Source organism: Coregonus clupeaformis, chromosome 37 (assembly GCF_020615455.1).
Source record: "Coregonus clupeaformis isolate EN_2021a chromosome 37, ASM2061545v1, whole genome shotgun sequence".
Lineage (NCBI taxonomy): Eukaryota > Metazoa > Chordata > Actinopteri > Salmoniformes > Salmonidae > Coregonus > Coregonus clupeaformis.
In genome coordinates, this window is record NC_059228.1 from 26,317,490 (window position 1) to 26,449,989 (window position 132,500).

General features: G+C 43.2%; 4 protein-coding genes across 7 annotated transcripts in view; 3 read left to right on the forward strand and 1 right to left on the reverse strand.

The window, feature by feature from the left end:
• Positions 1–6,068, forward strand: part of ogfrl1 (opioid growth factor receptor-like 1) — a 6,827-nt gene extending 759 nt beyond the window's left edge. The window contains exons 2-7 of the mRNA XM_041866443.2: positions 865–957; positions 1,230–1,308; positions 1,426–1,504; positions 4,910–4,976; positions 5,151–5,296; positions 5,534–6,068. Of these exons, the coding sequence (XP_041722377.1) occupies positions 865–957; positions 1,230–1,308; positions 1,426–1,504; positions 4,910–4,976; positions 5,151–5,296; positions 5,534–6,020 (951 nt within the window). The 3' untranslated portion in view covers positions 6,021–6,068. The remainder of the gene's footprint in view (positions 1–864; positions 958–1,229; positions 1,309–1,425; positions 1,505–4,909; positions 4,977–5,150; positions 5,297–5,533) is intronic.
• Positions 6,069–28,168: 22,100 nt separating this feature from the next.
• asrgl1 (asparaginase and isoaspartyl peptidase 1) lies at positions 28,169–40,820 on the reverse strand. Its single transcript, XM_041866589.1, has 7 exons — positions 40,741–40,820; positions 39,836–40,024; positions 39,329–39,471; positions 38,469–38,623; positions 38,166–38,287; positions 28,768–28,878; positions 28,169–28,625 (listed from the first exon to the last, which is right to left on the reverse strand). Exons 2-7 carry the CDS (start codon positions 40,020–40,022, stop codon positions 28,411–28,413), a joined length of 933 nt encoding a protein of 310 aa, XP_041722523.1. The 5' UTR covers positions 40,023–40,024; positions 40,741–40,820; the 3' UTR covers positions 28,169–28,410.
• A 3,558-nt stretch (positions 40,821–44,378) lies between these two features.
• On the forward strand, positions 44,379–106,012 carry LOC121553741 (regulating synaptic membrane exocytosis protein 1). Of its 4 annotated transcripts, XM_041867093.2 has the most exons (36): positions 44,379–44,760; positions 49,092–49,166; positions 59,116–59,335; positions 60,427–60,438; positions 68,480–68,727; positions 69,718–70,427; positions 73,970–74,010; positions 74,205–74,315; positions 74,449–74,548; positions 74,854–74,977; positions 75,437–75,454; positions 75,690–75,736; positions 76,137–76,261; positions 77,995–78,015; positions 78,182–78,312; positions 78,559–78,730; positions 80,981–81,128; positions 81,671–81,724; positions 82,794–82,965; positions 83,211–83,315; positions 83,838–83,900; positions 84,842–84,919; positions 85,307–85,423; positions 86,343–86,444; positions 86,887–86,964; positions 87,440–87,505; positions 87,829–87,894; positions 89,480–89,595; positions 89,769–89,917; positions 90,259–90,422; positions 90,595–90,806; positions 90,937–91,099; positions 91,253–91,365; positions 104,453–104,554; positions 104,652–104,791; positions 104,948–106,012. In XM_041867093.2, exons 1-36 carry the CDS (start codon positions 44,597–44,599, stop codon positions 105,161–105,163), a joined length of 4,743 nt encoding a protein of 1,580 aa, XP_041723027.1. In that variant the 5' UTR covers positions 44,379–44,596; the 3' UTR covers positions 105,164–106,012. The 4 variants fall into 4 exon arrangements, with proteins under 4 accessions (XP_041723027.1, XP_041723028.1, XP_041723029.1 ...); XM_041867094.2 differs by lacking the exons at positions 83,838–83,900; positions 84,842–84,919; positions 85,307–85,423; ... (1 more) ...; positions 86,887–86,964; positions 87,440–87,505 and having other exon boundaries at positions 82,767–82,965; XM_041867095.2 differs by lacking the exons at positions 83,838–83,900; positions 84,842–84,919; positions 85,307–85,423; ... (2 more) ...; positions 87,440–87,505; positions 87,829–87,894 and having other exon boundaries at positions 82,767–82,965.
• Positions 106,013–129,302: 23,290 nt separating this feature from the next.
• The window catches only part of LOC121553763 (B-cell lymphoma/leukemia 11A), a 44,880-nt gene continuing 41,682 nt past the window's right edge, over positions 129,303–132,500 (forward strand). The window contains exon 1 of the mRNA XM_041867140.2: positions 129,303–129,809. Within this exon, the coding sequence (XP_041723074.2) occupies positions 129,755–129,809 (55 nt within the window). The 5' untranslated portion in view covers positions 129,303–129,754. The remainder of the gene's footprint in view (positions 129,810–132,500) is intronic.

Genomic DNA, 132,500 nt, shown 5'->3' on the forward strand with positions numbered 1-132,500 from the left:
CATTTGATGTGGTCTTATGCATTGCCACAAGTGGATGTATTGTAACTTATAGCCATCATTCCTACATTATAGCGTCCAGTTTTAACCAAAATGTTATCTATCGCTGTCTTGTAAAAGGGTTCGTGTCCTCAACGTCCCGGGTGCACTAGCGGAGAGAGTAGGTTAGTGTTGTGCGCAAGTGGGACAGTGATCTGATGAAGGTGACCTATTTTTTTATTTTTTTTATTTTTACATCAAATAGAATAGGGTCAAATAAGGGGAGCCCATATTCCTACCTTTGATTTGGGTCATTGTCACAGTATGCTCATTCCCCCAATTCTTTGCTGTTTTCAGGTTTAGGCCGTTGGGCTTTCTATTTATTGATTTATTTTTATTTATGACAATAGCCTACTCAACAACTCTACAACTTTGAAGGGCAGCATCCCTGCTCATTGGTACAAAATAGGTAAACAACAATATTTTTCTGTGATGAGTCAATTGCCTTTATTTTACCTTTATATGCCTTGACATGGTGCCCTTTCACCGTTATACTGACTGTGAGTGCATCTGAAGCCTCCGTAACACTAGAGTTGGGTTCATGGGGCAGAAGGTGGCAGATTATTGTACCCACACCAAAAATAGTTAATCCCAGTTCAGTTATGAACCCACTGAACCCAGACATCTGTTGTAACACAGCTGGTTGTTACAAGTGTTTGTATGTCACTCAGGGATTATCTGAGCAGCAACCTTTTAACACCACACACTAACGCTGTTGATATCATTGTGGCTATCTATTTCAGTCAGTGTTCACTATCTTTTCCCCTCTCTCTCTCTCTCTCTCTCTCTCTCTCTCTCTCTCTCTCTCTCTCTCTCTCTCTCTCTCAGCTCTCTCAGCTCTCTGACTCTGAATCCAGCAACAAGATGAAGAGGAGTCTTTATGCTGCAAAGGATCTTTACAAATATCGCCACAGCTACCCGGTACACTCCACACACACACACACACACACACACACACACACACACACACACACACACACACACACACACACACACACACACACATCCTGACTCTTCCTCCTCATCCTCTCCCTCCCTAGAACTACAAGGAGCCCCGGTACACTCCACACACTACCCGGTACACTCCACACACACACACACACACACACACACACACACACACACACACACACACACACACACACACACACACACACTTCCTGACTCTTCCTCCTCATCCTCTCCCTCCCTAGAACTACAAGGAGCCCCGGTTACCTAATGAGTACCGCAACCTTCGCTTCTACCTGAACAAGATCCCTCTAATACCAGATGGTCAGTACACACACACACACACACACACACACACACACACACACACATACACAGTTTTAAACAGTAACACACACCCGTTTCCTGTATAATTTATGTGATTGACCTGAATCCATCTAGGTATCTTCATTGAGGAGATCCTGACCAAATGGAGAGGAGATTATGACAAACTGGAGCACAATCACACCTACATACAGTGGTAAGAGCCCCTTCCAGTTACTATGGATGTGTGTGTCACGTGCACCTGCGACTATGTATCAGACCTGGGTTCAAATACTATTTCAAATACTTTGAACATTTGCTCTAGCCTGCCAGGAGTGCCAGATGGGCAGGGTTTGCAGTTAAGGGACCAGGCAAGCTCAATCAAATACAGATGACGTATTTGAACCCAGGTCTGTTACATATGTATGTTTGGACATAGAAATGTATCTCATTCTTATTTGCAGGAACTAAACAGTGTTCCACAAGCAGAAAGGAGAACAGCAAAGTTCAGTCAGTTCACTCTCTGAAACAGACCTACATAACTTAGAGACCTACATAACACCGAGAAAAAACAGTTACACTGCTGAGGTTCACACATACAGTGGGGAAAAAAAAGTATTTAGTCAGCCACCAATTGTGCAAGTTCTCCCACTTAAAAAGATGAGAGAGGCCTGTAATTTTCATCATAGGTACACGTCAACCATGACAGACAAATTGAGAATTTTTTTTCCAGAAAATCACATTGTAGGATTTTTAATGATTTTATTTGCAAAAAAGTATATAAATAAATATTTGGTCACCTACAAACAAGCAAGATTTCTGGCTCTCACAGACCTGTAACTTCTTCTTTAACCCTTGTGCTTTGCTGGAAAAAAATGACATCCATTATGTTACGGGTCAAATTGACCCGCACAGTTTAAACACACTCAAGACAGTCAAAGAATTAAGTAAAAACAGAAACAACTTTATTTTGTCTTATCAGACATTTCAGAAAGAAGAAATACAATACTTTTTATTTTTTTTAAACAATATTTAAGAACTATTTGTTAAACATATTTCCTTTCTCACAAACAAGATTTTTCAGTTTCCCCAAGTAGGTTTTTTCCCCCCCTATTGGTCCATATTATCCCTTCAGTCTTTCTCTCTACATGTTGAACACAATGTGTGTGTGTGCTTTCTGCAGATGTATTTATTGCATTCTACACAAGTGGTGCTTGTTTTACTGTCTTGTCGAGGGGGGCAGAGCTGGCATCTTTTCCGTTTCTTGCCACTGCCTGTATCCACTGGATCCATTTCTGGTTGATTGGAGGCATGTGTTGATGGTCCAGCTTGAATTTTCTGGACGGCAGATGCAGCTGCTGTCGACCGAGGAGGCCGGACTCTCCTCTGGATCCTCTTCAATGAAGACAAAATCTGGATCATCAACAGCATTGTCCTCTATCTCTGAAATATCCTCTGTCTCTGAAACCTCTTCTTTTTCACTGTCACAGTCCAGAATTTGTGATAAGACTTCATTGATTGAAAATCTTTTGGAGCTCATTTTTGAGTGTCTGTGTCAGGGACCTGCTGCTCTCACACTGAGGAGAAGCTTGGGAAAGCCCTTTTTAACCCAAACACAATTCTAAAAGTGCAACCAGGACCAGTCAAAACAAAATACATCAAAGACACTTTTTTGTTTTGCACCTGTGCAAATATATATACACATGAAAGCCTCCGGGTCAAAATGACCCACAACATCATGTTTGTATACAAAATGTACACAGACATTCCACAACACATCAGTGTGTCCACATTTTGCAGTTAGGTTCATGACCCTAAATGAGGAAAAGTCATGTAATTTCATGGCGAAAAAGAGTGGTTAACTAGTATTTTAGACAACGCAAAAGTGGAAACGGGTCAAATTGACCCACAACATAACAGGAGGGTTAAGAGGCTCCTCTGTCCTCCACTCGTTACCTGTATTAATGGCACCTGTTTGAACTTGTTATCAGTATAAAAGACACCTGTCTACAACCTCAAACAGTCACACTCCAAACTCCACTATGGCCAAGACCAAAGAGCTGTCAAAGGACACCAGAAACAAAATTGTAGACCTGCACCAGGCTGGGAAGACTGAATCTGCAATAGGTAAGCAGCTTGGTTTGAAGAAATCAACTGTGGGAGCAATTATTAGGAAATGGAAGACATACAAGACCACTGATAATCTCCCTCGATCTGGGGCTCCACTCAAGATCTCACCCCGTGGGGTCAAAATGATCACAAGAACGGTGAGCAAAAATCCCAGAACCACACGGGGGGACCTAGTGAATGACCTGCAGAGAGCTGAGACCAAAGTAACAAAGCCTACCATCAGTAACACACTACGCCGCCAGGGACTCAAATCCTGCAGTGCCAGACGTGTCCCCCTTCTTAAGCCAGTACATGTCCAGGCCCGTCTGAAGTTTGCTAGAGTGCATTTGGATGAGCCAGAAGAGGATTGGGAGAATGTCATATGGTCAGATGAAACCAAAATAGAACTTTTTGGTAAAAACTCAACTCGTCGTGTTTGGAGGACAAAGAATGCTGAGTTGCATCCAAAGAACACCATACCTACTGTGAAGCATGGGGGTGGAAACATCATGCTTTGGGGCTGTTTTTCTGCAAAGGGACCAGGACGACTGATCCGTGTAAAGGAAAGAATGAATGGGGCCATGTATCGTGAGATTTTGAGTGAAAACCTCCTTCCATCAGCAAGGGCATGAAGATGAAACGTGGCTGGGTCTTTCAGCATGACAATGATCCCAAACACACCGCCCGGGCAACGAAGGAGTGGCTTCGTAAGAAGCATTTCAAGGTCCTGGAGTGGCCTAGCCAGTCTCCAGATCTCAACCCCATAGAAAATCTTTGGAGGGAGTTGAAAGTCCGTGTTGCCCAGCGACAGCCCCAAAACATCACTGCTCTAGAGGAGATCTGCATGGAGGAATGGGCCAAAATACCAGCAACAGTGTGTGAAAACCTTGTGAAGACTTACAGAAAACGTTTGACCTGTGTCATTGCCAACAAAGGGTATATAACAAAGTATTGAGAAACTTTTGTTATTGACCAAATACTTATTTTCCACCATAATTTGCAAATAAATTCATTAAAAGCAATACAATGTGATTTTCATTTTGTCTGTCATAGTTGACGTGTACCTATGATGCAAATTACAGGCCTCTCTCATCTTTTTAAGTGGGAGAACTTGCACAATTGGTGGCTGACTAAATACTTTTTTTCCCCACTGTATGCTGCAAATCTCACCTAGTCCCTTTAGCGCCAACCTTATTATCTCTTGGTTTCTCTCATTCTCTCCTTTCTGACAGAGCTGATCATTAGCATAATATCAATTAGTGGGTGTCTAAGCAGCAGTGAGCGCGTGCAGAAGGGTGGCTTGCACTCCTTCAATTGACTTAATAAGAGACGTCAGTGGGAGAGAGAAAGAGAAAGGAAGATGTGTATAGAGAAAGAGAGGGGGAGAGGGGGATAGCAAGTGAAAGACAATAAAGACAGGGAAGAGAGAACGGGGAGGCATGCATAGAAAAGTTGGGGGCAGAGAGTTAAACACACTCTGTGACATTCTTCTCTCTCTTTGTCTTTGCTGCAGGCTTTTCCCTCTGAGGGAGCAAGGGCTCAACTTCTATGCTCAAGAACTCACTCAGGAGGAGATCAAGGTAAAGACTGTAACAGGACCACTTAACCACACACTGACCGATTTGACTGCAACTTGACCATTGTGATCTGAAAATGTCACTGATCTGAAAATGTCAGTATGTCATCATGTACAGGAATTTGGAATATTGTGGGATCTACTCATAATTCCGACTGATCTTTGCTGTGTCCCATAGGAATTCCAAAGCACTCGGGAGGCCAAGCGGCGATTCTTGCTGGCATACACACTCATGCTGGATTTTTACGGAATCAAACTCCTGGATAAGATTGGGAATGTCACCCGAGCTTCCAACTGGCAAGAACGCTTCCAGCACCTCAATGAGTGAGTGATACACACACACACACACACACACACACACACACACACACACACACACACACACACACACACACACACACACACACACACACACACACACTCACAGAGTATTAATTCCTTCTGTGTCATTGGCTTGCTTTCTTTTTCTCTCTCTGATTTATGCAAGAAAGTGGAGGTAGGTGGTTTGGTGCAATACACTCAGGTGATGAACAACCTACCTATCTCTCCTTCTCTCCTTAGGTCACAGCACAACTACCTGCGGATCACACGCATCCTCAAGTCTCTGGGTGAGCTCGGCTTCGAGGCCTTCAAGGCCCCCCTGGTGCATCTGCTGCTGGACGAGGCTCTGTGTCGAGGCACCCTGCCCAACATGCTGCACAGCATCCTGGAGTACTATGTCTACACCATCCGCCTCCGCTCCCTCCGTCGCAGACTGCTCCGCTACGCCCACCAGCACTACCAGCCGGCCAACACCTTCCTCTGGGGGCCCCCAGCCAGGAGGAGAGGAGCTGGGGCTGGGCCAGGAGGCAGGGTGGCAGAACCCATCCTGGAGAGGGAGAGGAGAGGAGGAGACCCCCATAGGGCTCGGAGTCCAATGACGAAGCAGGACTCAGTGGGAGGGGGGGATGGGGGAGGAGAGGGGAAGGGAACCAAGGGCTGTACTGCCTCCACCAAAACCCTCCAGGAGGGGGTGAAGGGAGAGTACATTGAGACTGTACCATTGTAAGACTGGAGGGATAATAGTTGTGGGGAGAAGTGGTGTATGTGTTGAGGGTTTGGGGGGCAGGGAGGAGGCGGGGAGGGGGGGTCATTGTAGGAATACTGGCCCATGCAATGTTTTTATGATGTAGTAGCTAAGTTTAGTATGCAGCACAATCCTTAACGTTAAACTACTCTTGCAATGTTTTCTCTCTGTCACAACGTATTTCATCCTTTTGTATTGATTGACTGCACTTGGCAATCCACTCATAATTGTACAGACCCTTCTAGCCAAGCAGATCACATGTAGGAGTTAGCATACAACAAGCAGCCTGATTGGTTGGAAGTATGAAACAAACAATCTGATAGGATATGAACAACTGCTTGACAGGGCGGCTGCTGTGTGGAATCTTGCACCTTCGACAATCTGTGTCTTCCTATATGAGATATCTCTGTTACTTCCTGAGCTGATCTTCCTATTGGCTGCTGAGCCTGGCGATGAGGGTGAATCATTGGCTGTCGGATCCCATCTTCCTACACAAAGCCTTCTGTAGCTCTCAGAGACGCACAGGCTCAAATAAGCTTTTCAGGTATACTGTAATGTGATTGATAATATGGGCTCAAGTATTAATACTGTAGCTACTAGCTAGTATGTGTGTGTTGAGACTCTAGTGTGTGTGTGATAAGCAGTGTGTGTACTACTACTACTATCTGAAGTGCCTCTTTTCTATTCATATTTTATTGGTTGATTGTGTTCAGTTAGGGATGTGTGTGTGTACTGACCAATGTTTGAGTTAAAATGTGTTTTCATATATGAATTTGGTTAGCTGATGCGTTTTAGCGAAAAGGCATGATTTGCTTTCATAAGAACAGAAAGTGAACATTTCAGTGTACCAGTATGCTTATAACACGCAAATAACTTGACGGCAGCTTGGCATAGCTCGTTTTTGTAGGGTACACATTTCACATTACATTTACATTTTAGTCATCTAGCAGACACATGATTCACAACAATACCTGGCACTTGGGTCCTGAATCCTGGATCATTCTATTGGGGAAGAATTCATTTGAATCCTAATGAGGATGGTGATACAGTGGGGAAAAAAAGTATTTAGTCAGCCACCAATTGTGCAAGTTCTCCCACTTAAAAAGATGAGAGAGGCCTGTAATTTTCATCATAGGTACACGTCAACCATGACAGACAAAATGAGAAAAAGAAATCCAGAAAATCACATTGTAGGATTTTTATAGAATTTATTTGCAAATTATGGTGGAAAATAAGTATTTGGTCAATAACAAAAGTTTCTCAATACTTTGTTATATACCCTTTGTTGGCAATGACACAGGTCAAACGTTTTCTGTAAGTCTTCACAAGGTTTTCACACACTGTTGCTGGTATTTTGGCCCATTCCTCCATGCAGATCTCCTCTAGAGCAGTGATGTTTTGGGGCTATCGCTGGGCAACACGGACTTTCAACTCCCTCCAAAGATTTTCTATGGGGTTGAGATCTGGAGACTGGCTAGGCCACTCCAGGACCTTGTAATGCTTCTTACGAAGCCACTTCTTCGTTGCCCGGGCGGTGTGTTTGGTATCATTGTCATGCTGAAAGACCCAGCCACGTTTCATCTTCAATGCCCTTGCTGATGGAAGGAGGTTTTCACTCAAAATCTCACGATACATGGCCCCATTCATTCTTTCCTTTACACAGATCAGTCGTCCTGGTCCCTTTGCAGAAAAACAGCCCCAAAGCATGATGTTTCCACCCCCATGCTTCACAGTAGGTATGGTGTTATTTGGATGCAACTCAGCATTCTTTGTCCTCCAAACACGACGAGTTGAGTTTTTACCAAAAAGTTCTATTTTGGTTTCATCTGACCATATGACATTCTCCAAATCCTCTTCTGGATCATCCAAATGCACTCTAGCAAACTTCAGACGGGCCTGGACATGTACTGGCTTAAGCAGGGGGACACGTCTCGCACTGCAGGATTTGAGTCCCTGGCGGCGTAGTGTGTTACTGATGGTAGGCTTTGTTACTTTGGTCCCAGCTCTCTGCAGGTCATTCACTAGGTCCCCCTGTGTGGTTCTGGGATTTTTGCTCACCGTTCTTGTGATCATTTTGACCCCACGGGGTGAGATCTTGCGTGGAGCCCCAGATCGAGGGAGATTATCAGTGGTCTTGTATGTCTTCCATTTCCTAATAATTGCTCCCACATTTGATTTCTTCAAACCAAGCTGCTTACCTATTGCAGATTCAGTCTTCCCAGCCTGGTGCAGGTCTACAATTTTGTTTCTGGTGTCCTTTGACAGCTCTTTGGTCTTGGCCATAATGGAGTTGGGAGTGTGACTGTTTATGGTTGTGGACAGGTGTCTTTTGTACTGATAACAAGTTCAAACAGGTGCCATTAATACAGGTAACGAGTGGAGGACAGAGGAGCCTCTTAAAGAAGAAGTTACAGGTCTGTGAGAGCCAGAAATCTTGCTTGTTTGTAGGTGACCAAATACTTATTTTCCACCATAATTTGCAAATAAATTCATAAAAAATCCTACAATGTGATTTTCTGGAAAAAAACATCTAAATTTGTCTGTCATAGTTGATGTGTACCTATGATGAAAATTACAGGCCTCTCTCATCTTTTTAAGTGGGAGAACTTGCACAATTGGTGGCTGACTAAATACTTTTTTTCCCCACTGTATATGTATGTCTGTTGTTTTTTTTACTGTGGAGAGAAAATGCATAACTGTTGAGTGTATGTATATACACATAGACATTTATAGTATAGCCTCTCACAGCTTCTTCTGCAATTGCAAGAACTAAAGGAGGCTGAGGGGATGGCTTGAATCCAACTCTCTCTTTCTTTTCCTTTCTCATTCTCATTCTCTCTCTCTCTCTCTCTCTCTCTCTCTCTCTCTCTCTCTCTCTCTCTCTCTCTCTCTCTCTCTCTCTCTCTCTCTCTCTCTCTCTCTCTCTCTCTCTCTCTCTCTCTCTCTCTCTCTCTCTCTCTCTCTCTCTCTCTCTCTCTCTACTTCTCTCTAGCCATACAATTGGTTGGCATTGGCGTATTAAAATGTGCCAATGAAGACCAGTTAAAATGACTAATTTACTCTCTCACTCTTCCCTTTCTCTCAGAGGCTTATGATAAAGAAGGATCTCCTCCCTCTCTCTGTTTCTCTAAAGACCCTCTCATTGTTTAACTGCCCCTATCGTCATCTTGGCATAGATGACGCGGCTTGGGAGAGGATGGGAGGATGGGAGGATGGGAGGATGAGAGGATGGGAGAATGGGAGGATGAGAGGATGGGAGGATGAGAGGATGAGAGAATGGGAGGATGGGAGGATGAGAGGATGGGAGGATGAGAGAATGGGAGGATGAGAGGATGAGGATGGGAGGATGGGAGGATGGGAGGATGGGAGGATGAGAGGATGGGAGGATGGGAGGATGGGAGGATGAGAGGATGGGAGGATGGGAGGATGAGAGGATGGGAGGATGAGAGGATGGGAGGATGGGAGGATGGGAGGATGAGAGGATGGGAGGATGGGAGGATGGGAGGATGAGAGGATGGGGAAGGAGGACAGGGGGAAGGGGATTAACTATACATCCACTCTATGGAACGCTGGAAAGCTCGTCTTGTAGATGCATGTTCTGTTTCAGGTATAGATGCATCTCTCTCTCTCTCGTTCTTTCTCTTGTTCTCTTTCTCTCTCTGTGGTCTTCCTTGTGACTGACTGGTCTCTGGATGTGTAAAGGTTCCCTTCATTAGTGTGTTTTGTAAATTGGATAAATTCTTATGATTTGTATAAGAAAGTGTATAGAGCCTCATTTTTTGGCTGCTGTAATAAAATATGGCAAATCAAAAGCAAAAGACAATGTGTACTTTGTGGTGTGTGTATGTGAGAGATAGATAGATATATAGAGAGAGAGTATATGGGAGTAGAGAGTGCTGGTGGCACGACACTACAGACAAACCCAACCAGATACATTTCTCATTGTTTGGCATGTACCTAGGACAAATCGAGAGCTTGGGACTATAAGGTTCTATCTGCAAAAAGATGATTCTGAAATCATTGGCTTTCAAGTTCTGAACCCTTGTTGGCTTGAATAGTGTCAGCAATTTCTGTGTAATATTATTTTGAACTAACATGAATTGGTGTATTTGGAGTACTACATACAGTGAGCGTACAAAACATTATGAACACCTGCTCTTTCCATGACATAGACCAGGGCTGCCCAACCCTCTTCCTGGAGATATACCGTCCTGTGGGTTTTCAGTCCAACCCTAATTTAACACACCTGATTCTACTAATTAGCTGCCAATGACTGGAACGAATTGCAAAAATCTCTGAAGCTGGAGACTCTTATCTCCCTCACTAACTTTAAGCATCAGTTGTCAGAGCACCTTACCGATCACTGCACCTGTACACAGCCCATCTGAAATTAGCCCACCCAACTACCTCATCCCCATATTGTTATTTATTTTGCTCATTTGCACCCCAGTACCTCTATTTGCACATCATCTCTATCATTCCAGTGTTAATACTAATTGTAATTATTTTGCACTATGGCCTATTCATGGCCTTACCTCCATAACTTGCCACATTTGAACACACTGTATATATATTTTCTGTTGTATTTTTTACTTTTATGTTTTGTTTTACCCCATATGTAACTCTGTGTTGTTGTTTTTTATCGCACTGCTTTGCTTTATCTTGGCCAGGTCGCAGTTGTAAATGAGAACTTGTTCTCAACTGGCTTACCTGGTTAAATAAAGGTGAAAAAAATAAATAAAATGAAACTAGCTGGTCAAGACATTAACTAGCTGAATCAGATATGCTAAATTAGGGTTGGACTGAAAACCTACAGGACAATTGATCTCCAGGAAGAGGGTTGGCAGCCCTGACATAGACTGACCAGGTGAATCCCACTTGTTAAATCCACTTCAATCAGTGTAGATGAAGTGGAGGAGACAGGTTAAAGAAGGATTTTTAAGCCTTGAGACAATTGAGACATGGATTGTGTATGTGTGCCATTCAGAGGGTGAATGGGCAAGACAAAAGATTAAAATGCCTTTGGTCCACCACCCAAAGGACATCCAGCCAACTTGACACAACTGTCCCAATAACCTTAAAGTCCCAAGCTCTCGAAATTCACCATTAGATGGATAGAATATGTATGTTCTAGCCATTCTATGAGCCTGACCTACTATAACCCTGACTGCCCAATGCCAGTTTACAAGACCACAGAAGGCGAGTGTATAGCCAGCAGTACACAGATGAGTCTGAAGAGAGCCATGGATCTCCAGAGTTATGACAATTTCAGTTAACAGCAGAGATTTGGAATCTTAACCACTGTGAAATAACACACAAAGGTTGGTGTTAATTGAGGTGTGTGTTGTGAGACGAATTTGTGAGTGATATGCCACACACACACACGTAGGTCATGTCAACAACAGCTAATCATGCCTTCTAAGAGAATGCATCTATTGAATTAGGGCTTATTGTGTAAGGTAAACCCTTGCTGTCTTAATAGATGTTGGCTGATGTTGATGATGTTGTGTGTTGAGTACAGAGTGGTAAATGGGGACTGTTGTGTTACACTGTGTAGGGTGATGCTCAGTTTTGGATTGGAGTCATAAGACTGCTGAACAATTAATTAAATGGCCACCCGGACTATTTACATTGACCCCCCCTCTTTGTTTTTACACTGCTGCTACTCACTGTTTATTATCTATGCATAGTCACTTTACCCCTACCTACATGTACAAATTACCTCGATTAACCTGTAACCCCGCACATTGACTCGGTACCAGTACCCCCTGTATATAGCCTCGTTATTGTTATTTTATTGTGTTACTTTTTATTTTATTTTTTACTTTAGTTTATTTAGTAAATATTTTCTTAAGTCTATTTCTTGAACTGCATTGTTGGTTAAGGGCTTGTAAGTTAACATTTCAAGGTAAGGTCTGCACCTGTTGTATTTGGCGCATGTGACAAATAGAGCATTGATTTGATTTGAGTGTGTTGGTACGGTGGGTTCAGTGTCATGTGTTGAGATGTGTTGGGACTGGGAGTAGAGGTATTCTGTGCCGAGTTGCGTTTGGGTAGAAGTAGGGGTTTTCCCTGGTGAAATGTTTGGTGTATAAATAGATGTAGTGGTGACCTGTGTTGGGGTATTCTGTGGTGAGCTGTGCCGGGGTATTCTATGGTGAGCTGTGTTCGGGTGTTCTGTGCTGAGCTGTGTTGGGGTACTTATGTTGAGCTATGTTGGGGGGATGGATGTTGTGGTGTGTTGGGTAGGAGTATGGGGTAATCTGTGTTGGGAAATGGTTGTTGCTGTGTGTTAAGTGCAGTGTGCCCACAGCACTGATTCATACTGACAGAATGAGGCGGCTGCCTCCTGGAATGGGTTCTGGAGCAGAGCGAGTGACTCACCCTGTGTGTGTGTGTGTAGAGGAGAGAGAGAGAGAGACTCTTTCAATTGGCTGCATTGTCTTACAGAGAATGACCAAACAGGCCAAAATATTGTCTCTTCATCAATAACACACATACATACACAGACACACACACACACACACACATACACACATTCACACATACACTACCGGTCAAAAGTTTTAGAACACCTACTCATTCAATGGTTTTTCTTTATTTTTTACTATTTTCTACATTGTAGAATAATAGTGAATACATTAAAACTATGAAATAACACATGGAATCATGTAGTAACCAAAAAAGTGTTAAACAAATTAAAATATATTTTATATTTGAGATTCTTCAAATAGCCACCCTTTGCCTTGATGACAGCTTTGCACACTCTTGGCATTCTCTCAACCAGCTTCACCTGGAATGCTTTTCCAACAGTCTTAAAGGAGTTCCCACATATGCTGAGCATTTGTTGGCTGCTTTTCCTTCACTCTGCGGTCCAATTCATCCCAAACCATCTCAATGTGGTTGAGGTCGGGGAATTGTGTGTCTGTACCAGTATCACAGCATGTGTGTGTGTGTGCTTTATGTGTTACAGTAATGGCTCAGATAATGGCACAGATCTGTGTGTGTGTGTGCGCGCCTGGCTGCCCATGTGTGTGAGAGTGACATTCACTCTCCTTCCAGATTGGAACTTTTGCCTTAGCTGTCTGTAACAGATGGCTTCACAATGTGTTACTCTTCTTCTTGTTTCAGTTTCCTCTGATGTTTGAAATGGAAACTTGTGCAGGTGTTGTGTCTGCAGCTGATAAGAAGTGAGATACTTCCTGTCTGTACCACCAGCGGGCTCCAGGGATTGGTCTCTGAGTTGGTGTGATCCTCATCATCATTACCCTCACCTCACATCCACACCTTTTTAACGATAAATATTGCATTATGTGGGCCAATCAAAATATCAATCTCTAACACATTGTATTTATTATATTAGTTATTTGCATATGATGCGTTTAATCAGATTTAGCGTTCGTTCGTTCTCATCTACAGTTCCATGTAATAAATCAGTGACATTTAGAATGTGTATACTGTATATATAGACATGTGAACTTTAAGATAATATATGGCAAAAAAGGAAAAGATTAATAAGAAGCTTTATTGTTCCAAAGGGAATTTATCGTGGACATACATCAACACACCACTACTGTATGAAATGGATTTAAAAAAAAATATGAATCATCCCCTTCTGATGAACATTGCAAAATATAATAAAATGCAACACACAGAATTATGGTTGGATTGGACGACCTTTAATCTCAGCACCCAAAAACAAATTTCACTGTCTGTCACAAGAGACTATAATCTTTCTATATTCCAAAATAGCATCCTGGGTTTCTCAGATGAAACTGGACTTTTTTAGATTTCGGGGTGTGTTTCAGTCTGAGGTCGAAACTAGTTGTTACTCAGAGATCTTTCTTCTGCACAGAAAGAGAAGTGAAAATAAGAGAAGGCTACACCCATAAGGACAAAGACAGTATTTGAGTATGTAACTTATTTAACCAAGGAGTTGACCACGAATGAATGAATCAATGATATGTGGTTAAGGGGGTTCACAGGAAGTTTCATGAGATGGAATAACACACACACACACAATGTGCTTGGTTGACCTTTGACCCTTCTTGGTCAGACTGCTGTTGTGATCCAACACTTTATCACAACACTCACATAATCCTGCCTCTCCAGCTGTCCGAAGTACATGTTATTCCATGTCTGTCTGTGTGCAATAATTTTTTGTGTGTGACTGTGTTAATGTCGTAGTGTATAACAGCATTGTATGTGTGTGTGTGTGAGAGAGAGAGAGAGAAGTGGGTCAGCCAGCTGTTCCATTGACCGCAGAAATCCCTAGGCCAGCTCTACGTGACCCAGGTTTCAGTTCCTCTTGGCAGAGAGACAAGGAGTGATATAAAGATTAGAATAGAGAGAGAAAGCATGTGAATCCCCTAAACAGTCCAAGTGAGACCAACAGCAGTGCAAGAGTTGACAATAGTAAACCCATGGTGAGTTGAGGATGATAGTAAACCCATGGTGAGTTGAGGATGATAGTAAACCCATGGTGAGTTTCGAGGATGATAGTAAACCCATGACTGTTTTACTCTCATTGCGATAAATCACACACATTATTCATTACACAACAGAGAATATTGTGGTTAGCCTTTATTCATCATATTCAAAATACACTGAACATTTGCAATCTGCACCAATAGAAAACAATTGTTAGATCAAACAAAGTACATATTTTTACTGTTATTACAATGTTTACTAAGCACACACACTAACACAGAAACTCACCTGTACCCTATTTGAATAGCTGGAACTATCACCATGCTTACACCTCTGCAGTCTTATAAGACCTGCAAGAGTGAGTCATCAAGGGAATAAAAGCAGTGCTCAATGTGGAATCAGGCCTATAGTCATTCTGGATCATATATAAGGCAGTAATTATATGGTACTTCTGAAGCAATGTGTGATCTGCAAGCATAGAGAATGATAGAGGCCTCTAGTGGCCAAAAGGCAATTTTAGCATGGGCAGCGCCATTGAGGGTTTCCACTAGGGTTGGGCATTACCCAGATTTTCATATTGTCATACCGTCCTTCTCTCATCCCAGGATTTATGGTATTACCGGACAAAAAATGCAAAAAAACAAACATTTTGTGTATATTACCAGAATGCTAACAAAATTAGCACAAGTAATAGCGAATTTCCATAGAGGCTGCTAGCTAAATATGCTAACGAGCGCAGACAGGCAATCCAGCTCATAAAGTTATACATATATAGGTAGGAGCTACCAAATATAATTTTTGGTGAGTTTAGAACATCTATAAGCAAATGTGAATGAGAGACATCTTGCAAATGAACAAAGTTTTGAGGCATGCTTATCTGAAGGAAGAACAGTACTGGCTCTGGAGCAGCATGAGTACACGCTGTGTCTGTGTGGAGTCTGGAGTCGCTAGGGCAACGGGCCCACCTGCTCTGCTCTCAGAAGACGGGGGAGGAGCAGACGGGCTAAGAACGGAGAGGATAAAAAACATAAGGAAATCAAGATACAGATAACTCCCATGTAGCTCAGTTGGTAGAGCATGGCGCTTGCAACGCCAGGGTTGTGGGTTCGATTCCCACGGGGGGCCAGTATGAAAAATAAAAAAATTATGCACTCACTAACTGTAAGTCGCTCTGGATAAGAGTGTCTGCTAAATGACTAAAATGTAAAAAAAAAAAATGTAACTCATCCAAAGGGCTTTGACTTCTCAAACACAGCACAAAGCTAACACAATATGATGCCCCATCAACTTTTTAATTCAGCCACTTACTTAAAGTGGAACTGACAGCATTTTAGCAACATGAAATCTTATTCTATTCTGTTAATATACACCCCTAAGAAGAATATTACACTTTTTTAAACATTTTCTGTCAAGCGAGCACTTAGATATTGTCATTTCACATTCTCACCCACTCCTCCAATGGCATGACATAACATCCTCCTAACAGCTAGCTAGCTAACATTAGGCTCTGTGTTTTTAGCTTGCTACATAAATAGATACGCTAGCCTATTAGCCACGTTATGACTGACTTGTGATCATTGCCCTTGCTAGTTTGATTGTATTGACATTCCCAGCCTTAGTTACATTAGTCAGTTTTTGTCCAAAATATTGACTCATTGAAAATGAAACAAACAATGTATCAGGCCAGCTGTGATTTACAACCTGATAGCAATATTTTTTGGACTACCAAGAAACTTATTGGTAAATTATATTAAATCATGCATTGAACTGCATCCATCTATTCTGCCAACAATGCCTTAGTGTACATCATGGAATGTTGAGTCAAATAGAACCTATTTTTAAAACCTCTTATGAAGTTGGTTTTGTAGCATAAACTGGGAATTTGATATTTTTGACTGATATTATGATTGTCTGTTACATATCTGCAAAGTCGTTAAAATGCAGTCAGTTCCACTTTAAAAACGTAGTTCGTTTTCTCCAGGACTTTTCTTGGTGTAGCCAGCAGTGGCGGCTCCTGAAAAAATTCTCAGGAGGGGCAATTTTTCTGATGATTTAGGTGACCTACACACATTTTTAAAAAGATATGTCCAGCAACAACATGAAGACAGGGGCAGCATATAAGTCAATACCAGAATCATTTATTGACTGATCTCAGGGAGTGCTCCTAATCTCAGCTTGTTACCTGTATAAAAGACACCTGTCCACAGAAGCAATCAATCAATCAGATTCCAAACTCTCCACCATGGCCAAGACCAAAGAGCTCTCCAAGGATGTCAGGGACAAAATTGGAGACCTACACAAGGCTGGAATAATAATAATAATAATAATAATATGCCATTTAGCAGACGCTTTTATCCAAAGCGACTTACAGTCATGCGTGCATACATTTTTGTGTATGGGTGGTCCCGGGGATCGAACCCACTACCTTGGCGTTACAAGCGCCGTGCTCTACCAGCTGAGCTACAGAAAGTGGATACTCATGGATGCGCATCGCAATTGTAAAATGTCAACACAATTGGAGACACCACGTCATTTTTGGAGACATGTTATTGACAGTAAACTATTGTAGATGCGACTGCTAACTAAATAAAACATTTTAGCTGGCTAGCTAATCATCTTAGCTAAATGTGGGGCAAACAATTCAGTTATTTACCGTTAATTTGAGGGATTGGGGTGAAAGAAATCGAGTTACATAGTGATACTTTACGATATACTGTATTGACAATATCGCAATATAACCATATCCACCCTGTCCAAAGTCTCTACTTGGTCTCAGTTCTCCAGTAAACTTGTGATTATCAACACTAACCTCATCGTTGTGGCGGCGGACAGCTAGCCTGTATCCCTCATCCAGTTGAGTGGCAATGTTATTTTTTCGTTCGTACCATTTTTTTGGAAAATCCTCGGGTGTAGGACTTCCCCCTTTAGTAGAAACCTGTTGAATTATTAAATTTGGTCTGGGAGGTCCTAATTGTTTCGTTGCCAATTTATCTTCATTTGTTCGCCGACAAAAAGGAAATTCTTTCAAAGACACAATCGAGTTGCACTGAAGCCTAGCCATGTTGATAGTAGTAGTGAATTGATTGACGCTGCTACCCTCTCTTTTCTTAGTTACGTTCATGTGACGAAAGCGCGTAAGTGCAAGCCCACAGACACCCATTGAGATTGTATTGAAGGCTCTGAAATTTGAAAAAATAGATTTTACATGGGAGTCTATGACAGAAGTTCTGGGCGATTTTCAATCTGACTGAAATCGCCCCAAAAGGGGGTGGAGCCATTTGAAGCACGACTTTAGCCTGATTCGACATTTAGTGGCAGTGTGGCACTGTGGCAGATCAGACGTATAGATTACAACACTGATAACTACTGTTGCCGTGATATAATTGATTAGAAAAAAATCCCTTCCTTTTCCCGTTTGGCAGTGCGTCGCCCATATCGCCCTATTGAACAGGCCGTCCCTGGTAGCCAGTCTACTCTTCTCCGGTAAAATGGAAGATTAACTTTAAACAAAACATTAAGAAATGTAGCTGGCTACATTCTTTCTACAATAAATATTAGAAATATGATGGCCATGAATAGTTTTTGTAAAAAATACCTTGCCTTTTCATTGTAAGCTCATTTACTTGTGTGGCTGACAGACAAATAGCTTTGCACTTCTGTTTTCATCTGATGAAAATTAAGCTATATTTTGCCGAGTTGCACGTTCCTGATCACTCTATTGAAGCAACAAAAACACTGTGGGCTTTCAATATAAAACGCGAACCCTGTCAATACACAGCTAGCCCAGCTCTCGCTTTCTCCAGTTGTGCTGTTTACAGACAAACACGTGACCGTCTCAACTGTTCTGTGGAACATGTAAAATAACGTGACAGGTGACAATAAGAACGCGATCTGCTTTATCTCCTAACGTATTGCACAAGTTCACTGCAGGTATTTACTTAAATACTTACAATCTTTGAAAAACTTAGAATAAATAGTTAACGATATTGACGGTATTGAAAAACCATCCCATTGCTATTTCCAAATACCCCGGTATACACAGTATACTGCCCAAGCCTAGTTTCCACCATGCTTACACCATTTTAAAGCAGTCGGAGTAGTTAACTGGGTGGGATTCCTATGGGTTGTAGCCTCCATGGCACTGCCCATGCTGCCACAGACGCTATAATGGCACAGCTATAAAGATGAGTCCTCTATCTATATATGCAAGGCTAACCTCTTGTGGTGAATTGAAGGGAAAGGCATTACTGCATATTCAACACTGCCTCAAACATAGTAAACCATGGAGACAGGACACCCTCTAGAGTCTGAATAAAGGAAAAGCTTATATTTCTTCCTGTGATGTCAGCATTGTAGAGAGAGCGAGAGAGACAGAGACAGAGAGACAGAGACAGAGACAGAGACAGAGACAGAGACAGAGACAGAGACGACAGAGACAGAGACAGAGAGAGAGAGAGAGAGAGAGAGAGAGAGAGAGAGAGAGAGAGAGAGAGAGAGAGAGAGAGAGAGACAGAGAGAGAGAGAGAGAGTGCTAAACCACAATGAACATTGGTGTTAGGGAGTAATAACAGTACAACAAGGGCACTGAAGTTAGGAGACATGGAGAGGGCTGTGTGTGTGTCTCTGTGGGGTCATCTGAAGGTATTTATAGCTACTTCCTCTTGGGCTCCCTGTTGCAGTGACGTCAGTCTGGGTGGGTCTGGTTCCAACTGAACTGATCAGGCCAGGGCACACTGGTAAACACACACACACGCACATTTTTACAACCCTGTTCCAATCACACAATGGTTTGTGCGTTGACTTCCTCTGTGCGTTGTGCCTCCCACAGCCACTTAACATACCATAAGCTTCAGTCAACACATAGCAGAGGGGATGGTCCATTAGATCAGCAGACCTATATATAACATTACATCAGCACTGGTCTATCTTTGACAGCAGGAAAATAGATTCAATTCTCTACTGGGACCAGGCTTTAAATACTGTATAGAGTACATACACAGTCTGGTCTTCATACCTAGTTCATAGTGCCTGTATTTGTTTAGGGACACAAAATGACAAAGCAATGTACATTTCCTTTATATTTAAGTGTAACTGCCCCATTTTTTTGCTCGATTTATGGCTGTCCTGTAGTGCATACAGTATGTGCAGGACGTGGATGTGCAAATATGTGTATGATTGGGTGCAGGACCACCCATCTCACAACAGACACGCTACAGGAAACACACACAAGCTCGTGTGAACACACAACACACAATATACAGTACCAGTCAACATTTTGGACACACCTACTCATTCAGCGCAAACCAGATGGGATGGCATATCGCTGCAGAATGCTGTGGTAGCCATGCTGGTTAAGTGTGCCTTGAATTCTAAAAAAAATCACAGACAGTGTCACCAGCAAAGCACCCCCACACCATCACACCTCCTCCTCCATGCTTCATGGTGGGAACCACACATGCGGAGATAATCCGTTCACCTACTCTGCGTCTCACAAAGACACAGCGGTTGGAACCAAAAATCTCAAATTTGTACTCATCAGACCAAAGGACAGATTTCCACCGGTCTAATTGCTCATGTTTCTTGGACCAAGCAAGTATCTTCTTCTTATTGGTGTCCTTTAGTAGTGGTTTCTTTGCAGCAATTCAACCATGAAGGCCTGATTCACGCAGTTAACTCTGAACAGTTGATGTTGAGATGTGTCTGCTACTTGAACTCTGTGAAGCATTTATTTGGGTTGCAATTTCTGAGGCTGGTATCTCTAATGAACTTATCCTCTGCAGCAGAGGTCATTCTGGTTCCATTCTGGTTTCCTGTGGCGGTCCTCATGAAAGCCAGTTTCATCATAGCGCTTGATGATTTTTGTGACTGCACTTGAAGAAACATTCAAACTTCTTGACATTTTCCGGATTGACTGACCTTCATTTCTTAAAGTAATGATGGACTGTCGTTTCTCTTTGCTTATTTGAGCTGTTCTTGCCATAATATGGACTTGGTCTTTTACCAAATAGGGCTATCTTCTGTATACCACCCCTACCTTGTCACAACACATCTGATCGGCTCAAACGCATTAAGAAGGAAAGAAATTCCACAAAGGGGACACCTGTTAATTGAAATGCATTCCAGGTGACTACCTCATGAAGCTGGTTGAGAGAATACCAAGAGTGTGCAAAGCTGTCATCAAGGCTACTTTGAAAATATATTTTGATTTGTTTTACACTTTTTTGGTTACTACATGATTCCATATGTGTTATTTCATAGTTTTGATATCTTCACTATTATTCTACAATGTAGAAAATAGTAAAAAATTAGGAAAAACCCTTGAATGAGTAGGTGTGTCCAAACTTTTGACTGGTACTGTATATTGTGCGTGTGTGTGTGTTTCCTGTACCGTGTCTGTTGTGAGATGGGTGGTCCTGTCCCACCGGAGCAGCATGGCCGAGGTCACAGGTCACAGCCAATCAGATGGCGGCCCCTCCCTATTTCCTGCTCTACCTCGGTCGGCATTCCTAAATTGCTCCGCAGTATTCCAGGAGCGTTCCCGAGTCAGGCAGCGCAAACATCCCACTCCCGGCTACTAGAGGGCGCCGCTGAGAGTGTAGGATGTTTACACTGCCTGAAACACGGAGAGGTCATAGGTCGGAAGTTACAACTCACCCTTACCCACACATCAGATCTCCCTAATCCTAAACTTTGCACGATTGTCTCTCAATACTCTTTAACAGCGTACTGTCCTTGTCTCCTTTCCTTCTAGAACACTGTCTGGTAAAAGGACTTGACAGGTTTCCACCGTGCTTCTTTAGCTTGTCATGTCCTCTGACATCAGTGGTCAGAAAAGGCCGTAGATAAAGAAAGTAGTGTCTGGTTTTCACTCACCCCCCCCGCCACTCCTCCTCTCTCCTGAGGATGTAACCCCTCCCTACTACTGTGAACCAACTTGCAGTTATTTCCTCTCCTCCCTCTTTCTCCCACTCTTTCTGTTTTTCTGAAGTTCTTTGGGCACAATCATCAGAGATGGTGCCAACAGACAGACAGTGTTGGGGAAAGTAGCAGGGTGTGTGTGTGTCTCCAGTCCGTTTACTTTTCAGTGTTCATAATGGAAAGGAGACACCGTAAAGGAAGCCATCTAACTGATCTAAGACAATTGAGACCCATCAATACCTGAAGTCCCCTGGGGCTGGCCTGTCATACAAAGATATCCAGAGTGCTGAAACAGGGTGTGCTCCCCTAAACATCATTGGATTTAATTGATCAATTCATGTTACAGATTGGTCAGAGTCCACACTACAGGGTTTTTCTATGTGCATGCGTTGTAAGCCTCTATGTATTTATGGCAAACACAGTTGACTCTATATAAGCCTAATAGTGATGGCTATAACAGTTGTCGCTATGTAAAAATATCTGTATAGTAGTTGAGATGATAATAGCAGTTGGCTGCTGCAAACATCCGACTGAAAGCCCTATATGAAATACCAGCTTTCAGTCAAGGATGTTTACAGTAGCCCATACTGCCAGCTGTCCTGAAGAGGGTATATGGACACTGCTAAAACCAAACACTGGGCATTACTTGCACTATGTTTTAGTAACATAGAGCATAGTCATATATACAGCTCACAGGAGGCTGCTGAGGGGAGAACTGCTCATAATAATGGCTGGAATGGAGTAAAATGGAATGGTATCAAACACATGGAAACCATGTGTTTGATGTGTTGGATGCCATTCCATTGATTCCATTGTCCAGCCATTACTATGAGCCCGTCCTCCCAATTTAAGGTGCCACCGGCCACCTGTGGTACAGCTAAAGTTCAGTTTTGCCTACTGTCTCCATGTTATTGTATTGGGAAAATTGGTGTTAACATGGCGCCTGTCAAAATCCCAAATCTTCAACCAACTTGTCTCTGTAGCTGCAGATCTGGAGTCCAGTATAGGGTTACTGGTCTACCAGCTCACAGTCACTGGTCTCCAGTATGTTTTCTCTGCCTTTCCTTTGTTGTTCTGTAAGCATTCTGTCAGCATGTGACATTCCATGACGGCAGCCCCCACACACACAATGTACTAGCGTCATATTTACCATGTAAACACCACACAGGGCTTCTGTTTAGCCATCACACACACACAGTGAAATGAAACGATTGCTCCTTCACACGCAAAGGAGTGTGTCTGCACTGTAGAACTCTCCCCCAGTGGCCTTTCCACCCCTGATCCCACAACCAAAATTCTGACTTCCTGCCTCCCCTGTTATCCCTCTTCTCCTCCCACCCCACAATCAAAGTGTCCATCTCTGTGTTTACCATACACAGCCACCCACACCCGCCCTAACCTCTGTGTGACACTGGTGTGTGCCTATATGTGGGGGAATAGATGTCTATGCTGTGTGAGCCTAAATGTATTTGTGCATGTAATTACATGTGTAAGCCGTGAAGAGATAAGGTGAGGAATGCGTCACTACATTCTATAGCCCCTTGTGTTCCATGTGCTCCATCACCTAAACCCAGTTCCACCATACGAACCAACTATTTCACATTGAGTGGACAGTTTAAGTGTGTTACCGTTGGTCTAATGTCCTTGGAATGTCTTTTGTTCAGCTGTGAGACCATCACTAGCATGGTCGGGTGTGTCTGTGTCTGTAAACTGTGAACAGTACATGTGTATCAATTCTATAATGTGTGTGTATGTGTGGACCACGGCACTGCTCTGGCTGAGACTCCCAGCCTCCATCCCAGTGCTTAGGTCATGGAGGGAACAAAGCAAACTTTATCAGAATACTGCAATCCCACATTCCCTGGATTCTTAGCACTTGGCAACCGGTGAGCACATAGAGGGGAGAAGGAGATGGGGGGAGGGAGGGAGAGAGCGAGGGGGGGGGGTGTACACACTACCTTCCAGTTTTATTTCCATACAGTAGCCTTCCTCACTCTTCAAGACTGACCATTCCCGCTGAACTCATAGGTCCAAAACCTCTCCTGCTAAAATATCCTGTATGTACTGTGTTATGTGTGTGTTGTAATTCCATGTGTCCCTTATGAGGGCCGTTGGCATCATAAATCAAATCCAATGTGTAAATGTGTGTCACGAACTGAGGGCAGTGTGACTTGTAAATGTTAACATACCGAATCTAAGGTCCCGCCCCTTAACCGCGCGTTCCCCCTCTCTGTGGAAGGTGTCAAAGTCACGGCAAGGTTATGACTCCACCCACAGAAGACAGAGTAGTGTGATATAGGAGGTGCCGAGGTAGTGGGATACAGTGAAAGGGTTAACATTAGCTTCAACAGTATCAGACTGAACGGCAGTGTATGTCTGAGAACTTTACTGCAAACAAGCTGGTAAGGAAAGGTGGTGAGTTTATAGTGTTCCATGTCTGGGGTTCTGTGAGCTCTGGGTCACCCTCGGAATAGAACACACACACTGGACGGAGAACCCTAATTCTTGCTTGGATCAAGGGTCTCAATCATCAAAGCATTCCACCTAAAATCACGCCTGAGCCACATTTCTCCTGCCTGCCTGTTGGCAGACACTCAAACACCTGTAACACAATCACACACACACACACACACACACACACACACACACACACACACACACACACACACACACACAAATCAGTGCTGCATAGCAGACCTCACAAGAGAAAGGGGGCCAACACAGACTCCCCCTATCACTGGCTCCAGCTGACAGGCTTCCTACAACAGGACAGTCTACAGAACTCCATGACTCTAGGCGTGATTATAAACAACATGCTATTCGGCTATGCAGGCTTATGACCTCCATACTCCTTGGCTATGCAGGTTTATGACCTTCATACCACCTAGCTTGGCAGATTATTATTCCGGCCACTATCTTCTGCTTTAACACAAACAACCCTCAGCCATGCTCATAGCCGCTCTGCTGTAACCTCAACATTCCTCCCCTACACTCTTAGAAAAAAAGGGTTCCAAAAGGGTTCTTCGGCTGTCCCCATAGGAGAATACTTTTTGGTTCCAGGTAGAACTCTTTTGGGTTCCTTGTAGAACCCTCTGTGTAAAGGGTTCTACATGGAATTCAAAAAGGGATCTAACTGGAATCAAAAGGGTTCTTCAAAGGGTTCTCCTATGGGGACAGCCAAAGAACGCTTTTAGGTTCTAGATAGCACCTTTTTTACTAAGAGTGTATGATGACCTCATCCACACTACTAGCTTATGAAGTTTTATGACCTCCACACTCCTTGCCTACGTAGGTTTATGACCTTCCCAGTCCTTCGCTTCGGTCACATGTGTTTCCATACCCTATCTGACAGCACAGACCCCGCCCCCTTAACCCTACCCCCTCTGCCATTCAATTTTTCTCTCACTCGCTTTTTCAGAGAAACTTGGAGAGGCCCCAGGGTGGCAGTCAGATGATCTTGGGACAGGACTCCGCTGGGACTTAATCGGAACGCCGGTATTCCGAGCACGATTGGGAACACTAACAGGACTGGTGAGCCATGACACCGGAACACTGATTAACACCGCTAACTCCCAAAGGTTAACCAGGGTGTTAATGTCCTGCCGCCCGTGACCCCAATACAAGTAGAGCTGAACACTTTCCCAAATAATGCTAAGCTTGACAGAGAACACAAACAGTCAGTCATGGTGGTGGGTCTAAACTAAAAAGTCCAATGCAGCCATTTTTATCTCAATATCAAATCCTTTCTGGGTAAGAATTAAGTACCTTACTGTAATTGCTTTCTATTAATATGGTCAAAAAGAAACAAAAAAAGTTTCTTAGCAATTAGCAATTTCTCAAGCAAGAATTTAGCTAGGACTGTCTGGGAGTGGTCTGAGTGGGGAGGGGGGAAACTGAAAACTAGCCATTATTGGCAGAGAGGTTTGGATCTCTCTTTTTTATTGGTATATTAACTAATATACCGCCTGGTGATGTCACCCGGCAGGCCAAAACTCCACCAAAACAGGCTGACATTTCAGGCGGTCTTTTCAAACAGCTCATACACTAAAAGGGCATTATCATAATTTTCTAAAATTTCACAGTATTATTCCAACATTAGTGTGGAAATATATATGAAACACAGGAAAATCATGTTTTTGACTGCACTGGGCCTTTAATGGGTGAAGAGTGTTTGCATGTGTGTGTAGTGAGTGAGTGAGTGAGTGATTAAATGAGAGAGAGTTGATGTGTAGGCTATGTGCTTGTATGTGCTCTTGAATACATTTCTGGGAGTGTGCGTCTGTGTGTGTGTGTGTGTGTGTGTGTGTGTCTCCACAGTGAAAGAAGAATGTCTAACTCACACTCCCGGGCCAGCATAAACTCCATGACCTGGCCTGTTCTGAGACAGGAAGTGCTCCTATCATCTCCATGGGAACGGTCCTGTGAGCTGAGCTGAGCCAGAGACCCCTCCTCAGACAGGAGAGTTTAGATCAACACAAACAGGCTCTCACACAAAGAAAGAGCTTCCCTTTACAACCCCATTAAACAAAACCCACTAACCCTTACAGTACAACTATGGCTCTTTAGTGGTGAAAAATCATGTCATGTCAAAATACAGGCCATGTCTAGTGTTTTAAGAAGGGTGTTATATAGACACATTTGGAGGTAGAACTAAAATAGATAGTACCAGAGCCCTATCTATAACTTGGGAATATGGCTGCTTAATGTTTGCAGTCTTGCAGTCCCTTATTTATTTTTTCAAGTCGGCTATAACTAGCACCTTATTAACCCCTGAATAATGGAGCAATTTTTGGTTTTAAAAAAAAACTATATTTTTTAAATAAATGTAATTGTACTTGATTTCATTTGTTTATAAAGATACAATGATAGTCTTGTCTGCAAGCCATGAATGGCTTGCAATTCTCTTGAGTCTTACAGAGCCATTAAACTTGCCTGGGAACGCAATTACATCCCAGGGGAACAGCCGATTATATTTATTCTCCCTAAAGAGAGGAGGAATAGGCGAAGTTGCGCATCTTCCAACAGCTATCCTCGATTACTTTGGACACACTGTAGACTACTTACCGCTTCACCTCATCCACGAAAAGGTGAAAAGTTACCTGCGTGAAAACGGCAAGTTATGCTGGTTCGGGACCAATAAACTCTCCGCTTACGCGGTACTGGCAGCCCGATATTTCGTGATAGATCGTTTACGGTGGTGTTTGTAAGAACAGACAACCGCCAGTATCATGCTGCGATAAAATCAGTCTCCTCGCTGGATTTTTCCCACCGTCCGTCCCGGACAATTCCAATCCTCCCGGACACAAAGTTCCCAGTCGAGGCAGTTCAGTTGTCTTCGGATAAAGTTCACTATAACCCCAGCAAAGTATCTAGAAAAACACACCAATCAGGCTGTAAAGTATGGATGCAGAGAACTGCAAAATGTTAAAATTGTCTGAGGGGACATTTGCCGGGTAAAAGCGTCCTTTGTCCGCCGTCTTTTTCGAGCTGTCACTCTTTTTGCCGTCTGTCAGTCTGGCGTTTTTCTACGAAGATTTCTGGAACCGAGTACCTCCCATTTTCTGGCAGAGCTGACCAATGGCTGGCCGGACTGTGCGCATCAACGGGGAAATAATAGCCTGCTCATCTCCGTTACCTTGCGCGCGTCCTTCCTTTGCCATCCATCCCATGACCTCCAATTGTCCGCAGGTGTTCCAAAACTCCAGACTAGCATGTCCATCCGTTACCTTTTATGGTAGGCTACATTGCAATTAATGGGGAGTTCACAATTTCACTTAAACTCACACACCCCTCTGCAATGTGTTCCTCTATATTTTGCACCTGTCCTATGAAATCTGTGATGACCAATGCCCTGAGCCCTCAGTGGTTTACTACTGAAGAATTTAGAATAGTAGCTTAATAAAAAAAACTGTCAGTAATTTTGGGTCAGATTGTAGAAATGAATAGGAGAACAGCAAATCAGTATTTTTCGTCTCTGATGCCCTTGGTCAAGTAGGTATCTCTCTCTCCTGGTCTCTCTCTCTCTCTCTCTCTCTCTCTCTCTCTCCCCCCCCCCACACACACACAGAACTGTAAGATGCCCATGCATCTCTCCCCCTATTTCCAAAGTGATGTTTAGGAAACAAACAAGCTGGTGTTTGGGTAGGAGAGCAGTCTTGACTGTCAGAGGAGACGTTCTGTGTTTGTACTCATAGCAGTAATGTACGATGGAGGTATTGGCAGAGTGAGTGGCAGTGTTGACACCCAAAGCACATTCAGACCCCTTTATACCACACCTGTCCTGTCACAATTAAATCCACCCCATTTTAGGGGATGACACATGGCATCATCACTCCGTCTCCTTTACATCACCAGTACTGATTAGAGCAGACTGAATTTTTGGTCCATTTTCAAACCAGGCAGGGGAAGGACAGAAGACTGGCAGAGGACAACACTTCAGACTATTGAGATGAAACAGAATGGTTCAGCCTGAATTTGTGAACCGACTACACCCCTACATTTTAGAGACTACCGAGATAAGGAGATCCGACAGAAACCAACCAAAGCAAATTAATGTAAAATAACCTTTAGACAATCTTGATATTCTGCACCATCTAGTGGAGTAAACCGAGTGGCACATAACCTTTGCCAGCAGGCCACAGTACATGTAAGGGACACACACTCCATGTGTCAACTTTGTCCGTAACTCTCTGCTAGTATTTATGCATGCCATGAACAATCATGGCTTTATAGGACTCCAAATGAGGCATTGAAAACCCCTCAGAAATGATAAATAGCCTATGTTTGTTTTTAAAACACGCTTTATTCCTTAATATTTACATTTGGCAGTTGATCAACACTTTCCAAATACTGGCTCTAGATATGAGCATTGATCTGAGGATTATAAAATATTGAAATAGTACTGATTGCTAAAAACACAGTTATGGTAAATTTCAATTCAGTGCTTTCTATAGATTGTTTACCTGAGTGTGTTAGTAGGGATCTTCTAGTCTCTCTCAACACATTAGTGGAAGTGGAGTGTATGTTAGTAGGGGTTGTCTATGTTCTGTGTGAAGTGTTCTCCAGTGTACAGGCCATAGTGGAGTGTTTGTTGCTGGGCTGCAGCCCAGGCCATCTGCAGGCTGCTGAAACGAACGGACCATCCACCCTGGGGGTCCACCACAACCACTCCCCCCAGACCCCCCACCCTCTCCTTCATATAGGCCAGGGCCTCGTCTGCTGCTGCCTCTGCACTGCGCCCTGCAGGGGACACACACACCAGGGAGGGAGGATGGATGGATTAATGCATGGATGAGGGAATAAATGGATGGAGTTACTGAGGATTGAATGTTTATAATCAGTTTATCAATCAATCTGTCTTTATAAATCGTGTGTGTGTTACCTTGCTCCATGTGGAACAGGATGAGTCTAGCCAGAGTCACCTTCATGATGGCTTCACCATGGCCCGTGGGTGACACTGCTCCCACCTTGTTATCAGCATAACCTCCACACCCTGAAAGACACACACAGCCTGCTCTTCACACACTATAAGAGAAAGGTCTCCAACATGTATTGACTTTCATGTGGTCTTAAAGTCTGTTGGAATACTTGAAAAATCAGTCCAATTTGACAACTGATGGATTGGTTGAAGTGGGGTGGAAACCTTGCTTATAGTATTTCTACAGGCAGTATATCAAGGCTAGAATAATTGTAACACACCTGGTTGTCTGAGGGTGCGGTTTCCGCTTCGAGCCACTAGATGGTGAGGTAAACAATAGAATACATGTACAGAATGCTCTTTACAGGTACCAAAAATAAAAGGCGCAAACAAATAGTGTAAAAAATGCCCTGCACCTTTAAGGGTATTTGATTGACAAGCCAGTCAGCCAATATCTGCTCCTGAATTCTGGACAATCACCTCCCTGGTGCTCTCCCCTTGGGTGTCAGGTGAGTTTCCAAAAAAGAGGGGAAAAAACTAACTGGGCACAAACTGGTTGAATCAACATTGTTTCAATGTAATTTGCCAACGTATTGTGACAAGGAATCTACATGGAAAATACATTGGATTTGAAAAAAGTAATCAACATAAACTGTTGTTTTGAGGGTGAAGTTTCAACCACAGAATTATGATACCAATTTTCAACATAGACAAACCTTGTATAAAATGTTTAATTTGTACCTTTGAAACAACGTCAGATCTTCAACGTTATATCCACCATTAGAAAAAATAAAAAAACAATAGGCTGGGCAGCACCTCCTACTGGAGAGTTGATATACAGCTATTCATTTGGTCTCCCATCCAGGGTTTTAACCAAGCCCTGCTTAGCTTTTATATTTGTAACTGACTACTACCAATGTGCCATCAGTGAGACTGATTATTGAGAGATCTCTTAATAACTAAATACTGTATATTCACTGTTGCTATCAAAGTCATTCCAAAGGGTAGAGGTTTAACAGCAAATGAAATGCAACCATACATTTTTATAAGTCATACATCATCAATGATGCTATTTAGGCATATATAGCATTTGCAAAGTCATCAACAGCTATTGTTTCAAGTCAACCCAGGGTTCAGCTAAAAATAGACAATACATAGGCCTAGGGTTTCAATCTTTGGTTGATTTCAAATGTAATCTTCAAGTTAATCATTAATATGTTGGATTCACATCAACATCTCAACCAAAAATCTAAGTTAAAGAATAGGACTAAATCAAATCAAACTTTATTTAAAGGGCATTTAAAGTTTGATTAGATTAGATTTAGTCCTGTTCTTTAACTTTGGTTTTTGGTTGAGATGGAGACGTGAATCCAACATATCAATTATTAATTTGTAGACAAACTGGAATTAAAGCCAGACTAAGTCAGTAGCACAAAAGATACATCTCCTTCATATGTTGATATTTGGTTGCGTTGACAACCAAACACAAATCAATTACACTTTTGCAATACAGTAAATAGCATATTAACTTGTCGACAAATAAAAGTTAATGAATAGGATTAAGATTCTTTAAAATGTTGGAATCAATTAGGTCCACTATTGCTCGAAATGATTAATACAGCTGCAATTTACAAAGGTTCATTTAGGAGAGATGTGAATACAGCACTAATTTAGCTTTTATTAGAAAAAAGGTACTAAAAGGAACTAAAAGGAGTGATACAATATCTCAGTTTCAAGGTAAGAAGCCTGGTGTGGTATCAGTCAGTTACATGCGGGAACCAACCATGATTATATGACTTGTTTGTGTAGCAGTATAAAAGGACTGAAAGAGAACCTCCCCTTTGGAGTTTCATCAGGCTTGTATTGAGTTTGTGAACCTCTCCGGCCGTGATAATAAAGATTGCTTCATTTACTATGATTTGAGTCCTTAGTGGTGTATTTCCACAACATTGTCCTCCCGTCTCGAGACTTACTTAACAAAATTGGTCCACATGAACCAAAGTGGGTTTGTTAAAAAGTGCTTATCCTCTGATAACCTCCGTTAACTATTACATATCTTAGATGCTTCATCAGAAACAGCTCCTTGGGCTGCGTTATCTCTCGATGCAGAACAAGCTGCATATCTCTGGTCTGTCTTGGAACATATGGGGATTGGCGCCAATTTCATGAATATTATTAAAATACTATATGCCAATCCCTCAGCCATAGTTATAACAGGCAATATCTGCTCTGCTCCTTTCAGAATCACTAGAAGCAGCAGACAAGGCGATCCAATCTTGCCTTTGCTATTCTTATTATCCATGGAACCCCTGGCTGAGGCAATTCGTCAATCAAAGGAAATAACACCAATTTCCATCAAATCTACTGATCACTTCATCTCATTATACGTGGATGATATTTTACTATATCTAGACAATGCATCTCAATCGCTCACAAACGCATTGATGACCATAGATTAATTTTATAGCTTGAAATGAAGCTGAATTTATCTAACCAAATCAGCACTACTGCCTCTCAAGACCCGATGGAAGACTCGATCTCTACCAGTGCCGGTCAGTGCCGTTTTTTTTCATGAGCATGGCCTTATTTCTATTACAGGGAATAAGTTAGTCCTAAATATTTTAAAAACTAAAAGCATTGTATTTGGGACAAATCACTTTACTAAACCCTAAACCTCAACTAAATATAGTAATGAATAATGTGGAAATTGAGCAAGTTGAGGAGACTAAATTGCTTGGAGTAACCCTGGATTGTAAACTGTCATGGTCAAAACATATTGATACAACAGTAGCTAGGATGGGGAGAAGTCTGTCTATAATAAAGCGCTGCTCTGCATTCTTAACAGCACTATCAAAAAGGCAGGTCCTACAGGCCCTAGTTTTGTCGCACCTGGACTACTGTTCAGTCGTGTGGTCAGGTGCCACAAAGAGGGACATAGGAAAATTGCAATTGGCTCAGAACAGGGCAGCACGGCTGGCCCTTGGATGTACACAGAGCGCTAACATTAATAATATGAATGTCAATCTCTCCTGGCTCAAAGCGGAGGAGAGATTGACTTCTTCACTACTTGTATTTGTGAGAGGTATTGACATGTTGAATGCATGTCTGTTTGAACTACTGGCACACAGCTCGGACACTGATGCATACCCCACAAGACATGCCACTAGAGGTCTCTTCACAGTCGCCATGTCAAGAACAGACTATGGGAGGCGCACAGTACTACATAGAGCCATGACTACATGGAACTCTATTCCACATCAAGTAACTCATGCCAGCAGTAAAATTAAATAAAATAAAAACAGAAAAATGCACCTTATGGAACAGCGGGGACTGTCAAGCAACACAAACATAGACACATGCATACAAACACACGATAACATATGCACTATACACATGTACACATGGATTTTGGGTTATAGATATGTGGTAGTAGAGTAGAAGGCCTGAGGGCACACACTTAACATGTTGTGAAATCTGTTATGAATGTATAGTAATGTTTCTAAAATGTATAACTGCCTTAATTTAGCTGGACCCCAGGAAGATAAGCTAATGGGGATCCATAATAAATACAAATACAGCATATTGGATAACTCTCATTCATATTCCATTCACCCAGTTCAATGTAACAGCGATAGGTTTAGGCTACAACATGATACTCAAATTTTCCATATACCCATCATGAGGTTGCTACAACCTAGCCTATGAATAAAAGTTTACAACGTAGGTCGAGAGACAAATTTGAGGTGACCTTCAATACCGCCTTGCACACTCTTGCCTGCATCTAGCTGATATAGGGTGTAATCATTAGTCCATCAGTTGCAGCCACATTGTATTCCTTCTTGCATCTATGCTCTCTCCTCCGCTCACCTCTTCCCTTCGCTTGTGGACTTCATCAATACACAACACATCGGCTGTATGTGACCAGGCGAAAAAACCTTTCCAAGCCAAACTGCTACACACAGCCGACATCGTTGTCACTATATTAGCTAAAGTAACGTCATAGTCAGCATAGCTTATAGAACTAACGCGTTAGTAAACCCGCTACAATCATGCAGTAACGTTAGTGTACAGTCAGTAAGCAGTTACACGGCGGGCCCCGGTGGCAATAAATTAGTAATACCAAAAGCTTACATTGACATAGAAGAGGTCCAGTGTTGTGTTGGAAAGTCATAGCCAGCTAGCTAACATAGCATCCCTCTGTTTGAGCAGGATGTTTAAGTAAGCTAAACTAGCTAGCTGCATTTGCTAGCTAAGTAAGTGAAACAAAGTGAAAAAATAAAAGAGGACATCTCTCTCTCTATTTCTCTCTTGCTTCTCCTTCTATTTTGGAAGAAATTAATTTGTTCAAAACTGTTCAACTATTGTCTTTGTCTCTCTTTGAGTCTACTCACCACATTTTATACACTGCAGTGCTAGCTAGCTGTAGCTTCTGCTTTCAGTACTAGATTCATTCTCTGATCCTTTGATTGGATGGACAACATGTCAGTTCATGCTGCAAGAGCTCTGATAGGCTGGAGGACGTCCTCCAGAAGTTGTCATAATTACTGTGCAAGTCTATGGAATGGTGTGAGAACTATGAGCCTCCTAGGTTTTGTATTGAAGTCAATGTACCCAGAGGAGGACGGAAGCTAGCTGTCCTCCGGCTACACCATGGTGCTACCCTACAGAGTGCTGTTGAGGCTACTGTAGACCTTATTTGCAAAACAGTGTATTAATCAATTATTTAGTGACGTGATTATATTTAGTATAGTTTTATCTAAAAATTATAACTTTTTTAATGTTTTACTATTTTAATTTTTATGAAATTCACTGAGGTGGATAGTCCTCCCCTTCCTCTTCTGAGGAGCCTCCACTGATCTCTACTTATGGAATCCCAATCATTTCCTATTTTAAATATTTGGGAGTAGATATATTTCCTTCCTTAGATAAAACCATTACCAGAAACTTTAACAGAACGCTCAAATCAATTCATTCCGACCTCAGAAGATGGAATAATATCCCAGTTGCTTTAACCGGAAGAATATCTATTGTCAACGTCAAAATGAATATATTGCAATGGCTGAATTTCTGTAGTTCAATGCTTCCCATGGCACCCCCTTCTGTCTATTGGGATAAAATTCATAGTGGGTTTCAAAATATGTATGGCAAGGTAAACGTCCCGGAAAAAATTAACAAGACGTTGGAGGTAAAGGTCTTCACAGGCCCAAAAAGTTGGACCCGTTCCAAAATGGACCTGGGGCTTTTCCACCCGGCCCCCGATATGCATAAATACATGTTTTAAATATAGACCCGTTCCGAACGGACCTGAAGACAACTAGACCCGTTCCGTATAGACCTGGTCAGATCCAGACCCGGTCCGAGTGAGAGAAACAGCAGAAAAGTAATATTTTAAACTACTTTATTAACCGGGGCTGACAAAGCACGAGAGGAGGGAGAGAGGTGCCGCTCTAGCCGGTGGAGGGACCGTACTGTGAGCGAGTGACACAGAGAGCAGTGAGGAGGAGTAGGTAGGGGGAGACGAGAGACAGCAACCAAGCCGACTCGCGCTATAGTAGACTAATAGCTGCCATAGCTGGGTTATTTAATGTATCATCAAATATGATTACGTAGTACATGTCTTGACTGCATCAAACCGGGAGACGCTAGTTAAGCTAGCTAACGTTAGCTAACTAGGCTAATTGAGGTCGCAGTGCATGCGCTTTGTCATCCTACAGTTACAAATAACTCCATTCAGAAATATTAAGTAGCAGCCTATCTGTTGGCTATTGATCGATGTAGCTTATCCTTTTCCTTTAATTTCTGTCATTTTAATTCCATCTTCCATTGATTAGATATCTCCTAACTTTTGCCACACACGGAGGCTCTATGACAGTAGCCAATTGCCGCTTTAATGATTTATGATTGGCCAACAACAACCTACACTTGCTATGCTTGTTCAAAGCAAGAGCAGCAGCATAAATGATAAAATGTCTCTCCATCTCGCTCTACTGCGCAGTCGCGTTCGGGTCTGTAAGGGCCCGTCCGAACTAGCCAGTTAAAATTACACATACCCGAGACCCGTGAAAATCATATCAGATCTGACCCAGACCGGTGACATTATTTAGAATTCTGGACCCGGACCTCTCGGTCCCGTATCGGTATTCGGGTACAGGTGGATCCGTGAAGACCTCTATTATCTGGGCTCCCGAAAGGACTGATCTCTATAATACACTATATTACACAAAAGTATGTGGACACCCCTTCAAATTAGTGAATTCGTCTATTTCAGCCACACCCGTTGCTGACAGGTGTATAAAATCGAGCACACAGCCATGCAATCTCCATAGACAAATACTGGCAGTAGAATGGCCTTACTGAAGAGCTCAGTGACGTCTAGGCGCAGCAACGGCTCATCCGCGAAGTGGTAGGCCACACAAGCTCACAGAACGGACCCGCTGAGTGCTGAAGCGCATAAAAATCGTCTGTCCTTGGTTGCAACACTCACTACCAAGTTCCAAACTGCCTCTGGAAGCAATGTCAGCACAATAACTGTTCGTCGGGAGCTTCATGAAATAGGTTTCCATGGCTGAGCAGCCGCACACAAGCCTAAGATCACCATGAGCAATGCCAAGCGTCGGCTGGAGTGGTGTAAAGCTCGCCGCCATTGAACTCTGGAGCAGTGGAAACGCGTTCTCTGGAGTGATGAATCACGCTTCACCATCTGGCAGTCCGACCGATTAATCTGGGTTTGGCGGATGCCAGGAGAACGCTACCTGCCCCAATGCATAGTGCCAACTGTAAAGTTTGGTGGAGGAGGAATAATGGTCTGGGGCTGTTTTTCATGGTTCGGGCTAGGCCTCTTAGTTCCAGTGAAGGGAAATCTTAACGCTACAGCATACAATGACATTCTAGACGATTCTGTGCTTCCAACTTTGTGGCAACAGTTTGGGGAAGGCCCTTTCCTGGTTCATCATGACAATGCCGCAGTGCACAAAGCGAGGTCCATACAGAAATGGTTTGTCAAGATCGGTGTGGAAGAACTTGACTGGCCTGCACACAGAGCCCTGACCTCAACCCCATCGAACACCTTTGGGATGAATTGGAACGCCAACTGCGAGCCAACATCAGCACCCGACCTCACTAATGCTCTTGTTGCTGAATGGAAGCAAGTCCCCGCAGCAATGTTCTAGTGGAAAGCCTTCCCAGAAGAGTGGAGGCTGTTATAGCAGCAAAGAGGGGACCAACTCCATATTAATGCCCATGATTTTGGAATGAGATGTTCGACGAGCAGGTGTCCACATAATTTTGGTCATGTAGTGTATATAAACAACTTTTGGAAAGCACCATATTCTGAGCTAGCCATTAAAAAAGTATGGTCCACAAATCTAATTGAATCTGAACAACTCTTTAACTGGAATAGAATATGGAAAAATATGGCCTTGGGATCCCATAATCCGAACCATCAATTTAAACATTTTAAGTTTGTTCAGACTGTATTTAACACCAAGGAAACGTTTTACGATGTAATTGGCCCAAACTCCCAACCGTTCACTAAATCAGGAGTGCCCTGCAGTTACATGATCCTGGGGCAGAGTTACAAAATTATTTCCAAAGAGCATGATTTTATACTGTATATTCAATGCTTTGCATCTATTATGTTACTTAACGATGATAGCCCTTTGAATCGCTCAATCAATCAGAAAATATTACTGCTCGCAGGTGCCTGGATGGGAACTGAGGGGGGAATGGGTTGGGGTTTTCTTTGTATGCAGTTCATAGTTTTTTTGATTTTTTTTACAACTGTTAATGCAATCTCAACTGCAATCCAGGTCATTTGGTTGTGCTATTATATGAAGCACAGTGATAACACATTAAGTTGTGCATTCCCATTTGAACTTTGTTGTGCTTTTAAAATGGTTGAAAGTGCAGTGATAACAAACATTTAGATGACACCTAAACCAAAAATCTGACATTGTTTTTCCATTCGAATTTGGTTACACTTTTAAATGGTTGAAAGCATTGTAATAACACATTGGGAATTCAAACTTCTGGCTGTCTTTTTGAGTGGGTGAATAAAGGTTGAAATCTCATTGATCATCATCTCTACCAAATATTGCCCACATTTCCACATTGAAATGTCATGATGTACCCAGTGGGAAGGGTCTACAGGAGTAGGAGATGGCCTAGTCAAGTTAGTGTTTAATGTGTTCCTCAATTCAACTGTGAGTATTGTTTCTTTGTTGTGCCAACTTATTTATACTACAGTGTTTGTTGAAGTTCATGCATGCGTCCTACCTTTGTATATAGACCATACGTACTAAATAACATTTTTATAAAAGGTCATGTTAACCGACTTATATTATCGCATAGAACAAAACGTATAAGATCTCCTAAAACTGTGTTAACCTCAGACCTTATTTTTGGTCTTTATCCCAAAACCCCATTATTTCCCCCATAGGAATGGCCAACGAACCAGAGGTAGAAAATGCTAACTAATTTCCTTTTTTAGGACTACAAGCTGACGAGCTCTATATGCATATCTGTACATTTACTGGCCTATTTACCCTTTTAATAGTGCCCTTTCTCTTTACAGAAACCACACTTCACTCAACTCACACAAAGTTGTGTATGGAATGCGTTGGTTGGTGGTGACAAACCCTGTTTATAATATCTGCCTGGTTCTTACCGGACAACCTGTGGTGGGTTACCAACTCTACAGTCAGAAATCAGTATATAGCAGGTGAGGGCTCAGAACGTTTCCAGCTAGCCCTTACATTTGTAAACTAGTGATCTATGAAACTCTTGACAGCGATTCACTTCTAAAGGCATGTCAGTGAATGGGGATATTTGGGTGAAATGCATAGTTGATCATTGATGGTTGACCTGAGTGTATTGATTTACCAGCATCGCTGATTAACATTAGAACATTTCTCATCATGAGACTCCACTTACCACTTCTTCAATTACATGCATGTAAAGTAATATATTGTTTAACCCCTGTTCTGTGTATGTGTGTAAATGTATGCACATTTGAGAGTGTGGGTGTTTGTGTGTGTACAGTATGTTGTGTATGTGCCTCTGTGCCTTTATGAAGCAGTCTAGGAGTGTGAGGTAGTAGTGTGTGTTGTTCATACTGCTGGCTGTAATAATCTCCATAGTGAAACATTAACCCAGCAGGTATTGAGTGAATGGCTCCACACCACCACACATTCCTCCACGTCTCAGGGGTCAGGGTTCACCAAAGCCACTCAGCTTTCTGTATCACTGTTAAAGCTGCAGGTCTCGTTCTCATTTCTTCCTCCACTCCTCTCTTTCTCTCTCCTACTTCCTCTCCACATCTCTTTATCCGTTTACCTCATATGACATAACATCAGATGTCTCACCAATACATGCTGTATCCCCCACTCTGCCCTCCATCTTGTTCAGCATGCCACCGGTGGAGGTGGCACAGGCTATGTTCCCCTCCGCATCCACCGCCACCGCCCCTACCGTGCCCATCTTTCCCCTGTGACACACACACACTTCAATTAAAAATGTAATTAACATCTATCATGCAATATTATCATACCATGCTGTGTTCTATCATGTCACACTATCATATATCATGTCATGTTACAATCCATTTCATTATCTATCTAATGTATTCAACTCCATGGTATGAAACATCATGTCATGCTTTATCTTACATCTGGCACTCCACCGGGTTGGCATCAGCTGCCAGGTTCTTCTTCCAGCGCATACGGGCATACTCTGTGATCAGGGACTCCTCTGGCACCTCGGGTACACCCATTGCCCTGGCAAACTGACTGGCACCCTCTCCAGTCAGACACAGATGGCTCGTCTGCAATGGGTAACAGGGGCTCATTCAATGGGGAACAATGTTCAAGATGTATAGAATATACTGTACCTCACTTGCTTACGCGTGAGAGAGCGCTGTGGGAAAGTGCGCCGTGGCGGAAGCGTTCGCGCTAAAATGTATCGCTTTACGGCACTGCTTCGACCTCCCTTACAATGCAAAATATAATGATGTATATGTTCCTATGTAGTTCTTACTTCTGTTTCACCAACTACACACACACACGTACCCCACCAGACATGCCACCAGGGGTCTTTTGACAGTCCCAAAATCCAGAACAAATTCAAGAAAGTGTACAGTATTATATTGAGCCATTAATGCACAGAACTCCATTCCATCTCATATTGCTCAAATGAACAGCAAACCCGGTTTCAAAAAACAGATAAAGCAACATCTCATGGCACAACGCCTCTCCCCTATTTGACCTAGATAGTTTGTGTGTATGTATTGATATGTAGGCTACGTGTGTCTTTAAAAAAAAAATGTAATTGATGTAGTTCTGTCCTTGAGCTGTTCTTGTCTATTAATGTTCTGTATTATGTCATGTTTCATGTTTTGTGTAGACCCCAGGAAGATTAGCTGCTGCTTTTGCAACAGCTAATGGGGATCCTAATAAAATACCTAAAATACCCTGAACTGCTGTATGATCAACACTTTGTCTAAGCAAATCTGTGTGTGCGTGAACAGTACCTTGTCCATGACCAGTCTGGCCAGTTGGACAGGGTTGGCCACTTTCCTGACCGCAGAGACAGCTCCGCTGGCCAGATATCTCCCGTCCATCACGATGGCATCCATCTCCACCTCGCCCTTAGCGTTCAACACCGAGCCTCGTCCTGATGCATGCAGAGATACAAGAGGACTCAGAGAAACGTCTTCATCTATACTTTATCAACCTTTGTTTATCCAGGTTAGTGTCATTGACAGTCAAATCTGGTAGCACTTTATTTTGTGGTAGTCTACTGGTATTTACCCCCCAAAAAGTAAAAGGTAAATGAATACTTATTTGGTAATTCCATTTGTTAATATTGTGTAATTATTACCATAGAACCATGTACCAAGTAAATATAAGTAGATGAATAGGTGGACCTATTTACCTTATCAGACCCTTATTGCTGATCTCAGAGGCCAGATGGTTTTTTCTGGTCATGTGACCTGGCTAGGAAAGACTCCAGGCCCTAGTCATGGGTGTGTGTTTACCTGCGTTGTAGTGGGGGTCATTCTCCAGCAGAGTGACTGCCTCCACCACAGCGTCCATGGCGCTGCCCTGCCCCTGGAGTTTGGAGTAGCCCCCCCTGACTGCAGCCCGGACCCCAGCACAAGACATCTGTGCACGCTCTTCAGGGATGTGCCCCGCTCCCCCATGGACCACCAACACAGGCAACATGTCTGCCAGAGAGGCAAGGGAGAGAGAAGTGGTGAGACAGTTACAGCAATTTAAAGAGGTTATACTCACTGTTTGTGTTACACATGTGCTCATGGGGATGCCCACATTGATATTTAAATTATCTTGAAATGGAGGTGTCCTGATTTGACCAGTGTCTAATAATAATAATAAGGACATCCTGGGTAGTTGAACTACAGTCAGCACCAAAACACCTGATTCAAACCATTATGTTGAGTTAGAGCTGGGCAGGAACAAAAGCCAGCACTGTAGCTCATTACAACCAAGCGGTGGCCACTGGTGTACATTAACACTCCCCATACTGCCAGACTGCCAGCTGTTTTGTTTGGTCAGGAAAAACTCCTGGCCCGTGTACACTTACAGATAGTATCCACAGGTCCAGCCATTAGCATTGAAACGGTTCTTACGTGTGATATTATAGCGTAGCCTACTCGATATAATTTAAACCAGCTGTCAGCACAATTTGTGCAAAGGAATAATTGAATGCGTCCGAAACGAATGAAGTTGGACTTAAGCTAAAACAAGACCAAATGCATTCATGCAGCGTCGCGCAAATAAATGGAGCAATGAACACGCATCGGAATGTGTGTGAAAAATAACACTATTCGATGTTGACATATACATTTGTATACACACTGAGATAGTATGCACTGATCATGTTTCCTGAGAAATTGTTCTACTGTTTATATTTCTTTCTTACCAGATAATCCGTCGAGGTTCAGTTATCGAAACCAGCGCGTTTAATGACGTATGTACTATTATTATGCCAGAAGCACAAACAATTACGTCACTCTGTATGGTAATGAGAAAAGCTTCAAAATAAAAGCCCAATTTCAAAACATTGCAATGTGGATAACTAATTCAAAATTAATTTAATTTTTATAAATTATTGTGCAGGCAAAAAAGGCAATAAGTATATATATATTTTTAAAGACCAATAATAAAAATATACGATGTTGACACTGGTATGTTGAAAATATTGTTAGTCCACTTCTGTTGTTTACGAAGCGTGTGACGAATAAAATGTGATTTGATTTGAATATTCGGCTGTAGAGAGAACTCTTCTAACTGTCTCAGCTAAAGTGGGGTGGAAAATACTCAGTAGGGTCTCTACTAACCAAATATGTTTCATTTTCAATGGCGATTTTAACATGCAAATCTTGGTGGGGCAAAAAAAAACATTGTGGGAAGCATGCCAGCAAAGCCACTACACAACACAACACTAAACAATACATTAATTGCACTATTACGGTGACAAATGGTTTCTACTGACAATTGAGATGTACAAACTATGGCATAAGGGGACGACAAGCGGATAAAAGGCAATCCGTAATTTCGATTAAGACATTAATAAGCGAGCTAGGACGGACGTAGTCAATATAACTATTTGCTCAGCACTTTTGAAATGAACAGGAAGGTGGCGCGACGATCCTTCGTGGGCAAATGTTGTCATCAAAGTCTGGCATTCTCTGGATTTATGGTGCTTTCAAGACAACTGGGAACTCTGAAAAAAACAAGGTTGAATCATGATGACGTCAGTGATCTTCAGGTTGTAGCTCTAGAAAGAAGCCTGAGTTCCCGATTTACAATTCCGAGTTGGATGACCATTGAAAACGTATTTTCCCAGTCGGAGCTAGTTTTTTTCCCTGAGTTCCCAGTTGTCTTGAACTCACTGAAGTCAGATTTCGCAGTTCTGAGTTGTTTTGAGGGCGACACAAATCATGCTTCATTTATAATTTTAAGGTTGGAAAAGAGACCCTTAATCCCAGACTTGGGACCACACAGCCACACCACTGAATAGCAGGCTAATGATTGCTTTGCAACCCTTGCAGTTCGCCACTGATTCCTTCCAAACCACTCATTGTTGAATTTGTTTGAATTTGATTCGTTTTATCTATAATTTCTCTTCATTATTTATCTTCATACGACAAGGATTAAAAAGGATTTGCCAGTAGATTGTCGACTTGATTCATGATGATGACTGCTAGCTAATATTTTGAAAGTATGATGTTGACATGATCAGTCCAATCAAAGCTACTGTAGATATATCGTGATTTGACGTCATTTTATATGTGGCCAATGACCTTGAGCCTTCTTGGATGGGCATTTCTAATGTAACTCTATGGCAGCACCCAAGGGGTTTGAATTTTCGAGCTCTACCCTTAGACAGAACACTGAGCCAATCACAGCGCAACTAGAGAACATTACCAACACCTACGCTCTGTATTTTTTTACGCTGGCTTTCCCACCACCACATAAAGCACTGAGCTAGGCTGAAACACCTGCATTTTGGAGCTGCCTTACTCAAGAAAGCAACAATTTGACCATGTTTGTATGTGGCTTTATTAACTCAATGAATTTATGTACTTTTACATTGTTTGCAAACTGATATGTGACACGTATTAATGCCAAAATAACATGCAAAACAGGCAAGCCTGTTATTTATTTTTAGCTAAAAATGTGGGGCTCAAAACAGGTGGGGCTCTGAATGACGGGTCACCACTGGTCGTTTTTGATGGGGACTGTGTTAAATCCAGCAGCACTTCATTCTCCACCGCCTCCACACAGTCCCCCTCCAAAACGTAGCATATTTGGTTAGTAAAGACAAGACCCTACTGAGTATTTTTCACCACTTTAGCTGAGACAGGTAGAAAAGTTATCTCTACAAGCCAATATGGAGGCTATCCCATGTACAGTCTCCTGCTGCTATGAGAAAGGTAATTTAACATATGGCTCTATAGCAGTGACATCAAGAGAAAACCCTGTATTCACCATATCAAAATAAAAGTTATTTGTAAGTTACGTCTACATGTTTTTCAAGGCTAAGTCAGAGAAAACCATTTATCAATAATAAACCCCAACAGAAATTGTTATTATTATTGTTAATTATTAGGCCTTTTGCTTGGAACAACAATGTGTATATCATGTTGTTTTTAAAATGCTACCATGTGTTGCAAGGAAGCATTGTGTTAGCCTAAATGAGAAACAGCCACATATTTAATTTTCAATCATCACAAATTACCCTAAATATTGCACATTTGTAGGGTGACAGGTTCCTAAATCCATGGTGTTATAGGCCTGAACGTCAATAGTTGTCCAGTGAATAGCTTCTATTATTGATTAGCTACGTGCTGCCATCTACTGGTAGGCTGATATTGTGGACGAATTAAGGCTGTTTCTTTGAAAACAGTTAAAGGCAACTGATTTTCTTGAAAGATAGATAGCCTATGACATAAAACCTCCATTCGCCTTGACTTTTTTGGTATAGAATCACCGCCTGTTATTAGACTGAGGTGCAAACCCTGTAGCACTAGAAATACTGTAGCATAGCTGTGAAACATTGCGTCGCGCAGTGAAATACGTTTGATATGAGCACCTCAAACAGGCAGCCAACAGCTAGGCTTCAACTCTGTTTGAGCGAAATTCAATGAATGAGACGAGAATATGTTGTATTATCCAACGGCTTCGTTTCGTGACTTTGACCACATCATAGCCATGATAAAAATGTCATAACACATGGCCTCTCATGTATTATTGCTTAATTATACAATGGGTGGTTTAGAATTCCCATTGTTAGTTTATCCTGCCCATAATATAGGCTACAAGACAACATACACATCGCCACATTCATAAAAAGTGGCATCCTTTACGTCGTTACCTAGCAACGCACTACTACAACTACTACTAGCCTACTACTTTAAAGTGAAATGTTTTATGAAAAAAGACGGGGAAGCTTGGGTTATCCGTCTCATTTAGTCTCGTCGCCGGAAACCCACTACACTGTCCATGGTCCTGAAATGGGCTCATACACATTTTCATTGTAGGCCTATAAAACAACCACCACAACGCTAAGTTTGTGTTGGGAGTATTTTGAGCTGTGGTCCTAACAAGATTCACCAGCACTACTGACACACACACACGCGTTTGTGCCGGGTGCTGGTGGAAGGAAAGAAGGAATGGAGGAAGGGAGCGCGTCACTAGAACGCTTCGATTGGTGAAGTGAAAGATAATATTTTGCACGCGCCTCATACGGCGAGCCCCCATTCTCAAATGAGAATGCGCGCTCCCTGCGTGAGAAGGTGCACGCGCTTCAGGGGCTGCGGTCCCATTGACGGTTCCACATCTCCCTGACAGCAGCAGCATCAGCAGCAGAGCGCAGCAGCGTTGGAAAACAAGGAGCCCACCTAGCCAGCGGACCAGCCTAGGCAGCGTCAGATAAATATTTCTCTGCATTGAACGAAGCTAGCTTCCCCGGGTGACCGAGTAGCCTATCATTCTCTGCCGGAGATATGGGCTCCCTGTAACTGGAGGTGGAGGGGAGAGGAGGGCGGGCGGGGGGTGGGGGGGGAGGTGAGAATAGAGCGAGAGAGAGGAAGAGAGAGAGAAAAGGCGACTAGGAACCGAAGAAGCACTACCGCCGTGGGTGCCTGCCACCATGGGAGCCTTGCATCACTTGCCCGAGCCGTTGCTTCCTCCATGGGCCATGTCGTGATCCGTGGGCTCCGCCAGCGGGATTTCTGTCAGTGATCCGAGCCGCGGAAGAGAGGGGGGAGAAGATGTCAGCCTCGGTGGGCCCTCGGGGCGGCGCGCGCCCACCCGTCGTGCCGGCGTCCATGCCCGAGCCGGACCTGAGCCATCTGACGGAGGAGGAGAGGAAGATCATCATGGCCGTGCTAGCTCGACAGAAGGAGGAGGAGGAGAAGGAAGAGGCCATGTTAAAGTAAGGGAGATACTGGGGCTATTTCCGCTGTGGAGATGCTTGGGAGATTATGTGCATAGATGCTGCCATACTGCCGCCCATCGTCCGCTAGGCCACCAATAGGCTACCAAACCTATACACATATCTGTCTACCTAACCTACTCAAGGGACTAAGGTGCAGCATAGGCTGTCGACGTGTGTAGTGATTAGCTGTAGTGAGTGTGTGTGTGTAGGCTATGTGTTCATCAGCATGTAGGCTATCCCTCGGTGCATCCTTGTTAATGGGCTACGGTATCAGTGATTCTTGATTGTGATCATACAGTATTTCAGTGGACATCTCCATGCATGTAAGACAGCCTACTGTAGTGTTCACTTGTCGGCTGCACTCCCCTAACATGAGATGGTAGCGCCTATATAGCCCCAGCTCCTCTCACGGCAAAGATAGTGTAGCTTATTTCACTCTCAACAATCTATAGCCTATAATTTAGCCTACAGAGAGTCAAGGATGACCTAACAAGATGCTTTAACATGCTGTGGGTGCCTGTGTGTGAGTGAGAGTGTGTGTGAGCGAGAGAGAGAGCGAGAGAGAGAGAGAGAGAGAGAGAGAGAGAGAGAGAGAGAGAGAGAGAGAGAGAGAGAGAGAGAGAGAGAGAGAGAGAGAGAGAGAGAGAGAGAGAGAGAGAGAGAGAGAGAGAGAGAGAGAGAGAGAAGAGGGGTGTGTCAGCCCGGAAACACACAGCAGCTTCACACTCCACTGTATTTTCATGCCCGGACACGAATAATCTAACTCATTTCTTCTCAATCGCACCCATTTCTCCCAATTCAAGTCTGTGGTCTGTCATATCCAAACAATTCTAAACCGCTGGCTATATAGGTTCTAAATAGTCTATAGCCCAGGCTAGTATATTCTCAAGCACAGCATCTGTAGGCTACAGATAGGCTAACATCAGGCGGCGATTGCACAGCGTCATTCGACCGAGATTCTGTCATTTCTGTTTGTAGAATCAGTGGAACGGCATCTCTGCCCTAGCGGTGTTTCCAGTGCTTGACTTGGGCAGGAGCTCACTGGAACTGAGTACCAGCACCTCGACTGTTCTACTGCTTGAGCTCCTGTTCCTCTTATAGAATATTAGCTCAAAAGTATTGTGGAGCTCCTGCACCTAAATATAAACAGTACCGGCACCCAAAATGAGTACGGGCACCTATTTGAGTTCAAGTCAAGCACTGTGTGTTTCCATCCCATATCTCAACAGCTGTTTGCTTGTTCGTTCGTTGCTTTGGCGACGGTGTGCGGTTGAGTATCAGCCCAATGTAGGCCAGCGCCAGCACTCTCGGATCAGGCTACAGCAGCCCGTCTATACAGAAAGGCTACAGTAAATGCATGTAGCCTAGTTTATGCCCTATGTGTTGTTTTATTACAGTGGATAATGGTCGAAAACAGCCTGTGCTATTTTAGTATTTTCACACACAGAGCGCGAGCCAGTGTGGAAGGAGCACGTCTGTTGTGTTTGTCACGACAACAATTCGGAGGTTTATCATCGTGAGTTAAATTGAACCCTATCTGGGTAGCATATGGCTCCACGTATAGTCTGACAAACTGCAGCGAGGTGATCTGACGTCAGACCACAGTCACCGCTATCGCATAGTCTTATAGAGAATGAATAACTAGGCTCCCATGAGAACCCCTTCTTCTCTGCTATTCACGTCTGTGTTCTATTTTAGGCTCCTTTTGCAGAGTGCTAGCCCAGCACTGAAACTGCAGATCGATTCATTGCATCTAAAGAAGGAAGTGTCCAATGCATAAGTGGTCATGCATCATTTTCATAATTCTATATTTCATCAAGACTATATTTCAGCTCTGCCTTATTGCTAGTCGGAGCACATAGGCTACTGTAGCATGTGTGCGTGTGTGCATGCTAGCATGGTGTGCTGTGTACATTAGCCTATGTGCCCACACTCTAGCGATAAGGGCAACGCTGAAAACAGCCTTGTGTAAGTCTTACACTCACAGAACTCACCTACATGTATATCCTATAGGATAATTTACTCTAATCACAACATCAGATTATGGTAGACCCAGGCTGGACTGATATGTCATCTAATCTGCCCATTCTATGCTGTAAATCCGTTTGATTAACCCACTAATGTGAGAAGCGCTGATGAAACCTGAAGACAGCAGTGTGGCCACAATAGCCTAGCATGACCACACACACACGCACGCACGCACACACACACACACACACACACACACACACACACACACACACACACACACACACACACACACACACACACACACACACACACACACACACACACACAGACACACACACACACACACACACACACACACACACACACACACACACACAGACACACACACACACACACACACACACACACACACACACACACACACACACACACACACACACACACACACACACACACACACAAACACACACACACACACACACAGAGGCTGGTATTCAATCCAACCCGCCATTTATCAATTTTTACACAGTGCTTTTGTATTCATACTAGAGTAATTGCCTGTGCATGTGCAGTGTGGGTGTGGGTGTGGGTATGTGCACTGTATGTGGAGATATTTTCCTGGATAGGTCACATAGTGAGAAAAAACCCTGATGGTTGTAAGAACACAGTGTGCTCCTCTGCTACTGTAACCTAAGAATTAGGTTTTGCTTCTACATCAAGTTTTTCACCAAATCGGTGTAATTGAAGTTGGGAGGTTTGAACAGCTATACTGGACAGTCAGACACAGCTATTATCGAACCCAAATTATTTTCATAACACCCATCTAATGACAGCTCAAATACAATGTGTTATTACAGATCTGTCACCCCTTTCAGTTTTAGACAGAACACCTCCATGTTGTGGGGTTCACTTAGTGTTTTCTCTGTGATCGATGACGTGGCACACAACCATTGGTTGATGAATGCAACGTCTGAGCAGGGAACGCAACCATCTACTCCACTACTTCCTGTTCTCCTTCAACAATTAACCAACATCTGATTAATCAGAATAGAGAAAAGTAGTTGCTAGGTAGATAACCAATTACAATTACAATTACAAAAACGTGATTCACCATATTTTAGAACTACACAACATTGACTTAGAAAACAATAATATCGCTCATAAAATAATTATACACTGGTATGTTTTTCACGTTTATCTCAAAATTACTATGTTTATTTTATTATTATTATTATTTTTAAATCTGACATACACATTGATCAATGTTGTGTAGTTCTAAAATATGGTGAATCACATTTTTGTAATTGTAATTGTAATTGGTTATCTACCTAGCAACTACTTTTCTCTATTCGGATTAATCAGATGTTGGTTACTTGTTGAAGGAGAACAGGAAGTAGTGGAGTACATCCCCTGCTCAGATGTTGCATTCATCAACCAATGGTTGTGTGCCACGTCATCGACTGACAGATTGCTATAACATATGATGTGGTTAGCTGATGCTTAAAATACCTATCCAGGTGCTGTAGGATCTGGCATGTGTCAGCAACACCTGGGCAGAGGAACACGCCTGATGTATTTAATTTAATTTATTTAACCAGGTAAGTTGACTGAGAACACATTCTCATTTACAGCAACAGCCTGGGGAATAGTTACAGAGGAGAGGAGGGGGGATGAAAAAGCCAATTGGAAACTGGGGATGATTAGGTGGCCATGATGGTATGAGGGCCAGATTGGGAATTTAGCCAGGATACCGGGGTTAACACCCCTACTCTTACGATAAGCTCTTTAGTGACCACAGAGAGTCAGGACACCTGTTTAATGTGCCATCCGAAAGACGGCACACTACACAGGGCAATGTCCCCAATCACTGCCCTGGGGCATTGGGATCTTTTTTTAGACCAGAGGAAAGAGTGCCTCCTACTGGCCCTCCAACACCACTTCCAGCAGCATCTGGTCTCCCATCCAGGACCAACCCTGCTTAGCTTCAGAGGCAAGCCAGCAGTGGGATGCAGGGTGGTATGCTGAATGTGGTCATTTCATCCATCCAGTATTTAATCGCGTTCCCCTGCTCAGAGGTTCCATGTATCAACCAATGGTTGCGTGCCACTTCATCGACTGTGCAGTCGGCCACCAGATTGCTATACCATATGATGTGGTCAGCTGATCCGTTAAATACCTATCCAGGTGTTGTAAGATCTGGCAGGCATCAGCAACGTCTGAGCAGAGGAACACGCCCAACGTCTAAATCGAGTCATACATCCACCTTCTAAAGAACCCTCAAACTACACCATTGTATACATTTTTAACATCATTTTCAGACAAAATTCTAACAACATTGTCCCTCTTGTGTGTTTCAGGGAGGAGAAGCCCATCCAAGCAAGAACTGTGAACCTGGTTGGGCAGAAGAAGCCTCCTCAGCAAAATGATGTCCGGTAAAAACCATTAAACAACCTTATTTTGCTGTCTGTTTTTTTAAAATGTTCAGTTGGTTATTCTAACACAGTCTTGGGGTGGTCAGAAGACCTGGGTTCGAACCCAGTCTGTCTCATTGGTGCCTAAAACTGCTTAAGGTCTTTGAGGACAAGGTGGTCAAAGGGGAGTGAAGTGTAACAGATGAGCTGGTGAACTTAACTATCTTCACGTAATGAGTAACCTTGCCTGAGACCAGAGGGATATACTACGATTGAAGCTAGATCTGCTCAGGGTTTTCTAAAGCTAGCCAGCTTCAGTTAGCTTCACATTCCAGCTCAGGCTTCATCCGTACTACGATGGTGAATATTACTCGTCCGCCTGCCGCTAACTCTAGCAGGCTTGTAACGGCGCGTGCATGTCACCCGTGGCTAGTCGAACGCCAAACTCTTCATTGAAACAATGCTGAAACATCAATCCATAGGCGAGTCAGTGCCACATTTTCATTTGTGCCGAAATCTAAATGAAAGAAAATGTATCTTGCAAATTCAGCAGGCTAATGTGTGAAATAGGCTTTTAGAAGTGCTGTCTTTATTTTATTACTTATCGTTAATGCTGTCTTTGGTGTGCTTTGGTGTGCTTATCAATGCACAAGCATCTTTTTCCCCCACTCCTCTTGATAAAATAGTTGTATTTGTCATACACAAGTTTTACTGTGCGTGAAGTTTGAAATGCATTATGTCTTTACTAAATGTGTAATGTGCTAGGTATTTTAACATTACTATTTGTTAACACACACAAAAAACTGTTGTCTTCCTCAAATGAAGGGGATGACATAATCTTTGAGAGAGGGAGGGAATCTGATTTCATCGGTCCTCAATTCGTGACTCAGACACTTTACTCAGAATAAATGTAGTAAGCCCTGAGTTAGCCTGCCCGGTAGCAGGTTAGATCTGAATGATTCGTTGCCATAGAAATTTACCTGGCTAAAAGGTGAGCCACTTTTGTGGTACCGGTTATCCCGAGTTGAACTCAGAATTGACCAAAGTTACCTTGCTAACTCCTCAAACCACGTACTTAGTATAGGGCTCTGAAGACTTGTGTTAGCTCCCCAAGCTAATGTCAACCACAACATTCCACGACCCAGTGAGATGATGAACATCACCTGTCAATTAACTCTTAAGTGCTATTGAGCCATCATTGAGTCTTTGACTTGGGTTTGTGTTGTGGATACGTGATTAAGCCTGATGCCCCTAACGGCTAGTCCAGGGTCAGATATTCTGTATCCTCCTAATGGTCAGAATGTTAGAAATTGGGTTTGGGTCATCTGAGCCCAGATGTCTGGTAAGGGACAACTTCCTATCACTCTGGCTCTGATGAGGAAAACAGCCAGTATTCACCCAGAGTGATAAGTATGTCATATTGAAGTACCGGTACGTCAACTATCAATCCAGCATCTAAGGCCCCTTTGACTGAGGTGAGTTTGAGGATGCAGTTGAGAATGTGTGTGTCTGTCTGTGTGTAATGTATGTTTGGGAGCTGTGGTCAGCATTTTAGGCTTATGTCTGTAATGGAGATTGTCTCTGCAGCATAATGAACATGTTACGTGTGTATGTACTGTAAGTCATTATTTCTGCGTGGTCGTGCACGTTTACATTTTGTGTGTGTGAGTGGTTGTGCATGCGAGTGTGTGTGTGCTTCGTGTGCACTTGTGTGTGTGTGTTTTGCACAAGCATGCATGCGTGTGAGAGGTTGGATCAGAGAGTGGTGGGATTAAGGGGTAAATCAGCTGGTTCACATCTGCTTCCTCAGAGGAATCCCGGAATGTGGCCCAATTATGACATCACACCATGAAATCCCAGTCAGTATTCCGACACATACGGAATGTCAGCAAGCCGTCAGATTGAGATAGAGATAATGATAAGAACTTTATTTATGAAGTAAGGTATGCTTATCATACACTGACCATTTCTCAAATTACATCATATTCCCCACATAATGCATTTTTGACCTCAGTCACTTTTACTCTGGTCAAAAGCTGTGAACTATAAGGAGTTGTGTATCATTTGACATGCAGGCTATTATCAGTTTTTCTATTATTCTAGATGAGCATAGATGTTGATCTGTGATATGAATTCAGGAAGCTCAAGTAATGGAAAGCATATTTCTGTAAAGGGCTAGTGAAGTGAACTCAGAATGCATTAATGATAGACCTACTAATCCTGTTGATAGAGAGAAAAGCTTTCATAACTCTCAGTACATTAAAGAGATGACCACTCAAAAGCCATGTCTTCCCTCTTGCCCACAGAGCAACATAGGCTATGTAAGATAACTTCTTAGCATTAGCATCACCTACCGCCATGTAGCATTCTCACTAAAACTTTACACTGAGTGTACAAAACATTAGGAACACCTGCTGACATAGACTGACCAGGTGAATCCAGGTGAAAGCTATGATCCCTTATTGATGCCACTTGTTAAATCCACTTCAATCAGTGTAGATGGAGAGGAGACAGGTTAAATAAGTATTTTTAAGCCTTGAGACAATTGAGACATGGATTGTGGGGGGGGGGGGGGAGTGCAACTCAGTATTAGGAAGGTATTCCTAATGTTTTGTACACTCAGTGTATATTTACCATATAGAGCTTACATTACTCTCCCCTCTATGACAGGGATGTATCTATAAGGCCCAGCTTATGTCGCTGTTATACCCCATGGAGCAGAGACTCCTGGGAGGACTAGGATACTAGCCAATCACAGAGTGCAGGAAATGACTACCGGCCAATCTCAAAACCTCATGAGGGGACTGCAGTGTTACTGGGCCATTGCCATGGTGCCAGGGTCAGGAGACTGCAATCCAATCATGTGTGGAGTTCCTGACTCCTTACTTCTATGTGTCTTCACAGGTGAAAGCATGGGTACAGTACAGACAACTAGAGAAGCACAGCTAGCACACAGCTAACTCAATACAACCTAGCATGAGTTATGTACTGTATCTCTCTGCAACTACAGGATATTGTTCCCTGTATGTTGTGAGGTTTGTATGAGCGTGTGTGTGTGATTGTAGACGGTGCCCACCCTGCTCAAGGTAGAGCTCTGTACGACGGTGCCAAGCCATATGGAGCTCGGTCTGGGGAGCACACTACCCACTTAGCTCTGCTGTTGGCTTTGGTGCTCTCTCTCCATCTGTCTTCCTCCTCTTTTCTCTCCATCTATCTATTTCTAGCGCCCTATCTGTTTCTCTATATCGTCCTCTTTATCTCCCTCACTCTGTCTGTCTTTTATCTGTTTTATAAAGCCTAAAAACGGGGTGTAAAAATAGACATCCTCAGGTATCTGGCTAAGGACTCTTTGCGTGCGCGTGGGCCTGTGTGTGTGACATTAGTGCTCTTTAAGCCTGTGATGGTGTGTAAGTAAGGAGGTGTGTTATTGACAGAGCAGAATGCTCTCTCTCTCTCTCTCTCTCTCTCTCTCTCTCTCTCTCTCTCTCTCTCTCTCTCTCTCTCTCTCGCTCTCGCTCTCGCTCGCTCTCGCTCTCGCTCTCTCGCTCTCTCTCTCTCTCTCTCTCTCGCTCTCTCTCTCTCTCTCTCTCGCTCTCTCGCTCCCGCTCCTGCTCCCGCTCCCGCTCTCTGCTGGTAAATGTTATTGTCTTGGAGCTGCAGGCTTGTTGAAGTCCCACTCGGTAGTGAGGAAAGGCCCTCCAGACCAGTCTAAGACACGTGAACAGTCTTATTGAGGAGAGAGTAATGTCACTCCATGTACCCAAGGAGAGTTTCTGTTTCAGATTCTATAATCAATACAGTGCATGTCTCTTGACGTTGGTGTGTTGTGAATCAGAGTTGCCTGAATCAGTACTGGCGAAGTGATCCTACAGTACATAACCACCAAGAAGGGCACCCAGTATAGGGTTGAGGGAAGAGGGAGGCAGAGATGAGGAGAGGGGAGAGGGAGTGTGTGGTAGAGAGAGATGTGTGAGAGAGAAGCTGAGCTAAATACAGAGAGAAAAGGGAGAGAGTAGAGAGATTTGTTTTGATGGTTGTAAGAACACAGCGTGCTCCTCTGCTACTGTAACCTAAGAATCAGGTTTTGCTTCTACGTCCACTTTTTCACCGAATCTGTGTAATTGAAGTTGGGAGGTTTGAAGGGGAAAAAGCTAACCATAGTTGAGGAGTTTGCACACCAGAGGAGAGAGGTTGAGGTGGGGATGAGTGAGAGAGTGGAAGAAAGAGATGGATGGATGGTTGAAGAGGGGGAAGGTGAAGCTATACACCACCCGGGCCACTCAGCATGGTGACAGATCCGCCGGAAGCAAGGGAGGGAGAGGGAAGTGCAGACCCTGCCAAAGAGAGAGAAAACAAAAGAGAGAGAGAGAGAGTGAGAGACAGAAAGAGAGACTGTGGCTTACTGTGTGCCGCTGATGCCATATGGTGGTGAGGTGCAATCCAGAGTGGGAACAGACCAACCTGCCTAGCATAGGAACAGAGGAGAGTAAGTGAGTGGGCTAAAGAAAAAACCTACAATAGGCCAAAGTGTTATTTTGTCATTTTGATATAAAGCCAGTTGTCATAAGCTTCAATCTCTCCCCCCACCTAAACACACACACACACAGTGGCTACAGGGGACCAGTCACAAGTCTGGCACCCTTTAATGCTTTCCAATTTTGCAAATAGCAAATGTAAAAAAAAAAAGCTTATCTATTATAGGACTGTGAATTTATAGAAATCAATCAGGTGGATGACTCCTCCTGTTTGGAGAGAGATGGAGAGAGAGGGAGAGAGAGGGAGAGAGAGGGAGAGAGAGCGAGCATAATTTCTAAATGGCTGCGAAGTGATTTTCTCTCGCTCTTCTTTGACACTCGCTCATTGTTTTTTGATTCATGCCCGCTTGCCTTTTGAATATCGATCTGAGATGAGAGGGTGAGTCAGGAAGGGAGCCCTTAGTCACTGCAGCTCTATCAGGTGGCGTGGGAGTGAGTTTATGATGCTTATTAGTACAGATACAGAGTACCCATAGGTCTCATGGCTCAGTCGGCTGGCAACACCAGGGTTGTGGGTTGGATTCCTGCATGGGGTACATATATTGGACACGTGTGTGTGACCGGTGGCATTCAAAATCAAGCCTTAGCCCCTGCTCCATAGCCACTACATAATAATCTAGATTAAATGTATGTGACCGTTGTCCACCTAACGCGCCTTCTAGCCCTCTATCTTGCCCACCAGGTACGTCTGGTTGGCTGATCAAGGGTGTGGTTGTGCCAGTGTATTTAAGCAGAGCGCTTCCTTCCATCTGGAGATTTTGTTTTGTCTTTTGGAAGGTTGGCGTGCCTTTGGAGGACCAGAGCGGGGACAGTGATAGCCCAAATCCAAAGTGTCTAAAATATGTATTTTGTAAGTATAGTGTGTGTAATAGCGGCGGTAAACATTATACTGAGTTCCGCTCTCCTCCTCCTTGGGCACGCCAGCCTGAGTGAGTGCAAATTGGGGTTTATTCTCCACAAGATATTCAACTATTTAATAATTGAAGTTTCCAACATAGTCAGTTTCTTTCAATGGTCTCTGCGGAAAAAAATTTGCAATGATACGTTTCCAGGTTAAGCGCACACAATTTCCATAGCAATCACATCTTAATTCTCCCAAGTGTCCTATGTTGAAGTTTACATAATCAAATACACTTCACACATAAAACAATCAGCAGGCCCACTGCACTCACTCACTCAGGCTGGCATGCCTAAGGAGGAGGAGAGTGGAACTCAGTATAACATTTACCAGCGCTGTTGCACACACACACTATACTTATAAAATATTTGGTCTATCACTGGCCCCGCTCTCATCCTCCAAAGGCATGCCAACCTTCCAAATGACAAAACGATCTCCCAACGGAAGGAAGAGCTCTACTTAAATACACGGGCACAACCACACCCTTGATTAGCCAACCAGACGCACCTGGCGGGCTAGAAGGCACATTAGTGGCCACCGGTCACATATTAACTCAAAGTCGAGTTTGAATAAAATAATCTGATGAATGACTATATTATTATTTAGAGTGGTTATAAGGAGGGGCTAGGGAGTAGGGGCTAGGGCTCGGTTTTGTATTCAGCACTAAATACGCTCACAGTTCCCCTCAGTGAGAAACTATAACCGGAAACCTCTCCCAGCTGTTAACATGAGATTCCATTACCCAGAATCCATTGTAATGGTGCCAGGACATGCTCATCTATCCCCTCTCCTGTCGAGTGTGAAGGAATTTTGGGAGTGATGTTCACTCCTCAATTCTGAAACAGCACCTATCCTCTTGTACCTATATGACAACTTATTCCACAGAGGGCTGAGTGTCTGCGGGTTTTCGCTCCACCCTTGTACTTGATTGATGAATTAAGGTCACTAATTAGTAAGGAACTCCCCTCACCTAGTTGTCTAGGTCTTAATTGAAAGGAAAAACCAAAAACCAGCAGACACTAGGCCTTCCATGGAATGAGTTTGACACCCCTGGCCTATAGGGACATCATGTAGATCAGAATGAATCAGCATTAATTTGATAGGTATAAACATTAGCTTACCATTGCCCTTTGATTGACTTGGTACTAGGAGTTTTCATCATATTGCACACGTGTGATGGGCTGTTTTTGGACTCAGGACACTGCCGGTACTGAGGACTTTAACATGAGCCATTGAGCAGCACAGCTCTATCATACGGGTGTCACACACATTAGAGACCAATCACACAGACCAATTGCTCCTCTGGGACATTGTGTGTGTGTGCGTGCACATTTGTGTGTGCATATGTGTGTGTGCTGGAGGATTTACAGCCAGCGCTGTATATGGGGACCAGGGCCATCCTGCCAGGGCTTGATGAATGGGGGACAGCGTGTGTGTGTCCGCAGGACGTTTGTCCTTGTTAGGTGACGCCACGCACTGTGGCTGAGATACGGCTGGCTTTTCACGTCATCTAGAGGACTCCTTTGACTCCCTCCCCCTCGATTGGAGAGGACTGGGGAAATGATCGCGCTCCAATGCACTGTATGAATAGCCACACCATTCACTGCTTGAGGTAGCAAGGTAGAGACCCTAACATGATCAGACCCGTCTGAAACCTCCAATCTCAGTATGCCTATAACGCTGTGTGTATTTATGGGTGTGCATTCCATACTGTACAGTAGCCTTTGTTGTTGCTACTGTTGTCCTACACTCTCAGCAAGCTTGTTAGTGCTGCATGGCTTAATTACTCCAGCAATTACTATATGGGATGCTTCATGCTAATGTTGTTTTCCCACAGTGAATTGTTGGCCCGATTGTTTAAAAAAACACACTTGGACAAATGTGCATTTCACAAAGGGTTTATTTATATTTCTTGAAAGAGAGAAAGTATTGAATGGTGTGACGCAAAGGGAAGTGTGTGTGTGTGTGTGTGTTGTGTGCATTTGTGTCTGTACGTTCGTTTGTGAGTGTTTGCTAGTAGAAGTAAAGCTTGGGCTCACTTTGGTTTAACCTTGTATCTCATTTATGAATCTCAGTGTTTTCTTGCTTTTCTTAATGAGCGCTTGTCTGACAGTCTCTCCTGAATGTTGAAAGCTGAGGGCTCTCTCAGATCTCCTCATAAATACATATTTCTCTCTCTATATTTATCTATTTTCCTCTCTCTCTGTTTACTCATGAAGATGTTTTTAATTTACCCCTCAAAAACATTCCACAACAGTGTTGCACAATCTAACGTTTAAATTGAACGTTTTCCCATCTGAGTGAGAGAAAGTTAGCTGGAGTAGTTGAGTCGGCTGCAGTCCAATAGTTGAAGATCTCATCTCCTTCCCTTAATTGATTGGTGAAAGGAATGTTATGAATCCTTGCTCTCACCTATTCAACTGCATTCAAGCAGTGGTTTCCTCAGATGGGAGTAAGGAAGGATACATTTCTAAATGATTCAAACAGGGCCTAAGTATTGGAACGGGGCCTGTGACAGTTTGACTCAGTGAGAGTCATGGAGCTGAGGATATGAACCCTGAGGAGACGTAACAGCAGGTGACCCCTGTCTGACCTTTAGGGCCAATAGCTACCGGAGATGAGGCCCAGGGCACTGACAGGAAGATGGGATGGGATGGGGAGTGTTTTTGTCTTTGTATGTGTGTGTGTGTGTGTGTGTGCACGTGTGTGTGTGTGTATTTACAGGGATAAGATACAGGGATGTCACTGTTGGTGGGATAGTCCCGGGAGGAGGATGTGTTTGTTTGGAGGTATGATAAGTGAACAGTTTGTTTTGTGACTCCAGTAGCGGAGTGAAGAATGTGGATTTACAGCCTAAGGTCTTCTGGATGTTTGATGCAGTCAGTCTCTCTCTCTCTCTCTCTCTCTCTCTCTCTCTCTCTCTCTCTCTCTCTCTCGCTCTCTCTCTCTCTCTCTCTCTCTCTCTCTCTCTCTCTCTCTCTCTCTCTCTCTCTCTCTCTCTCTCTCTCTCTCTCTCTCTCTCTCTCTCTCTCTCTCTCTCTCTCTCTCTCTCTCTCTCTCTCTCTCTCTCTCTCTCTCTCTCTCTCTCTCTCTCTCCTGTCATTGTGGGGATTGTAGTTTTTAAAGCTGGTTTGATGGGGGAGGAGGCTACACCAATGACACCCTGTCTGTAAGTAAATATAATGTATCTGACTCTTTCGCCTCTATGTTAATGTATCTGACTCTACCTATAGTATTTGGATGTTACAGTATTTTGGAAGATACTATCTGCTCTGTATGTGTTTGTGATGTAAATATGATATTCTAGCTGAGTAAATTTGTTTATAATTTATTATGGATGAAACTGCAACCTCATTATGAATTGATCTTGTCTATAAGCATTTATAACCGCACATATTAACAGCACTTATAAATGACTTAAGACTACAGATGCATTCATAAAACATACATAGGTGGTAATATGTATTACAACACGTATTATAAGCATTCCTATTAGCGTATGGCTGTTTACAAGAGTCCACTTAAATGCATCAGTAATAATGTAAGTGTTTCATTCAGCTTGGTGGCTCAGTGAGTGTAGGATACTGGGACTGTGAATCCTGGCTCATATTGTGGTATGGTTCAGCAGTGTCAGGTGGATGCAGTTGCGAGACAGACTGTTTTGTAATGTTAGAAGGAAATCAAACTTGCAATTGTACTTGCTGCCACTGGGTGCTCTGTGCGCAATGCGCTGACAGATTCACATACAGTACTCTTTAAACGTCTGCAACGGTATCATGTCTTTGTTATATGTCATGCAATATACAGAAACGTTTCAGGAAATGGAAAAAACTGCCATATTGTCCCATTGACAAACATATAATTATGAAACTTCAGAAGCTAGCTTGAATACATTTTGGCAAAATTTGAGTTACAAGGTTTACAGTGACGATAAAGACAATTTTATGATGGGAGAGTTAATGCTTCAAATACTTTGGCAAGGTCTTATGTGCTGCCTTGTGTTACCTTGTGCTACCATGTGCTACCTGGCTACCTTGTTCCAGACCAGCTGTTTTCGTTTCCCCCCCCCCTCTCTCTCTCTCTCTACCGCATCTGCTGTCTCGACCTCTGAATGCTTGGCTATGAAAAGCCAACTGACATTTACTCCTGAGGTGCTGACCTGTTGCACCCTCTACAACCACTGTGATTATTATTTGACCCTGCTGGTCATCTATGAAATTTTGAACATCTTGAAGAACAATCTGGCCTTAATGGCCATGTACTCTTATGAACTCCAACCGGCACAGCCAGAAGGGGACTGGTCACCCTTCAGAGCCTGGTTCCACTCTAAATTTCTTCCTAGGTTCCTGCCTTTCTAGGGAGTTTTTCCTAGCCACCGTGCTTCTAAATCTGCATTGCTTGCTGTTTCAGGTTTTAGGCTGGGTTTCTGTATAATCACTTTGTGACAACTGCTGATGTAAAACGGGCTTTATAAATACATTTGATTTTGATTTGATTTAGCTAACTTTGTACCTTTCCTTCCCTCCTGTTCTCTTAGAGGTATCCAGCAGCAGTTGTCCAGCTACAGGGAGACGGTGCGGCGGGTGGGGGAGGAGACACGTCGGCAGACCACCACGGGCCAGCACCGGGACGACGCTCCCACCTGTGGCATCTGCCACAAGACCAAGTTTGCTGATGGCTGTGGCAGCCTCTGCTCTTACTGCCAGACCAAGTTCTGTGCCCGCTGCGGAGGGAGGGTGTCCTTGCGCACCAACAATGTAAGAGACACTTGTAGACACACACACACACACACACACACACACAAATACACACACACACACACACACACACAAATGCCCCTGTTTACTCCACTTTCACTGGCTGTGTGTAGTCTAAGCAGGGGCAAAGGTGTTTGTGCTCAGGTGGCGGAAAGGTGCTGGGCCAGAATAGCTGTGTGTGTGTGTGTGTGTATGCTGCAGCAGTGCATGACCCAGGTAGAGGCTGGTAAAGGTTAATTGGGCATTATACAGGGACTGGGGGCAGAGGGGGTCTCTGTGTTGCACCCTGGGGGGTTGGGCCTGGGCTACAGACACAGTGGGGTTGGGGTGGCCCCATGCAGGAAGCCCACCCGGCCACCCACAGTGTGATATTTAATGATCAACCTCTCCCCCCCACATACATATATGCATGCACTGAAAGACACACACACACACACACAGACACACACACACACACACACACACACAAACACACATTGGTTTTACTATCTAAGTGGGCACCAAAACATATATTACCATTCAAAATCCTATTTTCCCTAACCCCTAACCTTAACTCCAAACCCCTAACCTTAAAACTAAACCTAACTCCTAACACTAATCCTAACCCTAATTCGAATCCTAGTTGTAACCCTAACCCTAAACCTAACCCCTAAGATTAAAATAGCATTTATCCTTTCGTTTTTTTTTCTTTTCCTTGTTTTACTATCCTTGTGAGGACTTTTGGAACCCGAAAGGATAGTAAAGTTATAACACACGCTCTAATTAGGTAGCCCTAACGAGCATGGTGTGTAGAGGCCAGTGGGTGTGAGAGAGGAGAGATAGTTGTGGAGAGCTTTGAAACAGGGATTACCTACCTGTTGAGTCCCCACCGCCTCACCACCTCAACTCATAATCAGTCAGTCCTGTGCTGCTGTTAAGGAAGTTTGTGGATGAGCTCATTTTGATTTGGATGATCACGCCTCCATCATCATGAGGTGTGTTCTCTCAAGCAGGTTTTTATTTATTTAAATGTGTCCTCATTTCACCTTTTCACTCTCTCCCTCCATCTCTGTTTCTTTTCCTCTCATATGCCACCTGGATGCTTACAACAGGAGGACAAAGTGGTAAGTTTTTCCTCTTCCTGTGAAGTCATAGTAGTTCAGTGAACTTAATTTGCAACCAGAACTTTTGCAGCATTTTACCAGCATCATGTTCTGTCAAAGGGGTCCAAGGTGTAAATGCAGGAATGTGACTCATCAAGACCTTGAAGGGATGGTGCGAGATTTTGGCAGTCAAGCCTTTTTTGTACATAGCCAGAGTCAAATGAACTAATGGATACCATATTTATGTCTCTGCTTGTAGTTTGAAGGACATTTCTAACTAGCGTTAGCGCAAGCTAGATGTACCTATAGACATCCAGTCATTGCGCTAACGGCTTGTGAAACTACAGCACCTTCAACTTCCTTCAAACTACACACAGAGACATAAAAATGATATCCATGAGTTCATCTGACTCTGGGTAAGTAGAAAAAGGGCTTACTTGCCAAAATCTTGCACTATTCCGTTAAGATATGTAGCCAACAAAAAGGTGGAACCACCTCCAGTGTCGACCAACAGTACTCCACTAACGCTCACTAGACCACAGGGTGTAATATTACTTACCATTAGGTATTACTCCTTTTACACCATACAGCACTTTTACTGTTATGTCGAGTTTAAAACCTTACATACCCTTGGCCCCGTTCCCTCAGTGGAGCTGCCAAACCATCACTTTGTTGGTATTTGGCTCCGTGGTGCTTTGGGCTTCCAACAGTGCTTTAGAATAGTGTAGACACTAGTATCCACCAACCCCCCTACAGCACAGTACAACAGCACTAACTCTAATGAGGCTTTGGCAGTACAAGCTGTAACTGAGTAGCATGTGTAAGCTCTGTGTATGACCTGTGTAGCCCTACGTATCGACTACGTAGCCTGGAGTATAGGTTGTGGGGACCCTGCATATAGTTTGTATAACCCCAATGTCTAACCTATACTGCCCTCTGTATCTGTTTGAAGCCCCAGATAGGGTTTGAAAAAAGAGAAAGCTCCTGCGTTGGGACTAGGTTTCCCCTATGTATGGCCTATGTAGTCACTGTTTATAGCTTGCGTAGTCTATACATTTTGTGGCTAATGATAAGCAGTGGCCATTATCTATAGCAAGGGTCCCCAATTACATTCAGCCGTGGGACGATTTTTCCTTGAGTGGATTGTCGGTTGGCCGGAACTTAGTTCTACCTAATTCCTGGTGATTTTACAGTGTTTTATGTCCAACAATGAAAAGTATTCTACAGTGATGGCGTATGTCTTGGTGAAATCTGTGTTTGTGCGTAAGCCAAGTGTTTCTCACAGAAAGCGTTTTTGAAGTCTGATTTCTCTCCTAAGAGCATATGCGCTCTCTCCCCTCCCCTCTCTTTCTCTTTCCTTCTCATTGTAACATCCAAGGCTATGTTTTTACAATGTAGTCATCAGTGTTTGAGACTGTCTCAGGGTAGCGTTCAGTGTGTATACCCAGTGTCTCTCCCTGCAGCAGTTTGGTAGTGGCTGAGATACAGAAACACACAGCAATGTGTCATCTCCCCTGAATGCAACAGCACCTCATGATTACTATTGATTTCAGTCTCTAGTCTCGCTCCGCTCCGCCATTCATTCACTTCATTGAAATGTCTCATTGACTGGGACCTGAGACAGAGCTATCTCTCTGTCTCCTCCTGTTGTTTCTCACATATAGATACAAGCCATACATACAATATCACATTTGATGAAGCCTATATTTAGCATATTATATCAAATGAACCTTAAGGAACCAGTATATATCGGATCAATCGAAATTAACCCAAATTTGATCGATTAAATAAACAGATTGGCTGCAAAAGACTACTCATAGTTTCCCACAAGTGGGTAAGGTTAGGATTTGGGTAATGCGGATCCTAGATCTGTCCAGGAGCCCCTCCTTCACTGTGGCCAGTACCAGGTGAGACTGAACCAACACACTGCAGCATAGAGACATCTAGTGGAGACAGGCAGAAGTACAGTATACTTACTGTCCTCTATAGCATTACAGTAGTACTTTCAAGTTTTATTAGTCGAATGTACAGGATAAACATGGTAGACACCATCCAACGAAATGCTTACTTGCAGGTTCTTTCTCGACAATGCAACAACAATAAATAATAGAAGATAAGAATACAAAAAGTAAATGTCAGCATAAGCATAATACAGGAAGAACCCATTTATAATCCAATATTTACACATGTATCAGGGAAGGGGGGATTGGGGAGCAAGTGTTTAAATTGTGCAGTACTAACAATAGTAAATAAGAGTCTGTTAGTAGCAGTTGTGATGTGTGTGTAGCGTGTGTGTGTAGTGTGTGTGTGTGAGTGAGGGCACAATGAAACATAAACACACTCCCAGTGCGAGTGAGACACACACATACATTCATAGATCATCCTATCACGCAGCTTAATTCACATGAAAGCCTGTATTGGGAGGGGAGGCCGGGCTATCGACCAACTGATCAATTGTCAGAGGGAAACCTATGTCTGGCCCAACACACGCACACACACACACACACACACACACACACACACACACACACACACACACACACACACACACACACACACACACACACACACACACACACACACACACACACACACACACACACACACACACACACACACACACATAGACACACACACACACACACACACACACACACAGAGGTAGGCTTTTGCAACATCAGCAGGGACCCAAAGTAAATTATTTACACTATTGATCCGGTGTTTAACAGTCGATATGGTCCATGTGTTTGACTCTGTGTGTGTGTGTGTGTGTTTGTTTGTGTTTCTGCGTGGATGCGTCTGTGTGTGATGGAATTGGGGTGTTTGTTTACCATATATACTGTCACTTACTGTGTGCATATGTGTGTGTGTAACTGAGGGGGGTGTCTGGGTGTGCTTATATACAGACCCAATGGACACTAATCTCCTTTGTGGCACTCTTTCATCCTTACCTAGGATTTATAGCCCGCTGAATTATGGGTTGTGTATTGCTTGTTGCCGCCTCCATATGTCAAGTTGTCATTGTGAACGTGCCCTTGTCAGACCGCCCCCTTGCCCCTGGAGGGAAACCCCATCCATCTCACCTGTGAGGACATGCTGACAGCAGTGACTCAATACTCATGGTCATCGCCTGTCCCCTTCACACTAGTCAATGGAGACAAGATCACAGCCCATCACATTATAGCACAGCACATCATATAGATGGTGCAGGGGCCAGCTGGGTAGGCTAGAGCAGGGTTTCTCAATTCAGGCCGTGCACATTTTTGTTCTAACCCAGCACTAACACACCTGATTCAACTATTTGAGGGCATAGCGAGTAGTTGATAAATCAGGTGCATCCCTGTTCCCCACGGCCCCACCCAGAGGCTCTGATGCCAGAGTGATCACTCATTGATTGGATGTTCATTAGCCAAATGATGTAGCTGGTAATTCATGTGATAATGAGCTAGTCTGATAGATACCACTGATCCCTCCTGGGGAGTGGTCTGACACCCTTGTAGGAGAAACCCAGTCATTCACCAGTCAGCCTTCCACTTTTGACCTTCCTCTCAACCCCTATGAATCCAGTTATCCAGTGGCTTTAGTTTTCTATCCCTACTCTCCCCTTCTGGAAACGAGCCAGTATAAAGGCTAGGCTCTTTCACTACTCTTAGAAAGACTTTTAGCGCGATATACTTGGAAAGAAAATAACTCACATGTTGACGCCACATGATCATTCAAAACCTTTACTATCACAAATGCCAAACAATAAACACAACACAGGTTCCTTTGGCTCTTCCATTTCTTCTTGTATCTAGATGTTGTGGCTATGTATGTTACTAGGGAAAGAGCATTCTCTTTCATAATGTACTCTACTGTGGTAAAGTATTTAGTGACCTTTCTCAGCTATACCTGAAGACAGAGAATGGGAATTCCCTCAGTGGAATGTAACAACATGCAGTAACTATGGTTACAGAGTGTGTTAGTCTCTCCAGGAACCAGTAGCAATACAATAGAATATCTGAGATTTAAGCAATTTTTCATTGTTTTTCTACACTCACTCGCACACGCACACGCACACACACACACACACACACACACACACACACACACACACACACACACACACACACACACACACACACACACACACACACACACACACACACACACACACACACACACACACACACACACACACAACATTACACTCATTACATTACACTCAGAAGTTCCAAAAGAATAAAGACATTTCAAATGTCATATGTATATATACAGTGTTGTAACAATGTGCAAATAGTTAAAGTACAAATGGGAAAATAAATAAACAGAAATATGGATTGTATTTACAATGGTGTTTGTTCTTCACTGGCCCTTTTCTTCTGGAAACAGGTCACAAATCTTGCTGCTGTGATAGCACACTGTGGTTTCTCACCCAGTAGATAAGGGAGTTGATCAAAATTGGGTTTGTTTTCGAATTCTTTGTGGATCTCTGAATCTGAGGGAAATATGTGTCTCTAATATGGTCATACATTTGGCCGGAGGTTAGGAAGTGCAGCTCAGTTTCCACCTCATTTTGTGGGTAGTGGGCACATAGCCTGTCTTCTCTTGAGAGCCAGGTCTGCCTACGGCTCGCTGAGTCTGTACATAGTCAAAGCTTTCCTTAAGTTTGGGTCAGTCACAGTGGTCAGGTATTCTGCCACTGTGTACTCTCTGCTTAGGGCCAAATAGCATTCTAGTTTGCTCTGTTTTTTTGTTAATTCATTCCGATGTGTCAAGTAATTCTCTTTTTGTTTTCTCATTTGGTAGGGTCTAATTGTGTTGTTGTTGCTCTCTCTCTCTCTCTCTCTCTCTCTCCCTCTCTCTCTCTCTCTCTCTCTCTCTCTCTCTCTCTCTCTCTCTCTCTCTCTCTCTCTCTCTCTCTCTCTCTCTCTGTCTCTCTCTCTGTCTCTCTTTCTCTCTGTCTCTCTGTCTCTCTAGTCTCTGGGGTTTCTTCTGTTCATGTGATATGTTGCTGTTGGGAGTGAGAGTGTGTGTAAAGGCTTTGTGTTTGCTGCAATCTGCCCGACTATGACTCCATCTAGCCGACTGGCTGCCTCCTATCAGAGGGTGATATAATGCCAGGATTACTCCTGGATTATCTGTGGCTTCCATGGAAAAACAGCAGTTCTTAGGGTCCTGCACTGCCTCTTAAATGTTGTCCATTTGTTATGGTGTCAACTGGACCTTGATGAGTGATTCTGCACTGTGTGAGGCAAAATGGTACATGAACGTTTTCAATGTTGGCCAAAAGTTTGTTGTCAGCGGTGACCTCAGAACATATTTTGTTGGGCTTTTTTTGTTTGACTCTCTCTCTCTGTCTCTGTCTCTGTCTCTCTCTCTCTCTCTCTCTCTCTCTCTCTCTCTCTCTCTCTCTCTCTCTCTCTCTCTCTCTCTCTCTCTCTCTCTCTCTCTCTCTCTCTCTCTCTCTCTCTCTCTCTCTCTCTCTCTCTGTCTCTCTCTCTCTCTGTCTCTCTCTCTCTGTCTCTTCTCTCTCTCTCTCTCTCTCTCTCTCTCTCTCTCTCTCTCTCTCTCTCTCTCTCTCTCTCTCTCTCTCTCTCTCTCTCTCTCTCTCTCTCTCTCTCTCTCTCTCTCTCACACACACACACACACACACATACACACACACACACAGGATTATAGAATGCCTTTCTAATCCTATACTGCAAGGGTTCACCCACATCTGACTGTTGTGGATTGTGAGTCTGATTTGGTGTAGATCCCTGTGTGAGTGAGTGAGTGTGTGTTTATGTATGTGTATGTGTGTGTGTGTGTGTGTGTGTGTGTGTGTGTGTCTCAGTAGTAGCAAAACATGTATGTGAGGTGTCAGATGTTAAACGTCACATGCTGTGTCAGACTGGGGTTTGGAATCAAGAACACTTTTTTTGGTATTGGAGCGGTTGTTTATACTAACAGAAGCTGGAAAAAGAAAAGGGAGTGATGGAAATAGAGAGAGAGAGAGAGAGAGAGAGAGAGAGAGAGAGAGAGAGAGAGAGAGAGAGAGAGAGAGAGAGAGAGAGAGAGAGAGAGAGAGAGAGAGAGAGAGAGAGAGAGAGAGAGAGAGAGAGAGAGAGAGAGAGAGAGAGAGAGAGAGAGAGAGAGAGAGAGAGAGAGAGAGAGAGAGAGAGAGAGAGAGAGAGACGGAGAGAGAGACGTAGAGAGAGAGAAATGTTTTGTCATACCCTAGGTATACGGTCTGATATACCACGGTTGTCATCCAATCAGCATTCAGGGCTCGAACCACCCAGTTTAAAATGCACTATAGACGATACTAAGCACTATAAAAACATTATACACAGGTGTCTTATGGAAAGTGTCACCCACATTAACATAGACTTTCAACTGGGAACGATCAGTGCTACTATAGCTGACTAGTAAAGTTGGCTGTTGTGTGATAAACTAGGACAGCAGAAGTGGAGGTGGCGGGAGGCATATGCGACTGTGCGTTCATGGAGAGTTGCCCTGTCAGGGATTGTGTGTGTGTTCTGGCACTATGTTGCAGCAGCAGCAGGCAGGGCGGGAGATCTATGCTTGGTGCTGGCACAGATCTGCTGCTTGGGTCTGGCAGGGATCGGCTGCTTAGGTCTGGCGGCAGGAATTGCTGGGCTGGTGGATATCTTCAGCAAAGCACTGCGTGTGTGTGTACACATGCCTGCCTTTTCTCTGATGGTACTGGGTGGATGGTGGGATAAATATAGCTGCGTTGGTGTGTGGCTGTTTTCTCCTCAGCTTTTGTGGCTTTAATCAAAAGCAATCTGGAGGAGGAGAGAGGGGGAGAGAGTGAGAGAGAGGGGGGAAGAGAGGAGGAGAGAGAGGGAAAACATGGAACATGCCAAGGTGTTTTATCTTAGTTCTCTTTAAGGAGCCATCAGGGAGTCTTATGGAATCATGAGAACCCTGGTGGCCAGAGTAGAGCCCCCCTCTGTCTGTTTCTAAGCCATAGTTTGTGTGTGATGCTGAACTTCACAGTTGGTCTGTCACTATTCAAATTGGCTCAGTGCTTATCATAATTGCTTGTGATAATAATAGTTACTCACTATACACAACACAATGTTGTTCTCATGTGATATTCAATACAATATGTACCACGTAAGTTGGTAACCAGCTAATGATAAAGCAACTTGGGCTTTAAGTAATAATATCCATGTAGATTATCTTGATTTTAACAAATGTATCAATTTCCTCCAGGTGATGTGGCAGGGTAATAACTGTGTTACTCTTCCTCCAGGTGATGTGGCAGGGTAATAACTGTGTTACTCTTCCTCCAGGTGATGTGGCAGGGTAATAACTGTGTTACTCTTCCTCCAGGTGATGTGGCAGGGTAATAACTGTGTTACTCTTCCTCCAGGTGATGTGGCAGGGTAATAACTGTGTTACTCTTCCTCCAGGTGATGTGGCAGGGTAATAACTGTGTTACTCTTCCTCCAGGTGATGTGGCAGGGTAATAACTGTGTTACTCTTCCTCCAGGTGCTGTGGCTGGGTAATAACTGTGTTATTCTTCCTCCAGGTGCTGTGGCTGGGTAATAACTGTGTTACTCTTCCTCCAGGTGATGTGGCAGGGTAATAACTGTGTTACTCTTCCTCCAGGTGATGTGGCAGGGTAATAACTGTGTTACTCTTCCTCCAGGTGATGTGGCAGGGTAATAACTGTGTTACTCTTCCTCCAGGTGATGTGGCAGGGTAATAACTGTGTTACTCTTCCTCCAGGTGATGTGGCAGGGTAATAACTGTGTTACTCTTCCTCCAGGTGCTGTGGCTGGGTAATAACTGTGTTATAACCTCTTCCTCCAGGTGATGTGGCAGGGTAATAACTGTGTTACTCTTCCTCCAGGTGATGTGGCAGGGTAATAACTGTGTTACTCTTCCTCCAGGTGCTGTGGCTGGGTAATAACTGTGTTACTCTTCCTCCAGGTGCTGTGGCTGGGTAATAACAGTATAATACCCATATAATAAATCTATGTATCTGTGTTCCTCCAGGTGCTGTGGCTGGGTAATAACAGTATAATACCCATATAATAAATCTATGTATCTGTGTTCCTCCAGGTGATGTGGGTGTGTAATAACTGCCGTAAGCAGCAGGAGATCCTTACTAAGCCAGGGGAGTGGTTCTCAGGTCCAGGGAAGCCAGGTCTAGGCTCAGGCATCAGTGACCCGGCCATGTGTGGCCAGAACCCCGGTGACAAGAAGCTCCGTTCCCACTCCCAAGTCCCCCTGGGGCCCCTCGACCCCAATCACCCCGGTGACCCAGGACTGGCACCCGGAATGGACCCCCGCTCACGTATCGAGCCGCCGTAAGCCCTGGCCACGAACACACAAATGGTTAACCTGTGAACCTCTACCCTGCACCTTAGAGACTGCTGCCCTATGTACATAGTCATTGAACACTGGTCACTTTAATAATGTTTACATACTGTTTTACCCACTTCATATGTACACTGAGAATACAAAACATTAAGAACAACTGCTCTTTCCATAACATAGACTAACCAGATGAATCCAGGTGAAAGCTATGTTCCCTTATTGATGTCACTTGTTAAATCCACTTCAATCAGTGTAGATGAAGGGGAGGAGACCGGTTAAAGAAGGATTTTTAATCCTTGAGACAATCGAGACATGGATTGTGTATGTGTGCCATTCAGAGGGTGAATGGGCAAGACAAAATATTTAAGTGCCTTTGAACGGGGTATGGTAGTAGGTGCCAGGCGCACCGGTTTGTGTCAAGAACTGCAACGCTGCTGGGTTTTTCACACTCAACAGTTTCCCGTGTGTATCAAGAATGGTCCACCACCCAAAGGACATGCAGCGAACTTGACACAACTGTGGGAAGCATTGGAGTCTACATGCCAGCATCCCGATGAATTGAGGCTGTTCTGAAGGGGGGGGGGGTTCTTATACTCAGTGTATATACTGTATTCTAGTCAAGGCTCATCTTATATAACTACTGCTGTACACACCTTTTCTATTTACATACTGTCCGTAATGTCTATACACACCATCATATACATATAGATTTATATTCCAGACTCTGACATTGCTCGTTCTGATATTCCTTTCTTTTCATTTTTGGGATTTGTGTGTGTTAGGAATTCTGCACTGTTGGAGCTAGACACATAAGCATTTCACTGCACCTGCAATAACATCTGCAAAATGTGTATACTCGACCAATACAGTTTTATTTTATTTTATTTGAACCTACTTAAACCTTACTCTAAACTGACATACACCTCATTCGTTCCTCTCTCTCTCTCTCTCTCTCTCTCTCTCTCTCCTTCACCGACCAGGAGAAAGCCGGGCGATCAGAACGTTAAAGGTCGAGGTGAGCGTCGGCCGGGTCATCCCAGACTTTACACCCAGGTGTCAGTGGACCGGGACCAGTGGGAGCGGGAGCGGAGAGATGGCCGGCGGCTGAGTAAGGGCCGCTCTCTGGAACACGACCCTGTGGGAGCGGGGGTCCCCCGATGGACAGAAGAGGGCTACCACATAGACCCCAACGCCCCCCGACATTTAGCCCAGCCCCAGCCAGGGGAGCCACTGAGGGGCAGGCACCCTCTACAGCCCCAGGGGCGAGGCAGGGGGGTTGGGATGGTGATTGGGTTTGAGAGTGTTGAGGGCATTGGGGGCCAGCCCGAGGCTATGCTGGGCCAGAGGACGGTGGTGGGGGGCATTAGGGGGCAACAGGACCTCGGCCCTCCACAGCTCCAGCCCCCAGAACTCAGGGAGCCCCCTGGGACAGGCCCGGGCCCCGGACCCTGTCAGGACCCTCTCCTGCGCCGGTCCAAACGGGAGAAGGCTGAGAGGATGCTGCGTAACGATTCGCTCAGCTCGGACCAGTCAGAGTCTTTGCGGCCGCCCCCACCACGGCCCTACAAGTCAAAACGTGGCGGTGCCGGGAAGAGACAGACATCAGTCAGCAGCTCAGAGGAAGAGGGAGGGACCACGCCGGAGTACAGCAGCTGTGAGGATGCCGAGATCGAGAGTGTCAGCGAGAGAGGTGAGAGAGATAAGAGATGTGAGAGAGGATCCAGGGTCTAAGTTTCCCATAGACACAGATCTAGGTTCAGCTTACCCTCACCAAATCTTAACCATAACCATGAAGGGACACAATGAAACACTGACTTCAGATCAGCTACTAGGGCCAGCTTCCTCCCACACTGTGAAAGAGCTTACCAATGCTGTATGCATCCCACACTGCAATGAAAGAGGTCATTTGATTTGATTCGATTTGAGTGTGTGGTAAGAGTTTGCACTCTCTTGTTTAGAAGACATGGTGAGCACAATTTAAAACACAGTGCTCTCTCATTGTGTGAGAAAGTGTGTGTGTGTGTGTGTGTGTGTGTGTGTGTGTGTGTGTGCTCACCGCCCTTTTAACACACGTTGGAGGTGATTGTAAACAGTAGTGACTAGTGAGAGCTGCTCAGTCTCTCAGTCTGCTTTCTTGATTGTAACAATCCAAACTCGAGGTCGCGTTCTACTTTATTACAGGTAAGTAGTCATAGGCTGTTCTTATGATATTATTCGATGAAAGATAGTGGTATTTGACAAATTGACTCTAAATGTGGAAGCATGTTCTTGTAGTCTATATAATAATGTATAGTGTATATATATATATATATATATATATATATATGTTCAGTTAAATTATTCCATGGATATGTTTTGGCTGTTGAGTGTGTGCGTGTGTGACTGCATTGCGTGTGTGCGTGCGCTTGTGTGCGTGCACTTTTGTGTGTATGATATTCTGGCCGTGGCTTGGCCTGAGGGTTTCAGGATAGGTTGACCCTGCCCTGACCACATGTGACCCTGACTGACAGAGCTAGGACACAGACTGCAGCCCTGGAGCCATTGGAACAAACACTAGGCTCAACGCTTCTGTAACATCGTCTCAGTTATGTGACTACTAATTCTAACCATCTACTAGCTCTTTACTTCAGGTCATACCTTGTCATATCTATTTACTTTAGTTTTAACCATGCCCCTGTACCTAGCCATGTCCTAGATAATTACCTTAGCATGTCCTACAGTTCTAACTAAAGGACCAGACAGTCAGACTCTGTTATCCTGTATGTTTAGGGTACACTGAGAGTACAAAACATTAAGAACACCTGCTCTTTCCATGACATAGACTGACCAGGTGAATCCAGGTGAAAGCTATGATCCCTTATTGATGTCACTTGTTAAAACCACTTCAATCAGTGTAGATGAACGGGAGGAGACAGGTTAAAGAAGGATTTTTAAGCCTGAGTCATGGATTGTGTATGTGTGCCATTCAGAGGGTGAATGGGCAAGTGCCTTTGAACAAGTATGGTAGTAGGAGGTGGCAGGCACACCGGTTTGTGTCAAGAACTGCAATGCTGCTAGGTTTTTCATGCTCCACAGTTTCCTGTGTGTATCAAGAATGGTCCACCACCCAAAGGAAATCCAGCCAACTTGACACAACTGTGGGAAGCATTAGAGTCAACATGGGCCAGCATCCCTGTGGAATGCTTTCGACACCTTGTAGAGTTTATGCCCCGACGAATTGAGGCTATTCTGAGGGCGAAAGGGGGGATGGTCCTCAATATTAGGAAGGTGTTCTTAATGTTTTGTACACTCAGTGTAGATACATCACATTTTCTAGCAGAAGAAGGTAGATACACTACATGACCAAAAGTATGTGGAAACCTGCTCGTCGAACATCTCATTCCAAAATCATGGGCATTAATATAGAGTTAGACCCCCCTTTGCAGCTATAACAGCCACCACTCTTCTGGGAAGGGTTTCCACTAGATGTTGGAACATTGCTGCGGGGACTTGCTTCCATTCAGACACAAGAGCATTAGTGAGGTCGGGCACTGATGTTGGGCGATTAGGCCTGGCTCGCAGTTGGTGTTCCAATTCATCCCAAAGGTGTTCAATGGGTTTGAGGTCAGGGCTCTGTGCAGGCTAGTCAAGTTCTTCCACACCGATATCGACAAACCATTTCTGTATGGAACTCGCATTGTGCACGGGGGCATTGTCATGCTGAAACAGGAAAGGGTCTTCCCCTAACTGTTGCCACAAAGTCGGAAGCACAGAATCGTCTAGAATGTCATTGTATGCTGTAGCGTTAAGATTTCCCTTCACTGGAACTAAGGGTTCTAGCCCGAACCATGAAAACAGCCCCAGACCATTATTCCTCCTCCACCAAACTTCACAGTTGGCACTATGCATTCGGGCAGGTAGCGTTCTCCTGGAATCCACCAAACCCAGATTCGTCCATCGGACTGCCAGATTCATCACTCCAGAGAATGTGTTTCCACTGCTCCAGATTCCAATGGTGGCAAGCTTTACACCACTCCAGCTGACTCTTGGCATTGCGCATGGTGATCTTAGGCTTGTGTGCGGCTGCTCGGCCATGGAAACCCATTTCATGAAGCTCCCGACGTCCAGTTCTTGTGCTGACGTTGCTTCCAGAGGCAGTTTGGAACTTGGTAGTGAGTGTTGCAACCGAGGACAGATGATTTTTACCCGCTACGCACTTCAGCACTCAGGCGTACTGTTCTGTGAGCTTGTGTGGCCTACCACTTGGCGGCTGAGCCATTGTTGCTCCTAGACGTTTCCACTTCACAATAACAACACTTACAGTTGACCGGGGCAGCTCTAGCAGTGCAAAAATTTGACGAAGTGACTTGTTGGAAAGGTGGCATCCTATGACGGTGCCACGTTGAAAGTCACTGAGCTCTTCAGTAAGGCCATTCTACTGCCAATGTTTGTCTATGGAGATTGCATGGTTGTGTGCTTGATTTTATACACCTGTCAGCAACGGGTGTGGCTGAAATAGCCGAATCCACTAATTTGAAGGGGTGTCCACATACTTTTGTATACATAGTGTACTACTGTACACACAGCACTGTTAAGAATAGACTTCAGTCCACTTTAATTTAATGCCATTTGTTCCACATGCCAACCTAGATTGAAAACAGACATAGCTCTCTAACGACTAATCGATCATATGAGAGAGGAAGAGGAGATTTGTCAAAACTAGTTCTAAACATACCAGTGCAGTAGCGAGCCATGTTTCCTTTTTTAGCTCGGACCGAGGCGGGTTAAGATGCTTGAGTTGGCACAGGAGGAGTGTTCAGGCATTTAAATCATTCTGTGAGTGCATGTGCACACACTTTTAGTTTGTAGGTGCGTCACAACGTACGTAAGTACAACAGTAGTGAGGTTGTACATTGCTTTCCTTTAACTAGACTTTCTAGTGAAAGTTTGCTCAACCACCATGAAGAGCTCAACAAACATATGTCACATGTAGACTCTCTTTCTTTCCTGATCTCTAAGAGGAGTAGGTCGTCAAGGTGATTCTGGTGAAGTGAACCTAAATATTCAATAAATTCTGTCCTGCTTCTGTAAACAGATCTGGCTCAGTTGTGTATAGTGGCAGTTGAGCTGGTATGTGCTGTGTATACACCTTGTGTGTGTGTGTGTGTGTGTGTCTGTGTGTGTGTGTGAGTGTGAGTGTATGTCTTCTTCCGTCTCCTTCTCCTGTTTGAGTTGATCTCTTTTCTCATTTAGGGGACTGGGAGTGCTACCCGCTGGACCCCACTGTGTGGCATGTAAGTGACTGATTCTATTTTTGTATCTATTTAAGTGAGTGTGTGCGTGTTTGTGTCTGTCTATTTTTCTTTACAATGGGTGTGTGTTTATATGTAGTGTGTGTGTCAAGACAGAGACAAAGAGAGACACAGAGTAAGCGGGTATAATGTGGTTGCTCCCAGGCTGCTAGATTGAATCAGTGTGTTGTTCACAGCATCCGGTGACATGGCAACCGTCCAAAGAGGGTGACCATCTAATTGGCCGAATCACCCTGAGCAAGAGGAGCGCTATGCCCAAAGAAGCCGGAGCACTGCTGGGGCTGAAGGTCAGAGCTCACACCAGACACAATCACACTGTGGCTAGACTGTCTTTGTGCGTGTGTGTGTACGTGCGTGTCTGTGTACATGACTGTGTGTGTATGTGTGTGTTTGTGTGTGTGTGCGCATGTGTTTTCTCAGGTGGTTGGGGGAAGGGTCACAGAGGCAGGAAGACTGGGAGCCTTCATCACTGTAGTCAAGAAGGGCAGTCTGGCCGACATTGTGGGACACCTTCGAGCAGGTATGCAAAGAATGTGTGTGTGTGTGTGTGTGGTGTGTGTGTGTCAGTGGAGGCTGGTGGGAGGAGCTATAGGAGGACAGGCTCATTGTAATGGCTGGAATGGAATAAATGGAACGGAGTCAAACGTGGTTTCCATATGTTTTATGTGTTCAATACCGTTCCATGTATTCCATTCCAGCTATTACAATGAGCCCGTCCTCCTATAGCTCCTCCCACCAGCCTCCTCTGGTGTGTGTGTATGTGTGAGTACACGTGTGTGTGTGTGTGTCGGTTTTGAAGAATGACAGGTCATTGTGTATTTTCAGGGGATGAGGTTCTGCAGTGGAACGGCAAGATGTTGCCAGGAGCAACCCAGAAAGAAGTTTATAATATAATTCTCAATTCCCAAGCAGAACCCCAAGTGGAACTAGTGGTGTCCCGGCCCATTGGGTAAGTCAGGAATAAGAGACTCTTACCTTTGATGAAAAGACGATGAACCCTGATAGATACTCTCTGATCAAGTCTCTGTCTGTATATTTAGCACTGGTGAGATAATGCTTAGGTTAGCCCATAGCCCAATTTAATTTCTCCCTTTTCTTTCCAAATTGCACATTCATACAATTCCCCTCATGGATTTACAAGGAATGTACTGGTGTAAGGAATAGGGTGGAAACTCACTTCAAACAATTCAAACATCAATCCGATGCTTTTAACTTCTTAAGGTCGAGTGAACGAGTGCACTTTAAGGAGAAGGGGATGAAACAGAATTGGACTCAATTGAATTGGGTTTCACTGTTCACACATTCCATCCACATATATACATTTGGTTTTCATTTTGAACAGTTGTCTTTTTCTGACTTGTCTTGCTCCTTCCTAAAAAAAAATATTTATTTCCAAACACTTGCGAAGGGTGTATAAAGTCTATCAGTAAGTAAAGCTACAGTATTAGGGTCCCCTCCCCTTTCCAACCCAAATTACCCAAGCATCCCCCCCACAAGGTTGTACATTTTGTTTTATATTGACCCTACTCTTCCCTTCTGTTTTTACCTACCAATATGTTACAGTCAAAGCAACGCTTAACAATGGTGTCTGTGGACTTGTGTTATACTGTCCTGTCAGATGTTAGGGTGACTGACCGTTATGTCTCTTTGGTTGATTCCAGTGATATCCCAAGAATCCCAGACACGTCCCACCCTCCATTAGAATCTAGTAGGTATCTCCTCTGGTCTCTCTCACTCTCTCTCTCTCTCCTCTTCCTGTCTGTCTGTCTGTCTGTCTGTCTGTCTGTCTGTCTGTCTGTCTGTCTGTCTGTCTGTCTGTCTGTCTGTCTGTCTGTCTGTCTGTCTGTCTGTCTGTCTGTCTGTCTGTCTGTCTGTCTGTCTGTCTGTCTGTCTGTGTCTGTGTCTGTGTCTGTGTCTGTGTCTGTCTGTCTGTCTGTCTGTCTGTCTGTCTGTCTGTCTGTCTGTCTGTCTGTCTGTCTGTCTGTCTGTCTGTCTGTCTGTCTGTCTGTGTCTGTCTCTCTCTCTCTGCTACACTGTATCTCTCTCTATCTTTTCAAACCTAGTTGTTAGGGGTTTAACTGGGCGAGATGCGTCTTGTCATATTTCTGCCCTCACAGCAGGTTCCAGTTCATTTGAGTCCCAGAAGATGGAGCGGCCATCTATATCAGTCATGTCCCCCACCAGCCCCAGTACACTTAGAGACAACCCACAGCTAATGCCTGGACAGCTTGCAGTGAGTATACACCAACAGCTGTGTGTGTGTGTGTGTGTGTGTGTACACACTCAAACATTTGGGATTATTATGTACAGTTGAAGACGGAAGTTTACATACACCATAGCCAAATACATTTAAACTCAGTTTTTCACAATTCCTGACATTTAATCCTAGTAAAAATTCCCTGTCTTAGGTCAGTTAGGATCACCACTTTATTTTAAGAATGTGAAATGTCAGAATAATAGTAGAGAGAATGATTTATTTCAGCTTTTATTTCTTTCATCACATTCCCAGTGGGTCAGAAGTTTACATACACTCAATTAGTATTTGAAAGCATTGCCTTTAAATTGTTTAACTTGGGTCAAACATTTCGGGTAGCCTTCCACAAGCTTCCCACAATAAGTTGGGTGAATTTTGGCCCATTCCTCCTGACAGAGCTGGTGTTACTGAGTCGGGTTTGTAGGACTCCTTGCTCGCACATGCTTTTTCAGTTCTGCCCACACATTTTCTATAGGATTGAGGTCAGGGCATTGTGATGGCCACTCCAATACCTTGACTTTGTTGTCCTTAAGCCATTTTACCACAACTTTGGAAGTATGCTTGGGGTCATTGTCCATTTGGAAGACCCATTTGCGACCAACCTTTAACTTCCTGACTGATGTCTTGAGATGTTGCTTCAATATATCCACATAATTTTCCTTCCTCATGATGCCATCTATTTTGTGAAGTGCACCAGTCCCTCCTGCAGCAAAGCACCCCCACAGCATGATGCTGCCACCCCCGTGCTTCACAGTTGGGATGGTGTTCTTCGGCTTGCAAGAGTCCCCCTTTTTCCTCCAAACATAACGATGGTCATTATGGCCAAACAGTTCTATTTTTGTTTCATCAGACCAGAGGACATTTCTCCAAAAAGTACGATCTTTGGCCCCATGAGCAGTTGCAAACCGTAGTCTGGCTTTTTTATGGCGGTTTTGGAGCAGTGGCTTCTTCCTTGCTGAGCGGCCTTTCATGTTATGTCGATATAGGACTCGTTTTACTGTGGATATAGATACTTTTGTACCAGTTTCCTCCAGCATCTTCACAAGGTCCTTTGCTGCTGTTCTGGGATTGATTTGCACTTTTCGCACCAAAGTACGTTCATCTCTAGGAGACAGAACGTGTCTCCTTCCTGAGTGGTATGACGGCTGCGTGGTCCCATGGTGCTTCTACTTGCGTACTATTGTTTGGACAGATGAACCTGGTACCTTCAGGCGTTTGGAAATTGCTCCCAAGGATGAACCAGACTTGTGGAGGTCTACAATTGTTTTTCTGAGGTCTTGGCTGATTTCTTTTGATTTTCCCATGATGTCAAGCAAAGAGGCACTGGGTTTGAAGGTAGGCCTTGAAATACATCCACAGGTACACCTCCAATTGACTCAAATGATGTCAATTAGCCTATCAGAAGCTTCTAAAGCCATGACATCATTTTCTGGAATTTTCCAAGCTGTTTAAAGGCACAGTCAACTTAGTGTATGTAAACTTCTGACACTCTGGAATTGTGATACAGTGAATTATAAGTGAAATAATCTGTCTGTAAACAATTGTTGGAAAAATTACTTAACAAGAAATGTGTTTTAAGGACTCCAACTTTAGTGTATGTACATTTCCGACTTCAACTGTATTTGTATGTGATAGTAATCTGGCTCATGGTGATCATTTCCATTGTTTGTGTGTGTGTATGTTTGTGTGTGTGTTTGTGTGTGTGTTTTCAGGTACTGCCCGGACAACTTTCAGTGAGTCCATACCAAAGGATTGTCATGTATTATGTCATGTATCATCAGTGCAGATATTTGGGTTGTGTTATAATTGTATATGGTCTGTAGCCTACATCATACCATTTAAGATGGTACGTTGGCTCCTACTGATCATGTATGTGCGTGTATCTGTGTGTGTGTGCAGGTCAAGCTGTGGTATGATAAGGTGGGACACCAGCTGATTGTGAACGTGGTACAGGCCACAGAACTACCTCCCCGGCCGGACGGGCGACCCAGAAACCCTTACGTCAAAATGTACTTCCTGCCAGACCGAAGGTACGTTAACAGGGTATATCACTGACAAAAATTCACATAGAAGAGTCTGTAGACAGGAAGAAACCAACAAATATGTTAACTCATCTGTGTGTGTGTGTGTGTGTGTGTGTATGTGTGTGTATATTTGTTCTGCATTCTTGAGGGAGCTTGCAAGTAAGCATTTCGCTGCACCGTTTATACCTGCTGTAAACTGTGTATGTGACAAATAAATGTTCATTTGATTTGATTTGGTGTGTGTGTGCACAGCGATAAGAGCAAGCGGAGGACTAAGACAGTGAAGAAGAGTGAAGAGCCAAAGTGGAACCAGACGTTTGTGTACTCCCACGTCCACCGCAGAGACTTCCGCCAACACATGCTGGAGCTGACCATGTGGGACCAGCCTCGCCTACCTGACGAGGATAGCATGTTCATGGGAGAGGTACACACACACACACACACACACACACACACACACACACACAGGAATCAAATCAAATTGTGTTGGTCACATACACATATTTAGCAGATGTTATTGCGGGTGTAGCAAAATGCTTGTGTTCCTAGCTCAAACAGTGCAGTAATATCTAACAATTCACAACAATACACACAAATCTAAAAGTAAAAGAATGGAATTAAATATTAGGATGAGCAATGTCAAAATGGCATTGACTAAAATACAGTAGAATACAGTATATACAGTGCATTCAGAAAATATTCAGACCCCTTGACTTTTTCCACATTTTGTTACGTTACAGCCTTATTCTAAAATGGATTAAATCATTTTTTTCCCTTCATCAAGCTACACACAATACCCCATAATGACAAAGCAAAAACAGGTTTTTAGACATCTTTGCAAATGTATAAATAAAAATAAACTGAAATATCACATTTACATAAGTATTCAGATCCTTTACTCAGTACTTTGTTGAAGCACATTTGGCAGCGATTATAGCCTAGAGTCTTCTTGGGTATGACGCTGCAAGCTTGGCACACCTGTATTTGGGGAGTTTCTCCCATTCTTCTCTGCAGATCCTCTCAAGCTCTGTCAGGTTGGATGGGGAGCGTCGCTGCACAGCTATTTTCAGGTCTCTCCAGAGATGTTCGATCGGGTTCAAGTCTGGGCTCTGGCTGGGCCACTCAAGGACATTCAGAGTCTTGTCCCGAAGCCACTCCTGCATTGTCTTGGCTGTGTGCTTAGGGTCATTGTCCTGTTGGAAGATGAACCTTCGCCCCAGTCTGAGGTCCTGAGTGCTCTGGAGCAGGTTTTCATCAAGGATCGCTCCGTTCATCTTTCCCTCGATCCTGACTAGTCTCCCAGTCCCTTCCGCTGAAAAATTGCCTTTTGGCAAACTCCAAGCGGGCTGTCATGTGCCTTTCACTTAGGAGTGGCTTCCGTCTGGCCACTATCATAAAGGCTTGATTGGTGGAGTGCTGCAGAGATGGTTGTTCTTCTAGAAGGTTCTCCCATCTCCACAGATGAACTCTGGAGCTCTGTCAGAGTGACCATCGGGTTCTTGGTCACCTCCCTGACCAAGGCCCTTCTTCCCCGATTGCTCAGTTTGGCTGGGCGGCCAGCTCTAGGAAGAGTCTTGGTGGTTCCAAACTTATTGCATTTAAGAATGATGGAGGCCACTGTGTTCTTGGGGACCTTCAATGCTGCAGAAATGTTTTGGGACCTTTCCCCAGATCTGTGCCTTGACACAATCTTGTGTCAGAGCTCTACGGATAATTCCTTCAACCTCATGGCTTGGCATTTGCTCTGACATGCACTGTCAACTGTGGGACCTTATATAGACAGGTGTGTGCCTTTCCAAATCATGTCCAATCAATTGAATTTACCACAGGTGGACTCCAATCAAGTTATAGAAACTTCTCAAGGATGATCAATGGTAATAGGATGCATTTGAGCTAGATTTTGAGTCTCATAGCAAAGGGTCTGAATTCTTATGTAAATAAGGTATTTCTGTTTTTTATTTTTAATACATTTGCAAAACATTCTAAAAACCTGTTTCACTTTGTCATTATGGGGTACAGTGTATAGACTGATGAGGAAAAACATTAATTTAATCAATTTTAGAATAAGGCTGTAACGTAAAAAAATGTGGATAAAGTCAAGGGGTCTGAATACTTTCCGAATGCACTGTACATATGAAATGTGTAAAGCAGTATGTAAACATTATTAAAGTGACTAGTGTTCCATTATTAAAGTGACCAGTGATTCCATGTCTATGTACATAGGGCAGCAGACTCTATGGTGCAGGGTTGAGTAACCGGGTGGTAGCCAGCTAGTGATGGCTATTTAACAGTCTGATGGCCTTGAGATAGAAGCTGTTTTTCAGTCTCTCGTCCCAGCTTTGATGCACCTGTACTGACCTCACCTTCTGGATGATAGCGGGGTGAACAGGCAGTGGCTCGGGTGGTTGATGTCCTTGATGATCGTTTTGGCCTTCCTGTGACATCGGGTGCTGTAGATGTCCTGGAGGGCAGGCAGTGTGCCCCCGGTGATGCATTCGGCAGACAGCACCACCCTCTGGAGAACCCTGCGGTTGCGGGCGGTGCAGTTGCCGTACCAGGCGGTGATACAGCCCGACAGGATGCTTTCAATTGTGCATCTAGGAGTGGATGAATTGCTGTCATTGGCCTTGTGTTTAACTGATTGAGCTTGTTTATATGGGTTACATATGTCTAGATCTTAATAGAGCTGGAGACAGCCCCGTTAGATGACAAGCCTCACTGGTACAAGCTGCAGACCCACGACATGTCGTCTATCCCCCTGCCCCGGCCATCCCCTTACATGCCCCGCAGAAACACAGACACACCCAGCAAGAAGCTGCAGCGTAAGTCACAGACGGGTGCATGTGCGATGTGTGTTCACAATATATTTGTTTGTATTCTATGTGGTCTGCTTACCCTATTGTGTGTTAGTTGTGTTAGTTGTGTGTATGCGTAATGTGTGTGTGTGTGAGTAATGTGTGTGTGTTTGAGATATTACTGTATGTATGTGAATGTGGTTTGTGCATGTGTGTGTGTCACAGGAGGTTGGTATAGGCACCTTAATTGGGGAGGACGGGCTCGTGGTAATGGCTGGAGCGGAATGGTTTCAATGTGTTTGATGCCATTTCATTTGCTCCGTTCTGGCCATTATTATGAGCCATCCTCCTGTGTGTGTGTGTGTGTGTGTGTGTGTGTGTGTGTGTGTGTGTGTGTGTGTGTGTGTGTGTGTGTGTGTGTGTGTGTGTGTGTGTGTGTGTGTGTGTGTGTGTGTGTGTGTGTGTGTGTGTGTGTGTGTGTCGGCATGCATGTCTATATCAATGTGGTCTGCTTACCCCATTCCTCCTGTATGTGCCTGTGTTTTTCATGTGTGTCCACCATTGTGCAGGTTCTCAGCGTGTTAAAGAGCCTGAGTACGATGACACTGGACCTATGTCTAAAGGTGGGTGGGACCATGGGCATGCTGTCTTCTTACTGAGAGAGACATTCCATCGACATTCTACAACTTAATATGTGGTTCTGTTGTCGTCAGAACACTGGGCCTCAGAAAACTACCCTGCTGTGTTTGTGTGTGTGTGTGCGTGTGTGTGTGTGTCTGTGTGTGTGTGTGTGTGTGTGTGTATGCTTGCATGCGTGCATATGTGTGTGTTTGAAAGAGAGAGAGAAAAAGGAGAGAGAGAGAGAGAGAGAGAAAAAGGAGAGAGCGAGAGAAAAGGAGAGATAGAGAAATAGAGAAAGAAATTGATACATCCACTTTCAAACTGCTAACCTTTCATAATCTTTCTTGTCCGTGCATGGTAGAAAACCACACTGTAGATGGAAGGTATAACTTGCTTTCTTTTCCCAACATAAACACACCCACTGTCAGCTTTAATGAAGTATTCCTCTCCTTTAGAAATAATTTTTAAAAACACTCACATGGACATTCAGAAAATGGTCAATTACTTGTGCAGTGTGATTGCAGTGTGATTGCAGTGTGATTGCAGTGTGATTGCAGTGGGATTGCAGTGGGATTTTTTTCTGTTTCGGCATCAGGCAGTTCTTTATTTCTTTATTCAATCAAAGGTCACGGTAGGAGGTTGTTTGTTAAAGCAGGGACAGTGGGTATCCTTGAGTTCATCCGGCATGAGTCGTTTGTATTAGTATTGTCATAGATCTGAGGCCTGCAATTGGCAGGTTGGCATATATTGTCATAACTCTTGCTCTGGAGGCAGTTCTGCGGAGTGGTCGCTAGCTGGCAAGCCACAAAGTCATAAAATCTGATTTTAAACTTAACCCTAACCTTAAATGAAGACCAAAAAGCAACAAAAAAAAATCATACATTTTTACGATATAGCCAATTTTGACTTTGCAGCTGGCCCATCTAGCGAAAATCGCTCGGTTCTGCCTCCAGGGCAAGATTCATGACAATAAACGTCAACCTGCTTGCAATTGTGCCAGTTTGGGACAATATGTTGTATGTATGTTTTCTTTTATGAACACAGCTTCTCTCCCCCTGCGGGTGTGTGTAGCTGCCGAGAGGGGCTCGCGGGAGAGGGGGAGGGAGCAGAAAGATCCCCACGCCGCCACTCTGGAGGTGCCGGAGCAGAAGAGGACACCCCAGCATCGCTCTCGATCTGTCTCTCCTCACAGAGAGGAACAGGGCAGGGGGCGATCACGACCCGCCAACGTCCCCACACAGAGGTGAGAGGAGAAGAGAAGGGGTGTTGATGAAGAAAGAGGGGGAGGAGAAAACTTGAAGGACAACTTCATGTTTTGGCTTTCTTGACCCAGAACAAGTAGTGCTGCCAATATTGCTCTTACTGTCACTGCCAACACAGCCAACTTGGGCAGTGTTACCACAGCTAAAAGCCTCCCCCCCCCCCTTCTCTCTTTCCAACTCTCTCCCTCTCCCATATCTCCATATCCTTCTCACCCCTCTGTGTCAGGAGTTTGGATGATGAGATCCACCATAGTAGGAGGTCTCGTTCTCCCACCCACTACTATGACTCTACCAGAGGACACTACCAGGAGCAGGACTATGTAGATGACAGGTGTGTGTGTGTGTGTGTTGTGTTTGTATGTCGGTGTGCGTGTGTGTGTACAATCAGGTGGCCATGGATTCCCTCTCCCTGTCGTCTCTTTTAGTTCAGAAAGTACCTTCGGTTTTATTTCTTCCTTTGTCTTCTTCTCTCTGGCTTTCTGTGATTCAGCACAATGAATTGTGAGGATTATGTTTGGATATGGCTGGCCACTTGTTTATTTGGTCTCTGTTGTTTGTTGATTCAGACTCAGAACGATTAAGTTATTGCCATGAGACAAGAGTTGCTGTCATCGGAGTAGGTAGAAGTTGCCCCTAACCACTGATACAGGGTCAGATTTGTTCATCCCCTGTAATGGTTAGGGTTAGGAAATGGGGTAGAATCATCTGATCCTAGATGTGTGGTTAGGGGTAACTTCTACCTGTCCCATTGTTCTCCGCTGGCTCAGCTTTGTATCTATGTTCTTTCTCTGTCCTCCGGTTTGGCTTCGTTGTTTATTTCCTCATGTGTCATCCATCCCCATGGTAACTACAGTGAGGTCATCATGATCCACCAGTCAATGCGAGGCAAAAGTGCAGAATGCCTACACACTAAAAGGTAAACAGGTGTCATCACGTTTTATTTTATATTTTAATATTATTATTATTATTAGTAGCAGTAGTAGTAGTAGTAGTAGTATTAGGTATGATCATCATCCTCATTCGCACTAGCCTTATCAACCTTTATCCTAAGCACATCATGGTTGAGTGGTTCTTCTCTTAAATGTTTAGCCTTTTATATACATTAATATTGGAGCTGCATAAAGATGTATGTAGATTTCTTAGATGACTTCACCCGATCTGCTAAATGCATCTTATTCTGTCATAATGTGTGTGAGAGAGTGATGGACATTTCAGTGTGTCCATCCTATCCCATGTGACAGTGATGCAACACACGCCCACACAGACGTCAACACTGGGACTGTCCACTACTGACCGCACAAAGCCTCTGTTGACCCTGGCCAATGCCTGAGGGGCTTCTAGTTATTCAGAGTTAGCATCATGTAGCTATACTGGTCCATTCACGGTTGTAATAATGTTCATCCAACATTAGAGGCCACTTTAGTTCAGTGCATTACTGGATGGCAGGTAGTCTAGCATTTAAGAGCATTGGGCCAGTAACCCAAAGGTTGCTGGTTTGGAACCGACTAGGTGAAACATTTGTCGATGTGCCCTTGAGCAGGGCACTTAACCCTAATCGCTGCTGTAAGTCACTCTGGATAAGAGCATCTGTAAAAATGTAAAATTACTAGATCCAATATATTGGACAAAGGTGCAATACTGGCCCAGTGAGCCCACCCACATAGGTAAGTAGTAAAGTATGGCTGGTAGAGGCTGGTAAAGCCTGGCATACATGCTTCCACTCGCCTGGCATGCTGCTCTCCTGTCTTTCTTTAGCAGTATTTTAGGAATTATGTTTCCATTCTGTTAATCCATCATCCTCTTCCCTGTTTTCTATCTCTGTCTCCTGCATGCACACATCACATGACTCACCCCCAGGGAATCTTCTAGACAAAGTAACACACTCCCCCCTAAGATGCCCCTCTTAGTCAATGGCATCCACAAGGACATTTACAGGTACGTGGAAGAAGAGAGAAAGGTTGTGTTGGAAAGTGGCTCCTCTTCCAACTTTGTACCGCCGTCAGTGTCGTTTTATGTTCAAGAGCTAATGTCACTTGAGTTGACCTCGTATAACTACATCATATGTACCAGACTGTATCCTGGTCTTACTGATTATTTTTTGGGATGAATTCCATCAATTGACTTGGAGCAAGTATTGCAAGTAGTCCAGTTTGTGCTCCAAAAACAGTTATCTTGCCCATGTGAGTATTGTCCATAGTTGTAGGCTACCACACAAATCCTTTCCCACTCTTGGCCTCTGTTTGTTTGATGTGAAGTTGTTTTTTGTTGTCTTTTTATTGCATGCTTTAATTTTTTGGGGTTTTCTCATTGTCTTGAGTGAAGTTCCACGCTGCCTGCATGTCTAAAGACTAGGTCAATGGTGCGCTCCAGTGTTGTCACGGCAATGCGCAGCTCTTTGACACAACGAGTTCTCAGGTTTACAGACGAGATCACCATTAGGTAAGACACACACACCTTCAGCCCTCAATGACCTCCTCATACCATGTTCAAGAACTCTTCTGACAACCGGAGAACAGGTCTCCATGACAACCTGACTATCTCACTACCTGACAATGTCTTCAGTGTTGGGGAAGCTACTCTGAAAATATAGTTTACCAAGCTACCAATTACTTCTCACTGGAAGAAGTTAAGCTACACTAAAGCTACCCTTAAGAAAAATATAGTTTACTTAACTACAGTTACTATGAAAAAGTAGTTAATTATGAAAAATTATCATATCTAAATCTGAAATGTCATGGACTACAAACTATGTTTCAACTGAGAATTAGGCAGGTCTGATGCTGAAAAAAAGAAGGAAATTCTTATCTACCACCCATATTTGATTAGATTTTTGCAAAAAAAAGTTTACTTCCAGTAGTTAGCTACACCACTACATGAAAAAGTAGTTAATTATGAAAAATTATCATATCTAAATCTGAAATGTCATGGACTACAAACTATGTTTCAACTGAGAATTAGGCAGGTCTGATGCTGAAAAAAATAAGGAAATTCTTATCTACCACCCATATTTGATTTGATTTTTGCAAAGAAAAGTTTATTTCCAGTAGTTAGCTACACCACTACATGGCAAAAAAGTTATTAACTACTGAAAACACTACCAAGATTTGAATTTAGTTCAACTACTACCGCGCTACTGAAAATGTAGTTAAATTACTAGTTGTAATACATGTAGTTCAGTACTCCCCAACACTGAATGACTTGTATTGACTCCAATCAATCACCTAATCACTCAAAACAACGTTCAGACTAGCATGTCCTTTATGATTTAGGTATCTAACATTTCTTTCTTTTTCATTTTCCTCTCCTCTCCTCTCCTCTCCTCTCCTCTCCTGCATTGGATGGCATGTTATTGGGCTAGTGATCTACATACCTCTCTGGACAGGGTTAGGACTAGGAGCGCTAGCACCAACTGTCTGAACCCAGAAAGGAACCATAGTGTTCCTTCACCAGAGCCCCAAAGGTACCAGCCCACTGACCTGTACACTGCCTGCATCCAGCCTCAGACACTCTACCACCTGTGTGTGTGTGTGTGTGTGTGTGTGTGTGTGTGTGTGTGTTTGTGTGTGTGTGTGTGTTTGTTGAGGAGGGTGTGGTGGATGTAGTTTTAAATGCACGCTTAAGGTTTGTGCAGAAGGATTGGTATAGTGCTAGTGCAAAGTATTGCGGTGTCTGAAATAATCCATTCTCTTTGTATAGTCTGGTGGAGTGAGTGTTTGTACATAGCTACTTTGTGAGATGCCTTAAAGGGAGGGTCCTTTTTTGTGGGATTGTGGTAACAGCCTTAAACTGAGACTCAGAGATATGATAGACCCATGAACTCGATACATCCCCAAATGAGAGTGCAGGTGATCCATGATGCATTTGTTTCTCTGTGTGTCCACCGGGGGTGCTGCGGGTCACAGCTGCTCCCAGTCTCTGCCCCGCAGACGCCCCGCCAGCCCCAGGATTCTAATCCAACACGCCTCCCCAGAAGACGACAGGTACCCCTTCCCCACCGCCACAATCCCCCCTGTTTTCAGCTGAACCCAACCCCACGCCTGTACTAAACCCAAATGCAAACACTAATAATTAGCTCACTTCTAACCCTAAACGTATCGCAATTGATCATTTTGCTCTATGGGACTATGCACAGGGTCTTTTGGCATAGTATCTGGTGGATCCAGATTGTGTTCTAGCATTCTAGCAGCCTCTATCTTCTCCTTAAGAATCGCTGAGCTATTTTTCTTTTTTAGTCTATGAATTTATAAGGATTTCAGAAGCTTTTGTCTGTCTACTGCATTGCCAACCGAGCTTTTATCATTATCGCTAATGTGTGTCTTTCATATTCATAACAGATTCAATGTAATTCAGGATTAAAGTTGAGTTTATATCTATGTAAGTGGTGTGTGTGGTGTGTGTGTGTGTGTCTGTTTGTGTGTGTTTCTCATCACCCTCATGTTTGTGGTGTGTATGAAGCCAATGGATGATGGAGCCTCTAGTTCCTAGACAGGAGACAGTTAACCACCTCAGTGCAAAGAAGAGGTACACACACACACACACACACACACACACACACACACACACACACACAGTACTTGTTCAATGAATGCATTAGTGTGTGATGCTTCTTCATGATCATTGTTCCATACTCCATATTCCATTGTTGTGTATTGACAACTTCATCAAATCCATCGCTTAACTGGCTTGTCTTCTGTAGAGCATATGGCTATACGATTCATTACAAATAGAAAAGCAGACTTCTCTCACTTACTCCAGCTGTTTACCCCTGTCCCATACTCTCTCCATTCATTTATTCATCCCTCCATCCGTTTCTTTCTGTTTTCCACTCATCTCCCATCTCCCAGGCAAACTCGGACCCTGGACTCATCCACCTGTCACACTCTGGGCAAGAAGCTCCCTGACCATGACAGGTAAGGGGGCCAACCATAACATATACCCTGATTTTAGTTTTTCAACATCATCACTTCCGGCCCAATCCTCAAACTTTCAGAAAATCGCCCATTCACATCAGTACAGAATTGAAATGAAAGTTTGAGTCGAGCATGTGAATCTCATTGCGAGATTCATCCTGCCATCATAATCTGTCCCCTCCCACAAATTCCCAGACTAGGATGAAGTTCCCCTTAGACACTGATCTAAGATCTGTTTTCCCCCATAATAATTGAGGTTAGGATTTGTTTGGGGTAAACTGATCCTAAATCTGTACCAAATGGTGAGTTTTAACTCTAGTGGGGGTCCCCCTCTTTTCTGTTCACCAGTTCATCCACATGACCACAATTTTAAACGTTAATTTTGGAATAATCTATCAGATTAAGTCACCTACACATGTACTGTCCTGGGCTGCAGTGCAGTACAGTGGTTACCATGGGGATGCTAACATAAGCATGATAGCATGGGTCAGGATTCACTGAGATGGAGGCAAGATGAGCTTGCGTTTGTAATTGGCAGTTCAGTACCAAGGTGGGATCTTCCCTAATATGGAATCAGGTAGTTTGACCTGCACCTTTTACGATGTTATCTTCTGAGATGTCTCTTACACTGTGTATGCTGATTTCAATATGTTTGACAACTCTTCTTTATTTTTTCTTTTCATATAATTTCGTTTTTTTCCACTTTTCCTTTTTGTCTCTATTCTGTTATTTTCTTTCCTTGTTGCATGCTGCCACTTTGTGCACACGGTGTGTATGGTGTGTGTGTGGGGGCCCCCAGAATAAAGCCCACCTCCATCCTGAGGGGGTCCCGAAGACGGCCCCCTCCCCTGCGGCCGCTCGGTAAGGGGACCCTCCGTGAGTTGGCCCCGGGCTCACCCCAACCATACAGGTGCTGACCTCTGACCCCTCACCTCAGTCCCCCTGGAGGAGCAGCCTGAGAGAGAGAGAGCTATTGCCTTCCTCCTCCATGGTTCCACTGCCTATAATGCACTATTTATTTGATGTTGTACCCCAGCCATGGGCCAGTGTGTGGTGGGTTGTGTGTGTGTGTGTGTGTGTGTGTGTGTGTGTGTGTAAGTGTACACTGAGTGTACAAAACATTAAGAACATAGACTGACCAGGTGAATCCAGGTGAAAGCTATGATCCCTTATTGATGTCACTTGTTAAATCCACTTCAATCAGTGTAGATGAAGGGTAGGAGACAGGTTAATAACCCCCTAGAGTCTATTGACGCATGGAGGGGCTGGGTTGCCATTCAATATTAGGAAGGTGTCCTTAATGTTTTGTACACTCAATAATGCTAATTGTCTATGTTTTTCACGGTCTAAATGTATCAAGCTCTTTTTGCTACAGGACCTCACACCAGCCACACTGAGCTGCATATTACATGTAGTATACTTCCCCTCACTGTCCGACCAAGCTTGACTCTGTCTCGTGTTCGCCTCTTAGTTCATATGTGTCAAAACTCTGTGTCTAACAGAGAAACTAGTAGTGGTGTTGCAGGATTTCCATCTCATTCTCTCATCCTCCCTCTCGCTCCATCTCTCTATCTCTCTCTCTCAGGGGCCACCTCCAAGGTGGTGCGTCTCTGTCCTCCTCAGTGACGTCCTCGTCAGCAGCTCGCAGGGTCAGACAACTCCCACAGGTCCCAGACAAGAGCAGCAGCCCCGTAGAGCAAGGTGTGTGTGGCTTTCTTGACTTGATTTTGTCTGTAAACCTGAGTGAATGAGTGAGTGGTGATATGTGTGTGGTGATTAAATGTGTGTGTGTGTGTGCATATTTTTGCTAATTCCTCCCTGTGTGTGTGTGTGTGTGTGTGTGTGTGTGTGTGTGTGTGTGTGTGAGTGTCTAGCTCTTGCAGCAGAGGAGCGTGTTCGTCAGCTCCAGATGAAGGTACAGCAGAGGGACTCCTACAGGAGTTCTGCTGCTCCGTCCACTTCCAGCAGGGATGTGGAGAGGGTGCTCAAGAGCAAACGCGAGGTCAGTCACCTGTCACTTGAGGTCAGCCCCTAACCCTAACCCTCTTTGTCTGTCCCTCTCTCCATCTCTCTCTGTTCCTCTCTCTCTCCCCATATCTCTGTCCCTCTCTCCATCTCTCTCTGTCCCTCTCTCTCTTACTCCCCATACCTATGTCCCTCTCTCCATCTCTCTCTGTCCCTCTCTCTCTTACTCCCCATATTTATGACCATCTCTCCATCTTAATCTTGCCTCTCTCTCACCCCACACTCCTCTATCCCCGCTCTCAATTCAAAACAATTCAATTCAGTGAACTTTATTGGCATGAAATAGGTGTATATATCTTCTCATCCTCTGTCCCTCCCTCTCTAATCCTCTCCCTCTAGCTGTATAAGGACCAGAGGAGAACCAGCTGTGAGAACGTATCCCGCAAGTCTTCAGACAGTGATGTCAGCGACGTGTCAGCCATCTCTCGTACCAGCAGTGCCTCCCGCATCAGCAGTACCAGCTACATGTCCATCCAGTCAGAGAGACCCCGGGGACGCTTCAAGTAAATAGAACCACACACACAGGCACACACACACACACACACACACACTTACACACACACGCCTGTGTGTTGCAGTAAAGACTACAAAATGTATCTGTCTGTCTGTCTGTCTGTCTGTCTCTGTGTGTGTGTGTGTGTGTGTGTGTGTGTGTGTGTGTGTGTGTGTGTGTAGCAAGGCGATGCATGCATCAGGCCGCAGCATGTTGAAGAGCACCAGCGTGAGCGGTGAAATCTTTGGCATTGAGCATACGGACGGCAGCCAATCAGATACAGCATTGGGCGGGGGCAAGAAGCGGCGCTCCAGCCTCAGCCAACGGGTGGTGGCCATTGTGGGCCTGCCCTCCAGACGCAGCTGCAGTACCTCACAGCTCACCTCCCAGAAAGGTAACACAGACAGACCATACAAACAAGACTCTACCATAAACAAGCCCTGGATCCAGCACCCATATAAAAACCAGTTGTAATATGAATGTATTGTTGTTGTATTTGTTGTGTGTGTGTAATAAAAAAACAGTGGTGGTGGATACTAAGAAGAAGGGCAAGAAAAAGAACAAAATTCAGATCCAGCGGAGTACAGAGGTGGGTATGGCTGTAGAGTACCCCCGCTCTGCCATGAACCGCCAGGCCAGCAGAGACTCCACCGACGGCAGCATGAACAGCTACAGCTCTGAGGGGAAGTCAGTATCTCTAGCCTCACTCTCTCTTTGACTGTAGTGGTAGTGTCATTCTCACTTCAGTGCTTATCCAGTCTAACGTTATTCTGATCTTAGTCTGATAGTCAGTAGTCTAACCCCATTGTGTGTGTGTGTGTGTGTGTGTGTGTATTCCAGTCTAATCTTCTCGGGGATGAGGCTGGGGGCTGACAGTCAGTTCAGTGACTTCCTGGATGGCCTTGGCCCCGCCCAACTGGTGGGCCGGCAAACATTAGCCACACCCGCCATGGGTGAGTGGCACAAATGACTTGTGTAACCTGACATAATATACTACATACAGTATGATACATTCATTTAACTGGGTATGATGGACAGTAGCGATGCGTGTGTAAAATCACTGAGGAGGCCAAGCCAGGTAATTGCATTGTTTGCTCTATAACCTGTTAGTTCATATGTCTTGCGACCATGATATATAGGCCCAAAGGCCAAGACAATAAGAAGGCACAGTGGTAGAATAAATTCAACCACACCTTTGTTTCATCACAAAACCGGAGAGCAACATCTGTCCGGTGAAGTCCACAAAGCATTCAGCATGTAACAAACAGTTTCTGACATTTTCAGACTGCTAAACAACCATTGATTTAGAACAAAGTGTGTGTGTGTGTGCGCGCGTGTGTGAAAGTAGAAAAAACATGTTGACTCACATTACTTATAGAGAAGCGCCAATGCCATCCTCCTCTCTTTCATGTTGCCAAAACAGTCTATGACTCTGTCATACAGTTTTTTGTTGTCCTAGGCTACCTGGCTAAAGTGCTTGCATGCTATCCTAAATTCCTTTCATGGGCATCGATGCGCCAGGCCAGCTAGTTAACATTAGCCTACTACATCTAGCTACCTATTGAACTTCCATCCTCTCAGGCCAGGCGCACAATATATGAATTTATGGTTGGATCAGAATGGCTGTTTAATATTTTAATAATTTTGGGGGGGTATTTTATTGGTATTTTTTTCCACAGTTACAGTAAACAATGCTTGAAAAACTGTACATTGCACATGTGATTTTATACATTCGATATACCATGGGAACATGCTTTTTGAATGAAGTAGGAATGTATATGTCCATACGAGAATATAAAATACTTAAGTAATTCTTTCATAACAAAACATACATTAGAAACAACAAAGTGCACACAAATGTCTAGTCTTCAAAACGTATAAAAAAGTTATAATAATAAGACAGGCTAATATTAAACACTCACAAAGGTAGTTCAATTAAAAACAACGCTTAGGTAGGCAGTTTACTGTAGAGTAGAGGGAAATTGCAGTGTCTCTACATAGGTAAAGAAAGGTTGGCACATTCGGTAGAATTTGTCAGAAAATCCCCGTAGGGTATATTTTATCTTCTCCAATTTACTAAAGTGTAAGACATATTTAATCCACACAAAATGAGAGGGAGGAGAGGGTGATTTCCACAGAAGTAAAATCAACCTTCTTGCCAACAAACTCACAAAGGCTACAAAGTCAGATGTGTGTTTTGGTAGTGTTATAGTATCAGGTATTACCCCAAATAATGATGTTATGGCAGTAGGAGCAAAAGGCACTTGTAATACTTTAGATATGGCATCAAAGATGGCAGACCAATAGTTATGTAGAGAAGAGCAGGACCAAAACATATGTATTAATGAAGCAGGAGCTTGCCGACACCTGTCGCAAACAGGGTTGACATCAGGATAGATCTTAGAAAGCCTGAGTTTAGTCCAGTGAGTGCAGTGGAGGATTTTGCATTGGATCAAACCATGTTTGGCACAAAAAGAAGAGGAGTGGAGACGGTACAGAATATCTACCCATGTGTCACCAGTAAACTCATCATCTAGATCCTGTTCCCATAAAGTTTTAATAGCTGCGAATGAATGATTGTGAAGAGAGTAAATGTTATCATAGCTATAAGAAATAATACCTTTTACTGTTGGGGATGGTGTGAAAAATGCATCAGTGGGAGGGCCCACAGGAAGAGTGGGGAATTGAGAGGTCATGTCAAGGACAAAGCTGTGCACTTGTAGATATCTAAAGAAACAACTATTCTGAAGGTGGAATTTAGCTGAGAGTTGTTGGAACGATGCAAACGTGCCGTCAATATACAAATCATTGAATGATTTGATGCCAAGGCTGAACCACATGGAGAAGGCTCCATCTACTATTTCTGAGGAGAGGGGCACTTCATTAATAGGTTTGCAAACCAAAGTGACATCTAAACTGGTTACAGATCTTGAAAGTGGTTTTTACTAAAATGTTTTTGGTATAACTTGAATAGGGGAATGTGCCAAAGCATCCAGTGAGGATGGCATACAGTGGGGAAAAAAAGTATTTAGTCAGCCACCAATTGTGCAAGTTCTCCCACTTAAAAAGATGAGAGAGGCCTGTAATTTTCATCATAGGTACACGTCAACTATGACAGACAAAATGAGGAAATAAAATCCAGAAAATCACATTGTAGGATTTTTAATGAATTTATTTGCAAATTATGGTGGAAAATAAGTATTTGGTCAATAACAAAAGTTTCTCAATACTTTGTTATATACCCTTTGTTGGCAATGACACAGGTCAAACGTTTTCTGTAAGTCTTCACAAGGTTTTCACACACTGTTGCTGGTATTTTGGCCCATTCCTCCATGCAGATCTCCTCTAGAGCAGTGATGTTTTGGGGCTGTCGCTGGGCAACACAGACTTTCAACTCCCTCCAAAGATTTTCTATGGGGTTGAGATCTGGAGACTGGCTAGGCCACTCCAGGACCTTGAAATGCTTCTTACGAAGCCACTCCTTCGTTGCCCGGGCGGTGTGTTTGGGATCATTGTCATTTAGGTTTTCACTCTAAATCTCACGATACATGGCCCCATTCATTCTTTCCTTTACACGGATCAGTCGTCCTGGTCCCTTTGCAGAAAAACAGCCCCAAAGCATGATGTTTCCACCCCCATGCTTCACAGTAGGTATGGTGTTCTTTGGATGCAACTCAGCATTCTTTGTCCTCCAAACACGACGAGTTGAGTTTTTACCAAAAAGTTCTATTTTGGTTTCATCTGACCATATGACATTCTCCCAATCCTCTTCTGGATCATCCAAAGGCACTCTAGCAAACTTCAGACGGGCTGGATATGTACTGACTTAAGCAGGGGGACTGCAGGATTTGAGTCCCTGTCGGTGTAGTGTGTTACTGATGGTCGGCTTTGTTACTTTGGTCCCAGCTCTCTGCAGGTCATTCACTAGGTCCCCCCATGTAGTTCTGGGATTTTTGCTCACCGTTCTTGTGATCATTTTGACCCCACAGGGTGAGCTCTTGCGTGGAGCCCCAAATCGAGGGAGATTATCAGTGGTCTTGTATGTCTTCCATTTCCTAATAATTGCTCCCACAGTTGATTTCTTCAAACCAAGCTGCTTACCTATTGCAGATTCAGTCTTCCCAGCCTGGTGCAGGTCTACAATTTTGTTTCTGGTGTCCTTTGACAGCTCTTTGGTCTTGGCCATAGTGGAGTTTGGAGTGTGACTGTTTGAGGTTGTGGACAGGTGTCTTTTATACGGATAACAAGTTCAAACAGGTGCCATTAATACAGGTAACGAGTGGAGGACAGAGGAGCCTCTTAAAGAAGAAGTTACAGGTCTGTGAGAGCCAGAAATCTTGCTTGTTTGTAGGTGACCAAATACTTATTTTCCACCATAATTTGCAAATAAATTCATAAAAAATCCTACAATGTGATTTTCTGGAGAAAAAAATTCTCAATTTGTCTGTCATAGTTGACGTGTACCTATGATGAAAATTACAGGCCTCTCTCATCTTTTTAAGTGGGAGAACTTGCACAATTGGTGGCTGACTAAATACTTTTTTTCCCCACTGTACATGAGGAAGATTCCATCTTCAACCATGCTGGAATGATATATGGGGTATCTGCACGGATCCAGCACTGAATTACACGGAAGTTGGCGGCCCAATAATAGAACTGGAAATTAGGTAGGGCCACGCCCCCTAAGGGTTTAGGCCTTTGCAGGAACACCTTGTGGATCCTTGGATTTGTTTTATTCCAGATGACGTCTGAGATAATTCCATCGAGTTTGCGGAAAAAATATTTGGGACTAAAAATAGGTATACATTGAAAGAGGTAGGAGAATTTAGTAAGGGTATTCAATTTAACCGAATTAGTTCGACCAGCTAATGATAGGGGGAGTAGTGACCATCACTCAAAATCTTTCTCCACCAAAGTAAGGAGAGGAGTAAAAGTATGAAAATGTATGCACTCACTAACTGTAAGTCGCTCTGGATAAGAGCGTCTGCTAAATGACTAAAATGTAAAATGTAAAAATGAGTCAAATTAGCCTTAAAAAGGTTAAATTTTCAGTGACATGTACCCCCAAGTATGTCAATTTGTTGAGAACTACTCTGAAAGTCAATGTGTGTAATGGGTAGTTACGAGCTGCCGCATTTAAAGGGAAAATCTCACTCTTATTCAGATTTAACTTGTAACCAGAGACTAGGCCAAATGCATTAAGAACAGATAGCTCAATTGGTAAGGATACATTGTGGTTTGAGATATAGAGAAGCAAGTCATCAGCATGAAGTGAGACCCTTTGTTCGATGTCGCCTCTGAACACTCCTGTTATATGTGGGTTGGATCTAGCGAGGGCCGATGGCGATGACGAAAAGCAAGGGAGACATTGGACACCCCTGTCTAGTGCCTCTGAGGGAAATAGTATGAGTGGGTGTTATTCGTTCTGACAGATGCAAGTGGAGAAGTGTATAGTAACTTGATCCAAGTAATTAATTTTTTGCCGAAACCACATTTTTATAAGGTCTGAAAAAGGTAGCCCCGCTCCACTCTATCAAAACCCTTCTCAGCATCTAGAGAGATTAGAATCTCTGGGAGCTTTGATACAGAAGGATTATACATAACATTAAAGAGTTGTCTGATTTTAGGATTCAAGGAACATATTAATCAAGAGCGGGGCTAATTTATCCAGAAACGTCTTATAAAATTATATTGGGTACCCATCTGGTCCAGGACATTTACCACCTTGCATTGCACGTGCCGCCTCTAAAATCTCTTCAATGGTGATAGGTTCCTCCAATTGAAGCTTGGAGACTGAATCAATTGTTGGGACAGTTAGAGTATTAAAAAATGTATCAAGAGCCGAGGGGTCAGCAGACTGTTCCAAAGTATATAAAGAGGCATAGAAGTCCTTTAACTGGTTATTTATTAGCTGGGGATATATTGTTGCACCTGTAGGTGTTTGAATTTGAGACATTTGTTGAGCAGAGGAAGACTGGCGAAGTTGATGAGAATGTAATTTACTTGCCTTGTCACCATACTCATAGTGAGTATGTTGCGACTTAAGCAGCAGTTCCTCAATTTGGCCTGTTGACAAGTTATTGAATTCAGCTTGTAAAGAGAGTCGATCCCTGTACACATTTGGGGATGGTGAGGTAGCGTAAGAACTGTCTAACTGTAAAATACGAGTTGTCTGTCCAGAGAGTCTCTTCTTGGATAACCTTAGCAGACTTAAAAGGTGTGCTAATTTTGTTGGAGGAACGATCCAAAGTAGGATTAAGCCAGCAATTAAAATCGCCTCCCAAGATTAATAAGTGTGAGGTCATATCTGGAAGTGAAGACAGAAATGCACAAGAAAAAAAATGGTCACCCCAATTTGGCGCATAGACATTGGCAAGGATCAATGGAGTATTGTAGATTCTGCCAGTGACAATAATATATTTGCCATTGGCATTGGAAATAACATTGGAAGAAACAAAGGGCACCGATTTGTGTATCAAAATTGCAGCTCCCCTCGATTTATTTTGAAAAGTGGTCGCAATCTAAAGTGATCTGAAACTCTCAGATGGGTCTCTTGCAAGAAAGCAATCTGTGTTCCCAGATGTTGAAAATGATGAAGTACTCTACTATGTTTGACTGGTTGGTTCAAACATTTTACAGTTCCAACTAGAAAATGTAAGTATACTCCCAGTCGACTGCCCTATTAAATTAGGTTGTTGAGTCATCCTTTGGAAAAATAGGAAATGAGTGTAGCCTTTTAAATGTAAGCGGAAGACCGAACCTGACATACGAGAAAAAACAAAAAAACTGTTGAACTACCTCCCACTCGCTGAAGTGTCTTCCCAAACAAGATGTGCGCATCCCCCCTTAGTATACAAGCTCCTAAATACTCTCCAGGAAACATAGTGGTTCCAGCAGCTAGGCTAAACTCAAGTGGAGCATTTTGACAATTATATTATAAAAGAGAAAATATATATAAAAACAATTATATAAATAACCAGTTTAAGGACAGGGTGTCAAATAACATAGGCAGCGTGACAGTTTATGGCCTCGACAAAATAAAAGGGAACCTGTTCCACAAGCCTACATAGAAAACAATGACAAAATAAATAAAAAATCTATATATTACATGAATAGAGGCTTACTATTTCAGCCAACAATGAGGAAAATGTACCTATAATGCAAATACAAAACAGGAGGTACTGTAGTAGGCTAAATGTGTCGGGCCTTACCTATCAAACACTGCACTGCAGATAGGCTAAATATCCATCTCGTTGCTCCGGTCAGTCTGGGGGAGCAGTTTCCTTCAAGTTCTTGTTGATAAAGTCAATTGCAGTGGTCGGGTCATTGAACTTGTGAAGAGCTCCGCTTGGTAGTGTGATCCTGAGCTCGGCTGGGAAGAAGAGGCCAAACTTGACTCCCGGACAGGTGTGCAGAAGCCACTTTGCGTTACCAAACACCACTTGTTTCTTGGCCACGCAGGCAGTGAAGTCTGGGAAAATGAACAGTCTCTTGCCTCGGTACAGTAAGGGTGATGCTTCTCCAGTTCGGCGCAGGATCTGGTCCCAGACGTGGTAGTAATGCACTCTAATGACAAAGGGCCGTAGGGGGTCACCCTCTCTGGGTCTAGCTCGCAGTGACCTATAGGCACGGTCTAAGAGGGTTTTTCTTCAAGGTTAAGCATGTCCTGCAATAGTTGGGAAACAAAGTCTGTTGGGCGGGGCCCCTCCAGACCCTCAGCAATGCCCTCCAGGCATATGTTGTGGCGGTGTTGACGTCCTTCTAGGTCCTCACATTTTTCTTTAAGCGCTTTAACATCAGATGAGAGCGAATTCACTGTAGCCTGAAGGGTGGTTAGGTCATCACTTTAAGACACAGCAGAGATCGCTCTAGCTCAAGTATGGTAGTGCGCTGTGTAGTCACTGTTGCCTGTAGTGCAGCTAAAGATGATTTCAGTTCTTCCTTAAGGTGATTTCTGAGTGGAGAGTTGTGGAGAGAGTGTCAATTTTCGTGTCAAACTGATCATATGTCTCTTTTGAGCCCATCCAAAGCTTCTGTGAACGTTCTCAAGCTAAGGACAGCGTCCTGGATGCAATTAAAGACATTAAGTCTGGGAAAACTCCAGGGTTGAATGGCATACCAGTCGAGGTATACCAAACCTTTTTTGATATACTCAGAGGACCATTATTAGCATGTTTTAAGCACTCCTATGTAAATGGTAGATTATCAGACACTCAAGAAGAAGGTCTGATTTAATTATTACTGAAACAGGATACAAGTGGAAAATACAAAGATCCAGTCCATAAAAAAAATTGGAAGCCCCTTACACTTCAGTGTTGTGATGCAAAAATTCTAGCAAAATGTATAGCAAAAAATATTGTCGGACATTATTCATTCTAATCAGACAGGTTTTTTTTACATGGAAGATACATTGGAGATAATATAAGGCAAGTACTGGAAACAATAGAACACTATGAAAATCTGGGAAAAAGGCATTTGATAAAGTACGACTGGGGTTTATATATAAATGCCTGGTGCATATCAATTTTGGTTACGTTTACATTTACATTTTAGTCATTTAGCAGACGCTCTTATCCAGAGCAACTTACAGTTAGTGAGTGCATACATTTTTTAAATCATGTATAGTAACCCTAGGTGTAAAATAGTAAATAATGGCTATTTCTCAGAAAGTTTTAAACTGTCAAGAGGAGTGAAACAAGGTTGTCCACAATCGGCATATCTATTTATTATGCCCATCGAGATGTTAGCTATTAAAATCCGATCCAACAATAATATCAAAGGATTAGAAATCCAGGGCTTAAAAACAAAAGTGTCATTGTACGCTGATGATTCCTATTTTCTTTTAAATCCACAACTTGAATCTCTCCACAGCCTCATAGAGGATCTAGATACATTTTCTAACCTCTCTGGATTACAACCAAATTATGATAAATGTACTATATTATGTATTGGATCACTAAAAAATAAAAAATGTACATTACCATGTAGTTTACCAATAAAATGGTCTGATGGTGATGTGGATATACTCGGAATACATATCCCAAATGAAATAAATGATCTCACTCCATTAAATTTGAATAGAAATTTAGCAAAAATAGATAAGATCTTGCTACCATGGAAAGGTAAATACCTGTCAATTTGTGGAAAAATCACCTTGATTAACTCTTTAGTATTATCCCAGTTTACCTATTTGCTTATGGTCTTGCCTACACCTAGCAAACAGTTTTTTAAATTATATGAGAAAAAAATATTCCATTTTATTTGGAAAGGCAAGCCAGACAAAATTAAACGGGCCTATTTATATAATGTATATGAATTCGGAGGACAGAACATTTTAAATATTAAAGCATTAGACCTATCACTAAAAGCTTCAGTCATACAAAAATTATACTTAAATCCGAACTGGTTCTCTAGCAAATTAGTAAGATTGTCTCACCCAATGTTCAAGAATGGCTTTTCCCTTTATTCAGATTACAACCTCACACTTTCAGTTATTTGAAAAGGAAATAATCTCCCAAATATCACTATTTCTAAAACAAGCCATATAAAGTTGGTAGCAATTTCAATTTAATCCTCCAGAAACGACAGAACAAATAATGCAACAAATATTGTGATAGAAAACCTTTTTTTTTTACAAAATGTTTATAAAAGGTATAATTTTCGTAAATGGTATCATTGGTAGGACTGGTGGAGTTATGTTGCACATGCAGCTAACAAAAATATATGGAAATGTCTGCTCTACCCAACATTACAACCAAATAATTGCAGCATTACCGCAAAACTGGAAGAGGGAAGTGGAAGGGGGAAATTGTAAGGAACTTGTCTGTCGGCCTTGCATTAAATAACATAATTGGTTAAAGAAAACCGTGATAAATAACAACGTATAGCAGTTTCATTTAAGGACCAAAGGTTTGACAGCCATCCCATTTAGATTGCAAAATAGTTGGGAAGAGATTTTTGACGTACCGATCCCATGGCATAGTGTTTATGAACTGATACACAAAACAACGCCGGATTCAAAATTTAGAATTTTTCAATTTAAATTATTATATAAAATTATTGCTACCAATAGAATGTTATTTATATGGAGGATACAATCTTCCCAGCTCTGCAGATTTTGCTGTGAAGAGACAGAATCATTAGATCATTTGTTTTGGTACTGTCCATTTGTATCTTGTTTTTGGACACAGGTCCAGGAATGGCTAAAGGATTGCAATATTTACCTGGAGCTAACCCTGCAGATAGCATTACTGGGTGATCTGAAAAGTCATAGTCAATTGATCAATAATATAATAATACTTTTAGCAAAAATGTTTATTTTCAATTTACAATCTGTAGAAACAATGAGAATAGAAAGGTTCAGAACTTTTGTAAAACATCACAGTACAGTTGAAAAATATATGGCAAATAGAAATCCAATATGGATGGTGTTAAGAGATAGATGGGTGGTGTTGAATGGAGTTGAAGGATGGGACTAATAACAACTAACAACAACTAATAACAACAAGATAACTAATAATGTAAGCATACTGTGTCCATAATAAGTATATAGGTTATAGGTTGAGAGCTTTTGTGAAAGAGCACAGTTAGAAAGATATGGCATATAGAAGCAAACCGGATGGACATCATGAAAATGATCGGAGAGGTTGAGGGTAGAGGAAGTTCAGGAGTAAAAACAAACTAAATAGAATTATTGTAAAATTGACTGTGTCCATAAAATGTATATAGTATGTATAAGCTGGAAGTAGAGGCCTAAGAATTGTTGTTCACTAGTTTACTCCAATTAGGGAAGGGGTGGAGGGGTTGGAAAGTAATAAAGGGAAATATGTATATGTATGTGTATGTATGTATGTATGTATGTATGTATGTATGTATGTATGTATGTATGTATGTATGTATGTATGTATGTATGTATGTATATATATATATATATATATATATATATATATATATATATATATATATATATATATATATATATATATATATATATATATATTTGTGAGAGAAAAAAAACATATGGGGGATTGGAAGTGATGCAGACAATTACATTGATGGAAGTTACAATCTATCTGCAATATTAAAGCTGATATTGCTTGGCGGGGTTGCTCGCCTAGGCAAGCCTAGGGCTTGAATGGGGCCTTCTTTGGGAGGGTCTCTTTTAGAGCGAGTGTCTCTTTTATTGGCCATACCCGGGATTTGTGAAACAGTGAAGAGTCAGATTATGTTTAGGAAATGAAGCTCAGCTATAGAAGTCAAGTTGTACAATAGACTGATGTTTTAAATAACAGAAATATGACCATTTACCCAATTAGCGGCTGTGCTAGTTTGCTGACGAATGTTCGGTAGTTGAATGCGGGCTTCTTATGTCAAGTCGCGTTTACAGTGATTATATTGTTTTTTTTCATTGTTATGAAGAGAAAAGAGATGAAAAACTTTGCTTCGGATATTCTGCTGACCAAGGCAACCGAAACTGTGTTAGGAGCAGACAAATATGCCCGCCTCTCCAGTTGGTAAATCATTCAGGAAAATCCAAGGATTTTCTGCGGCCTACTTTAGCAATCTTCCATTCAGCAATTCACTGCCATTATTACTGTTCGGAAGAGCAATGAGATATGAAACTGTGTAAACAATACTTAGTAAAGTAAAATTAATTAAACAATAAATTAAACTGTGCTCTAAATTAAAGAAGGTTTGTCACAACTTGGCGCAGCTCCGGGAAACGTGTGTTACGTCATTCGTGCCCCCGGAAATCCAGAATCGCTGTTATAATCATTGGCCAATACAGAGAATTAAGTAAAACCACAAGTGCAAATCCCTATCTCCATCCATGGCTAATTTAGGAATGGGATGATTTTAGCTAGCTAGCTAGCCACCGGAGGACAATGACACAACGAGATGCAAAATTATTTTATTTTATTTGTAAATGACGTTCTGCTTTTAATGTGATGTGATTGGTGTGAAGCCAAATCCAAACTGGCTTCCCTTGACACATTTTTTTTGGCGCGCTAGGACCATTCACAATTGAGCTCACTCAGTTTAGCTCAACGCTGATTGGCTATTATTTTATATATTTTTTATCAAGGGAGGCCAAATGCTCACTGGCTTCCCTTGCATTCAATGCTATGGGCGGCAACAATGTCATACTCTTTTTGACTGAACGGCATCAGATAGATGGGCTAAACATACAGAGACAGAGGGGCGCTGTTTTGCTCGCTAGGATGTTTTCTCCGGTGAGATACAGTATATTAAGCCTCTTATTATGAAACACAGAGAGATGAAAGATTCATTCTTTTATATATATATATATATATATATATACAGTGGGGAAAAAAAGTATTTAGTCAGCCACCAATTGTGCAAGTTCTCCCACTTAAAAAGATGAGAGAGGCCTGTAATTTTCATCATAGGTACACGTCAACTATGACAGACAAAATGAGGAAAAAAAATCCAGAAAATCACATTGTAGGATTTTTAATGAATTTATTTGCAAATTATGGTGGAAAATAAGTATTTGGTCAATAACAAAAGTTTCTCAATACTTTGTTATATACCCTTTGTTGGCAATGACACAGGTCAAACGTTTTCTGTAAGTCTTCACAAGGTTTTCACACACTGTTGCTGGTATTTTGGCCCATCCCTCCATGCAGATCTCCTCTAGAGCGTGATGTTTTGGGGCTGTCGCTGGGCAACACAGACTTTCAACTCCCTCCAAAGATTTTCTATGGGGTTGAGATCTGGAGACTGGCTAGGCCATTCCAGGACCTTGAAATGCTTCGTACGAAGCCACTCCTTCGTTGCCCGGGCGGTGTGTTTGGGATCATCGTCATACTGAAAGACCCAGCCACGTTTCATCTTCAATGCCCTTGCTGATGGAAGGAGGTTTTCACTCAAAATCTCACGATACATGGCCCCATTCATTCTTTCATTTACACGGATCAGTCGTCCTGGTCCCTTTGCAGAAAAACAGCCCCAAAGCATGATGTTTCCACCCCCATGCTTCACAGTAGGTATGGTGTTCTTTGGATGCAACTCAGCATTCTTTGTCCTCCAAACACGACGAGTTGAGTTTTTACCAAAAAGTTATATTTTGGTTTCATCTGACCATATGACATTCTCCCAATCCTCTTCTGGATCATCCAAATGCACTCTAGCACGGGCCTGGACATGTACTGGCTTAAGCAGGGGGACACGTCTGGCACTGCAGGATTTAAGTCCCTGGCGGCATAGTGTGTTACTGATGGTAAGCTTTGTTACTTTGGTCCCAGCTCTCTGCAGGTCATTCACTAGGTCCCCCCGTGTGGTTCTGGGATTTTTGCTCACCGGTCTTGTGATAATTTTGACCCCACGGGGTGAGATCTTGCATGGAGCCCCAGATCGAGGGAGATTATCAGTGGTCTTGTATGCCTTCCATTTCCTAATAATTGCTCCCACAGTTGATTTCTTCAAACCAAGCTGCTTACCTATTGCAGATTCAGTCTTCCCAGCCTGGTGCAGGTCTACAATTTTGTTTCTGGTGTCCTTTGACAGCTCTTTGGTCTTGGCCATAGTGGAGTTTGGAGTGTGACTGTTTGAGGTTGTGGACAGGTGTCTTTTATACTGATAACAAGTTCAAACAGGTGCCATTAATACAGGTAACGAGTGGAGGACAGAGGAGCCTCTTAAAGAAGAAGTTACAGGTCTGTGAGAGCCAGAAATGTTGCTTGTTTGTAGGTGACCAAATACTTATTTTCCACCATAATTTGCAAATAAATTCATAAAAAATCCTACAATGTGATTTTCTGGAATTTTTTTCCTCAATTTGTCTGTCATAGTTGACGTGTACCTATGATGAAAATTACAGGCCTCTCTCATCTTTTTAAGTGGGAGAACTTGCACAATTGGTGGCTGACTAAATACTTTTTTCCCCCACTGATATATATATATATATATATATATATATATATATATATATAATTTTGTAAATGTTTCTGGGGAGCCTGGATTCCCTTGGCATCCAACAGTACACACCACTGATGATATAATGTCTATGGTTTACAGGAGATGTTCAGATCGGAATGATGGACAAAAAAGGCCAGCTGGAGGTGGAGGTGATCAGAGCACGTGGCCTTACCCCCAAACCAGGGTCCAAATCACTCCCAGGTATCACACACGCACACACACACACACAAAATCCCAGATAAATGTGTCTGTTCTCCATTCCCTCACCTTTCTCCCCCACACCACTCTCTCTCTGCAGCTCCCTATGTCAAGGCATACCTGCTGGATAACGGAGCCTGTAAAGCCAAAAAGAAAACCAAGATTGCACGTAAAACCCTGGAGCCACTCTACCAGCAGGCCCTGCTGTTTGAGGAGAGCCCACAGGGGAAGGTCCTCCAGGTAATAACACCAGGGACTTGTACTGTGTGTGTGTGTGTGTGTGTGTGTGTGTGTGTGTGTGTGTGTGTGTGTGTGTGTGTGTGTGTGTGTGATGCGTACGTGCGTGTGTGATGCGTACGTGCGTTTCCTTGGCCTTATCTCTGTCCCTCTCCACAGGTAATAGTCTGGGGCGACTACGGGCGACTGGATCACAAATGCTTCATGGGAGTTGCACAGATCCTATTGGAGGAGCTGGACCTCTCCAGCACAGTGATTGGCTGGTACAAACTGTTTCCTCCTTCCTCATTGGTGGACCCTACCTTAGCCTCGCTTACTCGGCGGGCGTCCCAGACATCCTTGGACAGCTCAGGACCAGCTGGTATGCGTTCTTAGTGACCATAACGCAACCACAACCCCAAATGGACCACAACCAATGGACCAAAACTGACCAGAGTGCATGACCACATACCTAGGGCCAAGATAGACCTTAAGCAAATCAAAGCCAGACAGAGAGATAGAGACAGAACTAGCCAATAAGAGCTGGAGTCAGACAATCACTTCCCATGCCTCCCTCCTTCCGTTTTCCCTCCTTTCTCTGGGCTGCTAGGGCCTTGCTCCTGAGTCTCACCTCTTCTATTCCTCATCCCTCCTTTTTATGTATCCATCCCCCTCCTCTCTGACATATCCTTTCTTTGTCCCCTCTTTGTCCATCCCTCCACTCCCTCCATTGAATGTGTTATGGCTTGTGCTCCTGAGATAGAAGGGACTCATGCAGCCCACTCTGTTAGGGGGCACAAGGGATGTCGGCCCAGGCTTGGTGTAGCCAATCAGTGAAGAGGTTATTGTGAGGCCATAAAGAATGTGCAGGAGACAAAGGGAAAAGATTGAAGACGCCCTGCCGACAGCTGCCCATCAAAATGCGTTTCAGCATTGAGGTCGTCATGGCGTCGCTATATCTGTGAGGATTGGCATGATTGCACAACCTGTTAGGGGAGGGAGGCTGCACAGGTGGAAACAATACTTGTTCTAAGATCAACGCAAGCACAAAAGCTTGATTATTTTTCAGACAACGAATGGTTGTGAAAGAGAAAAAAGAACAGAGGCCAAATGATGGTTGGATCTATTTTATTCCATATTCTATTTGCCTAGAGTTGAGAATGGTTCCATGTGGTGCAGACTCCCTGTGTGCGTATTTGGTTTCGAGTGACGGTGGTCTGCAGACCAGCAGAGGTCACGTCACCCCCCCACGAGCGTGGCGGGCGCAGCATGACTCGGGAACCCGGCCCAAGCTGCATGCACATTTTTTTGTAAAACAAAAGCCAGACAAATTACTTAAAAAGAGACTAAATGTGTGTTAGTTCCACATACTTTAGGCCAGCTTGTATGTTGCATGTACTTGTACAGTTTGCTCGTACTGAATATGAATACAAACAGAAAAGCCATCCGCCATCCAAGGGCGGACACCGGGGGAATAAGCTCCGCCCAGGCCACACCTCCCACTCTGCGTACGAATTTCCATATTAGGAAGTCTCAAAAAGCCTTTTGTCTTTCTTCCTTTTGAACCCTTTGGAGAACAGTGCTGTATCGTAGTACTGAGCAAACTGACTATCTGAGGAGCTAGGTGTTTTAACTGTAGTCTATGGCAGTGGGGCTAGAAACAGAGGTAGCGAATGTGTGTATAAAAACAAAGATGAATGTATATGAAGTATAATTATGACTTGACATAAATTATAAAGATATAGATATATATGATTATCAAATGGGTGTATCTGACTATACACCTATCACCTATAAACACCCGCACATGCTGTAAATATGAGTCAGGGGGACGATATTTACACACGCAAAACGATCCAAACATTCCTGGTCCTATGGGAACAGATCAGAGCCCCCTGCCCTGTGCTTTGAGAGCCGCTGAGCGGTGCCCAACCACAAGGGGGAACCAACAGATCTTTCAGTTTCTCCTGATAGCAGCCAAAACCAACATGACTATTTGCAACACATGCCATCTTGTTTCTTTAACCGCAAAACTTTAATCCCCCTATTTCTCATGGTTTGGACTGATCTTAAAAGCCCATAAAAATGTTGTTAGCTGACATTTCAGTTGAACCCTTTGCGGTGCGGCCCACTGCCCTTTCCTTTGTTGGTATTACGCCACGATACTGATTGTTTACAGTCCATGAGTTTCCACTCAAAACACGATATCTAGGAAAGAAGTATTCACTTCAACATTTCTTGTTTGTATAACAGATGTGGCTCTACTGATGTGTATGTTTTATATTCAAGAGTTCATTTTTATTATTTACAAATAAAAGACTGTGGAAGAAAATGGTGGGCAAATCGACTCCGGTTTTTGACTCACCCTTGTCGATAAACGGGGTATATGATGATGAAAATGATTAACTTAACTACCGCAAAATGGCTGCTGAGCAGTACAAAGAAGTCAACATATTAAGGCGCCAACATATTAAGCGTTTTAACAACTTTTTAACGAATTTCCCTTACCTTAACAAAGGTAGGTGAGGCACTTTGAAGCATATGAAGTGCTACTAAAGCCATTGGTACACTATCATTCTCTATCAACTGGTATCTTTCATAACAATATAAGAGCCTCTGCTAAATGATGTAAATGTAAATGTAAATAACTGCATTAGTATCTGGACATTTGTGAAATGCTTGATAATGTATGTGATATCAACAGGGAGCTATATTTTCTGGGTGATTTAAATATTGACTGGCTTTCATCAGGCTGCCCACTCAAGAAAAAGCTTCAAACTGTAACCAGTGCCTGCAACCTGGTTTAGGTTATCAGTCAACCTACCAGGGTAGTTACAAACAGCATAGGAATGAAATCATCAACATGTATTGATCACATCTTTAATAATGCTGCAGAAATGTGCTTGAAAGCAGTATCCAGATCCATCGGATGTAGTGATCACAATATAGAAGCCATATCTAGGAAAATAAAAATTCCAAAGGCTGGGCCTAATATAGTATATAAGAGGTCATACAACAAGTTTTGTAGTGATTCCTATGCTGTTGATGTAAAGAATATTTGTTGGTCCATGGTGTGTAATGAGGAGCAAACAGACGTGGCACTTGACACATTTATGAAATTGCTTATCCCAGTTACTAATAAGCATGCACCCATTAAGAAAATGACTGTAAAAACTGTTAAATCCCCGTGGATTGATGAGGAATTGAAAAATTGTATGGTTGAGAGGGATGAGGCAAAATGTATGGCTAATAAGTCTGGCTGCACAACCGATTGGCAAATGTACTGCAAATTGAGAAATCATGTGACTAAACTGAATAAAAATAAAAATAAACTACACTATGAAACAAAGATAAATGACATAAAGAATGATAGTTAAAAGCTTTGGAGCACCTTCAATACAATTTAGGTAAAAAAGGAAAACTCAGCTCCATCAGTCATTGAATCAGATGGCTCATTCATCACAAAACCGATTGACACTTTAATTATTTTTTCATTGGCAAGATTAGCAAACTTAGGCATGACATGCCACCAACAAACACTGACTCTACACATCCAACTATATCTGACCAAATTATGAAAGACAATAATTGTAATTTTGAACTCCGTAAAGTGAGTGTGGAAGAGGTGAGAAAATTATTGTTGTCTATCAACAATGACATGCCACCGGGGTCTGACAACTTGGATTGAAAATTACTGGAGATAATAGAGGACGATATTGCCACTCCTATTTGCCATATCTTAAATTTAAGCATACTAGAAAGTGTGTGCCCTCAGGCCTGGAGGGAAGCAAAAGTCATTCCGCTACCTAAGAATAGTAAAGCCCCCTTTACTGGCTCAAATATCTGACCAATCAGCCTGTTACCAGCCCTTAGTAAAGTTTAGGGAAAAATGGTGTTTGACCAGATACAATGCTATGTTACAGTAAACAAATTGACAACAGACTTTCAGCATGCTTATAGGGAAGGACATTCAACAAATGACTGATGATTGGCTGAGAGAAATTGATGACAAAAAGATTGTGGGGGCTGTTTTGTTAGACTTCAGTGCAGCTTTTGACATTATCGATCATAGTCTGCTGCTGGAAAAATTGATGTGTTATGGCTTTACACCCCCTGCTATATTGTGGATAAAGAGTTACCTGTCTAACAGAACCCAGATGGTGTTCTTTAATGGAAGCCTCTCCAACATAATCCAGGTAGAATCAGGAATTCCCCAGGGCAGCTGTCTATGCCCCTTACTTTTTTTCAATCTTTACTAACGACATGCCACTGGCTTTGAGTAAAGCCAGTGTGTCTATGTATGCAGATGACTCAACACTATACACGTCAGCTACTACAGTGACTAAAATGACTGCAACACTTAACAAAGAGCTGCAGTTAGTTTCAGAATGGGTGGCAATTAATAAGTTAGTCCTAAATATTTAAAAAACTAAAAGCATTGTATTTGGGACAAATCATTCACTAAACCCTAAACCTCAACTAAATCTTGTAATAAATAATGTGGAAATTGAGCAAGTTGAGGTGACTAAACTGCATGGAGTAACCCTAGATTGTAAACTGTCATGGTCAAAACATATTGATACAACAGTAGCTAAGATGGGTAGAAGTCTGTCCATAATAAAGCGCTGCTCTACCTTCTTAACAGCACTATCAAAAAGGCAGGTCCTACAGGCTCTAGTTTTGTCCCACCTGGACTACTGTTCAGTCATGTGGTCAGGTGCCACAAAGAGGGAATTAAGAAAATTGCAATTGGAACAGGGCAGCACGGCTGGCCCTTGGATGTACACAGAGAGCAAACATTATTAATATGCATGTCAATCTCTCCTGGCTCAAAGTGGAGGAGAGATTGACTTCATCACTACTTGTATTTGTGAGAAGTATTGACATGTTGAAAGCACCGAGCTGTCTGTTTAAACGACTAGCACACAGCTCAGACACCCATGCATACCCCACAAGACACCAGAGGTCTCTTCACAGTCCCCAAGTCCAGAACAGACTATGGGAGGCGCACAGTACTACATAGAGCCATGACTACATGGAACTCTATTCCACATCAGGTAACTGATGCAAGCAGTAGAATAAAAAAAAAGATACAAATGCACCTTATGGAACAGCGGGGACTGTGAAGCAACACAAACATAGGCACAGACACATGCATACACACACATGATAACATACGCACTATACACACATGTACACATGGATTTTGTGTTGTAGATATGTGGTAGTGGAGTAGGGGCCTGAGTGCACACACTTAGTGTGTTGTGAAATCTGTTATGAATGTATTGTAATGTTTAAAAAATTGTTTAACTGCCTTAATTTTGCCAGACTCCAGGAAGAGTAGCTGCTGCCTTGGCAGCAGCTAATGGGGATCCATAATAAATACAAATACAAATTAGGAAAGATTCCTTCAGCTCACTTACCTGAGCTGAAGGAGTCATCTCCAATCTAAGAATACACCTTCAAATGTGCAGATTTTTACTGGCATTTAGAATAATAAACCCTGTCCAATACTCACACCTAGTGGTAGCAATGGACATAACACAGTTTTAGGCCCTACCTACGTAATAACCTAACGTAGCAGGCGTACTTAAATGCCTACATCTATGCCAGGGGTCTCCAACCTGTTCCTGGAGAGCTACGTACCGTCCTGTAGGTTTTCGCTCCAACCCCAGTTGTAATTAACCTGTTTCAGCTTATCAACCAGCTAATTATTAGAATCAGGTGTGCTAGATTAGGGTTGGAGTGAAAACCAAAAGGACGGTAACTCTCCAGGAACAGGGTTGGATAGCTCTGGCCCTACACCATGACTGCAAGATGACAAAACACAAGCCTAGGTTTTGTAACTGAATGCTTTTCAACTGGCCTCCTGGGCCTAGGATACTATTCAACTGGGCCTAGGATACTACTCAACTGGGCCTAGGATACTTTTCAACTGGGCCTAGGATACTACTCAACTGGGCCTAGGATACTATTCAACTGGGCCTAGGATACTACTCAACTGGGCCTAGGATACTATTCAACTGGGCCTAGGATACTATTCAACTGGGCCTAGGATACTATTCAACTGGGCCTAGGATACTATTCAACTGGGCCTAGGATACTATTCAACTGGGCCTAGGATACTATTCAACTGGGCCTAGGATACTATTCAACTGGGCCTAGGATACTATTCAACTGGGCCTAGGATACTATTCAACTGGGCCTAGGATACTATTCAACTGGGCCTAGGATACTATTCAACCATAATGTTGTTTGTCTTGATTTACTTATTTTATCCAGTCCACCATAGCCGTGGGAAGTAGGGGTGCTGCAGCACCCCCTTAAAAATCTGAATTAAAATCTGAATTAAAATAAAATAAAAATATTAGAGAAATATATTTTTGCACAAAAGTAGTGCACTGGGCCTTAATAGTCATGTATTAGCAGACCAATATAGGCTATGTGCACTGCAAAAGGATTTGTCCAACCCCCCCATACCCCCAAACTACTTCCCGCAGCCAGGCAAATGTAATATTCTGGTCTGACCTGGAGAATAATTGGAGTGGGAAGGGTTAAATAAGACTATTGGAAGATGAGAAAATACTGGACAATTGACCTGTACACTCTTGTTGGCTGGTCCTCACTACATATTCGTCGCCAAACCCACTGGCTCCAGGCCATCTATAAATCACTGCTAGGCAAATCCCCGCCTTATCTTAGCTCATTGGTCACCATAGCAACACCCACCCGTAGTATGCGCTCCAGCAGGTATATCTCACTGGTCATCCCCAAAGCCAACACCTCCTTTGGCCGCCATTCCTTCCAGTTCTCTGCTGCCAATGACTGGAACAAATTGCAAAAATCTCTGAAGCTGGAGACACTTATCTCCCTCACTAACTTTAAGCATCAGTTGTCAGAGCACCTTACCGATCACTGCACCTGTACACAACCCATCTGAAATTAGCCCGCCCAACTACCTCATCCCTATATTGTTATTTATTTTGCTCATTTGTACCCCAGTATCTCTATTTGCACATCATCTCTTGCACATCTATCATTCCAGTGTTAATACTAATTGTAATTATTTTGCACTATAGCCTATTTATTGCCTTACCTCCATAACTTGCTACATCTGCACACACTATATATATTTATTTCTGTTGTATTTTTGACTTTGTTTTGTTTTACCCCATATGTAACTCTGTGTTGTTGTTTTTATCGCACTGCTTTGCTTTATCTTGGCCAGGTCGCAGTTGTAAATGAGAACTTGTTCTCAACTGGTTTACCTGGTTAAATAAAGGTGAAATAAATAAAAATAAAAATTACCTAAAATGGAGTAAATGGCTCCCATTACATTTTCACATTGCAAATAGGCCATTTAAAAAATATATATATTGTGATGTCATACACTTTTACTAATAAGTCATAGATAAGTCATTTTCTATTTCATTTATTGAAATATCTGTTCAGGATATTTTAGGACTGTGGCTTTAAACCAGAGGGAAAGGCATTCCTTGGTTCTCCATGCTCCAACACCTCTTCCAGCAGCATCTTGGTCTCCCATCCAGGTTTCACCAGCAGAGGACCATGCATTCTTCTTTGCTGAGGCTTTGAGGAATGGGATTAGTTTGAAACACTTGGTGTCTCAACTGTCTTAGTGTCAATACTACTGGTAAATTGTATTTCTCACAGACAGTAACTAACTACCATACATGTCCACTGCCCACAGGATATAGGCTACATACATTACATAGATACACTTGCATACAGCATAGCATGAATAAACATGGCTTTAGCGCCATCATCGGGTGAAAAATAGGTTTGTTCTAACAGAAATGCACTGACTTGGCTGCCGTTCTCATGCCTCTGTACTGGCAGCAGCATTAGTCTAGATGCATTTGTCAGTTTACTCAGTAGCTGTTCACAGGCAAGAAAAACTAACTGGAGGTGTGGTCATAATATCATAATATTATGACCACACTTAATATGACGACACATAATATCTTCATGTTTCTACCAACCTGCAGTGTTTTTTTTATGCTTCCTCTTCATTTTATTCACATTGCTGGTTATGTCATTTTTATTGAGAATGTAAAGAATGTTGATGGTATGGTTGTAGATCTTCTCTTCTCCCTTCAGTTCTTATTCACAGTGAAATAGCCTTTCTTGGCCTGTTTCAGAAGAGGCAGAACACTTGATCCTGTTTCTGATAGCCAGCCTGTTTGTAGCGTCATACCCAAGAAGACCTGAGGCTGTAATCGCTGCCAAAGGTTTACACAAATACACAGGTTGACTGTAAAACATTGCAGCATTGCATTTATTTTTCTCCAAATTTTGATTTATTATGCTAATATTCATAACCATGCATATGGTGCTATTCAAAAGGGTAGGCTACTGACACACCTGAACTTCCTTCCCAAGAATCCCAACTTTCTGGAAGGTGGGAAAACGTTGTGCGTGCGTGGCCCAGTAGCTATAGGATAAGGTTATTAAGGTGCAACTTGTTTGAAGTTCTGCTTCGGTGAGGTCTCTTCGCATTTCCACCACAGGTTTAGGGTTGTTGTAGCCTACGCTCATGATACCCACTAGTAGACATCAACCCTGCTTACTTACGAGTTGTTGCTTTACATGTTTGTCTTACTTTGGTGTGTTAGCAGTGGCGACCCATCATTCAGGGCAGGTGGGGCAGAGCCAACTGTTTTGAGGCCCACCTGCTTAGCTAAAAAAAATGTTATATGTTATTTTGGCATTAATTCGTGTCACATATCAGTTTGCAAACAATGTAAAAACAAATGTATTGAGTGAATAAAGCTGCATATAAACATGGTCTCTTTCCTGCATTCTTGAGAAAGGCATCTCCAAAATGCAGGTGTTTCAGCTGAACTCAGTGCTTTCTGTGGTGGAGGGGCAGCCAGCGGAAATACATAGTGTATGCATTGGTAATCTTCTCTAGTTGCGCCGTGATTGGCTCAGTGTTCTGTCACTCATGGGGGACACTATGTCACTGCAGAATCTACAGGGAGAGCTAGGCAGTTCAAGCCCCCTTGGGTGCTGCCATAGATTTACATTAGAAGTGCCCATCCAAGAAGGCTCAAGGTCATTGGCCACAGATACAATTATGTCAAATCACGTTATATCTAAAGTAGCTTTGATTGGACTGATCATGTCAATGTCATACTTTCAGAATCTTAGCTAGCAAGCTAGACAAGCAATCATCATCATGAATTATGTCGACAATCTACTGGCAAATCCTTTTCAATCCTTGTCATATGAAGAGAAATTATAGATAAAACGTATCGGTGCTCATCGGCCATTGGACATAAACATTACACAACAAGTCAGAAATGGCAAATTCAACAATGAGTGGTTTGGAACTAATCAGTGGTTAACTGCAAGTGTTGCAAAGCAATCACTATTTTGCTTCCCCTGCATGCTATTCAGTGGAGAGGGTGTGTGGTGTAAGTCAGGGTTTAAGGATTTAAAACATCTGTCTGAAAGGGTCTCTTTTCCAAGCTTAAAAGGATAAACATTCACACGCAACACAATGGGCCAGAAAAGGTTGAATACATTGGCATTGCTGTCAATCCAGCATGACTTCTGCCGCATTCAAAACAACTGGAAACTCAGAACTGGGAAATCTCAGACTTCAGTGAGTTCAAGACAACTGGGAATTCTGAAAAAAACGAGCTCCGACTGAGAAAATACATTTTGAACGGTCATCTAACTTGGAATTCCAAGTTGGGAACTCGAACTCTTTCTAGTGCTCCGACCTGAAGATCACTGACGTCATGATTCAACCTTGTTTTTTTCCTGAGTTCCCAATTATCTTGAAAGCACCATAAATCCAGAGAATGCCAGACTTTGATGACAAAGTTTGATGACAAAATCTGCCCACAAGAAGGACCGCCGCGCCACCTTCCTGTTCAAGTGAGCACAGCACAACAATGGTGAGTCCAAAAATGTATTGTATGCTGCTACATAAATGATGTAATATTTAGAGAGATATGTATACTGTAGCTAAGAAAGTAATACTCGCTGTACATTTCAAAAGTGCTGAACAAATAGTTATATTGACTATATCCATCTTAGCTTGCTCATTAATGTCTTAATCGAAATTACGGATTGCCTCTTATCTGCTCATCGTTCCCTTATGCCATAGTTTGTACATCTCAATTGTTATAGGCCTATTGCTTATATAGGTCTGACTCATTAGTATCTTATTCATCATTTTAGGCAACGTTCAAATGATTTCATTGTTTTGCTTACTTTGTGTATTATAATTAGCTCATGTGCTTTTCTTAACGAGGAGGAGATACAACAGTGGCTTGCGAAAGTATTCACCCACCTTGGCATTTTTCCTATTTTGTTGCCTTACAACCTGGAATTAAAATTGATTTTGGGGGGGTTTGTATCATTTGATTTACACAACATGCCTACCACTTTGAAGATGCAAAATATTTTTTGGGGTGAAACAAACAAGAAATAAGACCAAAAAAAACAGAGCGTGCATAACTATTCAACCCCCAAAGTCAACACTTTGTAGAGACACCTTTTGCAGCAATTACAGCTGCAAGTCTCTTGGGGTATGTCTCTATAATCTTGGCACATCTAGCCACTGGGATTTTTGCCCATTCTTCAAGGCAAAACTGCTCCAGCTCCTTCAAGTTGGATGGGTTCTGCTGGTGTACAGCAATCTTTAAGTCATACCACAGATTCTCAATTGGATTGAGGTCTGGGCTTTGACTAGGCCATTCCAAGACATTTGAATGTTTCCCCTTAAACCACTCGAGTGTTGCTTTAGCAGTATGCTTAGGGTCATTGTCCTGCTGGAAGGTGAACCTCCGTCCCAGTCTCAAATCTCTGGAAGACTGAAACAGGTTTCCCTCAAGAATTTCCCTGTATTTAGCGCCATCCATCATTCCTTCAATTCTGACCAGTTTCCCAGTCCCTGCTGATGAAAAACATCCCCACAGCATGATGCTGCCACCACCATTGTCACGATCGTTGGAAGAAGCGGACCAAGGCGCAGCGTGATAAGCGTACATTCTTTTAATGAGTACACACGAACAAAACAATAAACGATACGTGAAGTCCTAGGGTTAAACACAAACCTTACGGATCAAGATCCCACAACGTAACATGCCAACAGGCTGCCTAAGTATGGTCCCCAATCAGAGACAACGAGCCACAGCTGTCTCTGATTGGGAACCACCCTGGCCAACATAGAAATACACGAACTAGAACAAAAAACATAGAAAACTAAACAAGGAAAATCCACACACCCTGGCTCAACATATAAGAGTCCCCAGAGCCAGGGCGTGACAGTACCCCCTGCAACCGCGCCAACCAAACACAAGAGGGTAGGGGCTGGGTGGGCATTCCGCCTCGGAGGCGGATCCGGCTCCGGGCGTGACCACCACTCTCTCTCTACCCCCCCGTAGCGCCCCTGGTCTGGTCTGGCCCCGCTGGCCGGAGCTGGACTGGACACCGGTGGAGCGGATTGCTCTGGCTCCGACGTGGAGCAGCTGACCGGTGCCGGACCAGGCACCGGTGGAACAGGCACGGACCGTACCGGACTGACGACGCGCACCACTGGCTTGGTGCGGGGAGCAGGAACGGGCCGGACCGGGCTGACGACACGCACCACTGGCTTGGTGCGGGTAGCAGGTACGGGCTGGACTGGGCTGACGACACGCACCATTGGCTTGGTGCGGGGAGCAGACACACACGCCGGAACAGGCAGGCGACGCGCACCACTGGCTTGGTGCGGGGAGCAGGAACGGGCCGGACCGGGCTGACGACGCGCACCATTGGCTTGGTGCGGGGAGCAGGAACAGGCCGGACTGGGCTGGCGACGCGCACCCCTGGCTTAGTGCGGGGAGCAGGAACAGGCCGGACCGGGCTGGCGACGCGCACCACAGGCTTGGTGCGGGGGACAGGAACAGGCCGGACCGGGCTGGCGACGCGCACCACAGGCTTGGTGCGAGGGACAGGAACAGGCCGGACCGGGCTGGCGACGCGCACCACAGGCTTGGTGCGAGGGACAGGAACAGGCCGGACCGGGCTGGCGACGCGCACCACAGGCTTGGTGCGAGGGACAGGAACAGGCCGGACCGGGCTGGCGACGCGCACCACTGGCTTGGTGCGGGGAGCAGGAACAGGCCGGGCTGGACTGGGAACACGCACCATAGGCTTGGTGCGGGGAGCCGGAACGGGCCGGGCTGGACTGGGAACACGCACCATAGGCTTTGTGCGGGAATCAGGAACGGGCCGGACCGGACTGGCAACACACCCCAGTACCTCTCGCCGTGCCTCTACACTACCCTTCTCCCTCGTGACCAGTGGCCCCCGTAACCTGGCGGCCTCCTCTCCAAACCTGCCGAACCGCTCTATCGCGGCCTCCCGCTGCCTCGCCGTCCACGGTGTGAGCCCCCACCTAAAAATGTATTGGGCTTGTCTCTCCCCCGTGAACATGGCCTCCATGGCTCTCGCCAGACTCTCACTCTTCTCCTCCCAAGTCCATCCTCTCTCCTCTTCACACTGCTTGATCCAGTCATGATGGGATCTTCTGTCACGATCGTTGGAAGAAGCGGACCAAGGCGCAGCGTGATAAGCGTACATTCTTTTAATGAGTACACACGAACAAAACAATAAACGAGGGGATGAATACTTTTGTAAGGCACTGTATATAATGTTGTTGGGTCTGTAACCATGTTTGCCAGTGACAGTCTCTTCCCATTCAAATATTTGTTTTCAACAAAAAGTTCAGTAATAGACCCATGTAATTCCAGTTGATATTGAGAGGGTTGTTTTGTTTGCGCAATGCGCTGTCTGTGCGTCGGTATATTGTATATAAAAGTGATTCTCATGATTCTCTTTTCCTTATTTTTTAGACCACATAGGCCTAATAAAATACTTCAAATGGTAGGCTAACTCTCTCTCTCTCTGTGTGTGGTGACTTAAAGAAGAGTAAAGTTAATGCCTCAACATCTATCTGAATTTCTGTCGGTGTCCATTTTGAAAGTGCTGAATGAATAGGCCTACCTTATACTTAGAGCCAAGTGTTAATGATATACAGTATCTCACAAAAGTGAGTACACCCCTCACATTTTTGTAAATATTTGAGTATATCTTTTCATGTGACAACACTGAAGAAATGACACTTTGCTACAATGTAAAGTAGTGAGTGTACAGCTTGTATAACAGTGTAAATTTGCTGTTCCCTCAAAATAACTCAACACACAGCCATTAATGTCTAAACCGCTGGCAACAAAAGTGAGTACACCCCTAAGTGAAAATGTCCCAATTTGGGCCCAATTAGCCATTTTCCCTCCCCGGTGTCATGTGAAACGTTAGTGTTACAAGGTCTCAGGTGTGAATGGGGAGCAGGTGTGTTAAATTTGGTGTCATCGCTCTCACACTCCCTCATACTGGTCACTGGAAGTTCAACATGGCACCTCATGGCAAAGAACTCTCTGAGGATCTGAAAAAAAGATTTGTTGCTCTACATAAAGATGGCCTGGGCTATAAGAAGATTGCCAAGACCCTTAAACTGAGCTGCAACACGGTGGCCAAGACCATACAGCGGTTTAACAGGACAGGTTCCACTCAGAACAGGCCTCGCCATGGTCGACCAAAGAAGTTGAGTGCACGTGCTCAGCGTCATATCCAGAGGTTGTCTTTGGGAAATAGACGTATGAGTGCTGCCAGCATTGCTGCAGAGGTTGAAGGGGTGGGGGGTCAGCCTGTCAGTGCTCAGACCATACGCCGCACACTGCATCAAATTGGTCTGCATGGCTGTCGTCCCAGAAGGAAGCCTCTTCTAAAGGTGATGCACAAGAAAACCCGCAAACAGTTTGCTGAAGACAAGCAGACTAAGGACATGGATTACTGGAACCATGTCATGTGGTCTGATGAGACCAAGATAAACTTATTTGGTTCAGATGGTGTCAAGCGTGTGTGGCGGCAACCAGGTGAGGAGTACAAAGACAAGTGTGTCTTGCCTACAGTCAAGCATGGTGGTGGGAGTGTCATGGTCTGGGGCTGCATGAGTGCTGCCGTCACTGGGGAGCTACAGTTCATTGAGGGAACCATGAATGCCAACATGTACTGTGACATACTGAAGCAGAGCATGATCCCCTCCCTTCGGAGACTGGGCCGCAGGGCAGTATTCCAACATGATAACGACCCCAAACACACCTCCAAGACGACCACTGCCTTGCTAAAGAAGCTGAGGGTAAAGGTGATGGACTGGCCAAGCATGTCTCCAGATCTAAACCCTATTGAACATCTGTGGGGCATCCTCAAATGAAAGGTGGAGGAGTGCAAGGTCTCTAACATCCACCAGCTCCGTGATGTCGTCATGGAGGAGTGGAAGAGGACTCCAGTGGCAACCTGTGAAGCTCTGGTGAACTCCATGCCCAAGAGGGTAAAAGCAGTGCTGGAAAATGGCCACACAAAATATTGACACTTTGGGCCCAATTTGGACATTTACACATAGTGGTGTACTCACTTTTGTGGCCAGCGGTTTAGACATTAATGGCTGTGTGTTGTGTTATTTTGAAGGGACAGCAAATTTACACTGTTATACAAGCAGTACACTCACTACTTTACATTGTAGCAAAATGTAATTTCTTCAGTGTTGTCACATGAAAAGATATACTCAAATATTTACAAAAATGTGAGGGTTGTACTCCCTTTTGTGAGATACTGTAAGAATAAACATGAATTTACTGAACATAAATGTAATAATGTTTGTGTATGGTTCAAAAGTCAAAACTCATTTTGGCGTTCGTTATTATTGAAGGAGAATGCGGTTCTTATCGACTTACACAAATCCACAAGGAGTCAGTAGTAACCACATTTGTTTAAGTAAGTCAGCCATATCAGCTATGGTTTTTAAAAAGGCAGTAAATGAGGCTGAATGAACTGTTTCTCTGCCAGACAAGGCTCCGCTGATAGCCAGGTGTACCGGTGGTAAGGATTCACTCCATGGTGCTGAAAGGAAAGCTCTGCTGTTGGGACAGCTTTATGTAGGCCCTAACAGTTTGTGGGCACCGTTTGTCACCTCTCTAGTGCAATTAATGTATTGTTTAGTGCTGTGTTGTGTAGTGGATTTGCTGGCATGCATCAACAATTATTTGCCCCACCAAGATTGACATGCTAAAACCGCCACTGGTTGTTAGCTTATTGCAGATGTTGCAAGACACGTCAAGCCGACCAACCTCTGTAGACTCCTAGCGTCCTGATGCAGCTCCATCAAACTCAAGGAAATGGTGGTGTGTGTGGTATCCCAAACCTGGTAATGGTTGTGGGCACTACCACCATGGTTCGTTGGACAAAGCCTATGGGGAAATTAATGTAGTTTTTGGAGGATTTTTTGATAAATACCGAAAATAAGGTCTGTGGTACACACAGGCTTAGGAGATCTTATAAGTTTTGTTCTATAAGATAATCTTCATCAGCTAACGTCACTTTTTGTGAAATGTTTTAAAAGCACATAAAAGCTTCATAATTCATAAATGTCACGTTAACTGACTGATAGTATCTCATAGAACAAAATAAGATCTCCTAAGCCTATGTTAACCTCAGACCTTGTTTTCAGCCTTTATCCCAAAACCCTATTCTTTCCCCATGCATTTTCCCATAGGAAATGTTGGCAATGAAGCCCTTATCTACTTCCCCAGAGTCAGATGAACTTGTGGATCCAATTTTTAAGTCTCTGCGTGCAGTTTGGAGGAAGTTGCTAACTACCGTTAACGCAATTACTAACTAGAGTTAACGCAATAACTGGAAGTCTATGGTAACTGCTAGTATGTTAGTAGATGCCATAGACTTCCAGTCATTGCGCTAACGCTAGTTGGCATTGGCTCGCGAAACTACCTCTAACTTCCTTCATACTGGATGCAGAGACATACAAGTGGTATCCATGAGCTCATCTGACTCTGTGGAAGTAAATAAGGGCTTCATTGACAAATTCACGAAGTATCCCTTTCAGGCAGAAACGAAAGTAGGGTGGTTGGTCGGGGTGGATGGGTGAGCATATAACGAGAACGTCTAGCAATCTAAAGGTTGCATGTTCAAATCTCATCACATTTCAGCTAATTAGCAACTTTGCAACTACTTACTACTTTTAGCTACTTTGCAACTACTTAGCATGTTAGCTAACCCTTCCCCTAACCCTAACCTTAATATTTAACCCAGAGTTTCCCAAACTCGGTCCTCAGGACCCCAAGGTGTGCACGTTTTGGTTTTTGCCCTAACACTACACAGCTGATTCAAATGATCAAAGCTTGATGATTAGTTGATTATTTGAATCAACACAAAAAATATCTGTGTGAGAGACGCATTAAAGGAAGCTTTTTATAGCACAAGCACAAAAGATCTTGGGATTTATTCTAATGATAGTGACAACCAACCCCACATTCCATGTGACAACCCCAGTCTCCCCTAAATGTGACTGTTTACCGACTGACATTTTTAAGATCGGCTAGGCTTGAGAATTCAACGTTATAGACCGTAAATAATGATCATTGCATTATGAGGAGTGACAAGAAGTTTAGCGGACTTGTCAAATTGATGCCATAGGATGTGTGAAATGGAGTAGGCCTATAATAATTTAGGACACGAATCGTAATGCGTTACGATCACGGTAAATAGCTTAAATGGCCCATGGTCTATTATTTTCTACCAATTCCTTTTTTTTTCTTTTTTTTTTTATGATTTTTTTTTTTTTTTAAGATCGATGCAAATATGTTTTGTTGCCAAGAGAGCAGAATAGTTTGGGCGAAATGTGACGTTTGGTGCTCCAGATGAAATTAAGTAAGTGCATGTTGAAGCTGTCCATGGTACTGAAATGAACTTTTGTTCGTGTAATGCAACAATTATAAGACCTGGTCATAACTACCCACTCCCCTGAAGTTGGCGTAGAAACTCATCCTGCAATAACCTAATTGTCATGTCACTTTTTGATTGACTTTAAGTTTTTCTTCTACCAGATTTTCTCTACATTTTTCTTTAGCTTTGGTTAATATTTTCGTTAAACTGTCGTTTATGGATGTTGCTGTGCGATGTCTGACCTTTTGCGTGCTTCGTAAATTTTTACTATCGACAACGTGCACATACATAGATGCACCCGCACATCACCCAAACAGATATCATGGGCAGAGGGCGTGTGGCTGTGCCTATGGGGACTGAGGATGGATATTAAGTAGGCTATCATGTCAGAACGAATGTTATTTTTCGTCGGTGCTAATCATTTGAACGGCGCCGAGTTAAACGCACAGGCAGTCCATTAGATCATTAAAATAGGCTGGTGTAACACCCGCCGAGTCATTACTACACTATTCCCCCGTCAGAGACTTCCAGCCGCCCTAAGCACAGTTTAATCAAATTAGATAGCGGGCTATGTCTTGGGGTTTCTTCTATTGATATTCATTAAAAATACATGATTTATCACTAAGCTCTCCGAGGTATGGCCCATTCATCCGTCTGAAGGTAATAAACGCCACGTATAGGCTATAAGTAGGCTATAGGCTATAAGAAGATAAACAGTTGGAATTAATTTACTTTGAGAGGGAGAGACAATCCACAGTTCTTATACCGACGTCGTCTGGCAACAGATTGTCAATAAAAAACAGTGATTAATAGCATAATAATAATACAAATAATAATAATAATAATAATAATAATAATAATAATAATAATAATAATAATAATAACATAATAATAATAATAATAACAACATAGAAATATAAATATAAATAGATAAATAAATCACGATCATGTAATGCAGCAGACTAATAAATTGCACCTCAACGATCAGCCCTATTGCGTGTCGCACTACGCATAGCAATAGGCTACATAGGCCTAATTTATTTAGCTACAACACATGCAAAACACAAATATAGGCCGTCCTTATCCGGAAGGTTTTGTTTCCGAGAATGTGAGTTTTATCATTTTATCAAATAATTATCAAAGATGGTTGTCATGTCTTTCGAAAACCGTAGCTTAGCTTTTTATCGGTCTGACCTTTCAGCTCTCGCTAACAATTCAGTAAATAGAAACTGCGGATTATATGAGGATTTCCCCCCAAATCACTTAATTAATTGACTTTCAATTCACTGCTCGTTATTTTCTTCAGGAATACACAGGCCTACTTCAAAATTATATTTTCCAACTAGGCCTAATGTTTAAAATAGCAGTCGAAACAGGTGATGCAACACGTAGGCCTATGGATATTTTCATTAACCATTTCTCTGATTCTTGGCAAGCCAATATTTGAAGTTGCCTTGTTCTTTGTTTCTGTTACTTTAGCCTGCTTAACCGGTTAGAAATAATCTTACTCCCATGATTATAAATTCGATTTTAATCGATTTATTTTTTCCTGTAGGTAGAGTAGGCCTCAACTATAGAGGAGGATTTCAGCGTCGAAATTGGAATTTCGATAGATCTCAAATTCCATCCAAAAAATAACTAAAGCCTACTGGGATATACCAATGTTCAAAGTCTTCATAGTGTAAGTCTCATACGGGGAGTAAACGAGGAGACTGCCTGGTATAGTACACCATACTGTAATATGATGTAAATGATGGTAATTAATTACAAATGAGAAATAGGACTCGACTGACCATGCAGCTGTGATTTACTGATTCTTGACACTAGATGGCGTCTGTGTCCATGAATGTGGAAGTGATGCCAATGCCATGTTCATAGCCACCTCCAAGCGCGTCAGAACTGAAAAATAGGATACTCAAGTCTCTCTGTATCTAAACAGGTTTGAAGCAGGGAATACGTTACCTTGTGGGCTATCGCTTACTTCTATGTTTGTCAATTTCTCTGTTATATGAGTAGGCCTAGGGGTAGGCCTTGGCTTATTATTTATTATTTAGATTAACCTAAAAGTTTGTTGCTTATGATACATTTGTGATTATATTAGACCTATGATAATCCCTTGAACATTCAGCATTCCATGAAAAATTACATTCATGAAAAATATAATAAACATTAGGTTCTTTATTAGCCTATACAGGAAACCTTATGCGCTCAACTTTTAAAGAGACTGAGATTGCAATGTCGAGACTCCCATATTTGAAAAATAGTGTCGAGAGGTGGACAAGTCAGCGTGCTAAGGGTGAGCTTCGCTCTTGGATAAACGTCCGTCAATGTATTTCAGTTCTAACTAACATTAATGCACTGACATAGGAGGCAGGCGGCCTCCGCTCAACAGATAAATGGTTGGCGTCCCATGTGGACCATCTCAGCCTCCCCATTCATCATCATAACAAGCGTTTAGTGTAAAATTAACAACGACTTAACTACTACAGCAATAAACATGGTCATGCATTATCCCGAGATTGATGCAGATTGCTGGGTGGTATCTGCAGCCCGTCCGAGGGAGACGGGCGTTTTCGGTAGAGGAAACCTGTCCGTTTCCATTAACGCCCGAGTCATGTAATTAATTTGATGAGCTTCGCGCCTGTGTGTGATGTGTGTGTGATCGTACGCACGGATGTTTCTTACAAATTTGACTCGAATTATTGTCCTAACGTAGGCCTATGTGGGCCCAGACACACACACACACAGGGAGAGAGAAAGGGGAGCTCAGGGTGATCATTTGGCCTATAGCTGCATAATCCTTCAGATTTTATCTAATACCTGCCGAAGCATTGGCAGCATGCGCGCCCATCACTCAGTGTTATAATGCCACATTGTGAAATCTAGCCATTAATATGAATTGTAAGGCTGGGAATCATGACTCGACCAGCAAAGCTTGACATTTTGAGCGAATTCCTTGAGTTTCTCTCTGATATGTAAAAAGAAACTTCCATTCTCTTTACTGGGAGAGGGCAATGCTGAGAGAGAGAGAGAAAGGGGGAGAGAAAAATAGGTTTGCGGGGTGGGGGGGATGGGGGGGGGGTCCTAGTAGAGCTAGGCTTGACAGAGCTGCATTTTGGCCTCTCCTCTCCATGGCCTACGTCCCCAAACGCGCTCAATTGAGCCCTGTGTGCGTAAAGACCCAACATAAACACATTGATGTGGGGTGTAAGTTTTTGCCCAGGTGTATCGCGGATTTTTTGGCTCTTACCAAAGTGAAACAACTTAATTATGTGTTTTAAGACTTAAAAGTATTATTATCCTGGACTGAAAGCAAGTGAACCAACTCCAGGCCCATCTTGTTGTTATTCTTGGTGATGCAGATACAATGTAAAACAACCCCCCAAAATACTACATTGCGTAACCTATTTGTGTAGGCCTACACGCACTACACGGCCTACTCGCGCTTTATCTGTACTCATTAGCCTAAATTTGCTTTATCGATGTGCCCTGCGATGTTTAGAGGCAGATCCTTCATACCACAGAAGCGGTGGAATGGTCCAACAGAAGTGAGGGAAATGGGTATAGTGAAGCATAAAGAGGCACACAGAGAATTCGTGGTTTGTATTGAGCGCTGATTTATTGCGCGAGCCCCTGGTCATTTCCATATATTGAAATGCGCCCGAGCGCCCAGTCACTCAATTTCCTCAAGGCTCCGGGGCGTGGAGCATGCACGTGACCATCACAGATTTCACCCACTCTCCATCTCCTTTGAGGATAATATCAATGTAGTTTTTTTTTCTGTTTTATTATAACATATTAATCGTTTGCATTAGGTTATAAGGCAAAACGGGATTGTTCTGTATTTCTCGTTCTGATCAATATACTGGTCGATTAAAACTGGTCAATGGCCCAGCCATTATTTAGCCCATTCTTTTTGATGAATTGACTTGAAACACAAGTCTACGAATAGGTAGGACTATTGTAAATAAACATGGTCTGCATGCTCACAAACCTAAACAGCAATTTAACCCCCTCTCTCTCTCTCTCTCTCTCTCTCTCTCTCTCTCTCTCTCTCTCTCTCTCTCTCTCTCTCTCTCTCTCTCTCTCTCTCTCTCTCTCTCTCTCTGTCTCTCTCTCTCTCTCTCTCTCTGTCTCTCTCTCTCTCTCTCTCTCTCTGTCTCTCTCTCTCTCTCTCTCTCTCTCTGTCTCTCTCTCTCTCTCTCTCTGTCTCTCTCTCTCTCTCTCTCTCTCTCTCTCTCTCTCTCTCTCTCTCTCTCTCTGTCTCTCTCTCTCTCTCTCTCTCTCTCTCTCTCTCTCTCCCTCTCTCTCTCTCTCTCTCTCTCTCTCTCTCTCTCTCTCTCTCTCTCTCTCTCTCTCTCTCTCTCTCTCTCTCTCTCTCTCTCTCTCTCTCTCTCTCTCTCTCTCTCTCTCTCTCTCTCTCTCTCTCTCTCTCTCTCGCACACGCACATACACGTGCACGTGATGCATGTCAGTCCATGCATCCATGCAGTGTGGTGCTAGATGGATACCTCCAATGCATTAACACCGCCTGACTGATTTATGACGGATTCCGGCGCGGGCTCATATTTGCATATTGAGATTCTCGCGGCCTGGGCTCCCTCGCTCACGAGTCGTAGCGCTCTATTGGCTTTGATCAATGTCTGCCTTGAGTGAGCAGGGGAGAGAGGGGGAGAAAAAAAGGAAAACCATTATTTGTGCCAACAGATGGAGTAGGGTGTATGGAGAGGTCGAGGTTAGCGCGCTGTGCCTTAGAATCGGATGCGGAGTGTTAAAGCGAGGGCCCACCAAAAGATTTCACGCTGCCCTACCGAGAGAAGCCTACATAGACTAGTCAACAGCCTACAAACACGTCGTCCATAAAGGACTATACAGTAGGCCTATAAAGTGGCAGTTTAGGTGGAATCGATATTAATCCAAATTGTTAACTAAAAAATACATCTGCATGGTCATCTTTTCAACTTGTTTACACCTTTTTGATGCTTTTGTTCTATACTATTGTGGGAAACGTCGCTACAAATGAGACTTACAATCATTGGGATGCTATATGGTGGGCGGTCCACACTGTGAAAATAATCAGTGTCAATGTAATTGCTCAGTGTTGCTAATGTTTCAGTGAAAGTTCAAGAGGCCGCAGTGGCCGGCTGTTACTATAAAGTAACAGGCTACTGAATGATCACCGATTATATTCTCTGCCCTATTTTATATCCAGATTTATTAATTGAAAACAGTAGTAGGCTATACACAATTGTAGTTAAAGTGAATTTCCTTGTAACATTGTTTTTTTTTACCATTGCACCAGCGCGTAAAGCCTGATCTTAAGTGCATCCCAGTGTTCTCAAATAATTACAGCGACATTTAAGGTGAGACAATCAAGTGAATTAAAAGTGTGTCCCAACAGTATTAATTAGTAGGACTATATAGGCCATGCATATTGAAGTTAACTATAAGGCTTACAGTGTGGGGGGACACAAGCAACACATCCACTTGATTTAGGTCAATGGTACATTATGATTAGCCCACCTTTTGAATCAGGCAATCATGTCATGATACTGTTGGAGACTGAGACAATTGAAACTGCCTAACAGGCTAAATATTGGCCATAAATTCGTTGAATAAAAACAATCTTCATTTTTAAACCCCTTAGGATAAATGTCCAAGAATGGGTTAGTTTAAATGGCAAACTGACATTTAGTATCCAACTTTTTAAAACTGTAATTTATAACTCACACAGTTGCCATTGCCATTACTTGTGTGATATTTAATTTCAATTTCAATAGCAGTCGTTTCAAAACAACCTTACGAGTTTCCATTCTCCCCATTGTGCGTAATTTGACAAAATTGACTCTAAAAAGACGATGATACTGTATTTAAAGTTATCTATTACATTCTTTAAATTGTGGACCTGAAAAACTAAGATTGTTCTAAGTCACAGCCAATTCCTCTGTTTTAAAACAGTCACAGCCAATTGCTCTCATCTCTGCCGCGCGCTCAGCGCTATAGGGAACATCTGGATTTATCACTGGTCAAATAGTTAGTATACAACTCGGAAAAGTGCAGAATTGGAATATTCACAAATAATTATTATATTGGGTATTGAATGGTTGTAAGCCCATATTGCTTGCGTAAAAACTTTAATGAAAATGAAATAAATGCTTAATGCGTCCACCATTCTACTGGTGATCGATGTTTTTCTATCCCTACGTTAAAAAGCAAAATAATTATGCTATTTCGATCAAGCCGCCTTGGCTTTGTATAAGTAACAACTTTAGTGGGCTGTTATATTGTTATTACCATATATTCCATATACTACCATACATATCACATTGCATATAGGCTTTGTATCAGATAGTCCATCGCTTTCATACAGCGGAATTAGGCTACGTCTGTAAGCTCTTATCAGCGCCTGAACTTTGACGCCCCGTAATAACAGTCTGTATAAGCGTAGCCTTCAGTACTCCCATACCACAGCACACCAAGCTTAGTCCGCGCGCAACGAACAACTAGTCTCAACCTGTAAAATATTTCACTCACTGGTCATACAATTTTTTCTCGTCGACGTTGAACGTAGCACCTCCACCATTCCAGGTCGTCTCTCGCTCTCTTTTTTTTTCTCTCTCTCCCTCGGTTCTATAATGCTCTGTCCCTTTCCCAGGCCGTGTCCCCGGTCCGTGTGTGCAGTTCACGCTTGCCCTGCGCGGCGGCGCTTCGCTCCTTCACTCCACTATGTTTCAGTCGCTGTCTAGTCACACTTCAGCTATAGTTCGCTATAGGCTGCTTCTTTCCTCTCCTCCACCCTCCCCACACTCTTGTCATCGCATTTGTTATTTGCGTGATGTCTTCTTAGGTGTCATTATTTAGTCTGCACGGGCGGTGTTTAACCGGTCTTATATTACCAAACTCCATTATGTGAGTATTTACACCCCCTCCTCCATCCGCAGGTTCAACCTGAAACACATCTGAAACGTATTAGCCTACATGGGTGCTTATGGGAAGACTCCCACCGTCTGTTCTTCAATGAGTTTGGATTTCACATGAAGTGTCTAGTCTCGAAGTTTGACACTATAGTGCCCACTAACCTGCCTCGCCCACTGAACCCAAAACCCAACTCTGTAGATTCAAAGATCGGTATAGCACGGTTTGGACACCTCCGCGCGCGTAAGATTCAACTCCCCCTGCCCTCTCGCCAGAACCTGTCTGTCCAGTTCATGCAACCCGATATTCACGCGCTCCGTTTCGTTCCTTTCAATGGCGCTTCGCCCTTTCTCCTTATGTACCTATTCTGCACTTTGCACTCCGCATTTGCACACACACACACAAACACACACACACACACAAACACACACACACACACACACACACCAGGAGTGTTACTAGAATGTATTCTCTTTCTACCACATAACTCCAGCCCCGACTCGAGTCCCCTGATCAATGTCAACCAATGCAACAGCCTCTGTTAAATGTCTCTCTCTCTCTCTGTTTCTCTTTCTATTTCTCATTCTCTTTCTCTCTTTCCCTCCCCGCATATGCAGCATATGTCCGGCCCCTCCGAGCTCCTGTCCACTGGCTTTTCTTGCTCTGTTGTTCTTCGCCCCCCACACACACACAGACACACACACACACATGCACGCACGCACACACACATACACACACACACACACACACAAACACACACAGTGCACATTGCTTTCATTAGACATCTCTCTCTCTCTCTCCCTCACTCTCTCCCTCCCCCAAGAACCTCTTGTCCGGCCCCCTGATCTTTCTGTCCATTGGCTTCCCCGGGTCTATTTTTCATGTCCAGCCCCTAATGAGTGTCCATTGGTTTTGTTATTTCCCTTCCCTCCTCCCACTTTGCCGCTTCGCCCTGCCCATGTTTTGTATGTCTGTGTCCATCCATCTCCTGACGTTCAAGTTCGCAGGAACGTCACGTCCGCACTTGAACTTGCAGCTCAGGGGGGCTTTTGCCATTTTTTCATCTCTCTCCCTCGCTCTCTTTTTAAAAAAGCCATGACGGCGATCCCACAATCCATCTTCCCTGCGCCATCGTTGTATTATTTCTAATTTATTTTGGATGTCAAAGGCATTGATGAAGATATTTTCTCTGGAGTCTCCCTTCTAACCCGGCTCTCCCGATGTGAACCGAGCTGAACGCTGCCACCAGCCACCATGTCTCGCCGCAAGCAAGGCAAACCCCAGCACTTAAGCAAACGGGATTTTTCGCGTAAGTACATCTAAATTGTCATTTCTACTTTTACCACACTCCTTTCTACCCAGTCCAATACTGTGTCCATTCAGAAAAGCGGAAACTGGGTTACATGGAGCGTGATTCGCACTGGCACTTTGGACACTGGACAGCACGGACCCGCCGTCAAGTGGACTTCACCGTGAAAGCGAGGCGAGAATCTCCCCTGGTGAAATACATATACGCGCATAGCATATTCTACCCAGGCTGAAAGACAAAAGTTTGATCCAGTTTTCACCCCTGCGAAAAATCTGAGAAGTTTGCAGCGAGAATGGCATTACATTCACACGCACTGGCTTTAGTGCCCCGGTTGCCTCCGCCACTAAAGTGCATAGGCTACGTTAAGGTACGCGGAGCGTATGGGTAGCCTATATGCATGCTTTCCGCGGAGCTATGTAGAATATCGCCCGGAATATCCCGTACCGGTGCCTGTCTTGGATCGAGGCAGGTTTCTCCCCTCTCGTGCTATTTTTGGAAGGTTTTCAAAAAACTGGAAGTGGATTTTGTTTGGGAAAAATCTCGTGTCCAACTGTTTACAAGCACCGCGTGCGCGTGTGGCTCCTCGAAATATATATATATATATAAAAACCTGCTTATTTGTACCCTGCTTGTCCATATATCCTTAACGAACGGATTGTTGTGTTTACATTGATTCTGCAAGGTGTTCTTCTATAGTGGCGGGAAGCATATGCTTCACGCTGTCTCGAGTAGCCTAGTAAAAGAGGGTGCTTTAGTAAAGAGCAACAGGACCAACGCATTTTCTCTTCTGTAGTCAATTTTTCTTCCTTTTGACCAACCCACATTTGGAGCCATTTGTATTTATTTTAGTTTATCATGCAGATCATTACCCTAAGGTAAGACAAAACAAGAATAACAATGTAATGTTATTTATACTGTAATAACAATGTAAAGAAAATGTTGAATAATTATACATTTTTACGTTTAACTAGGCTATATGAAAAACTCCATTAAGCACACATTTATTTTGATATGGTTGATTTAGTTTGCATACATAACCAGCATGTTTACAATGTTACAAGCAGCAGGCAGTTAGCTATATATGCGTTTGTAACAAGAGGAATCACTAAGGTAGCCAGCCCAATGCCCGATGTTGCCACACCGTGTTTTTGTCCTGAAACCGTCCCTTCAGTAGCGCTCGAATGGTGTAATATGCGATAACATGCCCTAGATCCACGTTGCTGTAACATTGTATCGTATCGTGTGGCATTACTAGGTTTCCGCATGAAGTCGAGTGGCTGTAGCCATATCGTTGGGTCTCAGTGCAGCCAGGGCATACAGTCCAGCTGCATCGGAAGGCTTTTGTTCGTGTCGGAATCCAGTCGCTAGGAGGCAGAAAACGATCAAAAACTGGATGTGAACTTGAACCTGATCAATTTCACCGCCACCTCAATCTACATCTTTGAGGATATGTTTAGAATGCAGGGAAACGCATAAGGGGATATTATACGTCGCGTTTCCCCTCCTCCTCTTTTCTCTCCAGTTTCGAATCCTGTTCTTTTCTACAGGGGTATGGAAGTTAAACACATTTCAATACAAATGTCAACATTCTGTAGTCCTATAACTTGTCAAACTACCTAAACGCAAAAATCTCCATAAAAAAAATATTCAGACACTTTTATTTTATTTTAAATGGTAGAAAATATCCTTTTATTTTTTATACGATTTATTTAATGTGCAAATGCATAACAACACTTGTCCATATGAATAAAATATAGGCCTATGATGGCTTTAAATTAAGGTTGGATTTTTTTCTTTTTGAGCACATATTTCGTAAAAGGACGAAAAGGCCTATACCCAAATTATATAGCTGTCCATATTTCCTTCAGATAAGGAAGGTTATTAATAGTGTTAATGGTAGGCTAATCTAACCCCTTGAAATATAATGGAATTTACAGAAGTGGGAAAAAGAGATATGTTACTAATGTTTACCACCTTTCATTCCTATGGGCTGTGCATCAAACAACACATATCGTTTTTTCCTGATTATGCAGAAATTACAGTTGTTTTAATATCATGCAGAATGAAATGACTTTCAAATGCATTAACTAAATTGTATTGCTGCCTTACATAGCGTGATTTTCTTATAGCCTGTCAGAAAATAATTGTTCCACGACAGTTTTCTTCTTATTTTTATTGATTTGCCACGCAGATTTGAATTAGTGACAAATCATGTTTATCCCACACATTATATAGGAATAGGCCTACAATATAATTGATCTCAGTGTGCCTGCTCTGATGCAGCCTATATTTTTGCTTTTATCTGATATTGATTGCAACACATTAGTTTAGGAGCCGGACATGTATACCTTGAAGTGATATTATTCAGTCCATGTTTTGAATATGTAAATATGTCCAGGTTTCTCGTCTCCTTCAATTCCATTTCAAGCAGTTCAGTGTAGATGGCTCAATATGGTGCTTAATACATGCATAGTTCTATGCAAAAAAAATTGAAATCAAATGATATAATTCAAATAGGTGTTTATCCCTTTGTAATTAATACCGACAATGCATTATGCAACTCTATAAAATCTACTCTCAGTTCAAGTTTAAGGTGAGGGCTTAGTCTGCTTCCATTTGATTTTATCCAGTGAATTTAATGCCTAGGGCTGTTGTATAACCTCGGCTGTTCTGGTGGTTGACCTGACGTTA

Bases quoted from the DNA above. Each gene is read 5' to 3' on its own strand.
- LOC121553741 (XM_041867093.2), top strand. From the start codon at position 44,597: ATGTCAGCCTCGGTGGGCCCTCGGGGCGGCGCGCGCCCACCCGTCGTG. The intron at 78,016-78,181 runs GTGAGTCCATAC...GTGTGTGTGCAG, and splicing joins TACTGCCCGGACAACTTTCA to GTCAAGCTGTGGTATGATAA. The intron at 87,506-87,828 runs GTACACACACAC...CCCATCTCCCAG, and splicing joins CACCTCAGTGCAAAGAAGAG to GCAAACTCGGACCCTGGACT.
- asrgl1 (XM_041866589.1), bottom strand. From the start codon at position 40,022: ATGTTGCCTGTGTTGGTGGTCCATGGGGGAGCGGGGCACATCCCTGAA. The intron at 38,624-39,328 runs GTACTGTTCACG...TACCCATTGCAG, and splicing joins CCAGACTGGTCATGGACAAG to ACGAGCCATCTGTGTCTGAC. The intron at 28,879-38,165 runs GTGAGACATCTG...TGTGTCTTTCAG, and splicing joins GGGGGATACAGCATGTATTG to GGTGTGGAGGTTATGCTGAT.